Below are 144179 nucleotides of genomic sequence, written 5' to 3'. Positions count from 1 at the left end.
CTCTGGCACAGAGTACTTAGATGGGCCTTCATCCTCTATGCCAGTCAGGCAGCACAGAGTGTCTAGGGCTATCAGCGACATAGCATTGTAGTGATGGGGTATCCCAAAGTCATCACCATATTCCAGGGAGGGGGAACAAACACAGTCCGCAGCCCTACCTGTAGTTGGAGGCAGGTGCTGTAGGGGCTCTGGTAGCATGGCCAGGGAAGATAATGACAAGGGCATAGCAAAAGAATCCCCCACGTGCTCACTGACCTGTGGAGAGGCAGGGCATGGATGTTCCTTAAGTGCATCCTCTTTTGGCAGAGAAGCAGCCGCCATATTGGATATCGCATCCGGCCATGGCAATTCAGAGCCAAGCACTATGAGCTGGGGGCTGGGAGTATGCTGAGTTTGGGGCAGTGAAGGTGTAGGTCTCCTGAAGGAGCAGAATAGTCTGGGGCTGTGTCCTGCTCAGCCCAGATCTGCTGCGGTAAGGCTGAAGAAGGAGGCGGCAGGAAGGAGGTTGCAGGGGAAGATGGCAGCTGATCCAATGCGTCCGGCCCTGGCCTTGAGAACAAAGCCTTCACGGTACCCCTTTAAGAGGAGTCCGGGCCAGGTATAGCTCCTTGGGTGGGCTTCCTGAGAGTTTTCTTGCCCATGGCGAACACTCCTGGCCGCAAAAGAAGTAGTGTGGATGTAGAGCTCCAAGCTCACACATCTTCCGCCATCAAGAGCTTGGTCATGCCCCCTCCCAAGTATCTTTAAAAGCAGGTTAAACCTCCTAAGCTGGAAATTTCTATTCTCTTAGATACTCTTGGTATCATATTTATTCTGAAATATTCCTCCAAACTCTTAATATTCCCTCAGATATGGGTATACATTTTATGCAACTCCGTAACTTCGTCAGCCACTGCATTAAAATGCGTATTGGGAATGATGTAAACAACACTCCCAAATATGGACAACTGTTTATTTCACGAAGCCTCTCTAGCTTCCTAATCAAAAGCCACACTGACAATATGTAAACAGCCAATGATAGAACCAGTTCTGCCCTCTCCTAGAAAAGGAACAGCAAAAGAAAAGCAACTGTCCTATATAAAGTATAAACAATACAAGAAAGAAGATAATCACAACCTAACAAATAACTAGATGTACACAGGTGCTACACAGCCATACTAAGGACACTCGAAAAATAAGAGTAAAGATGTACTGTATGGATACAAAAAGTGAGCACACCTAAAAAGCATAGATAATAAACTTTATTACATAGAAGGCTAAACTCACACTTCAGTTATTTGGTAAGTTATTTCCATCGGTTATTGTGGGCTAAAACCGGGTGCTGGTCAAAAACACAGAACAGGAGGAAATCTTTCCATTACACCTTATCTCTGAGTAGGCTTCACTACTGGTTTTGGTTCGCAATCACTGATGGAAATAACTTACCTAACTGACCAAATAACTGAAGTCTGATCTCAGCCTGAGTCCTATACCATACCAAAACTGCCCATTAAAATCACTTTAGGAGACTGCCCTTATAAGCGCTCTCCATTGCAATCCCCTGTTGCAATGAATGCGCATGTGTCTGAACATAAATACAGTCATACACGAATCAACACCAATGAATTAGGTACAGAGTAATAGATTGAATCACATTTCAGTGAGTCTCTTTCTATATTCTTTTCACTCAACTACATGCACTTTATTATTTTCACTTTGTGCACTTTTGCTTTTACTAAATGTCCCTTTACACCAGACAATACAGCAGCAAATTGTCGAGAAGGGAGCATTCCTTCCCGACAATCGCCTGCTTGCCAGTGGAAGAGACCACTGCATTTACATGCTGCAATATCCTTCACAGTATGGGGAGGAACAATCCCTAACAGTGTCGGACTGGGATGCCTAGGGCCCACCAGTAAAATTTATTTTGGGGGCCCACCGTACAAATACATTCAAATATAATAAATAATCTAACAAGTTTTTTATATGAACATAGGCTGGTTGAGGTGCTGTACATTGAATATATGTATGTAGTGCAGTAAATCTACTGTGTTATGTGCCTCTTGTGCAAGGGGTGGGAGACTAGGGGCCTACCTTGCTCAGGGGCCCACCGGGGGATTCCCCTGTACCCATGTGGGCCAGTCCGAGCCTGATCCCTAATGCCATCACTCTTCCCCATACTGACTAGTTGTTTGCCAGCAGCAGATGCTGTTTAGACAGCACAATCTGCTGCCGGCAAACGATAATTTTTCTCTCATATCAGGTAATCAGCGGTACATTTACACAGCCAGATAATTGCTTACGAGCATTTTTATGCATGCTCATTAGCGATTATCTGCAGGATTCTTGGCCCTTGTAGAGGGTCCTTTATTTCCGTATCACTAAGATACCATTTTGTGATTCAGTCTATTACTCTGTACCAGTTTTGTTGATGTTTTAGTTATGACTCTGTATATATGTTCAGATGCACATGCAGAATATTTCCTGAATTTTCGGAAACTGTGCATGCTTGGACACTTGCACTCTTGTATATTGGGGTTGAGTGCAATACATATGTGGTCAGGTGCTCTTGTGCCCATGCCATGCCTATGAGTGTTGGGATGTGCACTGTATGGTATATGACTTATGTAAATTGTTTTATTATTTATGCATTTTCAGGTGTGCTGTACTTTTTGTAGCCACACATCTTTACTCTTACTTTACGTGTTTACTCATATGGCTGTGTAGCACCTGTGACACAGTGAGAGGTTTGGTCTGAGAAAACAGGTATTTTCCTCCCAGTATGTGCTGCTTGTGCTGTTTTTCAACCAGGTGAGGTGAAATACCAGACCGGATTTTAAATGCCAATCCGGGTTTTGGCAGCACCTGGCTGTCCTTAAATGGGCAGCTGGGCTCAGAAGCCATGTCTCTGTGTTGGGATCTGGGAGCCTTGTGTCTGGATGAACTCTTGCTACCTGTTTGGCATGAAAACAGGTTGGTGCTGCTATCAGCAAGGACTCTTTGAGGCAGAATTGCCGCATGGTGTGAATTACCACCAAACACCGCAAGGCGACTTTTTGTTTGAATAGGCTTGTTTTGTCACTTGCCTAAAGTATGAATAAAACACTGAATTGTTTGATCCAAAGAACTTGTTGTTGCTTCTATACTGCGTCCGGTAATCCTGTCTACCAGAGAGAGTCCCCACACAAACAATCTAGTTATTTGTTAGGTTGTGCCAATCTTCTTTCTTGGAGTAATTTTTTATCCACTGATACCAGCGACGCAGAAGGCTCACAAGGAGGAGCAGTCGCAAATTGGAAAAAAAAACAGATCCTCAAACACATGGATTGGTCCCTGGGCAACAACTGGGGCAAACGGTAATATGAGAAGTAATGACTATGGATCTGGACATACTGACTCCTCAGGCTGACAGATTTACAGATTATTAATTGATCTACACAACTGATTTTTCGGTTCCTTTATCATCAACTATCTATTGTAGACGGGTTGCCAGAGATTATTTGACAGGTGTTCCGTGTTTTACTGAACCTTATGCAGGAAAAAGATAAACCATCGGATCCCACTAGAACTTTTAAATTGAAGCTCGATCGACTACTAGAAGCGGTGTATCGCTATACATCTCACAAAAAGAAAGGAACTTCCTACAGTGGACTTTCTGGATTTACGTATTTTGTGTACAGATGGCTAAATGATGACTGATCTTCACAGAAAAAAGACTGCTACCAACTGTCTTCTACATTACACCAGCTTTCATCCTAAGCATTTTAAAAATGGTATTCCTGTTGGACAATTCCTCAGGCTGAGATGGAATTGTAGCCCTGATCTGGGTATTCACACACAAGCAAGAGATTTAACAAAGCGTTTACAGATGATCTCCGTGGGACAGGCTTCTCAAGAACTTTGCAAGAACGTCATGAAGGTAAGAGTAGAGGTATGCAGGTAGTTAGCTTGAGGGGGTGATTCACTTTGAAAATTTTGCACGGATTTACGTACTGAACAGTATGGTGGCATTGCAGTGGTTCCTCAAGTTAAAATATTAATTAGTTCCAGAACGACCATTGTATGCTGAAACCATTGAAAAATGAAGATTTAAGAAAAATAAGCAGATGACTAAGACAGCTAAAACAAGTCCTTACATATAACATCCAGGTATAGCTGCTAACTAGCAACTAATACAGGGGATTTACCTGAGAAGTGGCCTGGATTGGTTGGATCAGAGTCTGAGACATTGTATGTTGAGTCTAGTTTTAACTTATGATGTGTCAGAAAAGACCATTGTATGTTAAAAATATTGTATCTTGAGGGACTACTGTATTGGGTAATTACTATTTAATCGTTATTATAAACACTAAGTGTTTATAATACAGCAGTGCCCCCAACCCATTTTCCAGGGGCCAGTTTCATGCAAGACAATATTCCCACGGACCAGGGGTGGTGGAGAGTGGTTTTGTGGTCATGCACATAACAAAACACAATAATTATTAATCCTGTTTAGTCCCCCCACTCAGTGATTTACAGGTGATGTGTCCTCTGACTTGAGTAGTTCTTTCCTTTTCTTCTCAGTTCCGCACAAATGACTTTGATGACGTCTCCTGACCACATCTTCTTTCTGCATAATCGAACACACCAATTTTCGGAACGTGGCGATAGGTAATATGTTAATTTTTTTATTGTTTGTATATTTTATATGTGAAATTGGGAAAGGGGGTGATTTACAGTGGCGGAAATAATTATTTGACCCCTCACTGATTTTGTAAGTTTGTCCAATGACAAAGAAATGAAAAGTCTCAGAACAGTATCATTTCAATGGTAGGTTTATTGTAACAGTGGCAGATAGCACATCAAAAGGAAAATCGAAAAAATAACTTTAAATAAAAGATAGCAACTGATTTGCATTTCATTGAGTGAAATAAGTATTTGAACCCCTACCAACCATTAAGAGTTCTGGCTCCCACAGAGTGGTTAGACACTTCTACTCAATTAGTCACCCTCATTAAGGACACCTGTCTTAACTAGTCACCTGTATAAAAGACACCTGTCCACAGAATCAATCAATCAAGCAGACTCCAAACTCTCCAACATGGGAAAGACCAAAGAGCTGTCCAAGGATGTCAGAGACAAAATTGTAGACCTGCACAAGGCTGGAATGGGCTACAAAACCATTAGCAAGAAGCTGGGAGAGAAGGTGACAACTGTTGGTGCGATTGTTCGAAAATGGAAGGAGCACAAAATGACCATCAATCGACCTCGCTCTGGGGCTCCACGCAAGATCTCACCTCGTGGGGTGTCAATGGTTCTGAGAAAGGTGAAAAAGCATCCTAGAACTACACGGGAGGAGTTAGTTAATGACCTCAAATTAGCAGGGACCACAGTCACCAAGAAAACCATTGGAAACACATTACACCGCAATGGATTAAAATCCTGCAGGGCTCGCAAGGTCCCCCTGCTCAGGAAGGCACATGTGCAGGCCCGTCTGAAGTTTGCCAATGAACACCTGAATGATTCAGAGAGTGACTGGGAGAAGGTGCTGTGGTCTGATGAGACCAAAATAGAGCTCTTTGGCATTAACTCAACTCGCTGTGTTTGGAGGAAGAAAAATGCTGCCTATGACCCCCAAAACACCGTCCCCACCGTCAAGCATGGGGGTGGAAACATTTTGCTTTGGGGGTGTTTTTCTGCTAAGGGCACAGGACAACTTATTCGCATAAACGGGAAAATGGACGGAGCCATGTATCGTGAAATCCTGAGCGACAACCTCCTTCCCTCTGCCAGGAAACTGAAAATGGGTCGTGGATGGGTGTTCCAGCACGACAATGACCCAAAACATACAGCAAAGGCAACAAAGGAGTGGCTCAAGAAGAAGCACATTAAGGTCATGGAGTGGCCTAGTCAGTCTCCGGACCTTAATCCAATCGAAAACCTATGGAGGGAGCTCAAGCTCAGAGTTGCACAGAGACAGCCTCGAAACCTTAGGGATTTAGAGATGATCTGCAAAGAGGAGTGGACCAACATTCCTCCTAAAATGTGCGCAAACTTGGTCATCAATTACAAGAAACGTTTGACCTCTGTGCTTGCAAACAAGGGTTTTTCCACCAAGTATTAAGTCTTTTTTTGTTACAGGGTTCAAATACTTATTTCACTCAATAAAATGCAAATCAGTTGCTATCTTTTATTTAAAGTTATTTTTTCGATTTTCCTTTTGATGTGCTATCTGCCACTGTTACAATAAACCTACCATTGAAATGATACTGTTCTGAGACTTTTCATTTCTTTGTCATTGGACAAACTTACAAAATCAGTGAGGGGTCAAATAATTATTTCCTCCACTGTATACTTAATATTTTAATGTTGTTGTTTTTTTTACTTTTTCTTTTTATTACTTTTTCTTTAATAACCCTTGTCCTATTCACTCTGATAGAGCTCTATTAGGGTGAATAGTACTTCACATTCTACCTGCCGCCCTGTGCTTTGTGTATACAGCAGCAGGGAGCTTAATGTGGCAGCAAGGGCTTCAGCAGCGTCATGGCTGGCTGCCATGGTAACCGATCGGAACCCTGCGATTATACTGCTGGGGCTCCGATCGAAACGGCCACTAATAAAGAGGAGGGGACCCTGTGGCCACTGCCACCAATAATTGGGAGGTGGGGGGCTGGCGCACTGCTCCACCAATGACTTTAATACTGTGGTGGGGCGCAATGCGCCACCTATGTTTTTAATACTGGAGGGGGGGAAGGAATGCTTTTAACACTGGGGGGGCGCACTGCGCCACCAATTAAGACAATTAACGTTTAATATAGATACAGGAGATGGGTGCCAGCGGCAGAATCATATAGCGGGCACCCGGCCTCTATGACAGGGAGCTGCGATCAGTGGCAGTTAACCCCTCAGGTTCTGCATCTGAGGAGTTAACTGCCGCTGATGGCAGCTCCCTGCCATAGAGGTCAGGTGCCGGCTATGTGATTCTGCTGTCTCCCGCCTCCTGTATTTGTATTAATAAGTTAGTTATCATCATTGGTAGCGCAGTGGCCACAGCCCCTCCCCTCCAACGCCCCTCTCTCGTGGCATTGGTGACAGCGGCAGCAGCTGCTGAGGTAACATGGCACGTGCTGAGAACAGCGCATGCCATGTTCTGTGATACTAGGATGTGCAGTAGCCCAGCCTAGTATCAGTAAAAGGCAAATCCTGGTATTGAATTGATACCGATACAAAAGTATCGATTGGGTATTGATAATTCGATACCTGGTGCAACCCTACCCCCAGTAGTGCCTTATGTACATATAATGCACCCTAGTAGTGGCCTCTTTAACACAAGGTGCCTCCCCAGTAAATAATGCACCAACCCCTCCCCTGTGGTGTTCACAAACAAACAAACAAAAAACTCACCTTACTCCGGCTGTCTGCGATGCAGGCCTGCTCCAAACGGCTGCCTATGTTACGGTACAGGCAGTTGTAAATGTCATTGAGACCTCCTGCGCTGGGCCTCTGGTGGCATGAAGATGGAGTGACCCTGTGCAGGAGGTTGTGATGATGTCACTGCGGCCATCCTGCACCTTAGTACTGCGTAGCGGCTTTCAGTCTATGAACCTAAAGGGCACGGCACAGAAGCTAATAGTTCCCGTCCCGCCTTTAAACATGATCCACGGTCCAGTACTGGTCCACAGCTCAGTGGTTGGGGACCTCTGTCCTACAGGACATCCACCGTTCATGTACAGCGGAAGCCCGATCTTTAAGTATGGCGCCCACTTACAAGCACAGCGGCCGCCATAGCCACTGGGTTTCTGCTGTTCATGTCCTGGGGTTCATGTTTGTGAGCAACAATAACGGTGAACGCAGACATTTAACCCCTCAGATGCCATGGTCAAAAGTGACCAGGGCATCTGAGCAGTGAAAATTCAGGAGCCGCTTGCCCCCGTGCCAGTAACAACCTCCCTTGGGTAGGATCGGGGAAGATGTTACACTATAGTGATAGGCCTGACCCTGCTTGAAGAATCAATGTCCACCACTGGAATATTCCAATACAGGCCTGCAGGTGACATGGCTGCCTTAAAATATACTGAATGCTGTATTCTATAATGGATAAATATCCATTACAGCATACATTTGGCAATCTAATGATAGCTTGTCATAGTTACCTAGGGTGACTTAAAAAAAAGTAAAGAAAAGGTTCTTAATAATAAACAGTATAAAAGCTCAAATCACTTCCATTTCCTCAAAAGTAAAATACAAATAAACAATAAAAAAAAATCATAGGTATTGCCATATCTGATAACAACTGTACTATTATTATATAAAAATATTTATTCCATACGAAAAAAAAGGTGTAACAGAAAAAAAATTCAAAATGGCCAATTCCCAATTTTTGGGTCACTTCACCTCCCCCACAAAAATAGAATAAAAAGTGTTTAAAAAGACATACACACCCCAAAATGGTATCACTGAAAAGTAAAGCTTGCTGGCAAAATACGAGCTCTAGACACAAATACAAAAAGGTTATGGGGGCGGAAATAAGTTGATAAAAAGTAAAATCATTTTTCCATATTGTTTTTCAGTATTAAAACACAGTGTTTTAATTTTTCAGTATTAAAACACAGTATTAAAGTATCAAACACAAATGAGGTACAGTTGTAATTGTACTGACCCAGAGAATGAAGGTCACAGGTCAGTTTTACTGCATAGAAAACACTGTGATAACAAAACCTGTAAAACTGTGGCAGAATTGTTTTTTTCTCCCAATTCCTCCCGATTTGGAATTTTCTTCTTTCATCACACTACATTGTATGCAATATTAAATAGTGCCATTAGAAAGTACAACTTGTCCCACAAAAAACATGTGTGACATGTGAACAAAAACATGTTTCGACGTGAACATAAAAATTAAAAAGTTATGGCTCTAGGAAAGCAAAAATGAAAATAAATATATATATTTTGTTAAACAAAAATGCCAAAACAGAAAATTGAACAGTTCCAAAGGGATTATGTTTATTTTTTTTCTTCTTTTTAGGTTTAATTATTTACATTCTCTTCACATATTTTCACACATAGGCAGCGCTTATTCACATTTTTTAACTTTTATACATTTCCTTTTAATACATATTTTTTATGCTTCTTCTGTTTATTTTTCATCCTTTGTTCACTTTTTCATATTTTTCACTATCAATTTTTCCCCTTCTTTTTCACTTTTTTTTTAACATAGTCTTTGGCACGTACCACCATTTTTACTTCACTTACACTTTTGTACTTACATTGGATTATTTTTCAGTGTATTTTTTCACTTTTTCACTTTTTTTATTTTTTTTCCTGCTCCCTTCTTACATTTTTCTAATTATTTTTCCGTTTTTATATTTAGAATTATTTTTTACTATTTATTATTTTTTTGCTATTTTTTTACCCGTCTTTTTCTATTCTTTCAATACATTTTTATTTAATTTTTAGTGTTTTACTTTCTATTTATTACAGTTTTCATATATATATCTGTCTTGCATTCAATCCCTTTTCTGCCTTAAATGTATTGTATTTTTTTAAGATTTTTGTTATTTATACACCTTTTTATATTATTTTTTAACTTTTTTTCTCCGTTTGTTCTCTTCTTTTAGTAAACGGAATGTAGATATATCAATTATGGTTATCACATCCCTGATAAAACATTGGACATTGCTTATCTCCTATAAGTTCTCTGGTTTTGAATGAACACCTCACCTGAGGCAACATCTCTGCCGGAATCTTTCTACATTAACGTTTACAAATAGAAATGGATGCCTGCCCTACTTGGAGACTCTGGGGCTTTCGCATATCGAAAAGAAATACAATCTTATTGGATTGTGTGGCGAAAATAACATCGCCACTGGGTTTTGGAGGGGCTTGTTTGCCAGCCTCTTGCCTCAGGATTATGGCCCATATACTAAATTTGAAGGAGAAGATAGACCGGCCGCACAGCATAAATCTGTGGAACTGTTTTGGGCAGGAAAGCCATGCTTGCGGTCGATCAAATGTGACTTTCATGGAATTTGGGAACCCCTGCTCAAATCTGGGTGATTTTTGGATATGTTGTTCACCCAGATTTATGGGGATATGTGGGGTTTTGAGGTGTTTTCTGTGTTTTGGGAAAAATGTGTGTTTTCTGCCTGTGAGTGATTAAGTTAATTGTGTTTGGTAATTGTATCAAAGGCAGAGCCCATTGTATTTGCTGATTGCATCACAGACAATGCCCATTGTATTTTGTTAATTGTGTCACAGGCAATGCCCATTGTGTATGTTGATTGTATCACAGACAATGCCCATTGTATTTTGGTAATTGTATCACAGGCAGAGGGGGGTTGTGTACAATTGCTGGGAGTGTTTCTATACTGTAAATGCATGTGATTGGCTAATGTAAAAATTGTCTGAGTCTTCCACAAGGTCCCCAGGGGAGTGTCCCTTGCTGGAAGACTTGTATAAAAGGCTGACATGTAGCCCCATTAAAGAGAGAACTGCTTTACCCCTTCATGAAGTCTTGGCTCATGTTTGGGGGATGGGATAACTACACTCTTGCGGATTGCTATATCACAATACTCCCCTGAGTATAAGCTCTTGTAAGAGCTTGTTCCTGGTTCCTGCTCTCTGGATTTAGGAGAGGTTCACCCACTGGAAGCTGAAGCCCGGTCTTGGGTCCAGCGTGGGTGGAGGACGGCGAGACCCCAACCAAGCTGCGGCTGTTCGGGTCTGTTGTGTATACAGTGTCAAGTGGACTGCTGGGAGCCCTCGGGAAGCACTAGGAGCATCCATCAACGGAGGTACCCAGTTGGGGTGCCAGGAGATCCGTTACAGATTCTTTTTTGGACTTGAATCTTATGTTTTCTATCAGAAAATTATATGGACATTCAAATGTATCCTTATAATTCAACTGCATTGATTACTATAGTGCTTAAAAAGCACTGTACTGAGATTAATTTTATTATATTTTTATAGTGCTTGAAAAGCACTATATTATTATTGTATTCCACATGTTCTTATATTTTATTATTTTATTTATTCTCCAGTTTTCTGCAATTAATACATGCCAAACCACTTAACGTACAGACTGTATTCAAACTGGATTTCAAAGCTCTCGGTGCTGAGAGGTGTGCTATGTATTTTTGGAGCCAATCAGATTTTTTGTTTTTAATAAATTTACATTTATAAAATAAAAAAGTCCCCTTAAAAATGAAAGGCAGATTTATGAGATTAACCCCTAAATGACCTACGATGCACTGTGTATGTCATGATCAGGTGTTAGTTACCGCATCATGACATACACAGCACGTCATGAAATCAAGTATACATGCGGTGACACAGGCATGCAAACGGGTGTCACGGACAGAAGATCTTAACCAATCACAGCACAAGCCTGCTTGGCGGCAGGCTCAAACCCTACAGTTCAGCTCTGATATCTTCAACCTGCCAGTGAGTGTTGAGGAGAAAGGGTATGCACTGTTGTGGAGTCCCCAATCCCCCCAATTCAGGTCCAGCCAGAGGTTTCCACCTAATTTGCAGTCCACTACCTGTTGTCAGACAAGATCTGTCCCTAGTAACAGAGACGCAGACGGCTGCTAACAGGAAATGGGGCAGGTGGTCAGAGCTAGCAGAGATCCTGAACCAGATAAAATAACTACTTCCACAGAGCTTTTGAAGATTTTAAGAGCTTGAAGTGTGTGTGTGTGTGATTTATCCCTCCATATCAGTTCTGTGAGCTCCTGAGCTTAAAACAAACACAGTGAGAAGTAAAGGAAAGGACATCACAGCAGTACAGTGCTGGTATATTTCACAGAAGGGATACACCCCCTGCTTCTTAGTGAAATGCATCTAGCTGTGCAGCTGAAAGAGGGAATAATATGGCTGAAAAAGACTTTAGGGAAGCCTAAAAACTCCTTCACAGTTATGATTGCACCATTATGCAAACTTTTTTTGAAAACTCAGGTACACTTCAAGAGTGTAAAGGGGGCTTTCTAAATCTTAGACTCATAGTTTGGCCTTTGGGCCCTGTTTACTGTGTTTTAGACGCTTGAAACACACTCAGATCAAGAGAGGCCTGAAATCAATGTTGAATAATTTCATTTACTAGTATGTCAGAAATTGCTTTAGGCCAAGATTATACTGGGTGACTGCTTCATGTGGACAAAACTCAAGCTACTCATGGTGGCCCCACAGATTTCATGGGGCCCCATCGCAAAACTTTGCATGGGCTTTTTTTATTAAGTAGTGAAGAAAACTTCTAACCAAAAAAGTTGCGCTTTGTATCACTTTTCTTCCTGAACACCATATTTCTCAATATATTTACACCAGACAACTTGCTTAAATACTCTGATAAATCTCCCCCATAAATCCCCTGCTTACCCTCACACAATATATAATAAAACTGTCTACCTACAGCCACCACTTTGGGGAGGTCAGTGCAGAGGAATTTATACAACTACCGTTGAAAGCAATTGCAGTTGTAAAATGTAAACCTATTTGCACTGAGCTCCCCCTAGGGGAAGCTGCAGGAAAATGCAGTAGATTTATGTTGGAAGGAGCAGGAATTCAGCATCGGGCCCCCTTTCCCTGACTCACATAACAGTTGCATGGTCTGCTTACATGTTAAAGAAGCTACTAGCTCAAAGATTTTGGAGTAAAGACCTTGGCTTTACCATCAAAAACCATGCAGCCACATTGGCAGAGTTTTGTCTGCATGTGCCAGCCAGAGCATGTAAACCCGGATTTAGGCTAATTTTGCAGTGAAGATTCCAAAACAGAGGGAGCAAGGTACATAATAGCAGCACAAAATTGAGGTTATATTTATACAGATACAAACTATGAGCCACTTCAGGAGTTTAAAGGGGTTTTCCAGGGAGAATAAAACAAAAACAGGACAGAACTTGTTAAAAAACAAAAATGAAGCTTTACACACCTCCAGTTATCCCCCACTGCTGCTGTTTCAGTGGGTTTAGTGGGTCTTTCCTAGTGTTTTCTGAAAATCAAGCCACTAAAAGAAGTGCAAAACTGTGGGGACAGGAGTAGCAGAAGATCGGTGGAGGTCTTCTCGCCCTTTTTAAACTTCTCCCTGGAAAACTCTTTTAGGGCTGTTTCACACGAGCGGATGCCGTGCGTGGCATCCGCTCCGTGAAAGAGTGCCAAGACCCGATGCAGACTGCAGAGGCACGGAGCATTATCAGTCATGTTAATGCTCCGTGCCTCTGCAGTCTGCATCGGGTCTTGGCACTCTTTCACGGAGCGGATGCCACGCACGGCATCCGGTCGTGTGAAACAGCTCTTAGGCCTTTTTCACATGAGTGTGACGGGTTAGGACCAGATGCGTTCAGAGAAACTCGCACCACATTGCAAGCAAGTTAAGTCAGTCTTGTCTGCAATTGCGTTCAGTTGTTGTTTTTTCCGCATGGGTGCAATGCGTTTTTCACGCGCGTGATAAAAAAACTGAAGGTTTCCAAACAACATCTCTTAGGGACCATCAGTGAAAAACGCATTGCAGCCGCACTTGCTTGCGGATGCAATGCGTTTTACACGCAGCCCCATTCGCTTATATGGGGCCAGGGCTGCGTAAAAAACGCAGAACATAGAACATGCTGCGTTTTTCACGCAACGCAGAACTGTTGCGTGATAAAAAACGCTTAGGTACACAGACCCATTGAAATGAATGGGTCAGGATTCAGTGCGGGTGCTATGCGTTCAAGTCACGCATCGCACCCGCGCGGAAAACTCGCTCGTGTGAAAGGGGCCTTACTGTATTAACCTCTTTAGGACACATGACTTACCGGTACGGCATGTTGTCCAGGTACTTAAGGACACATGACGTACCGCTAAGTCATGTGTATTTCCGATCACCGCCGTGGTGCCATCGGGTCCTCATGGGGCTGTAGGGGGGACCCGATGGCATGGAAGGCAGCGTGATGCCTTCCTGTGACGTGCCTGTGAGATCCAGCCCCCATTGTAGGATTAGACCCCCAAAAGTTGAAGTCCCAAAGTGGGACAAAAAAAAAAGTTGAAAAAATAAAGTTCCCCCCCCCCCCCCCCAAAAATAAAAAATTTCAAGTAAAAATAAACAAAAACGTAATTTTCCCCAAATAAAGTAAAAAAAAACCAAAAAGGGAAAAAATAGGGGGGGGGGGGGGACATAGTAGGTATCGCCGCGTCTGTATCGTCCGGCTCTATAAACATATCCCATGACCTAACCCCTCAGATAAACACCATAAAAAAATGAAAAATAAAAACTGTGCTAAATAAACAATTTTTTGTCACCTCACATCACAAAAAGTAAAACAGCAAGCGATCAAAAAGGCGTATGCCCACCAAAATAGAACCAATCTAACCGTCACCTCATCCCGCAAAAAATTAGCCCCCACCTGGGACAATCGCCCAAAAAATAAAAAAAACTATGGCTCAGAATATGGAGACACTAAATCTGTCACGAGGGTGTCAAGAGCCACGTCTGACTCAGTTATACCCGGGGTCAGGAAGTCGCAGCGGGTGGCTGCGCGCTCTATGTCTAAAGATAGTGCTGTTTCTTAATGGTAGCTTTCTGGGTTTGCCTTGCAATCCTTTTTGGCTCACTCAGGGATCCGTAGCTTCTTCTCCTCAGCTGTTTCTTGTCCAGCAATCCCAACCTCCTTATATTCCCCTCTCCCACTTCTCTGGTTGCCAGATATAGAACTTCCTGCCTGGACTTCTATACTGACCCACTGGAGCTGTGTAGCTGTGATTCCTGGTTGTTGTTCCAGAGCGTTACCCTCCGGATCCCTGTTGGTTGTTTGTTGTCGCCCACCTGGGATTATATGTTTTGTCTGTATTGTCTGTCCTCTCCTTGGTGTTTTCCTTTAGTGTTAGTGGTGCGGACTAGTGTTCCCACCGCCCTATTCACTACGTAGGGCTCATCTCAGGGAAAGCCAGGGTTTAGGCACGTGATCGGCGTACGGGTGAGGAACCCGTCTAAGGACGTCAGGGCAGTCAGGTGCCAGCCTCTAGGCGAGTTAGGGGTCACCACCTTTCCCTCTCCCTTGGACAGGGCCTTCCAATTTCCCTCCCTTTGCGTCACGTATGTGATCGGCACGCCGGTCATAATAAAATCATCTTTTTTTTTTTTTTAAAAGCTGTTATTGTGTAAAACTTACATAAACAAAAAAATAAGTATACATATTAGGTATCGCCACGTCCGTATCGACCGGCTCTATAAAAATATCACATGACCTAACCCCTCAGATGAATACCGTAAAAAATAAAAAAATAAAAACTGTGCTAAATAAACCATTTTTTGTCACCTTACATCACAAAAAGTGTAATAGCAAGCAAAAAAAAGTCATATGCCCCCCAAAATAGTGCCAATCAAACCGTCATCTCATCCTGCAAAAATACTCTACCCAAGATAATCGCCCAAAAACTGAAAAAACTATGGCTCTCAGACTATGGAAACACTAAAACATGATTTTTTTGTTTCAAAAATGAAATCAATGTGTAAAACTTACATAAATAAATAAAAAAGTATACATATTAGGTATCGCCGCGTCCGTGACAACCTGGTCTATAAAATACCACATGAATGTTGTAAATAAAAAAAATAAAAAACGGTGCCAAAACAGCTATTTCTTGTTACCTTGCCTCACAAAAAATGTAATATAGAGCAACCAAAAATCATATGTACCCTAAAATAGTACCAACAAAACTGCCACCAAATCTCGTAGTTTCTAAAATGGGGTCACTTTTTTGGGAGTTTCTACTCTAGGGGTGCATCGGGGGGCTTCAAATGGGACATGGTGTCAAAAAAACAGTCCAGCAAAATCTGCCTTCCTAAAACCGTACGGCATTCCTTTCCTTCTGCCCCCTGCCGTGGCTTTTGTTGGGAGACACTAAAGGAAATCTGTCACCAGTTTTCCGGTGTCCTAACTAAGGACAACATAAACTAGTGACAGATCCCCCTAGCAAAATGCTGGGTCACTTTCTTAAATTGATGAATCCGTTTTGCCAAAATCTTGTATTGAACAGCTCCAGGACATGCCAATGAGTCCCCATATTCATGAGCTCATGGCTTTCCCCGCCTACCTGCTGCTGATTCATATGGAAAAAAACTGTCAATCAGAGGGAGGTGGGCAGGGAGAGCAGTGAGCTCATGAATATCAGGACTCATTGGCATGTGACGGCGCTCCTGGGACCCCTCCGGTCTTCTTTTCAGCTCTCTACAGCAGTATGGTAGCCTCTCAGATCATCGCTGGGGTTGAGGATGTGGTTACATGGCTTCTTCCTTAAATTTTTTTAGTTGAGTGCCACCAAGATGCGAAGCTGCATTAAAATATATGAAGTCCTGTTACAGAGCCAGCACTGTTCTCGAGGATGGTAGGTGGTCCAGCAGCTAGACCACCATCAATCAAGCTAAGAGATGCTATAAACTTTAAAAAAAATAGGACATAAAGTTAAAGCAAAATGACAATTATCTAACATTTCATCCCACTACAATATATTCAGTATAAACTAAGGAGAGCACATCAAGTCCACTTCAGAATAAAGCAATCTGCCCAAGCAGAATAATACACAGTCGCTGCACTCTTAAATATTTATTCCTAACCTTTGACTGTTTACCCTGGGAAATCTTCTAATAACAGTGAGTCATTGAGATACATTGGGAAATGTGGGATACCGACCTCAGGAAGGGAAAACCAAACTGACAGAAGACAGGACTCAGACAAGACTATTAGGCTTCTGGTAATAGTAATGAGGGTCAATATGAATGAAAAATAATCTGTCCTCTTCTGTATAGTAACACAACAATATGAGGTGTTGCATTCACAGCTCTATTTGGCATTTGTATGTGTTACATTTTAAATCCCCTTTAACAATGTAATAGGATGAGTAGTAAAGGGGTTTTCAGGGATTTTGATATAGATGCTGAATTCGCAGGATAGGTCATCAGTATCTGATCGATGAGGGTCGGACCCCCGATGATAAACTGTTTGAGAAGGCATCGGCTCTCTTGTGAGCACCACAGCCTTCTCCGTGCTCATTAAACACAGCGCCGTACATTATATAGCAACTGTGCTTGGTATCGCAGTTCAGCCGTATTCACTTCAATAGGGGCTGAGCGCGATACCAAACACAGCCGCTATACAATGCGCGGAGCTGTGCTTGCTGCGCACAGAGAAGGCTGCAACACTCATAGGAGCACTGGTGGCTTCTCAAACAGCTGATCGGCAGAGGTCCCGAGTGTCGGACCCCAATGATCAGATATTGATGACCTATCCTGAGGACGGAGTTTAGCCATGTTTTGAAATTATCCCCTATTTATAGAATAGAGAATAACTAACTGACTGCAGGGACCCCCATTGATCCCGTTCCCCTGATCTGATGGAGCATTAGGTCAAGCATATGCCCTGACGCTTCATTCATTCTCTATGGAACCACCAGAAATAGCCCGTGTCCGGCAGTCCTATAGAAAGTGAATGGAGTGGCAAAGCACATGCCCAATCTGCCACTCTATTAGGTCAAGGGGCACAGGACCTCCATTCTCCCAGCAGTCAGTCAGTTATGCCCTATCCAGTGGCTAGAGGATAACTTCAAAACTTGGCCAAACCCATTTAAGAGTCTTTGACACAGTTATGAGTAGTACTATATCTGAGCATTAATCTGGTTAGGGTCCTTTTACACAGGGTAATTTCAGCCCCACCAAGTGTCGGCTGATGATATACAAGTTGATTTGTGCTCATAGCCTGATGCAAACTGAATAGTGGAAGAGTGATCGTCACTATGATTGTTCATCCTCCATTGTCAGCAGCACATCCCTGTTTATAAGGGGTAATGTACTGCCGACATAACCTATCCTATCAGCCAAGAAACAGCTGCTCATTTGTCCGCTGATCAACAGGTCTTTTAAATGGGCCAGTGATAGGGAAGGCAGATCATCGACCTGAGTAAAAAGGCCCCTTAGGGTGTATTATGATTGTCAACCCGTAGTTTTTTTCTGGGTACATCCAAAAATCACAGCAAGCTAATATTTTTTTTTTTTTGCAAACACATTGGAAAACCTTAATGAGTGATAAAAATGACATAAATGATACATGTCTAGAGCTTAGATATTAATCTATAAATCTATAATAATAAAATCCCTGTGTGAGTGCGCTGTGTCCGTGTGTGTGTCACCAGTTTTGCACTGGACATGCGCGGCGTCCAATCGGGACACAGGGATACACAAAAGTTTCCCTGCAGCCTGACTGCCCATAGATACCTCCGAGGCCACAGTTCACAGTTCCCCCGACACCGTCCGCTCCTCTCTCGGCTCATGCAGCACCCCCCCCCCCCCGCGCCTTTCAGGATGGCAGATGACAATAAGGGCTTACATGAATGTATCTTGCGTTCCATATTCGGTCGTTCTCTGAGTTCCGTATATGGAACCATTCATTTCAATGGGTCCACAAAAGATGCGGACAGCACTCTGTGTGCTGTCCGCATCCGTTGCTCGACAAAAGTTTTGAGTCCTATCCTATTCTTGCCTGTTTTTGCAAACAAGAATAGGCATATAATAGGCCTCCTGTTCCGTTCCGCAAATCCCGGAAGGCAAACGGGCGCCATCCGTGTTTTGTGGATCTGCACGGACCCATTCATTCTTTATGGGACCGGAAGAGATGCGGACAGCACACAGTGTGCTGCCCGCATCCGCATTCTCAGAGCGCGCCCCCGATCTTCTGGTCCGCAGCTCTGGAAAAAATAGAGCATGTCCTATTCTTGTCCGCAACTACAACTGCGGACAAGAATAGGCATTTCTATGGGGGTGCCGGCCGGGTGCAATTTGCGGATCCGTAATGCACTACGGACGTCTGAATGGAGCCTAATAGGACATGTTCTAACTTTGAACAGAAAAACGGAAACAGAAGACATACATAGTACCTTCCATTTTTTTTGAAGATCGATTGAAATGAATGGTTCAGTTTACGTTCTTTTTTTGCGTTCCGTATACGGAAACATTCAGTTCATGGATCCGCAAACAAAAAATGGAAGGTACTCCTTATGTCTCAGTTTCCGAATTTCCGTTCCGTTCAAAGATAGAACATGTCCTATTATTGTCCGCATAACGGACAAGGATAGTACTGTTCTATCAGGGGCCAGCTGTTCCATTCAGCAAAAAAAAAAAAATGCACACGGACGTCATCAGTGTTTTTTGCGGACCGCAAAATACTGAAAAAGCCATACGGTCGTGTACAAGAGGCCTTAGGGCTCATGCACACAAACGTATTTTCTTTTCGTGTCCGTTCCATTTTTTTGTGGACTGTATGCGGAACCATTCATTTAAATGGGTCTGCAAAAAAAAAAACGGAAGGTACTCCGTGTGCATTCCGTTTCCGCATGTCCGTATTTACGTTCCGCCCAAAAAATAGAACATGTCCTATTCTCCGCATTATGGACAAGGATAGTACTGTTCTATTAGGGTCCATTCAGATGTCCGTAGTGCATTGCGGATCCGCAATACACCCGGCCAGCACCCCCATAGAACTGCCTATTCTTCTCCGCAAATGCAGACAATTTTCCCGCAGCCGCGGACCGGAAGATCGTGGGCGCGCTCCGGAAATGTGGATGCGGAGAGCACATAGTGTGCTCTCCGCATTCATTCCGTCCCCATAGAGAATGAATGAGTCCGCACCCGTTCCGTAATTTGCGGAACAGATGCGGACACATTATACGGACATGTGAATGGAGCCTTAGTGGCCAGCTGTGCCGTTCTGCAAAATACGGAAGGCACACAGACGTCATCCGTATTCTTTGCAGATCCGTTTTTTGCGGACCGCAAAATGCATACGATCATGTGCATGAGCCCTTAGTGCGAGTTCAATACACTGCAGTACACTAGATAGTGTACTGCAGTGTATTGTAAGCCATCAGACCCACTGGATCTTCAAGAACCAAGTGGGTATGGGTCCAATTTTTTTTTTTCAAAAAGTGAAAAAGTAAAAAAAAAAATTCCTCTATCCACACATAATTGGTTACAAATGTAAAAATAAATAAAAATAATAAACATGTTTGGTATCGCCGCGTCCGTAAGGACCTGATCTATAAAAGGATCATGTTTAGTGTTGAGCGAACTTGTGTTTTAAGTTCGGCGTCTAAAGTTTGGGTTCGGGTTATCGGAGTATCCTGTTATGGATTCCGCTACCATGGACCATAACGGAATTTAGAATCCATAACGGGATACTTCGATAACCCGAACCTGAACTTTAGATGCCGAACTTAAAACACAAGTTCGCTCAACACTAATTATGTTACTTTTAGGCTACATGCACACGAACGTTGTTTGTTTCCGTGTCTGTTCAGTTTTTTTTTTTTTTTTTCTGCAGATAGGATGCGGACCTATTCATTTCAATGGGTGAAATGTGTGTGTGCTGTCCGCATCAGTATGTCCGTTCCATAGCCCCGCAAAAAAGAAGTGTCCTATTCTTTTCCTTGTTGTTTTAGGCATTGTTACAATGAATCGGCAAAAAAACACAAACAAATGGCATACGGATGTCAACCGTTTTTTTTTTTTTGCGGACCGCAAAACACATACGGTCGTAGGCGTGTAGCCTTACCGCATGGTGAACACCATAAAAAATAAATAAAAATATGATGGAATTGCAATTTTGCCCACCGCACTTCCCCAAAAAATTGTATAAAAAGTGATCAAAAAAGTAATATGTATCCAAAATTAGCACCAATTAAACTGTGACCTCATCCCACAAAAAATGAGCCTCTTCATAAGCCAATAGTCCAAAAAATATATAAAAAAAATATGGCTTTCAGAAAATGGAGACACAAAAACGAACTGTATAAAATAAAGTAACAAAAATGCACATATTAGGTATCGTCATGTCCGTAACGACCTGCTCTATAAAAATAGCATGTGACCCAACCCGTCTGGTGAACGCCGTAAAAAAATAAGATAGAAAATGTGCCAAAAAAGCAATATTTTATCACCTTACATCACAAAAAGTGCAATACAAAGCGATCAAGGCCAGCAGTCTCAGCCGCAGCCAGTAGTCTCAGCCACCAATCAGTGCCAGCAGTCTCAGACACCAGCCGCAGTCAGACGTCTCAGCCAGCACTCAGCGCCAGCAGTCTCAACCACAAGCCACAGCCAGCAATCTCAGCCACAGCCACCAGTCTCGGCCACCAGTCAATGCCAGCAGTCTCAGCCACAAGTCAGCGTCAGCAGTCTCAGCCACAGCCACCAGTCAGTGTGGTCAAGTTCCCTTGCCATTTAATATAGATTGTTCCTACTAATGTTTATGCACTACTGTTCTAGCGATCGTTTGTCACGGTGGGGAATGGGGGAAACTCCCCACCGTACAAAGAGGAGGGTGAACGGGAAGACAACTAAGCCAGGACACCGAGGACAGGGAGCAGGTCACCTCCTAATGCTTCCCTAATCCTCGCCCTAACTTCTCACCATATGAGCGGACCTGGGTGGTAGGACAGCTCATACCAAGAACCTCAGACCCTGAGTCGCCCTGATAATCCCTTATAATAGGGAAGGGGCAGAGACGACCTGTTCATCCAAGACACGGATAAACAGGAGTCTCCTCCGGCCTAGTTGCAAGGAAAGCGGAGACCATAAACAGAAACTCGATCGGCAGGTAAGAACACAGAACAACACACTTACCTGCCGCTGCCACCATGACTAGAACCCGAGCATAAGTACTGGGGCCCACACACCAAACAGGATACCGTACCAACAACACACACAGGTATCCAGCACACCAGTTACTACCTGGACCCCCATGCAGCAAGATGCACGCTGGCCCCAGGCAGCGCTGCATACAGGCTTGTGGTTCCCCCTCGGGGGAACCCTGAGACCCCCGGAGGCACAACTCACAGGAAACATGTCTAGCAAACATGTTGGACTACAAACACCAACAAACCAGGCATGTAACAACAACTAGACAAGACAACAATCACCCATACATAAAAATCACCAAACATATGCAAGGATAGTAAAGGGAAGGTAGACATCGGAGAGACATCAATGTCCCACTAGGTGGCCTTCAAGGATGGCAGATAAAACACCCAGGAAAGGAGCAAAGCTCCAGCACCAACAAAGGCTGGAGTACAACCGAATCCAGCCTGGAAGCCACAGGTGATAAAACCTGTGGCCAATCCCAGCCAGGAAGTTAACCCCTCCAGCACTAGATAGGGGAGGAACCAGGAGAAGGGGAGCAAAGTCCATACATGCTGCAGCAATAACGCGTTGCCCCTGGCAACCAGCATGTATGGCAAATGTGTCACGGTGCACAACAAAGACCGTGACACCATTATTGTAACAGGCTCAAGGTCTAGTATCACTATAAAACGATAATAATTACAATTATAATAAACTGTACAAATTACTTCAGTTTAAATAATTCACAGAGGCATCCGGGACTGTCCAAGAATTCAGAGGGTGGACAACCCCGATTCCCAACCATCTTCCCTTCCTTCTTTGGGCAGCAGTGGGAGTCCCATTTTATGGACCCTGTTATTATATTTTCTCCAGGAAGATCTCACTGTCATGTATACATCTTCCAGTCAAAAATGATTTACATCAGTGGGCAGGGAATCCATACGTTAGAATGTGGGGAGGATGTTAGTAGTAGTAGTCAGCACACATCAGGTACATGCTCTCTAGACATTCATAGACCTGTACTGCCCCTTTTAAAACAAGTTGAAACATACATGTTGTGTTTCCAGCGACTTGTCATCAGTCATCCTGCTTCCTGTATATCTGTGAGATCCACCCCTCATTCACATAACTGGCTGCTTGACACCCAACCCTAGGGAACTATTTGGTCAGAGAGGGTCACAGGCATCCAGAGAGCAGTATATAAAAGGTTCGCTAGGCGGCGCTAGTTCAGAGCGTCCCAGGAAGCAGTAAGGAAGCGGGAGGTAACTGGGAGAGCGGCCGCTGCACGGAACTACGGGCACCGAGGAAAGCGTCTGGACAGCGCCTGCCTGAAGATGATGCTCCCGGGGACCCGGCTAACGGTACCGACCTCTTCTAGCGCCCTGTAGACTGCGCTCACTGGACACTCGCAACTTTCTAGGAATCGGCACTGTGCTTAGAAGTTACTTGTCACCTGGGGAGCGCACATTACCTGTAGGGGGCACGTACAATGCGCTGCTGTGTGGTAGGCTGAGCAATAGATGGATACATAGATATTGGAGAGGTGCCTAATTATATTTAATTAGATTTATTTTAGATGATTGATTAGAAATATATTAGATAAATAATGTAAATAGTTATATAAATGATTTTAGACTGAAAGGTAATAGTTTGATAAATAGATATTAATTAGATTATATAGATATGTGTCATTTATATATATATATTACACAAATGCTGCAGATAGATAATGGGTAAATATAGATATATGATGATATTAGATAGTTTGATAAATATACAGATATTAGAGTATATAGATAGATGAGTTATTATATTAGCTAGATACATTATATAGCCTTTCTCAGGCCTTTCTTTGGCTTGAGAAAGGCTCATGTAAGCCAAAACGTCGCTTATTGCCACCACATGGGTGAATAAAAACAACTTAGGGCTGTTTCACACGAGCGGATGCCGTGCGTGACATCCGCTCCGTGAATTACAGCCAAGACCTGATGCAGACTGCAGAGGCACGGAGCAGTAACATGACTGATAATGCTCCGTGCCTCTCTGTGATCTCTTTACTACGAAATCACAGTCACAGTGACAACTTTATCTCGCTGTGATTTCGCAGTAAAGAGGTTACAGAGAGGCACAGACCATTATCAGTCATGTTAATGCTCCGTGCTTCTGCTGTCCGCATTAGGTCTTGGCTGTCATTCATGGAGCGGATGTCACGCACGGCATCCGCTCATGTGATACAGCCCTTACTGTTTTACTGAAGAACCGTTTGGAGTGCAGTCCGATTATTATAATTTTTTTATTTATTTTTTTGCTGTCTACAAGTGGGTAAGCTTCAGTCACCATTCTTGGACTTTGCACCCTTCTTTCCCTATTATGGTGGTGTTGCCAATAGTTTTTTCATCACATATATATATACAGACGTGGACAAAATTGTTGGTACCCTTTGGTCAATGAAAGAAAAAGTCACAATGGTCACAGAAATAACTTTAATCTGACAAAAGTAATAATAAATTAAAATTCTATAAATGTTAACCAATGAAAGTCAGACATTGTTTTTCAACCATGCTTCAACAGAATTATGTAAAAAAATAAACTCATGAAACAGGCATGGACAAAAATGATGGTACCCCTAACTTAATATTTTGTTGCGCAACCTTTTGAGGCAATCACTGCAATCAAACGCTTCCTGTAACTGTCAATGAGACATCTGCACCTCTCAGCAGGTATTTTGGCCCACTCCTCATGAGCAAACTGCTCCAGTTGTGTCCGGTTTGAAGGGTGCCTTTTCCAGACTGCATGTTTCAGCTCCTTCCAAAGATGCTCAATAGGATTGAGGTCAGGGCTCATAGAAGGCCACTTTAGAATAGTCCAATTTTTTCCTCTTAGCCATTCTTGGGTGTTTTTAGCGGTGTGTTTTGGGTCATTGTCCTGTTGCAAGACCCATGACCTGCGACTGAGACCAAGCTTTCTGACACTGGCTAGTACATTTCTCTCTAGAATTCCTTGATAGTCTTGAGATTTCATTGTACCCTGCACAGATTCAAGACACCCTGTGCCAGACGCAGCAAAGCAGCCCCAGAACATAACAGAGCCTCCTCCATGTTTCACAGTAGGGACAGTGTTCTTTTCTTGATATGCTTCATTTTTTCGTCTGTGAACATACAGCTGATGTGCCTTGGCAAAAACTTCGATTTTTGTCTCATCTGTCCACAGGACATTCTCCCAGAAGCTTTGTGGCTTGTCAACATGTAGTTTGGCATATTCCAGTCTTGCTTTTTTATGATTCGTTTTCAACAATGGTGTCCTCCTTGGTCGTCTCCCATGTAGTCCACTTTGGCTCAAACAACGACGGATGGTGCGATCTGACACTGATGTTCCTTGAGCATGAAGTTCACCTTGAATCTCTTTAGAAGTCTTTCTAGGCTCTTTTGTTACCATTCGGATTATCCGTCTCTTAGATTTGTCATCAATTTTCCTCCTGCGGCCACGTCCAGGGAGGTTGGCTACAGTCCCATGGATCTTAAACTTATGAATAATATGTGCAACTGTACTCACAGGAACATCTAGTTGCTTGGAGATGGTCTTATAGCCTTTACCTTTAACATGCTTGTCTATAATTTTCTTTCTGATCTCTTGAGACAGCTCTTTCCTTTGCTTCCTCTGGTCCATGTCGAGTGTGGTACACACCATATCACCAAACAACACAGTGATTACCTGGAGCCATATATATAGGCCCAATGGCTGATTACAAGGTTGTAGACACCTGTGATGCTAATTAGTGGACACACCTTGAATTAACATGTCCCTTTGGTCACATTATGTTCTGTGTTTTCTAGGGGTACCATCATTTTTGTCCATGCCTGTTTCATGAGTTTATTTTTTTACATAATTCTGTTGAAGCATGGTTGAAAAACAATGTCTGACTTTCATTGGTTAACATTTATAGAATTTTAATTTATTATTACTTTTGTCAGATTAAAGTTATTTCTGTGACCATTGTGACTTTTTCTTTCATTGACCAAAGGGTACCAACAATTTTGTCCACGTCTGTATATATATATATATATATATATATATATATATATATATATCTCTATCTCATGGATAATGGGAAACAGATATATAAGTAATTATTATACTGGCCGATGGTTTGATTAATAGACAGATATTAATTTGATAGATTATATAAGTAGGTATTAGATAAATCAATAGATAGATATTAAAGGGCTTCTGTCACCCCATTAAACCGTTTTTTTTTTTTTTCTTTACTAATAATCCCTACACTGCGATCTCATCATACATAAGCTAATTAATGATTTTCGTTCAGTAGAATTTGTTAAAAATCGATTTTTGAAATATGTAAATTACCTTGCTACCAGCAAGTAGGGCGGCTACTTGCTGGTAGCAGCTGCATCCTCCGATGGTAATGACGCCCCCTCTGCTTGTTGATTGACAGATCCCATCCGCTGGCCCTTTCTCTGCTGGCTCTGCCTGTTTTGATTCAATATCTGGCGCCTGCGCCGCGGCCGTACCTCTCTTCAATCTGCGCAGGCGCACTGAGAGGCGGCCACTCGCTCGGCCGCTCCATCCTCAATGCGCCTGCGCCGATCACGTCACATCTACATTATGTTTCAGTTTTACATAATAAAGCATTTTTGAAAAAGAAATTATGTTTTTGTGTGTCCATTTTCTGAACGCCATATATTTTTTTTATTTTTCTGCCGATCGTCTTGTGCAGGGGCTCGTCTTTTGCAGAAAGAGTTGAGGTTTTTATTGGTACCATTTTTGGGTACATAGGATTTTTGATCATTCATTATTACACTTTATGGGGCAAGGTGACCAAAAAAAATTGGCTGTTTTGGAACAGTATTTATTAATTTTTACAGCGTTCATCTGAGGGGTTAGGTCATGTGACATTTTTTTAAGAGCAGATCATTACGGATGTGGCAATACCTAATATGGATACTTTTTCTTATTTATTGAAGTTTTACACAATAGCATTTCTGAAGCCCCAAAAATGATGTTTTAGGCCTCTTTCACACGACAGTATGTCCATTTCAGTGTTTTGCGGTCCGTTTTTCACGGATCCGTTGTTCCGTTTTTTGCTTCCGTTGTGGTTCCGTTTCCGTTCCGTTGTTCCGTTCCGTTTTTCCGTATGGCAAATACAGTATACAGTAATTTCATATTAAAAATTGGGCTGGGCATAACATTTTCAATAGATGGTTCCGCAAAAAACTGAACGGATACGGAAGACATACGGATGCATTTCCGTATGCATTCCGTTTTTTTTTGCGGACCCATAGACTTTAATGGAGCCACGGAACGTGATTTGCGGCCAAATATAGGACATGTTCTATCTTTAAACGGAACGGAAAAACGGAAATACGGAAACGGAATGCACACGGAGTACATTCCGTTTTTTTTGCGGAACCATTGAAATGAATGGTTCCGTATACGGACCGCAAAAAACGGCCCGCAAAACGGAAAAAAAAAACGGTCGTGTGAAAGAGGCCTTAGATATGTTTTTTTTTTTTTTTGGCGATTGTCTTAACTAGGGTATAATTTTTTGCAGGATGTGGTACTATTTTTGGGGTCATAAGCCTTTTTGATCGCTTGCTGTTGCATTTTTTTGTGATGTAAGGTGACAAAAATTGTTTTTTTTTTTTTTGTTGGCGGCGCACAGGAAGGGGGCACAGATCAGGGGCACGAGGACTCTACCTGATTTCAGGCTCTGATCTGCAGAGTGCAGATCAGAGGCATGGAACAGGCATTTTTTCACTGCCGCGATCCGATTGGTTAGTCTGATTGGTCCCTTGCCGGCATTACTGCACTGTATGGTGTCCGTGACAGCAGCAAGGCAGGGGCAGAAGCTTTAATCCAAGCGCTTTACAGCGCTTGGATTAAAGAGCTGCCTGACGTCTATACACATGCTATCTGCACGGGGCATGTGCAAATAGCACGTATATAGACTGATTGCAGTCGGGAAGGGGTTAAAAAGAAGGAACGCATCGGTGAGCTCAGCAACACCAAAAGACCCGGGAGACCACGGAAAACAACTGTGGTGGATGACGGAAGAATTATTTCCCTGGTGAAGAAAACGCCCTTCACAACAGTTGGCCAGATCAAGAACACTCTCCAGGAGGTGGGTGTATGTGTGTCAAAGAAAACAATCAAGAGAAGACTTTACCAGAGTGAATACAGAGGGTTCACCACAAGATGCAAACCATTGGTGAGCCTCAAAAACAGGAAGGCCAGATTAGAGTTTGCCAAACGACATCTAAAAAAGCCTTCACAGTTCTGGAACAACATCCTATGGACAGATGAGACCAAGATCAACTTGTACCAGAGTGATGGGAAGAGAAGAGTATGGAGAAGGAAAGGAACTGCTCATGATCCTAAGCATACCACCTAATCTGTGAAGCATGGTGGTATTGTCATGGCGTGGGCTTGTTTGGCTGCCAATGGAACTGGTTCTCTAGTATTTATTGATGATGTGACTGCTGACAAAAGCAGCAGGATGAATTCTGAAGTGTTTCGGGCAATATTCTCTGCTCATATTCAGCCAAATGCTTCAGAACTCATTGGACGGCGCTTCACAGTGCAGATGGACAATGACCCAAAGCATACTGCAAAAGCAACCAAAGGGAAAGAAGTGGAATGTTATGCAATGCCCAAGTCAATCACCTGACCTGAATGCGATTGAGCATGCATTTCACTTGCTAAAGACAAAACTGAAGGGAAAATGCCCCAAGAACAAGCAGGAACTGAAGACATTTGCAGTAGAGGCCTGGCAGAGCATCACCAGGGATGAAACCCAGCATCTGGTGATGTCTATGCGTTCCAGACTTCAGGCTGTAATTGACTACAAAGGATTTGCACCCAAGTATTAAAAAGTAAAAGTCTGATTATTATGCCCCATTACTTTTGGTCCCTTAACAAGTGGGAGGCACATATGCAAACTGTTGTAATTCCTACCCCGTTCACCTGATTTGGATGTAAATGCCCTCAAATTAAAGCTGACAGTCTGCAGTTAAAGTACATCTTGTTTGTTTCATTTCAAATCCATTGTGGTGGTGTATAGAGCCAAAAATGTTAGAATTGTGTTGATGTCCCAATATTTATGGACCTGACTGTATATCAGTTGCGTCCGGCGAGCTATTCTAGGCCGGGAGCTGGATGCAACTGATATACAGATATATAAGTAATTATTATATTAGCCGATAAATATATAGATTATAAATATATATATATAATAGATTTTTAAAGATTCTCTAGGTAATGGTACCGGGCCAAGTGATTGGCACAAGGCAAATCTGGTGCCCATATTCAAAAAAGGATCTAGTTCCTTCACAGGTAATTATAGGCTTAGAAAGTATAGTTTGTAATTGGATTGAAAACTGGCTGAAGGCCCATGTCCAGGGAGTTGTGGTCAATGATTCCTATTCAGAATGGTCCCGGATTATAAGTGGTGTACCCCAAGGTTCAGTGCTGGGCCCTCTATTATTTTATTTATCAATGATATCGAGGACAGGATTAATAGCACCATTTCTATTTTTGCAGATGACACTAAGCTATGTAGAACTGTACAGTCCATGGAAGATGTCCATAAACTACAAGCTGACTTGAACACTGAGTGATTGGGCATCAACTTGGCAAATGAGGTTCACTGTGGATAAATGTAAAGTTATGCATCTTGGTAGTAATAATCTCCGTGCATCATATGTCCTAGGGGATGTAACACTGGGAGAGTCACTTATAGAGAAGGATTTCGGTGTCCTTGTAGATGGTAGATTAAATGACATTGTATGCTGTAAATCGTCTGCTTCTAAGGCCACCAGTATATTGTCATGCATTAAACGAGGCATGGACTCGCGGGGCAGGGATGTATTTTTGCCACTTAAAGGGCTTCTGTCACCCCACTAAAGTCATATTATTATTTTTTTGGGCTAGTTACATTCCTTATAGTGCGATATATGAGAATATAATGTTGTTACTTACTTTCATTCGGCCGTTTCTTATAAAAACGAAGTTTTATAATATGCAAATCAGGTCTCTACCAGCAAGTAGGGCGTCTACTTGCTGGTAGCCGCCGCAAAAAACCGCCCCCTCGTCGTGTTGATTGACAGGGCCAGCCGCGATCTCCTCCTCCGGCCGGCCCTGTCAGCATTTTAAAAATCGCGCGCCTCTGTTCATTCAGCGCAGGCGCTCTGAGATGAGGAGACTCGTCTCCTCAGAACTCCCTCAGTGCGCCTGCGCCGATGACGTCTTCTCTTTCGGTGATGTCATCGGATGTCATTTTTATAAGAAACGGCCGAATGAAAGTAAGTAACAACATTATATTCTCATATATCGCACTATAAGGAATGTAACTAGCCCAAAAAAAAAAATGACTTTAGTGGGGTGACAGAAGCCCTTTAATAAAGCGTTGGTGCGGCCTCATCTGGAATATGCAGTTCAGTTCTGGGCACCAGTCCATGGAAAGGATGCACTGCAGCTGGAAAAAGTAAAGAGGAGAGTGACTAAACTGATAAGGGGCATTGAGGGTCTTAGTTATGAAGAAAGATTAAAATAATTGACTTTATTCAGTCTTGAGAAGAGACATCTAAGGGGGGACATGATTAACCGATACAAATATATAAATGGGCCATACAAAAAATACTGTGAAAAACTGTTCCATGTAAAATGCCCTCAAAAGACAAGGGGGCACTGCCTCCGACTGGAGAAGAAAAAGTTCAGTCTCTAGAAGCGTCAAAGCTTCTTTACTGTAAGAACTGTGAATCTGTGGAATAGACTTCCTCAGGACATGGTCACAGCAGGAACAGTGGACAGTTTTAAAAAGGGTTTAGATAACTTCTTAAAAATAAACAACATTAATGTTTATGAAACCGTGTAGAAATGCAAGTCTCACTTCCTTCTGGGATTCGCATCCCCACCTATCCCTTGGTTGAACTTGATGGACTTATGTCTTAGACTCATTACATGAAAAATAAAGTGTCCTCCCAGGATATTTGACTGCGGGGGCAGATCACCTGGGTACCGCTCAGAGAAGTAAGAGAAAATGAAAAGAAGGGGAGCAGTAACAATTTAAAACTTGACTTTTACTAAATCTATTCTCCCAAGGTGGGGAGTAAGAGACCCCTTACAAACAAAAAATACACAACAAAACAGACATAACCCCTACAGAGGGGAGGTTTGTTGGTTTAACACAGCGTAAGTAATGCTGCACACCAACACAGGTATCGCCCTTCCCAGGCCTATGGAGCTTGTCACAAAGACCTATGATGGAAGGACCAAGTGATCCCTAGTGTCTGGATCCCTTGAAGTAGTTTAAGGAACACACGTAAAAAATGGAAAATTCTTACCAATTTCTTATGGGCCTCACTTAGCAGCCGCGTGTTTAAGGGTTGAAACAGGAGGAGGTCACATGTAGCAGGTAGGTCCTTCCTCCGAGATTCATGGGAGACGGAGAAGGACGTCAGAGGTATCCATACAGTCCGTTATTAGAGTGGCCTCAAGGAAGAAACTCACTCTAGTACCTCCCTGAGCAGGGAGGTACTAGAGTGAGTTTCTTCCTCTAATACCGAAATCTCTAAATTATTTTACTGCCCCCCCCCCCCTCATTCCCCCGCACAGAGCTGCTCTGAAATACATTGTCAGGACCGCTGTGCATGTGCACATTGTCCTCTCTATTATATTAGCACAGCAGTCCAGACTTTGCATTTAAGCACAGCTTTTAGTGCTGACGGTGGAGGAACAGGGAGCATCAGCAGAATAAAAAATTGTGATCTGGACTCTGCAGTACTACACATGTATGACTGTAGATAATAAGCTAAGATCCTGGTGACAGATTCCCTTTAACACCTTAACGACCCAGGACGAGATAGCTCGTCCTCGAGCGCTAAGTGCCGGCGTTTGAGGACGAGCTATCTCGTCCTGGAGTCATTCTTTCCCCCCCCCCGTGTGCGTCCCCCGCGGTCAGCAGCAGCATCGGCGATAACGCCAATGCCGGTGGATTAACCCCTCATATGCCGCGGCCAGCGCTGACCGCGGCATATCGGAGGCTTGCACTCCCTGACCTGATGGATCGAGTTCCCGCTGTGCTGTGGCGGGGACTCTATGGTTGCCATGGCAGCCCCAAGCCATTCCGAAGCTTGGGGCCTGTTAACTACGGAAGCCTAATAGGCCCAGCTCCCAGGCTGGGTCTCCTAGGCAACTGTTAGTGTCTTACAGTGTAAGACACTAACAGTTGAATACAGCACAATACAGATGTATTGAAACAAGGATCAGACCCTGTAATGTTGAAGTCCCATAGTGGGACAAAAAATAAAGTGAAAAAAAAGTTAATAAAATTGAAAAATATAGCGTCATTTTCCAAAAATAAAGTAAAAAAAAAATAGGGAAAAGACATATTAGGTATCGTTGCGTCCGTATCGACCAGCTCTATAAACATATCACATGACCTAACCCCTCAGGTGAACACTGTAAAAAATAACAAATAAAAACTGTGCTAAATAAACAATTTTTTTGTCACCTTACATCACAAAAAGTGTAATGGCAAGCAATCAAAAAGTCATATGCACCCCAAAATAGTGCCAATCAAACTGTCATCTCATCCCGCAAAAAATGAGACCCTACCTTAGATAATCGCCCAAAAACTGAAAAAAATATGGCTCTCAGACAATGGAGACACTAAAACATGCTTTTTTTTTTTTTTTGGTTTCAAAAATGAAATCATTGTGTAAAACTTGCATAAATAAAAAAATTGTATACATATTAGGTATCGCCGCGTCCGTGACAACCTGCTCTATAAAAATACCACCTGATCTAACCTGTCAGATGAATGTTGTAAATAACAAAAAAAAGTGCCAAAAAAGCTATTTCTTGTTACCTTGCCTCACAATAAGTGTAATATAGAGAAACCAAAAATCATATGTACCATAAACTAGTAGTTTCTAAAATGGGGTCACTTTTTGGGAGTTTCTACTCTAGGGGTGCATCAGGGGGGCTTCAAATGGGACATGATGTAAAAAAAAAAACAGTCTAGCAAAATCTGCCTTCCAAAAACCGCATGGCATTCCTTTACTTCTGCGCCCTGCCGTGTGCCTGTACAGCGGTTTACGACCACATATGGGGTGTTTCTGTAAACTACAGAATCGGGGACATAAATATTGAGTTTTGTTTGACTGTTAACCCTTGCTTTGTTACTGGTAAAATTTGATCAAAATGGAAAATTTGCCAAAAAATTTCAATTCAGAAATGTAATCTCTATTTGCCAATAACTCTTGTGGAACACCTAAAGGGTTAACAACATTTGTAAAATCAGTTTTGAATACCTTGAGGAGTTTAGTTTATAGAATGGGGTCATTTTTGGGTGGTTTCTATCATGTAAGCTTCACAAAGTGACATCAGACCTGAACTGGTCCTTAAAGTTGGTTTTTGAAAATTTCTGAGAAATTTCAAGATTTACTTCTAAACCTTGTAACATCCGCAAAAAATAAAATATCATTCCCAAAATGATCCAAACATGAAGTAGACATATGGGGAATGTAAAGTAATAACTATTTTTGTAGGTATTACTATGTATTATAGAAGTACAGGGTGGGCCATTTATATGGATACACCTTAATAAAATGCGAATGGTTGGTGATATTAACTTCCTGTTTGTGGCATATTAGTATATGTGAGGGGGGAAACTTTTCAAGATGGGTGGTGACTATGGCGGCCATTTTGAATCCAACTTTAGTTTTTTCAATAGGAAGAGGGTCATGTGACACATCAAACTTATTGGGAATTCCATTGTTGGATTGTCAATGCAACCCTCTTCTCCCACTCTTCACACACTGATAGCAACACCAGTTGAATGGCCCCCAAGGTCTCCCGATCTGACCCCCTTAGACTTTTATCTTTGGGGTCATCTGAAGGCAATTGTCTATGCTGTGAAGATACAAGATGTGCAGCACTTGAAACTACGGATACTGGAAGCCTGTGCTAGCATTTTTCCGGCGGTGTTGCTATCAGTGTGTGAAGAGTGGGAGAAGAGGGTTGCATTGACAATCCAACACAATGGGCAGCACATTGAACACATTTTATAAGTGGTAAGAAACTTGTAAATAACTCATGAAAGAATAAAGTTACGTTAAAACCAAGCACACCATTGTTTTTCTTGTGAAATTCCCAATAAGTTTGATGTGTCACATGACCCTCTTCCTATTGAAAAAACTAAAGTTGGATTCAAAATGTCCGCCATGGTCACCACCCATCTTGAAAAGTTTCCCTCCTCACATATACTAATGTGCCACAAACAGGAAGTTAATATCACCAACCATTCCTATTTTATTAAGGTGTATCCATATAAATGGCCCACCCTGTAGAGAAATTGGAACTTAAACATTTGCAAATTTTTTAAAAATTTTGATAAATTTTGTATTTTTTTTAAGAATAAAAAAGAATTATTTTTTTTACTCCATTTTACCAGTGTCATGAAGTACATTATGTGACGAAAAAACAATCTCAGAATGGCCTGGATAAGTCAAAGCGTTTTAAAGTTATCACCACATAAAGTGACACTGGTCAAATTTGCAAAAAATGGCTTGGTCCTTAAGGTGAAAATGAGCCCGGTCCTTAAGGGGTTAATGAAGATGAGGACAAATTTCTTCTTTGGGAGTCTGTGATCCAAAGATTATTTATCTAGTTTATTTCTATTTCTCTGTATTTTAGAGATTTCAGTTAGAACCAATAGTATTTATAATTGGTATGAATGGAAAATAGCATACACTTTTTATAATTGTTGGACTCTAGACTAGGATATGTCACCAATGTCAGGTGTGGGTCCCACCTCTGGGATCCTTCCTGTGTCGAGAACAGGGCCCCCAAAGTGAACGAGAGTGGACCTCGCATGCGCGGCATGCTCTCTATTCACTTCTTTGAGAGTTTTGAAAATAGCAGAGCAAGCGTGCCTGGCTATTTTCGGAAGTCCTATAGAAATGGAGAGTGCACTGAGCAAGTGTAGGCACTGCTTCATTCACCTCTACGGGACAGCTGGAAAAAAACAGAGCCAGCACTCCCACAGAAATAAATGGAGGGCAGCCGTATTTGCATGGCTGTTTACTTTTCACTTCGGGGGTTCTTTTCTAGGGATCGGTGCAGGCCCCACCTTTGAATCTAAAAAAGTATTTTGGCATACTCCATCAGATTTCATATGTACAGAGGTGTTCTCCTAACACACAGTCTGTGGATGCCCATGCTTCCATGCACTGCCATGCAGACCCGATGCTCATAGTTCTGCAGAGTGCATGGCTATATCATAATCAAAATGTTATTTTATTGTGCCCAATATCTCACTTATTCCTATTTTAGCCAGTTAAAGGGTTAAAGAACTTCACTCACCTGCATGGGACTCACAGTCTTTGACTTTGGCCTGATTCAGCTGGCCAATCCAATTTACATGGACATTTGGCATCCAGGTACTCCTGTTTTGGTGCATGCTGCAAGTTTCTTGGCATGGACCTAAAAACAGAAGTGTGAATTGTCATTTGGCTGTGCTATGCTAGTGCAGTCTGGATCGCACGGGGACGTAATTCACTATAGTCTGAACTAGGCCTTATTTAAAGTGAACCTCCATTATTGGCTTACAGAGTAGATACACCATAGACTCGTAGAGCACCTGACTGGGAAATTGCAATTTAAGATGTCATCAGTCAATGAGTAGTTAGATTCTAAGAATAACAATTGTGATCAATTACTGTCACCTGTCTGTTACAGGCTGCTGTGTCCCTCATGTGGCTGAGGATTCTCCCTCTCTTTGCACAAAGTCTAGATTTTACCTACCACAATTCCCAACAGTTAGAAACTGTTCTGAAGAACTTCAGTGCAAAATACCCATCAATCACATATCTTCACAGTATCGGGAAGTCAGTGGAAGGTAAGATCACTTCATTTCTGCCCTTGTTTGCCTTGATAAGGTGCGTAATAATATATATTCTTTTATTTAAAGGGGTTGTCCAATGTTGTCTAAATAAGGCTATGTTCGCACCACGCCAGGACTTGCAGTGGCTGTGTCGTGTGAAGGCAGCTGGACTCCCATTCACGTGCCAGGTTTACTGCAGCTCAGCTGGCATTCACTAGCATGGGAGCCGGGCTGCAAAAACCCGGCACGGCCGCTGCACATTGTACGGAGCTGGCAGCAGCTGGTTGGTTGGTGTGACCCCATCGATCTGATATTGATGACCTATCATAAGCCCAATCCTACCCTAAAGTTACCAACATATGAGTAAACGTACCTATAAGTTTCCGTTCGCCCAAAAGCCTGTCCCTTTGTCCTTCATTTGCTCAATATATGTTAATATATTTTATCTTTTTTTTTAATTTATTTTTTTATTTAATCTCTGTAGGAATTCTGGACATAGCTGAGCGCTGTACTCTTTAGAACTCCCATAGAAATGAATGGAGTAGCTGAACGCATGTCTGACCGGCTGCTCCATTCATTTCAGGGGGGCTGCCGGGGATACTGGCCTCCCCCCACAGATGTGATAGTTATCCCCTGTCATGTGGATAGGGGATAACTTGTAACAACGGAATACCCATTTAAAAGCAATTTGCTCGTTGGGCACCTATTTCTTGTTTTATGCTGACCTAAAAATCATTTTCATAGAATACACTCTTGTCATCGGGCATCTTCATCTCACTTACAATGATCCTATATATATGAAAAAAGCAATTAATGTCTCTTACACATGCAGCCAAATTTTTATTATCTTGCATTTTTTATAAGGACCTTTTTAGATGGTCAGATTTCTGCTCGTTAATCTGTGCTGGTCAACGTGCTGCATAATATCGCTAGTTAAGTGGTGTTCACATATGGCCACCTTCATGTATATGGGGACAAACAATTGTTAACACGATCACTTGGTCCCATACAGTTTTTATTTGTCAGCAGCACATCGCCTGTTTACATGGGACAATATTCTGCTGACAAATGATGACTTTTAGTGACACATAACAGATGCCATCACCTGACAAACGAGCTAGTCTGAGTGTTCAGTGGCATGTTTAGCGTATCATGAAAATGTATACAACTTTATCATTTCCCTTGATTCCATTCAGAAGGTAAAACATTATTCAAAAAGGGGTTGTCTGGGCTACAGATATTGGATAGGTCATTGATATCATATAGAGGGCAGGGCCACTTCATTTGGTGCACCATCGCTCCACTAGTAACTCTGCCCAGGCCTCCCTTTCTTGTTTGACTCACAGTCCCTAAGAGCTGGTAGCAATGACACAAGGGAAGCAAGGTGCTCCAGACAAAACAACCCCACTCATGATGATCCAATTTTTTTTTTTTAAAGAAGCATTTTTCATGATAAGGGTCCATTCACACGTCCGCAAAATGGGTCTGCACCCGTTCCACAATTTTGTGGAACGGGTGCGGACCCATTCATTTTCAATGGGGCGGCAAAAGATGCGGACAGCACACAGTGTCCTGTCCACATCCGCACTTCTGTTCTGCGGCTCCGCAAAAAAAAAACAACTTGTCCTATTCTTGTCCGCAGCCACGGACAAGAAAAGGCATTTCTATCATAGTCCGTGTTTTGCGGATCCCTTAGAGGACCAGATTTTCACAAGAAATGGTGCAAAGTATAATATGATTGTTTTGGGGCACCTACCGTACATAGCAGTATGCTTACTATGAAACTTTTTTTTTTTGGGCGATAACACACTCTCTTTAAAGGAAACCTGTCACTAGAGTTTTGGTGATTAATGTGGTTATCCCATGATTCATGCAACAATTCAGACATTATATAGTACATGACAATCTCTTTCTAACAAAGCTAGAACCACCTGTACCTCACATGGATCCTGAGATCTCCTCATCCACTGCCCCAATTGTTCTGCTAGATTTATTTCAAGCTGGCAGTGCATGGGGCATGTCCTTTCTCAGGGGGTATGTCCTTTCTGCTGTAGCTCTTTTGTTATAACTACCACAGTTTGTAACAGAAGATATGGCTGGTGACAGTTGAAGATGTAAAGTGAGCATGTGTGACCATCTCAGTGAGGTGGACAGAGTAATAAGAAAAATAACAAATAGCAGCTGGTGCTATACAGATACATTTTATTGAGTTACCCAGGGGCTATACAAATTTTTTTTTTTTTACTACATGCAATTACAAAAGTATTTAGAGGCATGTGCCAGTTTGAAAATTGTAGAATATTTTTAGTGGAATAATGTCTTTAAACTGACACCATGATGTTATAGTGCTTGTTAACAACGTTAAAGTAACATAGTTTATAAGGCTGAGAAAAAACATCTGTCCATCCAGTTCAGCCTGTTATCCTGCAGGTTTATCCAGAAGAAGGAAAAAAAAAACTGAGAGGTAGAAGCCAATTTTCCCCACTTAAGGGGCAAAAATTCCTTCCCGACTCCAATCAGGCAATCAGAATAACTCCCTGGATTAACGACCCCTCTCTAGTGTAGTGTCCACTAGGTAAAGGTGGGCACTACACGAGGGTTAATGTATTTACTGTCATGTGCATGCATTTCCCTGTATTATCTGGTGTCAGGCCTGTCAGGGTGCAGTTTAGCCTCCCAGACGTTAGAGGGAGCTAGAGAGCCCTAGATATATATAGGACGGCCCAGACAGGGGAGAGTTAGTGTATGCCAGGGGACTAGAAGCATCACCTAGTCAGCCTGAAGCTCCTGAGGCTAAGGCCTCTTTCACACGGGCGTCATGTTTTTTGCCCGGATAAGAGGCGGGTGCGTTGCGGGAAAATGCACGATTTTTCCGCGCGAGTGCAAAACTTTGTCATGCGTTTTGCACTCGCGTGAGAAAAGTCGCGCATGTTTGGTACCCAGACCCGAACTTCTTCACAGAAGTTCGGGCTTGGGATTGATGTTCTGTAGATTGTATTATTTTCCCTTATAACATGGTTATAAGGGAAAATAATAGCATTCTGAATACAGAATGCTTAGTATAATAGTGCTGGAAGGGTTAAAAATAATAAAAAAGTTAACTCACCTTCTCCTCTTGTTCGCGTAGAGGCCGGTCTGTTCTTTAGCTGTGGCTAAAGGACCTTTGATGACGTCAGATCACATGCTCCATCACCATGGTGATGGACCATGTGATTGGAGCATGTGATCTGACGTCACCTCAGGTCATTCAGTCCACAGCTAAAGAACAGACCGGGATCTACGCTAACAAGAGGAGAAGGTGAGTTAACTTTTTTTTATTATTTTTAACCCTTCCAGCACTATTATACTAAGCATTCTGTATTCAGAATGCTATTATTTTCCCTTATAACCATGTTATAAGGGAAAATAATACAGTGAATAGACTGTCACCTAGAACCCATGCGTGAAAATCGCACCACATCCGCACTTGCTTGCGGATGCATGCGATTTTCACGCAACCCCATTCATTTCTATAGGGCCTGCGTTACGTGAAAAACGCACAAAGAGGAGCATGCTGCGATTTTCACGCAACGCACAAGTGATGCGTGAAAATCACCGCTCGTGTGCACAGTCTCATAGAAATGAATGGGTCAGGATTCAGTGCGGGTGCAGTGCGTTCACCGCACGCATCGCACCCGCACGGAAAACTCGCCCGTGTGAAAGGGGCCTAAGGGCTCTTTCACACCTGCGTTATTGTCTTCCGGCATAGAGTTCCGTCGTCGGGGCTCTATGCCGGAAGAATACTGATCAGGATTATCCTAATGCATTCTGAATGGAGTGAAATCCGTTCAGGATGCATCAGGATGTCTTCAGTTCCGGAACGGAACGTTTTTTGGCCGGAGAAAATACCGCAGCATGCTGCGCTTTTTGCTCCGGCCAAAAAAACTGAAGACTTGCCGCAAGGCCGGATCCGGAATGAATGCCCATTGAAAGGCATTGATCCGGATCCGGCCTTAAGCTAAACGTCGTTTCGGCGCATTGCCGGATACGACGTTTAGCTTTTTTAGAGTGGTTACCATGGCTGCCAGGACGCTAAAGTCCTGGCAGCCATGGTAAAGTGTAGCGGGGAGCGGGGGAGCAGCATACTTACCGCCCGTGCGGCTCCCGGGGCGCTCCAGAGTGACGTCAGGGCACCCCAGGCGCATGGATGACGTGATCACATGGCACGTCATCCATGCGCATGGGGCGCTCTGACGTCACTCTGGAGCGCCCCGGGAGCCGCACGGATGGTAAGTATACCGCTCCCCCGCTCCTACTATGGCAACCAGGACTTTAATAGCGTCCTGGCTGCCATAGTAACACTGAAAGCATTTTGAAGACGGATCCGTCTTCAAATGCTTTCAGTACACTTGCGTTTTTCCGGATCCGGCGTGTAATTCCGGCAAGTGGAGTACACGCCGGATCCGGACAACGCAAGTGTGAAAGAGGCCTAAGCTAGCTCAGTTGAGACACCCCAGTAGTAGGAGAGCACCTCCTGGGAGAAACCTGCAGCCACCTTTCCACTCCAGCAGAGAAGCCAACTAGGAAACAAAGGTACTGTAACCTTAAGCAAGTGCCAATACTGGAGGAAGGAATTGATATACCAAGGATTCAAGCCAGCAATTAGGCATCCGGGCCTTGGGATCCAGCCAGCTAGCATAGCGGCGGGGATAGAGCGGCATTGTACTGCAAAGCATTAACTGTATAACCCTCCAAGTATCTTGCAAGATTGAAACCTGCTGTGCATTTGTACTATAAAGGACTGCATTATACACCACTGCAACTGCTTGTATAAAGTTGGACTGTTGTCTAAAGTAAAGCAACGTTTGGTTTACCAACTGTGTACTCCATTAATCCTCCTGCAAACCGGTGTGCCACCGTTACAGGCACTGGCGTCACGATCCTTAACCCCTTAAGGACACAGCCTTTTTACACCTTAGGACCAGGCCATTTTTTGCAAATCTGACCAGAGTCACTTTAAGTGCTGATAACTTTAAAACGCTTTGACTTATCCAGGCCGTTCTGAGATTGTTTTTTTGTCACATATTGTACTTCATGACACTGGTAAAATGAAGTAAAAAAAAATATTTTTTTTGCACCAAAAAATACCTAATTTAACAAAAATTTGGAAAAATTTGTAAATTTCAAAGTTTCAGTTTCTCTACTTCTGTAATACATAGTAATACCCCTAAAAATTGTGATGCCTTTACATTCCCCATATGTCTACTTCATGTTTGAATTATTTTGGGAATGATATTTTATTTTTTGGGGCTGTTACAAGGCTTAGAAGTTTAGAAGCAAATCTTGAAATTTTTCAGAAATTTACAAAAACCTAATTTTTAGGGACCACTACAGCTCTGAAGTCACTTTGCGAGGCTTACATAATAGAAACCACCCAAAAATGACCCCATTCTATAAACTACACCCCTCAAGGTATTCAAAACTGATTTTATAAACTTCGTTAACCCTTTAGGTGTTGCACAAGAGTTATTGGCAAATGGGGATGAAATTTGAGAATTTCATTTTTTTGCCTAATTTTCCATTTTAACCAATTTTTTTCCACTAAAAAAGCAAGGGTTAACAGCCAAACAAGACTGTATCTTTATTGCCCTGACTCTGCAGTTTACAGAAACACCCCATATGTGGCCGTAAACTACTGTACGGCCACACAGCGGGGCGTAGAGTGAAAGGTGCGCCATATGGTTTTTGGAAGGCAGGTTTTGCTGGACAGTTTTTTTGACACCATGTCCCATTTGAAGCCCCCCTGATGCAACCCTAGAGTAGAAACTCCATAAAAGTGACCCCATCTAAGAAACTACACCCCTCAAGGTATTCAAAACTGATTTTACAAAGTTTGTTAACCCTTTAGGTGTTGCACAAGATTTAATGGAAAATAGAGATACAATTTCAAAATTTCACTTTTGGCAGATTTTCCATTTTAATATTTTTTTTCCAGTTACAAAGCAAGGGTTAACAGCAAAACAAAACTCATTATTTATGGCCCTGATTCTGTAGTTTACAGAAACACCCCATATGTGGTCATAAACCGCTGTACGGGCACACGGCAGGGCGCAGAAGAAAAGGAATGCCATACGGTTTTTGGAAGGCAGATTTTGCTGGACTGGTTTTATTGACACCATGTCCCATTTGAAGCCCCCCTGATGCACCCCTAGAGTAGAAACTCCAAAAAAGTGACCCCATTTTAGAAACTACGGGATAAGGTGGCAGTTTTGTTGGTACTAGTTTAGGGTACATATGATTTTTGGTTGCTCTATATTACACTTTTTGTGCGGCAAGGTAACAAGAAATAGCTTTTTTGGCACCGTTTTTTTTTTTTTGTTATTTACAACATTCATCTGACCAGTTAGATCATGTGGTAATTTTATAGAGCAGGTTGTCACGGACGCGGCGATACCTAATATGTATACAATTTTTTTTATTTATGTAAGTTTTACACAATGAATTAATTTTTAAAACAAAAAAAAGTTTTAGTGTCTCCATAGTCTAAGAGCCATAGTTTTTTCAGTTTTTGGGCGATTATCTCAAGTAGGGTCTCATTTTTTGCGGGATGAGATTACGGTTTTATTGGCACTATTTTGGGGTGCATATGACTTTTTGATCGCTTGCTGTTACACTTTTTGTGAAGTAAGATGACAAAAAATTCCTTTTTTTACACCTTTTTTTTTTTTTTTTTTTTTTTTTTTACGGTGGTCACCTGAGGGGTTAGGTCATGTGATATTTTTATAGAGCCGGTCGATACGGACGCGGCGATACCTAATATGTATACTTTTTTTTATTTATGTAAGTTTTACACAATGATTTCATTTTTGAAACAAAAAAAATCATGTTTTAGTGTTTCCATAGTCTAAGAGCCATAGTTTTTTCAGTTTTGGGGCGATTATCTTGGGTAGGGTATGATTTTTGCGGGATGAGATGACTGTTTGTTACAATTTTGGAGTACATACAACTTTTTTGATCACTTTTATTAACTTTTTTGGGAAGTAAGGTGGGCAAAATTTCAATTTCATCATAGTTTTTAATTTTTTATTTTTATGGCGTTCACCGTTTGGGTAAAGTAACATGACCGTTTTATAGATCAGGTCGTTACGGACGCGGCGATACCAAACATGTGTAGGGAATTTAATTTTTTTTATTTTTAATCAGTGATAAATGTGTTTTTTGATTTTTACTTTATTTTCTTTTTGACCCAGACCCACTTGGTTCTTGAAGATCCAGTGGGTCTGATGTCTGTATAATACAGTACAGTACAATATATAGTACTTTACTGTATTTTACACTTTGTCTGAACAGATCTATGCCTTTCAGCACAGATCTGTTCAGCACCATGGACAGCAGGATGCCTGAGAAGGCGTCCTGTTGCCATGGGAACCTTCCCCGTCTGCTCAGTTATGGTCAGAACTGCGCAGACGGGGAAGGGTAAGGACGGGGCTCTGGGGGGGCTGCCTGGGAGCTCTCTCCCTCTCCATTCGGGGGGCTGCAAAGGCACAGCAGCCCCCCGATGGGAGAGGGAGGGAGCTCCCTGCGCTGTTAACCTTTTCCATACAGCGGTCCGTACGGACCGCGGTATGGAAAGGGTTAAACGGCTGACATCGCATCACCGATGTCAGCCGTTTATACCAGGGTGCCAGCAATGTGCTGGCACCCTGGTATACCCACTAGAAACCAACGATTATTCAAGGGGAGGCGGGCGGGGGATCGCGATCCCGCCTACCGCACCGCCCGCCTCCCGCACCGCCCGCAACCCTCCCCCTGCACCTCCCACCGTGCTCAAATAACTCAGGGGTGCAGGGGGGAGGGATGCAGGAACATTTTTGGAATCCTAAAGTTTCTGATCCCCGCGGTCAGAATTGACCTGCGGTTTGCCGCGATCGCCGACATGGGGGGGGTCACGGGACCCCCCCGCGCATTTAGCCTAGGTGCCTGCTCAATGATTTGAGCAGGCACCGCGTTCCGATAACTGCCAGCCGCACGGCAGTGATCAGAAATACACAGGGCGTACATGTACGCCCTGTGTCCTTAAGTACCAGGGCACAAGGGCGTACCTGTACGCCCTATGTCCTTAAGAGGTTAAAGGGACCTTACCTAAGGCACTCAAAATACCTGCAACATCCAGGGCACCTCACACACCATCAGGCCAGGTCCCTACATCCAGAGTGTGCCCCAGAGGAACTAGTGTCTACCTCTCCTTCACTGTCGCATGCCTGCCCAGGGTTTTCCTCAGAAAAGTGAGTAACCCTCGATTGCCCATACCGTGACCTCACTGTTGCAATACCCTGCAGGTCTGGCGTGCTGCACTAGTAGCTATAGCCTGTAATATTACGCTCCAGAAATACATCCAGGCCCCTCTTGAATTCCTTTATTGTACTCACCATCACCACCTCCTCAGGCAGAGAGTTCCATAGTCTCACTGCTCTTACCGTAAAGAATCCTTTTCTATGTTTGTGTACAAACCTTCTTTCCTCCAGACGCAGAGGATGTCCCCTCGTCACAGTCACAGTCCTGGGGATAAATAGATGATGGGAGAGATCTCTGTACTGACCCCTGATATATTTATACATAGTAATTAGATCTCCCCTCAGTCATCTTTTTTTCTAAAGTGAATAACCCTAATTTTGATGATCTTTCAGGGTACTGTAGGCCATCTATTCCAGTTATTACATTAGTTGTCCTCCTCTGAACCCTCTCCAGCTCTGCTATGTCTGCCTCGTTCACAGGAGCCCAGAACTGTACACACAGGGCCGGCGCTACCATAAGGCAGACCAAGCGGCCGCCTTAGGGCGCGCCCTGCGCAGGGCGGAAGAATGGAAGAATGAATGAATGCTTTTTTTTTTTTTTTGCACTTGACTTATTGAACCTGCCGCGCCCGCCCTGTGTGCCGGCCGCGGCGATCGTCTAGTCTAGAGTAGTCAGGGACTCAGGGCAACAGATATCAAAGGCCCGCCCCCCCCCCGAGCCTGCGTGTGCGGCTGTGTGCCAGGCCGCCCGGCCGGCAGGGCAACATAGCTAGCTAGGCACTTAGGCAGAGATAGATGATCATAGATAGATGAATGATATTCATTCATTGGCTCAGCGCGCCGCTCTGGCTGCCACTAGTGACAACTGACAAGTCACCTGCACAGGGGGGGCGTGAGTAGACACAGGCAGCCGCGGCCTGCGCCCGCCAAGAAATTGAATCCGAGGTGTGGGACCAAGAAATTGAAGCAGGGACTAGAGGTGAGGCGAGCTGACTGTGTCTGTGTTGTGTTTGCGCTCACCGTCCGGCGTCCTGGGTTCATTAAGAAAGGAGCTGAGCTGAGCACTGCAGGAAATCATCACCTGCAGGGGAGAATCCCAGTAATGCATTTGAGGTCCCGTCAGATAATTAGTGACTGTGAGGGGTCCTCATGTGAGAACGCTATACAGTAGGCCACGTGTTACGTCCCTTGTGGCCCCTTATTTCATACACCGAAGGAGTCAAGAGTAGAGATATAATTGCAATGTTGCTTTCTGGGTTCATTGCTGTAAATGAATATTTAATATTTCATCTTCCTGTAACAGGGATGAGAATATTCATGATCTGTTGCATCAGCCCCATGGTGTGGTTAGTACTTTATTAATGGAATTAAATTAAGGGGAAAGGTTTGACCGTCTGAGTCACGCTCCGTGTGGAGAGGCAGATATGGAAGCTGCAGCATTCAGAGTTGTGGGATAAGTGATAATACTTACGGGGGAGGAAGGTGAGATCACTAATGTCCATTTATAAGTGTCATCAGTAAACATCATCATACTTAGCGTCTATGATGGCAGCTAGAGGTCTATACAACCCCGGAGAAACTCATCTCGGCCATCTTCTTAAGATTCAGAATAGACCGGAAGATGACAATGATTCCTTGATTTGTTTTATTCTGCTTCTATTCTCATTCTATTGGGCCATCACCTAGGCATATCTGTTCCTGGGAAAGCTGAGTGGCAATCGATATGGCAAGAGTGAACGTACCATAACTTGTGTCTCGTCTGACTAACAGACACAGCCGTCAGTCAGACTGAAGACGCAGCCAGCAGCAGAAGTCAGACAGTCACAGCCCCACTCAGGTGTTAACATGGAGGCCTTGAGGGGGAGAAATGTGACATGGGGGGCTAATGGCTGACATGCGGGGGCTGATCTGAGGCATTGGGGGTCTGATTGCTGGCTGGTCTGACCTGAGGTGTAATGGAATATATTTTTTTCATATTATCCTCCTCTAAAACCTAGGTGCGTCTTATTGGCCAGTGGACCGGTGAGCGGGGGGGGGGGGGGGGGGCAAAATGTAGCTTCGCTTGTGTTGGCAAAAATCCTTGCACCGGCCCTGTGTACACAGTACTCCATGTGTGGTCTGACTAGGGATTTGTAAAGTGGTAGGACTATGTTCTCATCACGAACATCTATGCCCCTTCTGATGCAACCCATTATCTTGTTGGCCTTGGCAGCAGCTGCCTGACACTGTTTTTTACTGCTTAGTTTGCTGTTCACTAAAATTCCTAGATCCTTTTCCTTGTCAGTGTTACCCAGTGTTTTACCATTTAGTATGTACTGGTGACTTGCATTATTTCTTCCCATGTGCATAACCTTACATTTTGTCAGTGTTAAACCTCATCTGCCACTTCTCTGCCCAAGCTCCAATCTATCCAGAGCCATATGTAAAATGAGGAAAACAAAAGAAATGATAAAATGGTGCACATTGTTCACCAATAGTAATCTGGGCAGTGTTGTAGTGGTGAATAGTCAGTGTTGTACACCCGTTCTGCCTTAACTCTGACACCCTGACACCATTCTGACACCCTGCTTGCAGACCTAGCACTGATTTGACATGCCCAGAGGGGCATCAGTCAAGGAAAGTTGGCATGCTAACAGCACAGACACTGACTACTCACCACTCCAGCTACTTTCGCTCCTGCGTCCTAAGGAATAACAGACTAACATTGCCCAGTCCCTTCTCTCTTGTGCTCAGTGCAGCAGACCCAATGTCATTTCATTGCCCCTGCTGCTGGAGAGGGCAAGATGAGTGCCATTCTCTGGGGGAAAGAGGCGAGGTGAGTGTTTATTTATATTTTATTTTATGAACAATACAGGGGTCGGCACTAAAGGGGGCATTCTATGGTGTGTGGGGCATTAAAGGGTGCATTCTACTGTATGGAACGATTAAAGGAGGCATACCTACTGCAACCAGAATTAACTATAGGAGCGAATAACAGATTAAATCCAGTCTTGAGAAACATTCTGGATTTTCTTATTACAAACCAGAGTTCCAGAAGGTCTTAATCAAAGACTGGATTTAATCTGTTGCAATTAACTCCTATAGTTAATTCTGGTTGCTACACCCGTGCATGTGGCCATTTTATCATTTTAAATGTCTTTTGTATTATTTGTTCACATTGACTCATGATCAAGAACTTTCAGTCTGAAACGCGTCAGCCAGCTATGCGGTATGTGCTCATGATGAATTGTAATAGACTTTATTAAACATTGTATGTTATTTGGAAATATTGAGTACTGGATCTTTCCTCTCTTTGTTGTTTGTACTGGTTGCTTCGGGCTCCGTGCACTAATGTCTCCAAGTTGAGGGGTTTGTGTTGCTTCAATTTCTGTATTTGTCACTAAAGGGGCATTCTACAGTGTGGGGACCTAAAGGGGACCTTCTACTATGTGGGAACCTACTGTGTAAAAGCACTAAAGGGGGCATTCTACAGTGTGGGGGTACTACATGGGCATTATGTGTGGGGGCACTAAATGGGGTATTCTACCATGTGGTGGGACTAAAAAGGGCATTCTACTGTATTGGGGCACTAAAAAGGGCATTGTATTGTGTGAGGGCACTAAAGGGGGAATTCTACGGCATGGGGGCACTAAAGGAGACCTTCTACTGCAGAGGGCACTAAGAGGGCATTTTACTAAGTTGTGGCACTAAAGGGGTAATTCTACTGTGTGGGAGCACAGAAGTAAGCATTATACTGTGGGGGGGCAGTGAAGGGGGCATTCTGCTGTATAGGGGCAGTTACATGGCAGAACTACTGTGATGGGGGCACTAAGGCAGCATTAAACTGTGTGAAGCACGATCAGCTGTTTGAGAAGGTATTGGCGCTCGTGTGAGTGCCTCAGCCTTCTCCCTGCTTACCAAGCACAGAGCTGGATATTGTATAGCGGCTGTGCTTGGTATCACAGCTCAGTCCCATTCACTTCAATGGAGCTGAGCTGTGCCTAGGCCTGTGGAATATTGTGGCACCATTTTTGGAAGAAAGTGTCTATGAGCTGCATGCTGTAGGTAAGATGGTTGCAATATGGTCTAGGTATAAACCACCTTTTTTCAAAGCCACTATTAATATAATGTAGGCTTCATAGGATTTTATATATTATCACCCTGAAATATCTAGTTTTACACCACTGCTTTGAGGAGTGCATAGAGAAACAAGTGAAGGGTGACCTGCTGCTATGACAACAAGATGACGTATGTGCACAAAGGTGATTCTCTATTCAGTACTGTCTTTTACAAGTCCACACCTGTATATGGCGCACACTGACTCTGAGGCATTTCATTCACTTCTTGTTTTTCTGTGTGCACTTTGTGATACAGTATATACTTAACGAGAAGATTATCTCCCTGCAATCAAACTTCAAGTTAGTGACTCGCAGTACAATACTGCTTACATGGAAATCAGTGTAAATAGCTTTGTCAGTGGAGAATTATGATTTTTTAATCTGTTGAAAGATTCCAATTACCATAATCGGCGGCAGTATTACACTGCCAGATCATCGCTAATGAAAGTTTAACGATGAACTGGGCGACCATTGCCCATTGTAATGCAGTCCTTATTGTCTGAGCTGCTTTTAGTGGCATGGTTTTGGCTAGAGGTGGAACAAATCCAATTTTTTTTGAATCCGAAAAGGATCTCGAATCCTGTACATAAGAATTGTGTCAACGGTGTAAAAAACAAAGTTATCCAAACTCAATATTATTTTAATATGATCCCCCCACCACCACAACAGTGTTATCCACAGATCCCCCTCCCTGCCACTCACAGGAGTGTACATTTGACAGTCACATTTCTAAACTGTAATCCATATTCTGGAGTAACTTTAACTTTAAATAAGCGGCCGCTCATCTCTACTAGTACCTTACACCACCCCTCAGCTAGCTTCGGTAACAGGGCCAGGCTACAGCCTACAGGCAGTGCGCGGGCGGCGCTCACCGTGACATCACGTGCCTGCACTGCCTAGTGGGAGGAGCAGGTGCGCGGCCCGCACTGCCTGTTAGTTGTTACCGAGCGAGCGCTGATTTAAAGTTAAAGTTACTGCAGGACCAGGTTAGAGGATACCGATTACAGTTTAGGAGAAATGTACACTCCTGTGAGCGGTCAAAATGAATGGGGGCACAGTGTGATGTAGGGGGGGGGGTGTGGCCCCCTCTGGGCCCCCCTTGGCGACGCCACTGGGGAAATAGCAGGCGTCTCATGAGGGCCGGGGACGTGACATCGCGGTGGGATTCGTCGGATTCAAATTTCGTAAATGACGTTGGGATTTGAGTCCATGAATCCAGCAAAATTCGAGGGATTCGTCGTCCCACCTCTAATTTTGGCATTTCATGTATTTAAAAATGTGAGCACTTTGCACCCTTTGTTACAACTTCTACTGATCGCTTCAAGGGTATATGCTTTCTACTGTGTTCTACATCACAGGTGATATTCATCACCTTTTCTCTGGCTACTTTCACATATGCATTTTGCATTCTGGTTTTGAGATCTGGCAGAAGATCCCAAAACCGGGGCAAAACACTTCTGTTTTGACCACATTTATTGTCAATGGGGACAAAATAGAACAAACTAGATCAGGATGCATTCTGTTCCAGTTCGTTCAGTTTTTTTTACCTACTGATCTCAAAACCGAAATGCTAAATGCATATGTGAAAGTAACCTGTGTAAGGTGAATGTTTTGTATGTTAAAAAAAAATGGAAAACTAATAAAACTCTTGAATGAGAAAAAAATTTGAGCATTTTATGTTCTCACACTAGTGGGCATCCCTTCCTTCCTCTCAATTTCAATGGGTAATGCCAGTAAGTTTTATTCTGGGTGTGTAAAAAAGAACTGACGTGTCTATTCTTGCCACAATTTCCTGTTGGTAGCCACATGCAGGTTGGCTGCTTTGAAAGGGGTATTCTGCTGTGCTTTGCAGTTTAAAATGCCATAGACGTGTGAGGGTCAGCCTCGGGTTTCTGCAGTGGGCACCATGCAAAAATACACATTATACATTGAAAAACAGCCATTTTTTGAACAACTTTTTAATGGTCTGTGAAGGTTGTTTTCAGGAGTGACTGTGCCATAAGTTAAAACAAAAAAATGCTAATAAATCTCTTGATCTGATCTAGTCTGGGCTTCCATTGACGGAATGCACATCTGTCATTCAGCATGAATGACTTTTAACCTTTTTGCAGCCAGGGGTGTTTGGACACACTCTGGTAGCCAGGACACTTTTCGCAGGTTTGACATGTATAAATAAAAATTCATACAAACTACCCCATAACCGTATAGTTTCTGAAAGTAGACACCTGGCACATTGTCCAAATGCCTCTCCTTTTCTCCCTGCAGCCTGTCAGCATGTTCCCCGGTGCCAATTTCCCCCTCCTCCCCCACACTGGCTGAGATCACAGCCAGCTGAAGTGGAGGAAAGCTGCTTTAACCTGATATATTTCAGGCTGTTTTAAGATCTAAGCATTAAAACAAGACCAGGATCATGTGCTAGCTGCCACAGAATCTCAAGAGGCAAGGCTCAAGAGGACCTAAACTAGGGGTCATCAAACTTCAGCTGTTGTGAAACTACAATTCCCAGCATGCTCCATTCATTTCTATGAGAGTTCTGAGAAGTACTAAGCAAGTATGAATGCTAGGAGTTATAGTTTCACAACAGCTGGAGTGCTGGAGGTTGCCTACCCCTGTCCTATACAATAGATTATGCCAGGGTACTGTCCAGCATCAGCAATAACTCAGTTAGAAGAACCACTGCCTGGGACTCTGGAGTCTCTGGATTAGAATTTTGACATGGTATCACTAACATTGTCCTTCTGTGTGAAGACTAAGAAAAAAGACCTGAGAAAACAGAATGACTGACTTTATTGTCTTTCATGAGCTTACAGCAGCAGTGATGCAAGCTATTTAAAGGAGCTGCCCAGACTCTACTCCATAAAAATAGTTGGAAATGTCTAATGATTCATTGATTTTGCATTTGTAAGCGAAATAAAAAAAATTGCAGAATGGTAGAGTAAATCTAAATTTAGGCCTATGCAAGGGGATGTGGAGCAAAATCCTCTGGACAAAGGGGGTCATTTACTAAGCTGAAATACGCCTAAATTAGACATGACACACCCTTTACAGTGAAAATGTGCATACTCATTGATGTACGTTCATAGCACACTTTCTTTTTGTAGTTATTTTTGTCGCAGCAAATATGCAAGGTATGGACAACAAATGGAAATACCACATCAAGTAAACTGGTTAAGTCAGGAGATCAAAGGCATGCACATAGGTGAATACCAACTAACAATATATGTAGAGTATAAATGTAGCTGCACTACATCAGATAATAGTTAACATTTTCAAAGAAAAATATATAATTTCCAGAGCTTTAAAAGGGTTGCTATCACAGAGAATCTATCATGGGCGAACAGCAGTGTACTAAAAGATAGGCATTTGATGTGGTTGGCCTTTTGTATAATGGACAGTGAAGCATTGACGCTCCAGCTGAAGTCACCCTGGTACAGTCAGCTGAAGGAACAAAGGAGAACAGGAGAAGTTATTCTCACAGGACTGAAGGAGCTTCTGTCACAAAACTACAGATGTATGTAATGAGTCAAAGTGAACTACCTTGAAAATTATGACATCATATGCTAGATGTGGACATTAGTTTCAATAAAAAGGGCACTATAGTGGATGGTGGGGAAAACTAAATTTTGGTGCAGTCAAGTTACAGTGAGGAACAGAAGTATTTGAACAGCCTGCGATTTTGCAAGTTCTCCCACTTAGAAATCATGGAGGGGTCTGAAATTTACACTGTAGGTGCCTTCCCACTCTGAGACAGAATAAAAATAAATAAATCAGGAAATCACATTGTATGATTTTTTAAAAGAATTTATTTGTCTTGCACTGCTGACACCTGTCCCCCCGACAGTTAGTCAGATGCCAACTACTACCATGGGCAAGACCAAAGAGCTGTCAAAAGACACCAGAGACAAAATTGTGGACCTCCACAAGGCTGGAAAGGGCTACAGGACAATTGCCAAGCAGCTTGGTGAAAATAGATCAACTGTTGGTGCAATTGTTAGAAAATGGAAGAGGCTAAAGACGACGATCAGTCTCTGTCACGGTCCCCCCCCCCCCCCCCCCCCGTGACAGAGGTGAGGAGATCGGATAGACTTGCTACACTTGAGGCTATCTGACAGGTCTCCCTGTTTTCCTTTTTGTATGTTGTTGTTTGGCAGGATCTCACCTCTCCTCAGGTTCTGCTTGTTATCAGTGACGAGGCTCTACTTAGGTCCACACCACTCTGCTGACCATGCGGTTGATATTTCCTCTTGGAGTTGCTAGAGCTTGTTTGTCTTGGATCTCCTGCTTCTCCACACATCTCAAAGTTTTAGTTGCCTTTTCTGTTTGTTGTTCTCAGGTGTGTTTTGGTTCTAGGACTCAGGGAGACGCGGGTTTCTTCATCTGGGAAGGAACCAGCTGTCTCGACTCCTGCTACCTATCCTAGGGCTCGTCCGTTTTAGCAGGGCATAGGTATCCGGCGTATGAGCATTTCCACCATCAGGATCTGCTCATACTGGCAGAAGTTAGGGAAAGGCCTAGGGATTACTAGGAGGTCACCATCCCTCTTCCTTAGCTTTTGAGACCTAGACTGTTATCTACTTCCTTTTCTGTGTATCTGTGTTTTCCCCTTCCCCTTATCCGTGACAGTCTCCCTTGGACTGGGGCTCCATGCAAGATCTCGCCTCATGGGGTATCACTGATGATAAGAAAGGTAAGGAATCAGCCAATAACTACAAGGGAGGCGCTGGTCAATGACATGAAGAGAGCTGGGACCACAGTTTCAAAGGTCACTGTCGGTAGAACACTACGCTGTTGTGGTTTCAAATCCTGCATTGCACGGAAGGTTCCCCTGCTCAAGTCATCACATGTCCGGGCCCGTCTGAAGTTTGCCAATGACCATCTGGATGATCCAGGGGAGGCATGGGAGAAAGACATGTGGTCATATGAGACCAAAATAGAACTTTTTGGTCTAAACTTGTGTCTTTGTGTGTGTTTGGAGGAAAAAGAAGGCTGAGTTGCATCCCAAGAACACCATCCCTACTGTGAAGCATGGGGGTAGTAACATCATGCTTTGGGGGTGCTTTTCTGCGAAGGGGACAGGACGACTGCACTGTATTAAGGAGAGGATGAATGGGGCCATTTATTGTGAGATTTTGAGCAACAACCTTCTTCCCTCAGTCAAAGCGTTGAAGATGGGTCGTGGCTGGGTCTTCCAACATAACAACGACCCAAAGCACACAGCCAGGATAACCAAGGAGTGGCTCCATAAGAAGCATATCAAGGTTTTGGAGTGGCCTTGCCAGTCTCCAGACCTAAATCCAATAGAACATCTTTGGAGGGAGCTGAAACTCCGTGTTGCTCAGCGACAGCCCCGAAACCTGACAGATCTAGAAGAGATCTGTGTGGAGGAGTGGGCCAAAATCCCTGTTGCAGTGTGTGCAAACCTGGTCAAGAACTACAGGAAACGTTTCACCTCTGTAATTGCAAACAAAGGCTTCTGTACCAAATATTAACACTACTTTTCTCAGGTGTTCAAATACTTATGGACAGCAATGCAAGACCAATAAATTCTTAAAAAATCATACAATGTGATTTCCTGAATATTTTTTTTTATTCTGTCTGAATGGGAATGTACCTACAATGTGAATTTCAGACCACTCCATGATTTCTAAGTGGGAGAACTTAGGGAGTGGGAGAACAAAATCACAGGGTGTTCAAATAAATACTTATGTTCCTCACTATATTTATCAATATATGCAAAAAATTTACAAATCTCTCAGAAAAATTTGCAAATGCTGTCAATAAATTGCTGCCATCCATATTACTGGAGCCATAGGATGCAGTACAAAGTATAGTCTGCAGAATACAGAACAATGCACTTAAAATAGCAAATTCTAATATTTCACAGCATTTACTTCCTTCGTTGAAAGTACTTTAAGGGGATGTGTCATCAGAAAATGACCTTATGTTTTAATTACTTTTTTTTGTTTAGAATATTTGTAAATATATATTTTTTTTTTAATGAAATTTTTAATTTTCCATGTTACTTTTTATATTTAAACTAAAACTAAAAATCCTGCAGTTTTTGCACTGGTCACTATGTCTAATAATTGGCGCCACTTCTTGTTTTGTACAGATTACTTTACTGCAGTTAGTCTACTTTCACACTGGCATTTTGGCTTTTCGTTTGTGAGATCCGTTCAGGGCTCTCACAAGCAGTCCAAAACAGATCAGTTTGCATTCTAATGCATTCTGAATGGAAAAGGATCCGCTCAGAATGCATCAGTTCAGTCTACATTCTGCTTTGGAGACTGATGAAACTGAGCCAAACGACCAGATTGTGTCAAGTGAAAACGGATCTGTCCCCATTGAGTTACATTGTGTGCCGGGACGGATGAGTTTTCACTGACACAATCTGGCACAATAGAAAACGGATCCGTCCTCCATTGACTTTCAATGGTGTTCAAGACGGATCCGTCTTTGCTAGGTTTAAAGATAATACAAATGGATCCGTTCTGAACGTATGCAGACTGTTGTATTATCTGAACGGATCCATCCATGACGGATCCGGACAAAGCGAGTGTGAAAGTTTTTAGCTCATTCTAATCCTGCCTATAATTATATCATAGCTGTGTATAGATAAGGCAGGATCCATCATTCACAATAGGTGATTGTCAGATCGTATCTATTCTTTCCTTGTACAATGACCTCTGCACAGGCCACAGAGCATGCACAGAAAACTCTCCCGTAGAAGTCAATAGGGCCCCTTCCTGGCCATTGTGTCTATGCCCAGATGTGCCCCTTAACAGGAAGTGAAAAAGAAAATACAATATATACTCCTTGCCTCAATCGCCTAGCTCCTCCCATGATCTGTGTTCCCCATCAGCAGCAGCAGGATACTGTGACACATCACGCTGCTGTGTAGGAGGAGCAGAGGCTGATTCCCAGCCTGCCCCCCTCCTCCAGCACAAATCAGCAGGATGATATGTGAGGACATCTGTCACGGCGGGCGTGCACTCCGAATAACAGTAAACGCACCAACCAGGCTCTGGACGAGAGACAGGAGAAGGGTCACGTCCTAGCTAATCCCTGACCTCTTTCCCTGCACTGCTCAGCCCACATACAGACCTTGAAGGTAGGTGTGATGTGTCCTCCAGCCTGGGCTGACAAAACCCTGAATTCCCTGAGATGGTGAAGTGGGGAAATAGGAGCCTTCCCTCCTAGCTTCCCAGACCACAATGATTAGTATAATCCGCTCAGATCACTTGGCTAGAGTGCAATTTAAACTAATGACTCCACCCAGTGCACCTGATGAGAGGCGGATCCAGCACGGCACCAAAACAAACACTAACTTCGTGCTGCTATCCTGGCCGACCTCCGCACATCGTCAGAGTGGGGCATGACAGTACCCCCCCCTTCCACGGGTGACCTCCGGACCAACCTTTTCCAGATGGGACCTATGAAAGGCCCTCACCAGTCGGCTGGCGTTGACATCTGACTCCGGAACCCACATCCCCTCCTTAGGACCGTATCCCCTCCAGTGTACCAGGTACTGAAGGGAACCCCGAAGAACTCTCGAGTCGAGAATCCTGGAGATCTCGAACTCCAAGTTTCCCTCGACTAGAACAGGAGGAGGAGGCAATGGCTCCACCGGTTTTGCGTATTTTTTTTTTTTAGTAAAGACCTGTGGAAGACATCATGGATCCTCCAAGTCTGCGGAAGATCCAGCCGAAACGCCACAGGATTGATCACCGCAGAAATTTTATACGGACCAATAAATCTTGGACCCAGTTTCCAAGATGGGACTCTCAACTTGATATTCTTAGTGGACAACCACACCAGATCACCCACACACAGGTCCGGACCAGTCATACGTCTCTTGTCAGCCATTCGTTTATACCTCTCACCCATCCTCTCCAAATTCCCTTGAATCCTCCGCCAGATAGAGGACAAGGCAGAAGAGAATCTCTCCTCCTCTGGCATCCCAGAGGAACCAGACCCAGAAAAGGTACCAAACTGGGGATGGAAACCGTATGCGCCAAAAAATGGCGACTTACCCATGGACTCCTGCCTATGGTTATTCAACGCAAATTCTGCTAAGGACAAGAATGAGGACCAGTCCTCCTGATTCTCAGCCACAAAGCACCTCAAGTAGGTCTCCAGGTTTTGAGACCTGATATGCATACAGAATGGGAGCAGTTGGGGAGTAGAGTGTGATTAGCATTTTTTTTTTTTTTTTTTTTTTTTTACATTCTTCTCTAAGCCCTTTCTAACAAATTTTTACCCACTGCACAAACGGCTTATACATATTAAAATAATGCCTTTGAATTCTGCTGATTTTATCAGGATCTTCTAGCAGTGGGTTAGGAATTTGTTGGTTGTTATAACATTTATTCCATGCATTTTTCTCTGTGCTTTTAAAGTCTTATGGAAAAAATGTTAGACAAAAACACCATACCTAGCGCATGCTTAATTTAATTTTCTTTTTATAAAAATGCCAATGACTGAAAAATGCATTACTTAGACAGGACTGACCTGTAGAGAGAGAGTTTTTAAAAATGACAAAATTAGCACAGTGGATTAAATTGTATGATAAATCAGGTACATCTATAGACTGCCAGTCTAAATATTTAAAATTGGCTATGCCACAATTTTTATTTATTTTTTTATTTACGGGAGGATCTGCTTCCCTTTCTGAGGGTGGGCAGCAGCTCGTCAAGCATTTGTCTCTCCCAGAATGCATTGCAATTAGCCCTTGTTAGCCCTCACATATAGCCCCAGAGATACATATGGTATGTAATGCCTCTGCAATTTACTTCTCCACTGTCTAGAGACATATATTCCGATGCATTTAGGAGGAGGAGGAATGAATGAATGAAAGGTGTCTGGACTGCTTCACCTGCATCTGTATGAGATGACTACATGGCACCGAGAGATAGGGAAAGGAGCAAAGAAGCTACTGAGAATGTTAATCCACTATTGAATGTAGGAGGAGGTGGACCAGAAAGTGAAATAGCAGGGGCTACCCCTGAGAGGGAAGGCGGAGTACATAAAAACTGAACAATATTTCTAGGCATGTATATTGTAATGTTTTATTTGAATTCTCTATTCATTACATAGTAATACTTTAGTGGAAAAATCCCTTTAAGACGTTTAGTTGTCTTATATTATTTCAGATATTTACATTTTGCCGCAAAAAGTTACCTCTTGGGCCATGCATCCTTTTGTGCAGTCATGCCACTCTTCAACTAAACCACATCCCCTTTTTACAAATCTCTAAGAAAAAGCAGATGTAACTCCTTGCACCATTTTCGAGTCCCAAACTCAATAGTAAATCTAGGCCATTGTGAATGTAGACTTTACAATATTTTGCTGTAGAATTTAATTCAAGTAACATCTTGCCGCAGCTTTTTTTTCAACCTAAAATAAAAAAATTAGAAAAATGCCAGTGAAAACACCATGAAAAAACTGTAAATCCAGCCTGCTAATGAAATTGTGGCTACATGAAACGGCATGTATACTTCATACATAGCCTAATATTACTGGCAATTAGTGCAAAACACCACTGCAAAGCTCAATTTACTGTTAAAATATGATAGTCCTTTGATATTACAAGCTACGGTCATGTTAGATTGTTAGTGACTGCCACAAAGTCACTTGTGGGTTTTTTGGGCCATAGAAATGTATTGATCGTATCACGACTGTGGTAGTCCCACAATTTTATCACAACTTGTGTGTGTGACTGCAAGTTACTGTGTAGCCTGGGCCTTACATGCAGTAAAGAAAAATGCTGAAAAACAAAATCACTGTTAAAATCCCTTCTTTAATAGCACGTTGAACAGACCATTTATCCATATTTTTTTCCCCCGTCTGTACTAAAGGAGGATTCTAAATCCTGAAAACAATCAGATGGTCAAAGAGACTGTTTGCTGTGTGTAAACATGCCAAGCACTTCGAACTAAAACATTTTTATAAATAGAACCATAAAATGAATGCTCATCATGTTTACCTTTCTACTTTCATGATAAATTGCGAAGGCAACTCATTAGTACTACTGCACTTTGTCCTAACTGAAGCACTGGGACAACAAAACTGCTTATTTCAAAATCACTGGTTTTAAAGGGGTTTTGTGGGATTACTAGAGTTTCTAACAGATATTGAAATATAGTTTCTTACTTCATGTATGTCTGCCCCGTGCATTTTCTTTTTTAATTTTGACTCTTTGGACCCGTTTTCATCCCGAAAACAAATCGCTGGTTTCTTTACATTCTGAACAATGCATTCATAAAGTCTTCAGACCCTTTCACTTTTTTTTTCACATTTGGTTATTTTGTGGCCTTGTGCTTCAATTAAAAAAAAGGATTTTTTTCCCCATCATTCTGCACTCAATACCACATAATTAGAAAATGAAAACAGAATGTTCTAAATCTTTGTGAAAGGAAGAACTAATATCTTGCATTGACATAAGTATTCACTCTCAGTACTTAGGGTACTTGCGTTGTTGGATTCCGGCAGGCAATTCCATTGCCGGAACTGCCTGCCGGATCCGGAAATCCGTATGCAAAAGGATAGCATTTGTTTCCGATCCGGTTGTGGATCTAGCTGAAAAATATATTGAAACACCAGATCCGTCTCTCTGGTGTCATCTGGAAAAAAATGATTCAGTATTTTTTTTTTTTCAAATCTGCACCAAAAACTGCATAAAAATGCACAAAAAAGCACCAAAAACTTGATAAATAGTGCAGATTTATGTGCGTTTTTTGTGTGCTTTTGGTGCAGCGTTCTGCATATTGTGCAGTTACCCTAAAGATTTTTGCTGCAAACTATAAAACCCCTTTAATGGCACCATTTTACATTTCCTGCACAGTAATTGTGCACATTTAAAGGGGTTATGCCATGATTGATGTAACAAATGAAAATCAGACATCACAAAGTACATGGCAATACCTTTCTAACAAAGCTAGAACCAGCCCTGTACCTCATATGGATCCACAGATCTCCACATTCTCTGCTCTAATTGATCTCCTAGATCATCTTCAGCCTGGCAGCTCAGGGCTGGTATCTTTCTGCTGCAGCTTTCTCCCTGTAACTGCCACAGCTTGTAACAGAACACATGGCTGTTGACAGTTAAATTTAAACTGAGATTTAAACTTGACCAGCTCAGTGAGGCGGACAAAAAATAAATAAAAGAAAAAACAGCAGGTGGCGCTATACAGATACATTTTATTGAATAACTCACTATACTACGTTTTTAAATACGTGCAGTTACAAAAGTGTACAATAAGTTTCATGACATAACCCCTTTAAGGGTCTTTCACATGGGCCAATAATTGCCTAAACGATCATCACAATTGTCCTTTATTAACCCCTTCCCGACATAGTCAGTGACTTCCCGCATTTTGACGTAATAGTACGTCATGATGATCGGGGGAACACCGAAGTGGTGCGCGCCCGATCACTGCAGGGGTCCAGCAGTCCTTGATAGCCGGGCCCCTGATGTATCCGCCGGAATCGCTGTTTCCAGCGGTTTAACCCCTTCTGTGCCGTGGTTATTGCTGACCGTGACACAGAAGGGGTTTGCTGCGGGTGAGGGAGCCCATAGAGTCTCCACGCTGCTGTGGCAGGGACCCGATGGGTGACAAGGCAGCCCGATGCTGTGCAGAGGCTGCCCAATGCCTTGCACAACATCGGGATCTGCCTTCTACGGGTGCCCAGGAGAGTTGGACAGAAATAAAGATTTATAAATAAAGATTTAAAAAAAGTGTTTTTTAATTTAAAAAAGTTTCAAGTAAAAAAACAAAAAAAGCCCCTTTCGCAAGATTTCAGAAAAAAATAAATAAAGGAAAAACACACATTAGGTAATGCCGCGTCCGTAACGACCGGCTCTATAAATATAAAACATGATCCACCCCGTCCGATAAACACCATAAAAAAATTTAATACAAACTGTCAAACAAAGCCATTTTTGTCACCTTACATCACAAAAAGTGCAACACCAAGCGATCAAAAAGGAGTATGTCCCACGAAATGGTACCAATAAAACAGTCACCTCATCCTGCAAAAAATAAGACCCTACACTATAGCTCTCAGAACATTTTTTTTTTTATATGCTATTATTGTGTAAAACTTAAATAAATAAGAAAAAGTATACATATTAGGTATTGCAACGTCTATAACGATCTGCTCTAAAAAAAAAAAAAATCACATGACCTAACCCCTCAGATGAATGCTGTAAAAAAATAAAATAAAACTGGCACCTTATCCCTTTGTTTCTACTGTAAAGGTGCATCAGGGGGGCTTCAAATGGGACATGGCATTTAAAAACCAGTCCAGCAAAATCTGCCTTATTTTCTTCTGCACCCTGCCGTGTGCCCTTACATTAGTTTATAACCATATGTAGGGTGTTTCTGTAAACCTCAGAATCAGGGTAATAAATATTGAGTTTTGCTTGGCTGTTAACCCTTGATGTGTTAAAATAAAATGGATTGAAATGGAAAATCTGCTAAAGTGAAATTTTTAAATTGAATCTCCATTTTCCTTTAATTCTTTTGTATCTGTAAAGAATAAATCAAGGCCACTGGGCGTACTGTAGATTTCTTGAAAACGTTTCACTCGTTATTCCAACGAGCTTTCTCAATTCTGAGTGACTGTACAAAAATTCTGGGAATAAATATGTAACTGAATCCACATCTGGTAATTATACCCAGCATTGGGTCAAAGGTGTTGATTCCATTATCCTAATTGGAGTCAGTAGGTGATAAAGACTTCCCAGAAAAATGTGTTTTTGGAGTGGCCCAGCCATAGTCCAGACTTGAATCCAATTGAGAATCTGTGGAAGGAGCTAAAGATCAGGGTGATGGCAAGAAGACCCTCCTACCTGAAAGATTTGGAGCTCATTGCTAAAGATGAATGGGCAAAAATACCTGTGGAGACATGCAAAAAGCTGGTCTGCAATTATAGGAAGCGTTTGATTGCTGTATCAGCCAATAAAGGCTTTTCTATTGATTATTGAGAAGGGTATGAATAATTGTGGACTGGACACTATTTGCTCAAATGCAAATAAAAGCTGAGAAATGTTTAGTTTTTTTCCACAATATTGCCTCTTGTACATCGTCTTATTATCTTTTGAGAGACACCTATGTCATTTCCCGTCCCAAAATTTATTGCTGGTTGAATAAAAGTAACTTTAAGTCAAAATTTGCCAGGGGTATGAATAATTATGGGATGGGCAGCACTGTGTGTGTGTATAATAATATATATAATTTTTATTTTATATAAATCAATAATGTATACATTTAGTTGGTTCGTAGTGCAAAGCTGATTGTAAGGATCACATGTCTACTGTTCCATGCAGTGAAACTTGCAGCATGCACCATTCCTGTCCAATTTGTGGCTGATATTCATTTATGTGGATGGGAGATCCACACGGATTTACATAAGTCTGTGTTTTGTGCATGAAAATCAGTCATCTGAATCTTTCTCCTTTTTTGGAACTATTTTGTTTGTGGTGCAACATTTTTGTCTTCTTGTATCTCAATAGTTATAGACTATAGAATGCATGATATTGTATGTTGCCTGAAAGATTCCAAAATTTTGCAGATCCACAAAACACGTACACCAGCCTCTGTGCGTTTTGCAATTTGTGGAGTGCAAATGGCGCCGTTATCATAGAAAATGCCTATTCTTGTCCGCAATTACTCTATATTTTTTTCAGGGCAGCAGAATGGAACTACGGATGTGGACAGCCCATCGTGTGCTCTCCACATCTTTTGCGGCACCATTGAAATGAATGGGTCTGCATCCGTTCAGCAAAATTGCCGAATGGATGCAAACTCATTTATACAGTCGTGTGAATGAGCCCTTACAGTCCCTGCCTACTTGACCATTTAATGATACTATTATACAGTCAGTTCTCTGAGGGGTTTAACGTGACCGATACTAGGAGAAATATGTAATCTTCAGAGAAAAATGCAGTTCTGCATCCTTTCAGTGTAAACACTGTGGGCCAGATTTATCATTAGCTCAGGTCAGAATAATGGAGTGAAAAAGTCCCCCAAAAAGTCCCAAGCGCTAAAACTGCGCACAAATTTGCACTATGCTCGCCAGTTTTCTGAAAGTGGGCGTGTTTTCTTGTGTAAATGAATCTTTAGACAGATTTACTATTGGGACTTTTAAAAAAAGTCGCAAAAAAGTCACAATTTCACTCCAGTGAGGACCATGCTTATCTTATGAGACTTTTTAATAGAACATGCGACTTTTCCATAAAAACTTGCGACTTTTTCGTAAAGATGTGCGACTTTTGTAAAGCTGCTTACTGACGGATAAACTGCTACCGTCAAACCACATTTATTACAGTCTTAAAGGGCCGATCATAAATCTGACTTGGCTAAAACTGACTTTAGCCATATGTGAAAGTGGAGTGAGCTGTCAGAGTCATGATAAATCTGGCCCTTAGACTTCTAATAAACCTAGTGTGCCCCTCACCTACATTATCATTTTTATTAAATTATAGCTAATTAAACTAATAAGACCAGGACTAGCTCATAAACGGAGGTCCTGGTTAAAGGCTCGTGCATACAGCTGTAGTTTCGGTCCGCATCTGATCTGCATTCAATGAGGGCGCAAAAGATGCAGGCGCATCTCGTAAACATTTACGGCCATGTGCATGACCCCTAAAGCTGTTGTCTCACTTGGCAAATGGCATTTATCATGTAGACAAAGGCATTTACTAATGTATTGTGATTGTCCATATTGCCTCCTTTGCTGGATGATTATTTTTCCATCGCGTTATACACTGCTCGTTTGCAGGGTTTACTACTACCACTGTAGCGCAGATAAACAGTGGCCGGAATGGGAGCTGCTGTGCATGTGTGCCTATGTGCGCTCCTATGGTCCTCACCACAGAGGCTAGTGCTTTTTTCCTATAGTTTGCAAGCACGGTGACCACTGATGGACTGCAGCGTGGTCATAACACCTGGATACGAGCAGTGCATAATGTGATGAAAAAATTAATCCAGCCAGCAAAGGAGACAATATTAACAATCACAACACATTAGGAAGTGTCTTGTATTAACTTTCTCTACATGATAAAAGAAGTGAGACAACCACTTCAAGGAGTCCATCTATGTGGCCTAATAGAGCATATGGACATAGGTTGTATAGATGGAACAAGCAGAAAGCTGCATCACTACCACAGAAAACTTCCAAAATATAAGAAATTATTTTCCAATTTTTCGTTTACTTGCTGATTTTCACGTTTTTGGTGAAAATGATCTGTATAAGTATAGTAACAGCAAGCAATCACTTCTTTCACCCCATGGATTTTTGGCACAGAATAAAGGAAGAGTAAATTATATAACTAAGGTAAATATGCCAGGATCTGCAGGAGGAAGAACAATTTAATATTTGTAGGCCTGTTTTTCTAACAATAGCCATTATTCATTCTATAATTCTGATGACATTTAGGAAGTCTTGCAATGACTTCAGAAGCATCTTGTTTCATATACCAGGACTTCCTTGTCTAAAAACAATTGCCCTTTCACTAGGCTGACTGCTATACATCTGGGGAGTGCATGGAGGTTGGGAGTGATAGTTGTGGCTCTAAGCGTGGTGGTAGTGATCACAGTGGTGATCTCTAATCTTGGTGTGCAGTGACAGGATGGCACACTCTTTCTGCTCCCGGAGCACACTTTGGTATTGGGGCTCCTGGCTGGTGTTGATTGGGGTGCTCTTGTTCTGTTCCAGTATCTTGGATTGGTATGCTCCTCTTCCCCCCCCCCCCCCCCCCCCAGTTTTCAGGTTTCTAGTTAATTTAACCTAGCCACTCCGTGTTTCCCCAGTGATGCCTTGCTCCTAGTGTGCTCCGCTTTCTGAGTAGCAGCATCCATCTTCTGAGTTAGGAGTTATTGTTGGCATCATTCTTTTACCATCTGGATTACCCTGCAACAATCTCCTGATTTAAAGGCTACTTGATTAACGCCTGGATGTCTCATGCGTAAGCTGTAAGTGGAGAAAGTCAAATTCAGTCACTCCCGTGTGCATAGAGGTTGCTCTACACAGGTGTGTGATTGTATATAGCTGACTTTTGAAATGCCACAGCCCTTGATGCATGGGTGCAAGGCAGGACCAGTGAACGATGGAGACAATGATCAGGCGCATTGTTAGCCATCAATAAAGTATCTCTTTACTAGGTTGATTTATAGGGATTGTAGTACAAATAGTAGCAAAAGGCACAGTTCCACATTATGTCAGTGCAACATTCTCCTAATAGCAGAGTATGAACCGCAACAATGATGGTGGTGATGGTACTCCTTGCTAAAGACATTTTTCAGTCTCCTAGCAGAATACAGGCATGCAATAAGGTTCTTGTCAAGTCATTTTACAATTCCTGGGTGGGAAGTGTATTAAGAATACAAAAAGAATTAATAAAGTATATTAACAAAAGTGTTACTATGGCATTAGGAACAGCTTATTAACATTTTATCTGAAAGTTTAGTTACTCTCCAATGCTATGCAAATAGACTACATATTTTATGTCCTGCTATTTTTCCTGAAACCTCCTGTTTTTTTTTTTTTTTTTTAGTAAATGCATGCATTACCCATCAAATAATCAATAACAATACTGGAGTATCTGTTCTTAGAAATTAGAATTTTGCTGTTTTTAATGTATTCCTCCTGGAAATGTATGAATAAATTGACAGCTGGGAATTACCAATATCTCCTTCTCAAAGGATTTTTAAAAAATTTCTTTCACATACTCAATGCCAACAAGTGTGCATAGACACACCACACTAACAAGGGAATGCCAATTCCAGCTTCCAATTTTTTCATATAGTTCAGGGTTTTTATATGAATAATCAAACATTGTATAACTTGATTTGGGGAGAAGGTTGTACCATCTGGATAACTCTCTTTCCTAAATGATGGCCCTGGTTATTGCCTGTACTATGTAATAGACTGCCATATGAAAACTACCAGATGCATTTTGGTGTTATCTCAATCATTCTTATATATTTTCTATAATCATTTGATACACCCAGATTTATTCATTTGTTTCACAATCTGGTCTAAATGAAGCATATTTATTTATTTTATGAGCCATATTTTTGCTGTTTATCATTTGCTAAATCCATGTCACAGTTTCAGGATAATCAAACATCTAATGATATAAAAACAAGCACATGTATGCTACAATTTGATACCACTGAGGAAGGTGTTGAGACAACATTGAGCATTTTCGTACTATGTAATACTTGGTCATGGTGACTCCTTCAAAGTGAGACTCTCCAAAATCGTCGGCGCTAAACTCCTCTTGCCCGGGGGGGGGATGCTAGAGCTACTGCTGGATCTCCCTTCCCATGGTCCCACACCTCTATCAAATATCTTGGCATCGGTACTCACTCAACTATGTCCCCCTGCTGTCCCAAGTCTCAAAGATTAGATAGCTGGAAAATCCCATATATCTTTTGGTTTGGACGAGCTAACCTCCTTAAAATGGTGGTCATCCCAAAATTTCTCTACCTATTCCAAACGCTGCCTGTCTATTTTCCCCGGGCCTTTTTCACGAATGCTCGTATGCGGTTTTTGCAGTTTTTTTTGGGTGGAAAACTAGTCATAGAATAGCCTATAAGACTCTGATGAAACCTAAGGGGGCCGGGGGAATAGGGCTTGCTGACATAGAAGTGCTCTTTCAGACAGTCCATCTGGCATCGGGGGACCTTCCCTAAACTGTGTGTTCCCATAGAGGAAGCAGTCTCTGGCTTTTCACTCACTCAAGGCTTTTTGCTCCTCCAAATCGGTAAACTGCTGCCCTCGTCACTGAATGATATCACCAAGGCAACCCTCCAGGTATGGGATTCTCTTTTGCAAGGTGACACCTATATGGTCATCCCCTTCCCCCATCACTGGAGTGGGAGACCTTCTTGGTCTTAACACTCCATATATCTCTATCTACCTATCCTTACAAAAGAGCTTAAACACAAAGAAAATCTGTGATATACTGGTTGAAGGCACTCTACCATATTTACAGGCGCTGCATAGTCAGTTTCCCTCTATCTCTGTGACACAGTTAACCTATAATCAGATAGCCCTAGGTTTCAGGACATTCTTGAAACTAGGCTCACTGCCACAAGAAACCACTTGGCTAGAGCAATTATTTGCACTACACTCCCCTGTCCCCAAACTTATCTCTAAGATATACAGGGAACTGATTATGCTTCCCCTGGACTCCCTGCTGCACTACATTAGGAACAAGAACTAGGCCAGACTCTCACCCCCCCAAGAAATCTCACAAGTCTACAAACATAGTTGTGGCCCCTCCAGATGCATTACACTGCAGGAGACTAACTATAAATTGATGTGCCGCTGGTATAAAACTCCTGTCATCCTGCATAGGATCAATGCCTCTGCTGGTGCTGTTTTTCCCACGTGGGCACTTATGTCCACATCTGGTGGGATTTTGCCCTCCATAAAACCATTTTGGCAAAGAAGAATAGAGGACGACTTCAGCGAGGGAGTTTATGACATCCATGGAGATTATGGATAATAGCCTGTTCTGATAAGACAATCCTTTAAAATAAAGTGCAACAATTATTTGAATGTTGTGTTCTACAGGCATTTCTACTTTTTGTTTATGGCCAACGTTTTAAAGGAAATTTGTCATGAGCATAGTGCCAGATAGACTTAGCTCACCTGACTCCGAATGTGCTATTCTTATAGTGATCTGTGGCTTCCCTACAGATAAAATTCCCTTTTTTTTTTTTTTAAACAATATGCAAATTAAGATTTTAGTGCACTGAGGGCGGCACTGTTGCATTCACTGCCCGGATCCTCCCTGATTGCCAGGGCCAGGCAGTAGGTATGTAATCTCGCCTAGCCCAGTCAATGTCCCTTGCAGATAAAAGGGGATTTTATCTGCACAAATGGCGCATTTGGAATCCGGTGAGCACTGTGCTTGATTTAGCTGATGACAGACTCCCTATAACTGCGCTATAGGTATAAATTGCTCACCTAGCTAGGCTTGAAGGATGTAACCTGGCCAGTGCTGTTACAGGTTTTAAATGGGTTTTGTAGAGTATGGCTATGTATGTAGCTGGACTTACTTATTCAGTAAATGATTCCTCTGAGTAAAGTATTTTCTTTCTGGCAAAGGTATATACACAGTAATATGGTGTACAGTAGCTTCTACTCTGCTTTCACACTGTCGTATAAGTTACCATTTAATGAGGGAAGTAAACTCTAGGCCTTTGTTCGCATTCAGCATGACAGATATTAATCTGACTTGTACCGCTAGTTTGATCAGTGTATCAAAGTGAGCTTTGTGCTGTAACCTATTTCTTAGCTGCTTGTTCTCTGACTAAGAAAAAAAAACCTTTAGAACCTTTCTGTCCAAACCACTGCAACTAATACACTAAAAGTATGGAGAAACCTCTTAATTGAATTGAGGTGTTTCATACCGTGCCATTGACATAGGTGTATAAAATCCTGCACCTGGGCATGCAGTCTGCCTTTGCAAACATTTGTGAAACAATAGGTCGTTGTCACGTACCAGGGATCAGACCAGCCTACCGCATCACGTGACCAGGGTTGCCCAAGCCCTTCAGGCCCATTTACCTCATGCCCTGCGCTGGACCGTAACTCGATCATAAATCGCCACCTGAAGCCTGCAAGCACACCCACGCAATAACACAAAACTTTTGCCACCACCACCTGCCCGTTATAAGTTCGACAGGACACCCCTGAGTGTTCCACTTGCAAGCAAACACACACATGGTAGTAAGCCTCACGGAACAACAACTTACAGGCTCATACTACACATACACTCTTCATGGAGCTAACAGGTTCTTAGGGTTAGAAGACAAACCATCAAACTTTTAGGTTTAATGTATGAAAAATGGAAAGCACTTGGTTACAAAAAATGATTAACAAGAGACATACAGTACAGACCAAAAGTTTGGACACACCTTCTCATTCAAAGAGTTTTCTTTATTTTCATGACTATGAAAATTGTAGATTCACACTGAAGGCATCAAAACTATGAATTAACACATGTGGAATTATATATATAACAAAAAAGTGTGAAACAACTGAAAATATGTCATATTCTAGGTTCTTCAAAGTAGCCACCTTTTGCTTTGATTACTGCTTTGCACACTCTTTGGCAGGGGGGTTTGGGGGTTTGGAGACCAAGGGGTTTGGCAGGGGGGTGCGGAACTGGGATGGCAACCCCCCCCCCCCCCCCGTAGACCTCTAGGGGGGTACCCATAAGGGCACCATACCCAAGAAATCCTAGTGACACACAGTGTGAAAACTGAACACACAGTGAACATAAAAAATAAATAAGTGAATGTGTGCCATTATGGCCCGGACATTCGACCGGAATTGTAAAAATTCCTCATCTTTTCTGGGCCGAAGCTGATAAAGAGAGGTGTGTGCACTCAAAATATGTGAAAGTGAAGTGCATGCAAATGTACCATCACTCAGTGGGCTCCCACCCCCAGTGAGTTCCGGCACCCCAAGGTCACCACTCCTGGGGAACTTCACCTCAGGCTTTCAAACATCTAAGCCCCTGGCTTAGATCCAGCAGAGGCCTTGGTCTCCTAGCAAGGGTACCTTTAAACTCAAGCCGTACACCCCAGGCTTGCTGTATAGTTCTCTGCTCTACATCCTGGCAGGGCTCTGTCCACCAGGAATCTAAGAACAGATACTAAACTTGACCTTAGCCAAAAGGCTGAGAAGTGCAGAGTAATGGTGTACAAACCAATTTGATTGGATTTCCCACTTTGTGACACCCAAATATCCCAGGGATTACATTTTTATGTCTTTCAACAAGGGGGAGGCCTGAGGGGGAGTCTCCCTCACACCTCTGACTCAGCCCCTCTGGGCTGAGCTTCATTACACATGCAGCCTGCCCCCCAGCCATCTAGGGAACAGGTTTGAAAATCTCCAAAAGATATTTTCCCAGTTGCCCTGGTGAAGATACAGGCCCCAGCCCTTCTTCATAATTCATATCTCACAGTTCAGAGTCCTAGCATATCAAACGAGACACGTCCAGGATGTTCAGAAGGTGAGATCCTTCTTTTACGAAGATGAAGGAGAGTTGATACGCCATGTCTGGTGTCCATGCCATACCCCCATCATAACAGAGGTGATGAGCTGGATTTTGGAGACATCTGCCCCATCCTAAACAAGTTATGAAGGACTACAAATTATTGTTCATTCTCTGGTTAGGAACCCCCCTGCTGGCAAAAGGTGCCAGAGAGTCTTCAGTCCCCTGTCCTGAAGTGGGATCAGCAAACGGGCCCATCCTCATTAGCATCTCTGTGCTAACTATCTCCCGGGAAGCAGTTTGGCTGTTTCCCAGGTATTAGGCAGACAGCTCGACTCTCTCTATGCAGCCTTAAACCAACTCCTAAATCAATTACCCCCAGCATGGCTGCTGGCCTTGTAATACAGAAGATACAAATATACAGGGAGTGCAGAATTATTAGGCAAGTTGTATTTTTGAGGATTAATTTTATTATTTAACAACAACCATGTTCTCAATGAACCCAAAAAACTCATTAATATCAAAGCTGAATATTTTTGGAAGTAGTTTTTAGTTTGTTTTTAGTTTTAGCTATTTTAGGGGGATATCTGTGTGTGCAGGTGACTATTACTGTACATAATTATTAGGCAACTTAACAAAAAACAAATATATACCCATTTCAATTATTTATTTTTACCAGTGAAACCAATATAACATCTCAACATTCACAAATATACATTTCTGACATTCAAAAACAAAACAAAAACAAATCAGTGACCAATATAGCCACCTTTCTTTGCAAGGACACTCAAAAGCCTGCCATCCATGGATTCTGTCAGTGTTTTGATCTGTTCACCATCAACATTGCGTGCAGCAGCAACCACAGCCTCCCAGACACTGTTCAGAGAGGTGTACTGTTTTCCCTCCTTGTAAATCTCACATTTGATGATGGACCACAGGTTCTCAATGGGGTTCAGATCAGGTGAACAAGGAGGCCATGTCATTAGATTTTCTTCTTTTATACCCTTTCTTGCCAGCCACGTTGTGGAGTACTTGGACGCGTGTGATGGAGCATTGTCCTGCATGAAAATCATGTTTTTCTTACCTTGCAGACTTCTTCCTGTACCACTGCTTGAAGAAGGTGTCTTCCAGAAACTGGCAGTAGGACTGGGAGTTGAGCTTGACTCCATCCTCAACCCAAAAAGGCCCCACAAGCTCATCTTTGATGATACCAGCCCAAACCAGTACTCCGCCTCCACCTTGCTGGCGTCTGAGTCGGACTGGAGCTCTCTGCCCTTTACCAATCCAGCCATCTGGCCCATCAAGACTCACTCTCATTTCATCAGTCCATAAAACCTTAGAAAAATCAGTCTTGAGATATTTCTTGGCCCAGTATTGACTTTTTAGCTTGTGTGTCTTGTTCAGTGGTGGTCGTCTTTCAGCCTTTCTTACCTTGGCCATGTCTCTGAGTATTGCACACCTTGTGCTTTTGGGCACTCCAGTGATGTTGCAGCTCTGAAATATGGCCAAACTGGTGGCAAGTGGCATCTTGGCAGCTGCACGCTTGACTTTTCTCAGTTCATGGGCAGTTATTTTGCGCCTTGGTTTTTCCACACGCTTCTTGCGACCCTGTTGACTATTTTGAATGAAACGCTTGATTGTTTGATGATCACGCTTCAGAAGCTTTGCAATTTTAAGAGTGCTGCATCCCTCTGCAAGATATCTCACTATTTTTGACTTTTCTGAGCCTGTCAAGTCCTTCTTTTGACCCATTTTGCCAAAGGAAAGGAAGTTGCCTAATAATTATGCACACCTGATATAGGGTGTTGATGTCATTAGACCACACCCCTTCTCATTACAGAGATGCACATCACCTAATATGCTTAATTGGTAGTAGGCTTTCGAGCCTATACAGCTTGGAGTAAGACAACATGCATAAAGAGGATGATGTGGTCAAAATACTAATTTGCCTAATAATTCTGCACGTAGTGTATAAATACACACTGTGTGTGTGTATGTGTGTATATATATATATATATATATATGTGTAAATCAAACTGGAATATGTTACACTACAACATATAACCATAAAACATATAATATCGCTGCAAACATTATAATAACTAAGTATAAGGCAGTCCTTATTTTTGACAGTCGTCCTAAAGAGCTCACTGAATTACAGCATGGTACTGTAATAGGATGCCACCAAGTCAGTTTGTGCAAGTCAGTTTGTGAAGGAACCACTTCAACTCAGCCATGAAGTGCCATATAGTAGTGTTTAAAAAACAACAGTCCAACATCATTAAACTGATAATCACTGTTTTTGATAGAAGTGAAATTTCTTAATAGCAAAAAAATGTACTTGCAAGTGAGTAGAGTTGTAGAAAAAAAAAAACGGATCCAACAGTTAAATCATGAATACCGCTTATTCTGAGTAATTGAATCATTACTTGAAAGGGGCTTGTTCAAAATAATAGCAGTGAGGAGTAAAATTGGTGTAATTCCTTCTGTGGAATAACAGGTGTTATTTAAGGTAAGGGTGGCAAATGTTGGACATGCTGATTATAGTGCATTTCCTTCTGAATTAATGACTGGGAAAAATTAGTTGTTATAGACATTGTTCTGATGAAGAACATACGTTAATTAAAAAGTTGATTTGGAGAGGGAAAACGTATAGCGAAGTGTAACAAACTATAGGCTTCTTAGCTAAAATGATCTCAAATGCCTTCAAGTGGAAGCCAAAACTTGAAAGACGCAGAAGAAAGCAGGGAACTACTGCCTCATGCACACGACAGTATTTTTTCACGGTCCGCAAAACGGGGTTCCGTCGTTCCGTGATCAGTTTCCGTTTTTGTTTCCATGTGTCTTCCTTGATTTTCGGAGGATAACCAGACATGAAGGAAATTGAAAAAAAAATCTAAGTCAAGTTTGCCTTGCAAATGATGGGAAAAAACGGACACGGATCACTGACACGGATTGACTTGAATGGGTCCGCAAACCATTGTCCGTGAAAAAAATAGGACAGGTCATATTTTTTTGACGGACTGAAAACACGGATCACGGACGCGGATGACCAACAGTGCATTAGCCGAGTTTTCAACGGACCCATTGAAAGTCAATGGGTCCGCAGAAAATCACAGAAAACGGAACAACGGACACGGGACACAACAAAGGTCGTGTGCATGAGGCCTTAATAGACTGGTACAGAGGGGTAGAGGACCCTGCCCACAAAAGCTTACAATGTACAAAGGAAGGGGTAAGAACACAATAGGTGAGGGTAAGTGCTGCTCATTTCGCTGTGTGGTGGCAGTATGCTTATTGCAGGTGGTAGGCTTTCCTGAAGAGGTGGGTTTTCAGGTTACTTTTGAAGGTTGGATGTTGGGGGAAGAGTCTGATGTTCTGGGGTAGCCAGTTCCAGAGTATGGGAGAGGCACATGAGAAATCTTGTAGTCAATTGTGTGAAGAACAGATGAGAAGAGAACAGAGAAGTAAGTCCTGTGAGGACTGGAGATTATGTGTAGGGATTAGAGATGAGCGAATTTCATATTTTGAAATTCGTTTGCGCTTCGTTTGGTGGTAAAAGCAGAATTGCGTTATGGATTCTGTTACCACGGACCATAACGCAATTCTATGACAGAATGCATAATGCATAGCACCAAACGAAGCGCAAACGCGGTCAGAGATGTAAGGAGGGGACTCGTTCTTATATGTAGTTGTAAGTATTTTAAACTGAATTCACTGGGCAATGGGGAGCCAGTGAAGAGATTGGCAGAGGGGAAACGAAGGAAGAGGTAGATTAATCGGGCAGCAGATTTGAGAATAGACTGAAGGAGAGCAAGAGATAGGAGACCACAGAGGAGAATGTTGTAGTCCAGGCAGGAGATAATGAGGGCTAGCACTAGCATTTTAGAATATGAGAAATGGGTGTTTCAAAACAGTGACCTAAAACACACCAGTAAGGCTTGTTTCAGATGCTGTTTTTGAAGGAACAGCCTGCCGGATCTCTCTGTATTCCGGCATTGCCAGAAGCTATTGCATCTCCGTCTGGCCCCTATTGATTATAATGAGGACTGCCAGAGATCCAGCCGCAACCCAGAAAATATGCCGAAAACCAACCAGCAGTTCTCATCTAGCTGGTTTGCGGCCGGATCTCTGTTGGTCCCCATTATAGTGAAGGGGGGTCGGCGGGTGTCAGATAGCGTCCGGCAGTGCCGGATCCGCACATCTCCAGCAGGCTGCCTCCAGCCGGAACAGCTGGCTGGAGATGTCTTAACACTATTGTGAAACTAGATAGAAACTGCCAAAGTGGTAGGATCCCGCGCTATGTACCAGACACGTCCCTTGGGTGCTATAAGGGTGAGAGCTAGTGATGCAAATCTATATTACGATCTCAGTATGTGGCGTTCTCACCTGGAGTGATATGCTGTCAGTAGCCTCTGATATATGTCTCCTATCCAAAGTCCTTCTTTCCTCTATTGTCTTCTGCCTTTATTTTTTATCGTAATGGTTAGCTTACTCTGTCCCTTTGCTTCCCCTCTTCTGCGCGCACCGCTCCGGCCGGTAGCTGGCGTGAGCGCAGGGAAGCTGAAGAAACCAAGTCCCAGAACGGATCTTATGTGTGACGTCACACCTGTAGGTACGGGTGCCTTGAGGGGAAAAAAGACTAACCAACGCGTTTCGAGACACTTGTGTTTCTTCGTCACTATTGTGAAAGTAGCCGAAGCTAACAGTATCTTGGTTACAGACAAGATTGAGGTAATGGAGTGGCCAGCCCAATCCCATAGAGAACTTGTGGGGTGACATAAAAAATGCAGTCTATGAGGCAAACCTCAAAAATGCAGAAGAATTGTGGAATATATCGTCCTGGACTGGAATACATGTTCAGAGATGCTAGAAGTTGGTTGAAGCCATGCAACACAGATATCAAGCAATTCTCAGAAAAAAATGGTTATGCCACTGAATATTAGTTGAGTAATTCAAAGTAAAGTGAAATCTCAAACTTTTCTCAGAGTTTTTACAGTGTTTCAGAGTTTTTACTAAAAAAATTATGGCATTGCTCCCCTTTTTAAATGGCATAAAATTCCCTTTTCTTTACTTTCTATAAAGGATTAACACAAACTGGATAAATGGTGTTATTGTTTTGATTTTAAATGGAATGTGTTGTATTCCCAGTGCATTTCCAATTATGGAAATAAATATTATTACTAGGGGTTTTCAACAAGTTATGTACCTGAATATGGAAACAACATTTTCAGAGAAAATTGAATTTAGGGTCCATTCAGACATCCGTAGTGTTTTGCAGTCCGCAAGTTGCTTTACATTTCGTTAGTATATACAATATTGCCAATTTCTGTGGTGCATAATGTAAATTATGAAGGATTCAGAGGTTATACAGTGGATATAGAAAGTCTACACACCCCTGTTAAAATGTCAGGTTTCTGTGATGTAAAAAAAATTAGACCAAGATAAATCATTTCAGAACTTTTTCCACCTTTTGATGTGAGCAATAAACTGTACAACTCAATTGAAAAACAAACTGAAATCTTTTAGGTAGAGGAAAGAAAAAAATATAAAAATAAAATTGATTGCATAAGTGTGCACACCTTTAAAAGAATACTTTGTTTAAGCACCTTTTGATTTTATTACTGCACTTCGTCTTTTGGGGTATTAGTCTATCAGCATGGCACATTTTGATTTGGCAAGATTTGCCCACTCTTCTTTGCAAAAACACTCCAAATCTGTCAGATTGCGAGGGCATCTCCTGTGCACAGCCCTCTTCAGATCACCCCACAGATTTTCAATCGGATTCAGGTCTGGGCTCTGGCTGGGCCATTCCAAAACTTTAATCATCTTTTGGTGAAGCCATTCTTTTGTTGATTTGGATGTATGCTTTGGGTCGTTGTCATGCTCAAAGATGAAGTTCCTCTTCATGTTCAGCTTTCTAGCAGCAGCCTGAAGGTTTTGTGGCAATATTGACTGGTATTTGGAACTATTCATAATTCCCTCTAGCTTAACTAAGGCCCCAGTTCAGCTTCACTGTGGGTATGGTGTTCTTTTGGTGATGTGCAGTGTTTTTGCGCCAAACATATCTTGGCCAATTATGGCCAAAAAGTTCAACCTTGGTTTCATCAGACCACAACACCTTTTTCCCACATGCCTTTTGGAGAATTCAGATGTGTTTTTGCAAAATGTAGCCTGGCTTGGATGTTTTTCTTAAGAAAAGGCTTTTGTCTTGCCACTTTACCCCATAGCCCAGACATAGGAAGAATACGGGAGATTGTTGTCACATGTACCACACAGCCAGTATTTGCCAGATATTCCTGCAGCTCCTTTAAAGTTGCTGTAGGCCCTTTTGGTAGCCTCCCAGACCAGTTTTCTTCTTGTCTTTTCATCAATTTTGGAGGGACGTCCAGTTCTTGGTAATGTCACTGTTTGCCATATTTTCTCCACTTGATGATGACTGTCTTCACTGTGTTCCATGGTATATCTAATGCCTTGGAAATTCTTTTGTACCCTTCTCCTGACTGATACCTTTTAACAATGAGAGCCCTGCTTTGGAAGCTCTTGCTTTGGGATGCGACTAAGAACATTTCAGGAAAGACCAACTAGAGCAGCTGAACTTTATTTGGGGTTAATCAGAGGCACTTTAAATGATGGCAGGTGTATGCTGACTCCTATTTAACATGATTTTGAATGTGATTGCTTAATTCTGAACACAGCTACATCCCACACTTATGCAACCACGTTATTTTTTATTTTTATTTTTTCTTCCCTCCATCTAAAAGATTTCAATTGAGTGGTACAGTTTATAGGTCACATTAAAGGTGGAACAAGTTCTGAAATTATTTATCTGTCTAATTTTTTTACAGCACAGAAACCTGACATTTTAACAGGGGTGTGTAGACTTTTTATATCCACTGTATATGCTGGACTAAAAGATAAAGATAAAGCGTCAGACCATTTATCTTGCTCTGTTATACCTGAAGATATCTCCCAGCATTGATTTGACTTCTGGGGATTCTTTTCCATCTGCTTTTTCATAGATTTAGAAATGTTAGAACTAACGTCACAAGGCTATTTGGCTATTCTCGTTATTAGTAAGATTGGTGAATTATACATATACAGTGCAGTCAGAAAGTCTCCAGAACGTTTAACTTTTTTCATTTTTTGTTATGCTGCGACCTTGAGTTACAATTAATAAAAAAAAGTTCACATTTTTCCTCCTCATTCTGCACTTAATACCCCATAATGACAAAGAAAAACCAGAGTGTTCAAAATCTTTGCTAATTTATTGAAAAGGAAAAACTTTAATATTTCATTGACATACAGTAAGTATTTAGATCCTTTACTCAGTACTTGATTGACGCATCTTTAGCAGTGATTACAGCCTCTAGTTTTGGGTATGATGCCACAAGATTTGAATTTGGAGCTCTGTCACATTAGATGGCGACCGTCGGTGGACAGCCATTCTCAGGTTTCTCCACAGATTTTCAGTTTCTAGTTTGGGCTCTGGCTGGGCCACTCAAAGACATTCACAGAGCTAGGGCTCATGTGGACCCATTGACTTGAATGGGGCCTCGGACCGTGATTTGTGGACAATAAGAGGACATGCGCTACTTTTTTGCGGAATGGCCATGCGGACAAACGGAAATGGAATGCACACAGAGTAACTTCTGTATTTTCTACAGCCCCATTGAAGTGAATGGTTCCGCATACGGTCCGCAAAAAAAGGAACAGAAGCGGAAAGAAAATACGTTCGTGTGCATGAGCCCTTATCCATAAGTCTCTCCTGTGTTGTCTTGATTGTGTGCTTAGGATCATCGTCTTGTTGGAATGTGAAACTTTGGCCTAGTCTGAAGTCCAGGTTTTCATTAAAAATATCTGTTATTTGACCTTTTCAGCTTTCCCTCAACTTTGACCAATCTCCCTGTTCCAGCCACTGAAAAAACACCCTAACAGCATCATCCTGTCACCACCATGCTTCACTATAGGATGGTATTGGGCAGTGCTTGGTTTCCTCCCGTTATGATGCTTAGAATTGATGTCAAAAAGTTCAATCTTTGTTTCAAACCAGAGAATCTTGTTTCTCACAATCTGAGAGTCCTTTATATGCTTTTTATGCAAACTTTCATGTGTCTTTAACTAAGGGGAGTCTTCTTTCTGGCCACTCTGCCATAAAGCGCAGATTGGTGGAGTGCAGCAGTGATGGTTGACCTTCTGGAAGTTTCTCTCATCTGCAAACAGGATATTTGGAGTTCAGCCAGAGTGACCATTGGGTTATTGGTCACCTCTCTTACCAAGGCCCTTCTCCTCTGATTACTTAGTTTGGAGGAGCAGGAAAAGCTCTAGGAAAAGGCCTGGTTGTATCAAACATCTTCTGTGTAAGAATAATGGAGGCCATTGTGTTCTTGAGAACTTTTTAGTGCAGCAGAAATGTTTTTCTACCCTTCCTCTACAGGCAGTTTTTTTCCTCATCATGGCTTGTTTTTTGCTCTTATATGCATCGTCAGCCATGAGACTTTATATAAACAGGGGGTGTTTTTCCAAATCCTGTCCAATCAACTGAATTTACCACAGGTAAATCAAGGTGTAGAAACATCTCACGGATGATCAAGAGAAATGTTAGGTCCCCAGAGCTAAATGTCAATTATCATAGCAAAGGATCTGAATACTTATGTCCATTTGAACATAAGTTTTTTCATTTTTATTAAATTTGCAAACCAAAATTCTGTTTTCACTTTCTCTATGGGGATTGAGTGCAGATTGATGGTGCATGGTGGTTTTTTATTTATTTTATTTTATTTTAGCACAAGTCCATAAAGTGAAAGGGTCTAATTACTTTCTAAATGCACTGCACATACTTTAGTAAGTGAACTTTAGTAAAGAAGACTATTTCTTAGTAGGCAATTAGCATTTATTGAGTAATTGGTTGACCATTAGAGATGAGCGAATTTGATATTTTGAAATTCGTTCATGCTTCGTTTGGTGGTAAAAGCAGAATTGGCTTATGGATTCCGTTACCACAGATCATAATGCAATTCTATGACGGAATACATAACGGAATGCCTTTAGAGGCATTCCGTTATTCATTCCGTCAGAATAGAAGTCTATGGGCCACAAAATGGATCCGTCCTGTATCCGTTATGCATGGGAGTCCTCTCCTACATAACGAAAATGGGACGGATCCGTTATGCAGGCCATAGACTTCTATTATGACAGAATGAATAACGGAATGCCTCTAAAGGCATTCCGTTATGCATTCTGTCGTAGAATTGCGTTATGGTCCATGGTAACGGAATCCATAACGCAATTCTGCTTTTACCACCAAACAAAGCGTGAACGAATTTCAAAATATCAAATTCGCTCATCTCTAGAGACAATGTTGTCTGGCTAAAATGGTAGGCCATATGAATTTACACATCGTAGTATGACATACAGCATAATGCTTAGTGTTCACTTCTTTATATGATGCCAGGAACCCAGGATCAAGTTATAAACCTCTAATAGTTTATATGTCCTGTCTGCTTTGTGGTATATAGAATATCCCCCTGAGGGCTGTAATGATCATAGCTCATCTTAGACAACAGTAAGATGACCTACATAGTATCAGGAGAGAACATACCCAGCTATGTATTCCTCTGGATTAAGACGTTCTCAGATACTAACCATATTACCAGTGCTGCTAGAACGTAATACAGTTCGAGCAGAATGCATTAGAAATGCTCCTACAAACTCTCATTCCCGAAAATCAGCCCATGTAAAGGTGCCGCAAAACGCCAAATCACCGGGTGAAATAATCTAAGGTGCTGTCTAAAGAGCGGTCTGCTGCCCAGAAACAAAGCAGTTATAGCTGTACTGATTGCTATTCCTCATACTGTGGAGGTGATTGCTGCTTGTAAATGCAGAGCTTCACCTCCACTTAATGACCAGCCAATTATCAGGAAGGTATGCTTCCCGACAATCGGCTGCTCCTCGCAGCATCTAAATGCAGCTTTACACCTGAAAACAGTATGTTACACTTTTAGAAAACTTGCCATATTAGTGAGAATCACATGTACTTGTATGAAAAGAAAAGGCTTTCTATTGCATCTATTGTTTGACTGTTAGGGATACGGGCTTTAAAAGATTAACAGGATTAGATTGGATTAGTTTGGGTGGGATTCTTTTAAGGTTTTATTGCATCTAAAAGAAAGCAGGGAGTGGTAATTACAGACTAGAACAATCTATAACATGGGTGTCCTACATTTACTTGAAAATTGAGGGATTCCAAAATATAGGTACTATTATGTCTATTAAAAATACCTGTACACGAAAGTCAGCAGCTGACTAAGTCATAAAAATAATAATAGTAGTGAAATTTTTTATTTGTATAGCACCACCATATTCTGCAACAATTTACAGTTCAGAGGGTACATGTACAAAGCAAAATTGACATCACAGAATTACAAACTAATATATTTAATTAAAACAGTGCTCGCAAGACCTTACAGCCGGTTCAGACTTGAGCGTTTTACAGCGCATTCCTACGCGCTGTAAAACGCTCAACAAGGAGAAATCAATGCTTCCCTATCGGCATGGTTCTCACCTGGGCGTTTTACAGTGCGTATGATTACTCCGTAAAACGCCCGACACCCCATGAAGTTCAGGAGCTTCTTTGGGGCGTAGTGTCCTGCGTTCCCGTACATAGACGCCCGGGAACAATGGGCGTTCGCTTGTCTCCGCGGTGAGATTGTAAACGCCCGTACAATCGCGCATACAGAGCGTACGTTCAGTACGCTCTGGTGTGAACCCAGCGTTATAATCTGTGACTCCCCAAATTACAGTGCAGGGAATCTTTTAATTCAGTTTTGCTTGTGTTTGTATTGGCTTAATATGCACCAAATGTATCAAATGTTGCAAGTTGTTTGTTAACTATATTGCATCTTTAATTCTAAAACTTTTGTCTAGAAATGCTACTCCAGTTTTCCACACCACCCCCTACTGAAGTGACTTTTGCAGCTTTTGCGACTATTAAACCCCTTCCCACAAAATCATGTATGTCGGGGAATGTGGTGCCTTACCGCATTCCCACGCGCATGTACGTGATGGGATCGGGCGGGTGCAGGAGCTGTTACTGATAGCCGTGCCCCTGCTGCATCCGCCAGCATCTCTGTATGCGGTGATGCTGGCGGATTAACCCTTTCACATACCGCGTTCAGCGCTGACTGCCGCACGTGCAGGGTTTACAGAGGGACGCCCATTGAGTCAGAGGGAGACTTCAAGAAAAAATAAAGCTTCAAGAAAAAGTGTCATTTTCTCAAAATAAAGTAAATAAAATAAAAAAAAATAGGGAAAATAAGAAAAGTAGACATATTGGGTATTGCCGCTTCTGTATCGACTGGCTCTATAAAAACATTACATGACCTAACACCGTCAAAAAAATAAAATAAAAACTGTGCTTAAAAAAAACATATTTGTCACCTTAAATCACTAAAAGCGCAACACCAATCGATCAAAAAGGCGTATGCCCCCCAGAATAGTACCAATATAACCGCAAAAAATGTACCCCTACCTAAGACAATCAACCAAAAATTTAAAAAACTATGGCTCTCAGACTGTGAAGACACTAAAACATAATTTTTTTTGTTTCAAAAATGCTTTTATTGTGTTAAATGTAAAAAAATAAAAAAAGTTGACATATTAGGCATCGCCGCATCCGTAGCAACCTGCTCTATAAAAATACCACATGACCTAACCCCTCAGGTGAACACCATGAAAAAGATAAAATAAAAACGGCGTCAAAAAAGCATTTTATTTTGGTCATCTTACATCACAAAAAGTGTAATACCAAGCGATCAAAAAGTCATACGCACCCCAAAATCATACTAATCAAACAGTCCTCTCATCCCGCAAAAAATTAGACCCTACCTAGGACAATCACCCAAAAAATAAAAAAACTATGGCTCTCTGAATTTTTGGTAAATTTTGTAATTTTTTATAAATGAAATATTTTGACTCAATTTTGCCACTGTCATGAAGTACAATATGTGAAGTGTTTTAAAGTTATTACCACATAAAGTGACACATGTCAGATTTGCTAAATTAGGCTATGTCCTGAAGCTGAAGGGGTTAAAAAAAAGGATCTCAACGATAAATCTGGAGTGAAACTAATTAACATAGCTAACCTCTCAGTTCCTCATTTCTGCACAGTCCAACGCAATTTGTCCTAAGGACAAATTGGCATCCGGGAGTATATTTGCTCTAGTGTATTGTACACTGTCTGCCGTGGTGTGCCTGCAGAGCTATGAGAAGCAGGAGGAAATTACCCCATACCAGCCTATTTTATATGAATATGGGAACAACTGTAGTGTTTCAACATATATCTCACAAGGCTAGAGTTGACACCTTTAAACATACACTCCTTAAGGAACGATCTACAACTCTGTAGGGCATAGGCATAACTTGAAGTTCCTGAGCCCGAGTGCAACATTTTTATGATTTTCCTAGTTTATGACGTAAAGTCATGATTTTATTAAAGAGAAAAATATGGAAAATTTCAGCCCGCACAACCCCTAGCAGGTGCAGATTGCTGTGGCGAAATAGAGATATAAATGTAAAAACACAAAATGCAATCGCACACTGCAACCAGCACTCTGCCCTGCCTTTATGCTGAATGTTGAATAAGGCATTGGTGTACATTTTGGCCAAAGCGTAATAAGCCACTCACCACGTCAAGGTCGCCTTCATGAGTGGTCCCTAACACTAGTTCCTACCTTTTATGGGCCATGACAGCCACATAAAGTCCAGGGAGCGCAGGTACAGCATGCACGCCAAGCACACTCTGCTTTTACCCCGTCCGGTGCCATTACAGCTTTCATCGGATCCAGGGATGCAAGTACTCACATGCATGCTGAGCCCACTTTATACTTCTCCTGGAGCCTAATGGCTACTGGTAGGTGCTGTATAAGCAGACTCAGTTTTATACTGACTTTAAAACCAGCCTCCAGGGGGCAGATTAACTGGACAGGTGTGCTTGACTGCTTGGAGATCGCCACGCCTCCAATACGTACTACAAAGAGAAAAATATGGAAAATTTCAGCCCGCACAACCCCTAGCAGGTGCAGATTGCTGTGGCGAAATAGAGATATAAATGTAAAAACACAAAATGCAATCGCACACTGCAACCAGCACTCTGCCCTGCCTTTTATGCTGGATGTTGAATAAGGCATTGGTGTACATTTTGGCCAAAGCGTAATAAGCCACTCATCGCTAGGGGTTGTGCGGGCTGAAATTTTCCATATTTTTCTCTTTGTAGTACGTATTGGAGGCGTGGCGATCTCCAAGCAGTCAAGCACACCTGTCCAGTTAATCTGCCCCCTGGAGGCTGGTTTTAAAGTCAGTATAAAACTGAGTCTGCTTATACAGCACCTACCAGTAGCCATTAGGCTCCAGGAGAAGTATAAAGTGGGCTCAGCATGCATGTGAGTACTTGCATCCCTGGATCCGATGAAAGCTGTAATGGCACCGGACGGGGTAAAAGCAGAGTGTGCTTGGCGTGCATGCTGTACCTGCGCTCCCTGGACTTTATGTGGCTGTCATGGCCCATAAAAGGTAGGAACTAGTGTTAGGGACCACTCATGAAGGCGACCTTGACGTGGTGAGTGGCTTATTACGCTTTGGCCAAAATGTACACCAATGCCTTATTCAACATCCAGCATAAAGGCAGGGCAGAGTGCTGGTTGCAGTGTGCGATTGCATTTTGTGTTTTTATGATTTTATTAAAGACACGTAGGCGAGTATTGCTTTCTCTTCCTTTACTAAATTCCATAGCAGCAAGAAGAGTAACCATGGTAACAAAAGAAACACCCCAAAGGGTAACCCATCCCTGCCATCAGTCCATAAGTAGCCCTTCCACAGGGAACACTTCCTCTTTCTTTGTCCAACTGCAACATCACGAACATCCAGAAGACACTGGGATCTACCAAACCGGTGCACTCCAACGAGAGATGACCATAACTGGGAACCAGACTTGTAACGAGCCGCACAGACATGCGCCCAGATCAGGAGAGTCAACCTAGGGGAAAACGGAAAACAAACAGCATGGTAATCTCAGAGTAAAGAATACTGTAAAATAGCAACAGCACCACAGCCGAAATAAACTGGCAAACACATAGAAAATAAATAACATAACGAAAAAGTGGAAAATACACAGATACAAAATAGAATACATTGTATAGCAAGAATATATATAAAAAGGAAACCATCTAAAAGGGAGGGAAGGGAGGGCAATACTCGCCTCCGTGTCTTTAATAAAATCATGACTTTGCATCATAAACTAGGAAAATCATTAAATTTTATCACAAGACATGGAGGCTCATATTGCTAGTTCAAAGTGAAGAAATAACAGATGAAAAAGCGTGAGGACCAGGACGGAAATAAAAACCCCTGAACGTAGAGGCCCTGGACCAGTCCGCTAGTCTCAAAATATCCTCCAAACGGGCTCCCGAGACTGCCATAGACGTAGCGAAAGCCTCACGAACCGAATGTGCCGTAAAGACAGACGTATCGACACCCGCAAGAGACAGAATCCACTTGACCCAGCGAGAAAGGGTAACACTAGTAACCGGGGCAAACGGCCTGCGAAAGGACGCAAAAAGTTGTGGCGAGTCCCTAGACCGAAGGGACGCCGTCCGAGAGAGGTACTCCCTAAAACAGGAAACCGGACAAACAGCGGGGCAATCAGAAAAAGCAGGGTAAGCAACTGTCGAAATGCCCGTCTTGGTACGACGAGAAACATTGAAAGAAATCCCCTCAGGAGTGAATGAAACCGCATCTAAGTCCAAGGCACGGACATCCGAAACGCGCTTACACGACACGAGGCAGAATAAAGTAACAAGCTTTGCCGAAACGAAAGATCCGAATTTGAAGGCCAACGAGACAAGAAGTCAATGACCAAGGACACATCCCACAAAGAGGAGAACCGAGGTCTAGGAGGCCTAGAGAGACGAGAACCCTTGAGTACCCGGCGTACCAGAGGATGTTGGCCTGCCGGAAGACCCGAGAAACCTTGATGATGGGAAGAAATGGCTGATCTGTACAAATTAATCATACGATAAGCCTTGCCATCCTCGAAGAGGGAGGACAGAAACTGCAAAACATCCTCTACAGGAGCCGTAATGGGATCCAGGTTCCGTCCCAAGCACCAACGAGACCAAACTCCCCAAGCTGCCCGATATGCCCGAATGGTACCGGGGGCCCACGCACTTTCCAGGAGGAATCTAGTCGTCTCCGATATTCCAGCAATGTCCCAGCGACCCCCGAGATCCTGCACGCCAGAAGACGGAGAGCGCCGTCCAACAGAAGGGGATGGTGCTGACCCAGTGGGCCCTGAAGATCCAGACGGGACGGAAGAAGTGGGTCCGCAATCAACAACTCCAACAGCTGTGGAAACCAAGTCTGCGGACGCCAAAACGGGACCACTAGGACTAATTCCGCCCCTTGACGATGCACCTGAGAAAGTACCCGAGGTATCAAGGCGAAGTATGGAAAAGCGTATAAGTGGGTGCCTGACCAATCCTGGAGCAATGCGTCCACCGCCTCCGATCGAGGATCCGGCCTCCAACTGTAATACCTGGGCAGCTGGGCGTTCCAACGAGAAGCAAACCGGTCCAAGGATAACGGGCCCCAAAGGGATTCGATGGAGGAGAACACCGTAGAATCCAACATCCAGTCGCTTAAGTCCGAGATTTAGTGTGAACTCCAATCTGCATGGACGTTGAGAAGACCTGGAATATACTCCGCCACGACCGTGACTCCCCTGTCCAGACAATAGGACCAGAACTCCTTCGCCAGATGTGTCAACATTGCCGACCGAGTGCCGCCCATGGAGTTCACATAACGTACGGCCGACACATTGTCCATCCTGAGCCGTATACAAGCATTGACCTTGCAGTTGACGAAGCTCCGAATCGCAAAGGACCCCGCCGGCAGCTCCAACGCGTTGATGTGTAGAGAGGACTCCGACGTGGACCAAGGTCCTCCGGTGGACACGCCATTGCAGCGAGCACCCCACCCCTGCAGGCTGGCGTCCGATTCTATCACCACGTCCGGCTGAGGACCCACAATAGCCTTGCCATTCCACGCGTCGAGATTGTGAATCCACCACATCAGCTCGTCCCTGGTGTCTTGATCCAGGACCACCGACTCCCCGTAGGAGGCACCCGCCAGTAGGTGGGCAATCTTGAGCCGTTGAAGCGCCCGGTAATGGAGCGGGGCCGGAAAGACTGCTTGAATTGAGGAAGAAAGAAGACCCAAGACACGGGCCAAGTGACGTAGGGAAACGTGAGGCAACCGGAGAGTGTGTCGCAACTCCCTGTGGATGGCCCGAACTTTGGTCATTGGAAGACAAAGAGTGCGGGTGGAAGAGTCCACCCGGAACCCCAAGAACTCCATGGATCTGGACGGTTGAAGACAAGATTTTTCGTGATTTGATAACAAACCCCAGACCGGTGAGCAGGGAGACGGACAACCGCAGATGCGCTAGGAGAGTGGGCGGATCCTGGGCAATCAGGAGCATGTCGTCCAGATAAATTATCAGACGGACACCCTGACCCCGAAGCCATGCAACCACCGGCTTCATGAGTTTGGTGAAACACCATGGGGCCGACGACAGGCCAAACGGGAGGCACGTGAACCGCCATATCTGATCCCCCCACAGGAAATGCAGCAGATCCCTGGACTGTTGGGCAATAGGCACCGTGAGATAGGCATCCTTCAAATCGAGTTTGACCATCCACTCGCCCGGAAGGAGAAGGTCCCTGAGAAGATGAATGCCTTCCATTTTGAAATGGCAGTATCGTACATAAACGTTCAGATTCTTCAGATTTATCACCGGGTGAAACTGTCCCCCCTTCTTTTCCACAAGGAAAATATCGCTGACCACTCCCCCATAGGGGTCTGGAGCTCTTTCTATGGCACCCTTTTCCAGAAGGGACAAGAGTTCCGTGTCTATGAGCTTGCGAGACTCTAGAGAGAACTCTCGCAGTCTGAAGGGGGGCAGACAAATTGGGGTGTCTATCAGTTCGATCTGAAAACCCCTGATCGTGGACAGCACCCATGGGTCGGAGGTCATGTGATCCCAGGCATGCAAAAAATGTTGGAGCCTGCCCCCTATGCATAGGGAAGAAGACAGAGGACAAACCTGGGGACTTACCAAAAGGACGTCGGGAACCTGGAGCTCCTCTGAAGCCTCTGGACCTTCCGAAGGCGCCTCTGGATGGAAAGAAGGGCGCTGTTGTCGCTGATCCTGAAACGTTTGGCGTTGATGAACGGAGCCTCGACCGGTGTTACGGGTCTGAAAATGCGTTCGGCCGGACAGGCGGCCCCTAGAGCTGCCGGCCCTGGTAGAGACCCTATTCTGAAAGACTTTGCGCATATTAGATTGCGCTTCATCCAAGGCCGTGAAGGCCCCAACAAATTTGCCTAACTCCTTAATAAAGGAGTCGCCAAAAAGGAGCCCCTGCGCATCCTTGCCAGATTCAGACAAAGCCATGTTGGCTAGTTTAGGCTCGATCTTCATGAGGATTGCCTTCCTGCTCTCAATTGCTAGGGAAGTGTTAACGTTTCCCGTAACACATATGGCACGTTGCACCCAGCCCCTGAGCTCATCTGGGTCAATCTGAGTGCCATCCGCCCTGGCAGACTCCGCTAAATCAAATATTTTTGTAAGGGGCCCTAAGATATCCAAGCGTTTATCTTGGCAAGCGCACAGAGCCGAGTCAAGGCCCCTGCGAGGGTTAAAGCCAGTTTTGGCCAGAAACTGGACCATTTTAGGGTCCACGTTAGGAGTCTCACCGACTTTATTAGGGATAGCAGGGCGTGGGCACTCCGCCCTTAGCTTGTTGCGGGTCTCCTTGCATAAAGGTGTTCTAATTCTGGCCTCCAAGTAATGAGCCACATGGGGGGCGGGGACCCACTCAGCCGACCTAGGGTGGTGTAGGCTATCGGGGTCAAACAGGGGCTCCCCAGATGGGTCAGTAAGGGGAGCGTCACCCAAGGCGATAGCCCCTGAGGCCCCACTAGTAGACGTCCGGGACACTGGGACGTAATCGTCCACATCAGGGTCAACCATAACACCCTCAATATCGTCATCCGAACCACCCGGATGGTAACTCAAAGCCTCCTCATCAGACTCAATTTCAGAGTTATCACTAGGCTCGTGCTGAGTGCGAGCAGACTTCCACCGACGCGACTTTTCTGCCTGGCGTGGACAGGCTCGTTTGCGTGTGCTAGGCACGCTCTCATGTGATAGAACAGTGCTATCAGTGACTGGGTTTCTGGAGGCAGTAGCTGCAGGCGGTGGGATGCTGGGAGAGGCCATAGGGATAAGGCCCTGCGAGATGGATTGGGTGATAACCGAAGACATAGATCCCATAGCAGAAGCAATCGCCTGGGATATGGATTGCTGTAGGGCCAGAGCCTGGGCATCAGCAGGGGACATAGAAAATCCCTGGGGTATGGGGACCAGAGAGCTGGGGGCAGGGGGAGCCGAATCCTGAGCAGGGTGAGACATTCTAACCAAGGAGTTAGTCACTCCAGAGAATTAGACAAAATAAGGGAGACTGCTATCCTAACCTAACCTGTAATGCTGGTCACAAAATGGCGCCGGGGAAGACAAAGCGTGGCCGCCTGAATCAAAGGACACGCCCCCCCCCCTGCTCAGAGAAGCCAATAGGAGGGGGGAGGAAAAGATGCCGCCCACAGAAAGGACCGCTCCGGGAGGCGCGTCCTGAGTGCGGCCGGGGATACCAAGATGGCGCCCGTGACCTCGCGCCGAGAACTTCCAAGATGGCGCCCGAACTCTCGTACCTTGCGAGAACTCGGGCGCAAGAAGGACGAGTGAAGCCGAGCAAGAGGGGAAATATGGCGCTAACCGCCCAAGAAGACAGGAACCGGAGGATAAAATAACCGGTGAGAAGGGGAGGAGGGGGGGGAAGGAGTCAGCGGGTAAAACAAGGAATGAGGCAAAAGAAAACAGAACGCAGCAGCGGCGTCTACAGGATATAAATATATATATAAATACAACCCAGAGATAGAGACAACTCACAATAGCTGAGTGAGAGGCCCCCCAGAAAGAGATAATACCGCTAAAGAAAAATAGATACAAATGAGAATTATAGAAATCACACAAATACGACAAAATCTCAGACTACTTATCTGCTATGGAGCAGCAAAGAAAGAGGAAGTGTTCCCTGTGGAAGGGCTACTTATGGGCTGATGGGAGGGAGGGGTTACCCTTAGGGGTGTTTCTTTTGTTACCATAGTTACTCTTCTTGCTGCTATGGAATTTAGTAAAGGAAGAGAAAGCAATATGAGCCTCCGTGTCTTGTGATAAAATCTGCAATAGAGTTGTCTAACTGCCATGCAGAATTTATAGTCTCCTCATACAGGGCAGAGGGATGCTTTTGGCCTCTTCATTTCCTGGTACAACCTCAACCTCTTCACCCCAAGAGTGAAAGAATTTTCGCAACTGTGCAACATCTTCTTTAGATAAAGCTGTCCAGACATTCAGCTGATCAACTTGGGTTTGGCTCCTTAAACCTCCAGCAGGGGAAAGCTGCAGGTGGCTGCACAAGGTAATATTGTATGGTAAAAAAGGGGGGTTCAGCTGACTGTCTAATGGGGAGCTCCCGACTCTCCCTCGACAAACGATGTCAGAGAAGAAAAGGATTGGGCAAAGTGAATACTTGTGCCCGATCCTTTTGCTCTCCCAGGAGATAACCCTCCACCAGAAGTGTCTGGCAGCGGCTTTTGCCTGTCTCCCCATTGAATACACATACAAGTTCAGTCAAACCAAACGAGTATGTCTATGGGGGGGTCGGGAGAGATAGCTGGTGACCAAAAGGGTCTTTCTTTCCCCCGGTAAAAAGGTTCAGTTGCAGACGAAGGCAAAGTGGCTTGTACAGCATAGGGACCCCAGGAGACTTGCTAATGAATGTATTCTGTTCATAGAAGCAATATACAGCATACTATTTGTTGCTTTCATGGAACTGCAGCATTAAAGGGGTTGTCCCATGAAACATATTCTACAGTTTTCAAACCAGCACCTGGATCTGAATATTTTTGTAATTTCATGTAATTAAAAATTTAGCATAGCCACTGAGTTATTCAATAAAATGTATCTATATAGCGCCACCTGCTGTTTGTTTTTTCTTATTTCTTTGACCTGCTCACTGAGAAGGCCGCACATGCTCAGTTTCATCCTTCATCTTCGCCCTGAGCTGTGATAGGGAGAGCATGGACACGCCCCCTTAGCTGCAGCAGAAAAGACACTCCCCTTGGGCTGTCAGCTTGATATAGATCTAGCAGAGCAATGAATGGGGAGATCTCTGGATCCATGTGAGGTACAGAGCTGGTTCTAGCTTTATTATAAAGAGACTGTCATGTACTATATGATGTCTGATTTTCATGTTTTACATTAGTCAGACATCATATACATTTAAGCTTTATGTCAAACACAATTAGTTATAGTAATATTATTACTGATTTCAGTAGATAAAACAGACGAATTAGTATAGTACATATGACATTAACAACCGTATGGAAATACCTGGTAAAAGGTAAAATCATTGAGCAAAGTTATTTTAAGAGTAAGGAGTGGTGGCCCAACGCCCTGCATTATTGGTTTGGTTGTGCTTTGTGTTTGTTAAAACTTATTTAGATGCTTTTAAAATGAATTCCCCTATTATATGTTTGAGGGTGACGAACGTAACTAGATTTATTGCTCGGAGCAGATGTTGCTCATAGATATTTGACAGAATCTTAAAATGTCATTTAAAAAAACTCTGTCCATGTCATAGTGATATGTTAGACGTGATCGGTGGGGATCTGGATACTGAAATTAAATGAAAGAAGACGCCAGCTGGGTTGTTTGCCTCCCATTTGGGCCTTCAGCACTCAGATGCCCACCAATCTTCTGACACGTCACCATGAAATGTCCAGTCCTTTATGAAAGAATAGGCACATTTTAATGTTTGGACTGGAGTTCTGCTTACACCTGTAAACAGATAACTACATAATATGTATAAGTGGTTTAGGCTTCACTTTATATGAAAATAAAAGATATCATATGAGTTGTCAGTTGAGTGAATTTGCTTATGTGGTAATCTGCAGACACAGGGCATTTATTTGGGCATCAGGTTCCAATTGCCCACACGGTCACATTGTTCTGTTTTGTTACCCTCATTCTCCAGGTCAGTATGATTACAATGATACTATACTTGTATAGTTTTTCTTGCGTTTTAACATTATAAAAAAAAAAAAAAAAAAAAAAACTTACATTTTTTTTATATTTTTAAAAACTTTTGACTTTTTAAGTCATAATGGGTGACTAAAACTGGGAATCATTAGATTGCCCATTGTGTTCTGTGATGGCTAAATAGCTATCATTGAACACTCCATTGACAGTATACCAATACAGTGCTGCCACTTGCTGGCCTGTATTGGTATATACTAGTAATAGATACTGAAGCCTGCTTGAGGCTTCGGGCTATTACTGTACTATAACATTTTCCCAAATCTCAGCCGGAGCTGGGAAACACAGTTACATGTGCAGGAGCATGTGGCTCCCACTTCCAGACCGCTCAGATGCTTTGGTCACATTTGACCGCGGCATCTAAGGAGATAAATGTATGCAATCAGCTGTAGGGCTGATTGCATACATCCGCCATGGGTCTCTGTTGTTTGAAACAGCAGAAACCCGGCAGCTATGTCGCCTGCTGCTCGCACCAAGGGGTTAAAACATGTACACTTGGCAGAGCCTAGGTACCACATGACCAAATCCACTTTTGACACATCGAAACAAACAACTAGAATGATTTGTGCGGCTGCTCTGGTTGTACTAAGTTCCAAGGGCATTGACTTCATACAGTTGTATCCACTTCTCAGCTGGGAGCACCACTGGCTGTGTACAGGTTTGCAGCCTCCAGGGGAGGACTGAAGTACGTGGGGCTAGCAGTACCATAGTGCAGCACAAAATACTGCCCCAGCAGAACCAAATACCACAGTGCAGCATAAAATACTGGCGCCTGCATCACAGTATACAACTGTATCACTGTCCTGAGGATGGTGATACAGTTGAATTTGGGAAGGAACCTATGAATACTGGCCAGGGGCTTAAGTAATTAATACTCCTAGCATGAATTAATGCTGAGAGCGTAACTTGTTGCTCCGGGTCGTCAATTCAAAATCTTTAACAAGACCCCACCTAAAATGCTTCATTTACAGTACTGATCTTCTCATATGGGAAGGAGAGACCTAATGGAAAACCACAGTCTCTGCACCCCTTATGATTGTGCCCCGCTATCTAACTAATCTATCATCAATTGCCTAATTATATATCTGTCTCTTATCTATCTATTTATTTATTTTTGAAAGCCCAAAGTACGTGCTTTCACCACCCATGCAACAAAATCATGCAGCGATCCACACAAAAAAAGTGCACTAGTTGCAGTCCATCGCAGGCTCTCTCCATAAGGCCTCTTTGCATTCCGTATACAGGCCATTTTTTGCATTCCATATAAGGTCCGTATACGGAACCATTCATTTCAACGGTTCCGCAAAAAAAACGGAATGAACTCTGTATGCGTTCCGTTTCCGTATTTCCGTTTCGTTGAAAGATAGAACATGTCCTATTATTGCCCGCAAATCACGTTCGTGGGTTCATTCAAGTCAATGGGTCCGCAAACAAAAAGGAACACATACGGAAATGCATCTGTATGTCTTCCGTATCTGTTCCGTTTTTGCTGAACCATCTATTGAAAATTGTATGCCCAGGCGATTTTTTTTTTTTTCTATGTAATTACTGTATATGCCATACACCATTCCCAATCCCTCTGAGCCAGAAGGCTCCTGCAAGGGACTAGGACAAATGGCAACCCTCAGCTAACGCCAAGGGTACACCCGTCTGTTCCCGGCTTTTGCCTCAGCTGCCACCCAGTGCGTCGGCCAGGAGCTTCAACAAGGTCAAGGGGTTTGGCAGGGGGGTGAGGAACCAAAATGGCCACACACACCCCTCCTAGACCTCAGGGGGTACCCATAAGGGCACCACAACCCTGAAAATCCTAATGACAGACACACAGTAAAAACATAAAAATAAATAGTGAATGTGTGCCATTACAGCCCAGACATTCAACCGGAATTATAAAAATTCCTCATCTTGTCAAGGCTGAAGCCGAGCAAAGAGAGATGTGTGCACAACCTTTTTATTTTTTTATTTATCTATCTATAATCATATCTATCTCTAGTATGAGCTTAGCGCACAGTGAGTACCTTTTGGTAGGTCCTATTTCGATTAGGGAGACTATTTGAGATATAGGGCATGACTCTCTCTTTGAGATGAGTTGATAAACCCCATGACATAAACAAAGCACCTTGTGACTTCCGGGAAAAAAAAAGCAAATTATTAGATCTAACCTCTGCTGCTATAGGCTTTAGAAAAGCTAATTTGAATATCTTTCCCACAATGCCAGAGGTTCATCGCCTGGCCTACAATACTGCACACATGTATTCTTTATAATAGAGGCTTTCTAACATGGTGAATCCACAGAAAAGAGACCTGAACCAATGTAAAATACACCAAGGTCCAGAACATTTGTATATACTGATATCCAGAAAACAAATTTAGGCTTCATTCACACAAACTATACGAATTGTCAGGATGCATTCAGGGTGCAGTTTTGTCTGCATTTGAGTTCAGTGCTTCAGTTTTGATGCATTTTTCACAAATGAAGGTTTACAATCAACGTCTCCTAGCAACCTTCAGTGAAAGAGGCATTGCACCCGGAATGCATCCGAAGTCCCATTCACTTCTATGGGGCCAGAGCTGCGTGGAAAACGCAGCATATAGAACATGCTCCGATTCTCACGCAACGCAGAACTGATGCGTGTAAAAAACCTGCTAATATACACTGGGGTTGCACTGGGTATCGAATTATCTATACCCAATCGATACTTTTGTACTAGTGTCGATTCGATACCGAGATTTGCCATTTACCGATACTAGGCTGCGCTACTGCACAGCCTAGTATCAGAGAACATGGCGCGCGCTCCTCTGTATTAAGAATGCTATTATTTTCCCTTATAACCATGTTATAAGGGAAAATAATACAGGGAATACACTTTAATGGGGTCCGGGTTGCTTTCATCCCTATCATCTTTTAGCAACCATGCGTGAAAATCGCATCCGCACTTGCTTGCGATTTTCACGCAGACCCATTCATTTCTATGGGGCCTGCGTTGCGTGAAAAATGCAGAATATAGAACATGCTGCGATTTCCACGCAACGCACAAGTGATGTGTGAAAATCACTGCTCATCTGCACAGCCCCATTGAAATGAATGGGTCCGAATTCAGTGCGGGTGCTATGCGTTCACCTCACGCATTGCACCCGCAAGGAATTCTCGCCTGTGTGAAAGGGGCCTAACTGTGATAACTCGTCCCCATACAGATCTATTGTTTCTGGGCGGTAGATTGCTGTTTACACAGGACAATCTGATGCACAGAAAAATGATGATTCAATGACTCTTTCACCCAATGAATGAGTTTTCTCGGTTATCATATTACATGGAGGTAATAGGCCATGTAGAACTGACACGCAAACTTATGTGTGTATTTTTGTCATAACAGCCTTAGGGCTCATGCACATGATTGTAGTTTTGGTTGATTTGTTTCAGATCTGATTCATGTCAATGGGGCTCCACAGCAGCTGTCCTTTTAATAGTGGCCCCTGCCCCCTTAACAATGACGTCCACAGCAGCTGCGCCTTTAATAGTGGCCCCTACCCCCTGAACAGTGACCTCCACAGCACCCTGCCCCTTTAAGGCTAGGGCTACACAACATGTGTCGCGCAACATTTTGTCGCGCCAATGTTGCGCAACAATTTTTGTAATGATAGGCCATGGTATCGCACATCCAAGAGGGATTTTTCTGTGACTGTCACAGTCACAGCATGTCACATGTCGCAGTGCAACACCATAGACCAGGCATCCTCAAACTGCGGCCCTCCAGCTGTTGCAAAACTACAGCTCCCAGCATGCCCAAACAGCCTAAAGGTATCATCCTACAGCAGGGCATTGTGGGAGTTGTAGTTTTACAACAGCTGGAGGGCCGCAGTTTGAGGATGCCTGCCATAGACTATTATTATAAAAATTGTCGCGCGACATCAATGTCGCAGTGTAGTTGTGCCATATTTGTCGTGAGACTTATTGTTGCGCGACACATGTCGTCATGTAGCCCTAGCCTAAAGGTGGCCTACAGCAGTGAAGAAAAATGGCTGGGTTGTTATGGAAACCTGGAGTAAAACTGTGTATGTGGAGACTAAGAGCTTGTGAGCTTCTATTGGCTGATAAGGGTCCGTATATATGGCAGTTGGGATATGAAGAGAAAGACTTGTATTGGCTAATGCAGGTAATTTTTGGGGAATATCTCAGGAACGGTACGTCCTAGAGAGCTGTGACCCCCCCCCCCCCCCACAAGATTTCTTTCCAGGTACCAAGGGATGTGTATACCAAGTTTCGTTGAAATCGATGGTTGCGTTTTTGAGTGATCGTGGAACATACATACACACGTATATACGTCTAAATATATATATATATATATATTACTGCAAAATTCCTACTCCTCCTTGGCTAAAAATACTCCTCAAAATTGTTCAGAAGAGTATTTTTTTACTCTTCTGGAAAAAATGTAGTGTGACCTTTGCTGTCAGCTGTAACATACAGCTGACAGTCTGCTTCAAACTGCAGACATAACCCCTTCCATGCTATGGTCCTTAGGGCCCGCTGTATGGAAGGGGCTAATCATCGGGCCACTGGTCTGCTGTGGCAACGGCCCGATGCCGTCCCTCTCCTCCCCTCTTCCCCTGCCGTGTAGGAGGGCCATCCTCACCTCATAAAAGCAGTCACCCCCCTCCCCTTCAGGATGACAACAAGCCCCCCCCCCCCCCCCCCAAGTCAAGGTTTGCAGAGCGGCAGTGTACTGCAGTGTATTGTAAAGGCATCAGACCCATTGGATCTTCAAGAAACAAGTGAGTCTGAGTCAAAAAACGGTGAAAAAAGTAAAAAAAATAAATCTAACTTTTTCCTATATCCGCACATACAATTGGTTAAAAATGTAAAAAATTAAAAACACTAAACATGTTTGGTATCTCCGCATCCATAACAACCTGATTTATAAAAGGATCACATACTTTTACCACACGGTGATCGCCATAAAAAAGAAAAACTATGATGGAATTGCAATTTTGACCACTGCACAAAATGGTATAAAAAGTGATCAGAAGAGTCTTATGTGCCCCAAAATAGTACCAATCAAACCGTCATCTTATCCCGCAAAAAATGAGCCCCTACCTAGGACAATCGCCAATATTTTGTTTCAAAATTGCTTTTTTTGTGTAAAACCAAAATATATATAAAAAAATAAAAAAAATGACATATTAGGAAATACTGTGTCCGTAACAACCTGCTCTATAAAAATATCACATGATCTAACCCGTCTGGTGAACGTTATAAATTTCTTTTTTAATGAAAGTCAGGCCAAAAAGCCATTTTTTATCACCTTACAACACAAAAAGTGTAATACCAAGCGATCAAAAAGTGATATGTGCCCCAAAATGGTAGCAATCAAACCGTCATCTCATCCCGCAAAAAATGAGCACCTACCTAAGATAATTGCCCAAAAAATAAAAAATAAATATGGCTTTCAGAAAATGGGAACACAAAAAACAGATTTTTTTTATTAATTAAAAAAAAAATGTATTGTGTAAATCCAAAATAAAATATACATATTAGGTATTGTCGCATCATTACGACCTGCTCTATAAAAATATCACATTATCTAGTCTGTCAGGTGAACATTGTAAAAAATAAAAACTGTGCCAGAACAGCCATTTTTTTGGTTACCTTGCCTCACAAAAAGAGTGCTTTTATATACTGCAGGAGTAACCCTAATTATATATAATTAACAATGGCAGCACATCAGGCCAAATATCAATATGGAGGTGCAGGCCAATAGAACCAGCAACATATCCAGGACAATATAAGAATTTTAAAATGCAAGCACTCTCACAAAAAATGTGTGAAATGAAAAACACTTTATTCACACCTGTGGTCGCAACTAGGGATGAGCGAACTTGTGTTTCAAGTTTGGCGTACAAGGTTCAGGTTCGGATTATGTAAGAATTCCGTTATGGATTCTGCTACCACGGACCATAACTAAGGGTCCATTCACACGTCCGCATAATGGGTCCGCATCCGTTTCGCAATTCTGCTGAAGGGGTGCCTATTCATTTTCAATGGGGTCGCACTTCAGTGCATCCGCACTTCCGTTCTGCGGCCCCACAAAAAAAATAGTGTCCTATTCTTGTCCGTAGCCACGTACAAGAATAGGCATTTCTATCATAGTGCCAACAATGTGCAGTCCACAAAATGCTGAACGCACATGTAGGGTGGCCAGAAAGCCGAACCTCCCCGGCCACGCCTCAAAACTGATAAACCACGCCCACATCTGTGAAGCCACACCCCACCTTCATGAAGCCACGCCCCCATCACCGACTGGGGGGAAAACGTGGGGAGGAGAGGGAAGAAGTTTATTTACACCATGTCCTGTTTAAACCCCCCTGATGCACCCCTTGAGTAGAAACTCCCTAAAAGGGACCCCATCTAAGAAACTACACCCCTCAAGGTATTCAAAACTAATTTTACAAACTTTGTGGAAAAAATGGGTTAAAATGGAAAATCTGCAAAAAAAGGAAATTTTCTAATTTCATCCCCATTTGCCAATAACTCTTGTGCAACACCTGAAGGGTTACTTCAGGTGTTGCACAAGAGTTATTGGCAAATGGGGATGAAATTTGAAACTTTATTTTTTTTTTGCAAAGTTTTCCATTTTAACCCATTTTTTCCACTAACAAAGCAAGGGTTAACAGCCAAACAAGATACTATATTTATTGCCCTGACTCTGCTCTTTACAGAAACACCCCATATGTGGCCGTACACTACTGTATGGCCACACGGCGGGGCGTAGAGGGAAAGGAGTGCTGTATGGTTTTTGGAGGGCTGATTTTTATGGACCGGTTTATTTACACAGTGTCCTGTTTCAACCCACCTGATGCACCCCTGGAGTAGAAACTCCATAAAAGTGACCCCATTTTGGAAACTACGGGATAAGGCGGTTTTGTTGGGACTATTTTTAGGGTACATATGATTTTTGGTTGCTCTATATTACATTTTTGTGAGGTAAGGTTACCAAAAATTGAAATTCTGAAATGTCATCTCCATTTTCCATTAACTGTTGAACACCCCACAAAGGGTTAATAAAGTTTGTAAAATCAGTTTTGAATACCTTGAGGGGTGTAGTTTCTTAGATGGGGTCCCTTTTAGGCCCCATGCACACGGCCGTGTTTCACAGCCGTGTGCGGGCCGTGGAACCGCGGCCTGGATCCCTCCTGAGAGCAGGAGCGCACGGCGTCACTGGTTGCTATGACTCCGTGCGCTCCCTGCTGCCGCCGCAATACAGTAATACACTGGTATGATCTATACCAGTGTATTACTGTACTGTGCCGGCAGCAGGGAGCGCACGGCGTCATAGCAACCAGTGACGCCGTGCGCTCCTGCTCTCAGGAGGGATCCAGGCCGCGGTTCCACGGCCCGCACACGGCTGTGAAACACGGCCGTGTGCATGGGGCCTAAGGGAGTTTCTACTCTAGGGGTGCATCAGGGGGGCTTCAAAAGGGACATGGTGTCAATAAAAAAGGCCATCGAAATCGGCCTTCCAGAAACCATGTCGGTCCTTTCCTTTTAGTGATACAGCAGTTAACGACCACAAATATAGTGTTTCTGTAAACTGCAGTATCAGGGTAATAAATATTAAGTTTTGTTTGGTTGTTAACCCTTGCTTTGTTACCGGAAAAAAACAGATTGAAATGGAAAAGTGCCAAAAATAGCTGTTTTGGCACAGTTTTTTTTTTTTTTTTTTGACCGTGTTAATCTGGGGGGTTAGGTCATGGGGTATTTTTATAGAGGAGATTCTTACAGACGTGGCGATACCTAATAAGGCTACTTTTTTACAATTATTTAGATTTTAGACTATATTATCCTTTTTGATACCAAAAATTTTTTTGTATCTCTAAAGTCTGAGTCATTTTTTTTTTCATTATCTTATGTAGGGGCTAATTTTTTGCTGGATGAGAGGACAGTTTAATTGGCACTATTTTGGGGGCTATATGACTCTTTGATTGCTTGCTATTAAACTTTTTGTTATGTAAGTTCTTTTTTGCACTTTTTTTTTTTTTTTTTTGGACCATCTTAATCTGGGGGTTAGGTCATGGGGTATTTTCATAGAGGAGATTATTACCGACGCAGCGATACCTAATTTGTATACTTTTTTTTCAATTATTTTAGTTTTTACAATTTTTTGGGTGTCAAGTCTGAGAACCATTTTTTTTATCCGATAGTCAGTTGCTAAATTGGGATATAAATTTAGTACTCCACGGAAGTGTGATACTCCCTGAAGAAACAGTCAATGCAGAGGCCCGGATGATTGGGGCACGTGTCGCACTGAGTAGTGGTGTCCTTCCATATCCCCCTCCTGCGACACACTCTGCACTTTTTTTGGGTTCGTCCCTTCTTTCCAGTATGGGGGACCACACCTGTAAAGTGTTGGCCAGGGACGATCCGGGCGCCTCCAATTCCCGAGGTACTCCGGCCTGCTCTTTCCCGGTCCAAAAAGATCAGGGCCTTGAGGACTGCCTCATAGAACTGAAGGAATGTCCCTGTGTTGCCAGCACTCCGGGACAGCACAAAAGAGTTGTACAAGGCAACCTGTACCAAGTAGACCGCAACTTTTTTGTACCATGCCCGGGTTTTGCGCATGGCATTATATGGCTTGAGGACTTGATCAGATAGCTCAACTCCTCCCATATACCGATTGTAGTTGACGCGGTACCTCGCACAGGGACAGGGGTGATGCTGTTACCATGAATTGTGGACAGTACAAGGACATCCCTCTTGTCCTTATATCTGACCAGCAACAGGTTTTCACTGGTAAGGGCACGGGTCTCACCCCTGGGGATAGGAACCCGGAGGGGGTAGACAGGGAGGTCACGTTGATTTTTACGCACGGTCCCACAAGCGGACGTGGATCTGGCGGCGAGGGACTGGAACAAGGGGATACTAGTATAAAAGTTATCCACGTAAAGGTGGTAACCCTTATCTAGCAGTGGGTGCATAAGGTTCCACACAAGTTTCCCGCTAACACCCAGAGTGGGGGGACATTCTGGGGGTTGAATACGGGAATCTTGCCCCTGGTAAACACGAAACTTGTAAGTGTACCCTGAGGTATTCTCACAAAGTTTGTTCAGCTTCACGCCATGCGTCGCCCGCTTTGAGGGAACATACTGGCGGAAAATGAGTCTCCCCTTGAACGCAATGAGAGACTCCTCAACCACGACCTCCCTTCCAGGTACATAGGCCTGTACAAATTTGGCCTCAAAGTGATCGATGACCGGACGTATCTTATACAGACGGTCATAGGCAGGATCACCTTGGGGGGGGACATGCTGCATTTTCTGAATAATGCAGACATTTCCGGATGGCCTCAAACCAGGAGCGTGTCATGGGCCGTACTGTAAAGTGGGATCTGGTAGAGGACGTCCCCACTCCAGTAATGCTTGACACTAGGTTTCTTGATTAGGCCCATATGCAGCACAAGGCCCCAAAATGTCCTCATCTCGGCTGCACTGACCAGGGTCCAGCCACCGTGCCTAGCCAAAAAGGAGCCCGGGTGTTGAGCAATGAACTGTTGGGCGTACAGGTTCGTCTGCTCCACCATTAGATTTACCAGTTGGTCACTGAAAAAATGACTAAAAAAGTCATATTAAGTGAAGCCCACTGTGGAAATCTGGATTCCTGATTGGCCTACAAACTCAGGAATCACTGGCTCATATCGCTCTGGGGTACACCAGACAAGTTCACCGGCAGGGGGCTCCGGTGGATTTAACTGGTGGGCCGGAAAACTAGTACGAGCCCCAGAGCTACTCGTACTAGGGTGGGCCACAGGGTTCACCAGCAAGGCGGTCCCCTTGCTCCGCCTGGCGACGTCTCCGCCGCCTTGGGGGCTCATCATCTAGATGATGAGGAGGATGCGGATGACAACAGAAAATTTGGGTCATCCTCGTCCTCACTGAAACTCTCGGTCGGAGGCAAACTGGGCGTATGCCTCCTCGGCCGAGAACGTCCGGCGGGCCATAGGGGAGTGTGTGTCTGCGTGTGTATAAATCTTTATTTGGTGTGCGTGTGTGTGGGGGCACAGGTGTTTGCGTACTTTATCCCTAAAACTAACAGACCAAAAAAAAAGACTAACTAAAAAAAGGGCAATTTTTTATTTTAAAGTCAAAACAAATTTCAAAACCGCTGATCAACCGTCCTAAGTTGATCAGCGGTGGGGTGTGCGATGCGCTAACAGTGGCCGGACGCTAAGAGTGCCGGCCACAGGCAGCATACGCACAAAAAAAAAAATGCCTGCGCCCCAAAAAAGTTGTTGGGGGGGGCAAGCAGCAGCACCCCTAGGGGGTCTAGGGTCACACAGCTGTGCTGTGGACCCCAGACACCCTACTTAGGGTGATACAAGAAAACCTTTTTTTTACCACTAACTTTCCCTTTATTTTCCCTGCCTAGCCCAACCTTTCCCTAGACTTTTTCCCTAATTACCTGCAGATAAGATGGGGGGTGCTGGGGCACAGATGCTGGCTCAGATCCGACACGTGCAGGCAGCGCTCCTCTCTCCTCGGGCTCCGGACACAAAAGGAGGAGGAGAGTAGCGATTCTATCATTTGAATCTCCCGCCGGCCCGCCCTCCTACCAATTGGAGGCGATCCTTAGAGGTGATGTCGACATCACCACTCAGGATTGCAGGATGGTGATTGGTGGGGTAAAATTACAACACCGATTACCATCATGTTCCGGGTTATTGGGTCCTCAGAGACCCGAATAACCCGGAAACGTAGCAAACCACAGGTCTGAATTGACCTGCGGTTTGCTGCGATCGCCTACACGGGGGAGCACAGGACCCCCCGGCGGATTTGCCACAGGTGCCTGCTCAATGATTTGAGCAGGCACCGGGTTCCGGGCACCTGTACGCCCTGTGTCCGGAAGAGGTTAAGGACCAGTGCCGTACATGTACGGTGGGCTGATTGGGCGGGTGCAGGAGCTGCGCCCGCCTGATTAAAGGCAGGGGTTCGGCAGGCACTGATAGCCGACCCCTGCTGTATCCGCCGGCAGCAGTGAAAACACAGATGCCGGAGCATTAATCCTTGCACTGCTGCGGTGAGCGTCATCCTGGCAGGTGCGGGGTGCCATCGGGTCCCTGTGCTGCTGTGACGGGGACCCGATGGCAGGGAAGGCAGCCCGATGCCTTCCTTAGGCATCGTGGCTGCCTTCCGTGACAGCCTGTGAGATCCAGCCCCCTAAATCTCACAGGCAAGCAGGCTGTAAGTGTATTACATTCAGTAATACACTTACAGCCAATGCTTTACAATACAGAAGTCCCAGAGTGGGACAAAAAATATAGTGTAAAAAAAGTAAAAAAATAGTGTTACAAAAAAATTTAGTTACAAGTAAAAATAAAGCAAAAAAAATTTGTAAAAAAAGAAAAGTTGACATATTAGGTATTGCCGCGTCCGTATCGACTTAACGTGCAACACCAAGAGAACAAAAAGATGTATGCCCCCTAAAATAGTTCCAATCAAACCATCATCTCATCCCGCAAAATGATACCCTACCCAAGACAATCGCCCAAAAAAATATGGCTCTCAGACTATGGAGACATTAAAACATGTTGTTTTTTTTTTTGTTTGTTTAAAAAATTATATTATTGTGTAAAACAAAAAAAATAATGTATACCTATTAGGTATTGCCACATCCGTAAGGACCTGCTCTATAGAAATATCACATGACCTAACCCCTCTGGTGAACACCGTAAAAAAAATAATAATATCCTACCAATCAAACCGTCCTCTCATCCCGCAAAAAATTTGCCCCTACATAAGAAAGTCGCCCCCCAAAAAAAAAAAACAAAAAAAAACTATGGCTTTCAGAATACGGAGACACTAAAAAAAAACATTAAAAATGCTTTATTATGTAAAACTTAAACTAGCAACCAATCATATTTGGTATTGTCGAGTCTGTAACAACCTGCTCTATAAAAATAGCACATGATCTAACCTGTCAGATGAACATTGTAAATAGCAACAAAAAAAACGGTGCCAAAACAGCAATTTTTTGTTAATTTGCCTCACAAAAAGTGTAATATAGAGCAACCAAAAATCATATGTACCCTAAAATAGTACCAACAAAACTGCTACCTTATCCCGTAGTTTCCAAAATGGGGTCATTTATTTATTTCTACTCTAGAGGTGCATCAGGGGGTCTTCAAATGTGACATAGCAACTTAAAATTATCCCAGTGAAATCTGCCTTCCAAAAACCATATTGCGTTCCTTTCCTTCTGCGCCCTGGCGTGTGCCCGTACAGCAGTTTACGACCACATATGGGGTGTTTCTGTAAACTACAGAATCGGGGCAATAAATATTAGCTTTTGTTTGGCTGTTAACCCTTGCTTTGTTACTGGAAAAAAATGGATTAAAATGGAAAACCTGCCAAAAAAGTTAAATTTTATCTACATTTTCCTTTATTTCCTGTGGAACACCTAAAGGGTTAAGAAAGTTTGTAAAATCAGTTTTGAATACCTTGACGGGTGTAGTATCTTAAATGGGGCCTGTGGCGAAACCAACCTCGCCACTGGGTTTTGGAGGGGCCTGTTTACCAGCCTCTTGCCTCAGGATTATGGCCCATACTAACTTTAAAGGAGAAGACAGACCTTAAATCTGTCTTTGGAATTGTATTGTATGTTATGTGAGGGTACCCAGATATCTAATTTTATTGTATTTGTGTAGTCTGAGTGCCATTCACCTAATAATATGCACTCAGACTTGAGCTATCTGGGGATATGTTAAATGTCTGTGTTTACTGTAAGGGTGTGACATTGTATGTTTAAATGGTGATTTCTGTCCTGTTGTCTCCACATGTGTATTGGCGATTTCCCTTTGTCCTGAGAGATAATTGAATTGCGCATCGGGTGTCTCCAGGGCAGAGAGGAGGAAACCATGATGCATTGTGGGGATGTATTGAATCTGTGTATCCTGAATTGCTGCATATCTGTCCTGTGTTACAGTCTTCCATCTGGTCCCCTAGGGGCGTGTCCACCAGATGGGGACCTGCATAAATACGGGCGGGTAGCCCTCAATAAAGTGTGCCTGTTTTATCCTTCATCATGTTGAGGCTGGTGTTTGGGTAACTGATCAACACTGGGGGATTGCTATACACTGGAGATTTGCTATACTCCCCTGGTAGAACTACTAGCTCTTGTAAGAGCTGTTCCTGCTCTCTGGTTTTAGGAGAGGTTCACCACCCACTGGAAGCTGAAGCCCGGTCTTGGGTCAAGCGTGGGTGGAGGACGGTGAGACCCCAACCAAGCTGCGGCAGTTCGTGGGGTCTGCAGTGCGTACGGTGGAGTGCTTGGAGTCCTCGGAAAGCACTAGGAGCATCTATCGACGGAGGTACCCGGTCAGGGTGCCAGGAGATCCGTTACTGGTCCTTAAAAAGTGGGTTTTGAAAATTTTCAGAAAAATTTCAAGATTTGCTTCTAAACTTCTAAGCCTTCTAACGTCCCAAAAAAAGAAAATGTCATTTACAAAATGATCCATACATGAAGTAGACATATTGGAAATGTAAAGTAATAACTATTTTAGGAGGTATAACTATCTGTTTTAAAAGCAGAGAAATAGAAATTTTGAAAATTGCTATTTTTTCCAAATATTTGGTATTTTTTTTAATAAATGAAATATTTTAACTCAAATTTACCACTGTCATGAAGTACAATATGTGACGAGAAAACAATCTCAGAATGACTGGGATAAGTAAAAGCGTTTAAGTTATCATCACATAAAGTGACACGTTAGATTTGCAAAAAATGGCCTGGTCCTTAAGGTGAAAAAGGGCAGGGTCCTGAAGGGGTTAAATAACCACATTAGCAACACCTGAGGTAAGGGCCATACCAGAAACAACACAGACGCCTATTGATCCACAGGGAAACCTGTCAGATCAAACCACATGTTGTCAGTCTCCCCGATCTCCTTCCACCTGTCACAGGAACATCCGTGACTGGTATTTATGTGGATGTTACTTTGATCTATACCACCTCCCTAAACATTATTGTGATGCAAATGGTACCATATTAGCTCACGCTCCTTTACAACTAAATCACACCCTCTTTTCATTGAGCCACAACTTCATGTGGGGCTAGGCAGAGCTAATTTCTATAGACATTGATGGGCCACTGTGATAAATCTGATGTATGTCTAGACAGCCTAAGGCTACATGCACACGACCGCTGTGTGTTTTACTGTCCACAAATTGCGGATCCGCAAAACAAATCATTGAAGTGAATGTGGCCGCATCCGAGCCACTAAAACTGCGGCTCGGATGCGGACTAAAACAACGGCCTTGTGCATGAGGCCTAAGTTTTTTATTATATTAGGTTAATTATATTATATATATTTGTATTATATAATATATATTATATACTATATTAAGTATCTTATAATATATTATATTAAGGATTAGTAAATCTGCTCCACTGTTTTCTCTTGTATTGTCGTTTTAAGACAGTTTACTTTGGCTCCATTGGCAATAAAAAAAAAAAAAACGGCAACATGCTCTGGGTGTGTCATTTTTTTTAAAATGTGACTTAAAAAACACCAACTTTAAATAACTCTTTGAGGACTACATGGATTTCATGGCATTTTTACAAGCCAAAAAATGCAAAAAAAAAAAAGGATGTGTGACAATACCTATTAAGCAGTAATAAAGGACAGTAATTTATTTTATATAATGTATACATGGTAAACTTTTCATAATAATGACGATAATAATAGCAAAATATAATGAAATGGCATAAATATATCTGCACTGTTCTGTTGGAAAAAAAATCCTGAAATATAAACCAGTAAATGCAACTAGGGAGACCTCTGCTGGTGAACTTCAATAGTGCACATTTTGTATAAAATTATGGTGCTTTCAACCATAGGGTTTCTGCTGGTGTTCTTCTGTACTTTTGCATTTTTAGTGTTGTTTTTCTGCACTTTTGCCTTTTTTGCAGTAAAAACACAAGCTTCAGATGTTGGCTGAAAATCTATGGGAAATTTGAAACACAAGACACACAAATGTTTTTTTGCTACTGCCGTTTATATAAATTAGGCGTCTTTTTTTTTTTTTTGTCTTTTTGCCTGTAGCTCTTGGCGTTTTCTCATGCATTTTTACATTACCTTCTCTATTGGTAAAATTACAATGAAAAAAATAGTAGTGGACAAACACACAGATTGCAAACAATGCCTGACAAAAAAAACATTAAAACGCAACAAAACACACAGGTGGACAAAAAAACTGCTTGCATTTTTTTTTTATTGGTAACAGAAATGCCAGACAAAACTTATGAGTGTCAGGACCCTAAATCGTGGTTCACACACAAACCAGTAAAAAGCACCATAGAAACTACTTTTTTTTTCCAAACCACATGCATTTTTAATGGTGTTTTTTTAGTGCTCTTTTTTCAATACAATGTGTAGATATCTTTTTCTTAACAAGCGTTTTTTTTTCCCGCTAGAGAAGGAGGTGTAAAAACTCCAGAACAAAATATTACCTATACATGCTGCATTTTTAAACACAATACCGTAGAGACAAAAAAATAAAAATCAATCATAAATTTGATTTAAAAAAAAAAGCTGCAAAATCCTTCCACTTTTAGCTAACTATCTGCGTTCTCTGGTTGTTGGTCCAGAACGTTTCCCTCCGGATCCCTGTTGGACCTTTGTGGTCTGCTGTGGTCGCCCACCTGGGTTTATGTGTTTGTCTGTATTGTCTGTCCTCTCCCTGGTGTTTCCCTCTTAGTGTCAGTGGTGCGGACTAGCGATCCCACCGGCCCGTTCACTATCTAGGGCTCATTTTAGGGAAAGCCAGGGTTTAGGCACGTGATCGCCGCACGGGTGAGGAACCCGTCTAGGGACGTCAGGGCAGTCAGGTGCCAGCCGCAAGGTGAGTCAGGGGTCACCACCTTTCCCTCTCCCTTGGGCAGGGCTTTCCCTTTTCCCTCCCTGTGCGTGACGCTGGTCATTACATTGGAGCAATGAATGGTTAGATACTGGATCCATGTGAGGTTCAGGGCTGGTTCTAGCTTTGAAAGAGATTGTCATGTACTATATGATGTCTGATTTTCATGTTTTATATTAATGATGGGATAACCCCTTTAATAGTATTACTGGGGGTTGTAGGGGCAGTGTGGATTTCACTTATGGAGACTCGGTGACTAGCAGTTTGGGGGCACAGTGGTTTTCAATTATGGGGGTACAGTGGCTGGTAGTTTGGGGGCACCGGAGCTATCACCCCTGGCATCACTGTGGATGGGATATGCGACTAAGGGTCCATTCACACAACCGTATTTCTGAGACCCATTCATTTCAGTGGGGCCGCAAAAGATGCAGACAGCACACCATGTGCTGTCTGCGTGCACAACTCCATTCTGCAGCCCCGCTAAAAAGATAGAGCATGTCCTATTATTGTCCACAATCCGTGGCATTTCTATCATAGGGCTGAACCGGAACTCACACAGCCGGTACCCGTGTTTTGTGGATCTACAATCTACAGTCGTGTGCATAGACCCTAAAATTTGCATCTTTTCAATACCATAAAATTGGCAGAGAATTTTGATCTATTCACCCACAGCGTTCACCTGAACAGTCGCTGACCCTCGGCGTCACCAGCGACTGCTCTTATTCTGAGCAACGATGCTAACTCCTAACACTGCTCTGAGTCCTAGCAACGCTCTGCTAACTTGGTTATTTCAAAATGACTTTCACTTTAAGGGGTATTCCCATCTGGAACATTTATGGAATATCTATAGGATGGGGCCCCCAAAGTGTACAGACAGCAAGTCACGCATGTGCGGCCACCCTTCATTCACTGCTATGGAATTTTGGAAAATAGCTGAGCGCTGGTTTGGCTATTTTCAGGAGTCCCATAGTGGTGAATGGAGAGGTGGCCGCGCTTGTGTTGCTTGTTCTCCATTCGCTGCTATAGGACTTCAGAAAACTACCAAGTGTGCTCGCTATTTCTGGAACTTCCATAGCAATAAATGGAGAGGACGCCACACATGCACACTGTGCTCTCCGTTCACTTCGGACCCCTGTTCTGCACATATGCGGGGGTCCCCCATAGGGCTGCGCATCTTCACTCGTCTCACGATTCGATGCGATTACGATTATCAAGTCCACGATTCGATTCGATTTGGCGATGCATCACGATGCATCAAGATTATTACCCAAGTCCCCTTGTTTTTCAATTTTACATCAAAAAATTAATTCAATCAGTCAGAAATTGCACAAAAATATTTATTTGTATCTGCTATTTAAACAAATCATACCAAGTTCCCTGCATATCATATAGCAAAGTCTGAATGAACAAAACAGTGCAGCAGACAACAGTATTTATTTAAAACAGTACTGTCAGTGTCTCTGTAACATTAAACTGTTGTGCTGGCCTGGCTGGTGCAGTTAGTTTATAAGTTTTACCATATAATATATATTATATATTATATAATATTAAACAGTACCTACAAAAAAAGGAGCACTTCAGTTCCTGACTGTAAAACATCACAGTGAGTCAGTGAACCTATAACAGTCAGTGAGACAGTGACTCTGTTATAGGTTCACTCACTGTGATGTTTTACAGTCAGGAACTGTCTGTCACACAGTGTGTTCAAGTTGTCTGTGTTGCAGAACTTCCTGGTTCACCGTGATTGTTTTGGCAGCAGGAGCAGCACCACCACCAGCACCACCACCAGCACCAGCACCAGATGGGTAGTACGTCTAGATCAGTGCTATAAGCTCTCAGAGTTGTCACTTTACAGAAAACGTTACCTGCACTGAGCACTCAGCAAGCACTCTACCACGATACACCAACTGAAGCCAAGCCATGCCACCATTAGAGGAAGCTGGAAAATCCTTGACAGAATACATTTTCAACTGAATCTGAAAACCTTGGACAAATCTTTATGGGATCACAAACACACACCACAGAATACCAGAAAAAAAATAAACACACATCCTCCTCACTGAATCATAATGGTAAAGGGCAGGCCACAGGACGGGCAATGTGGCACAGCCACCATAGTCAGACATGATGTCAGAAGGTCGGTGTGTGTTTTTTTGGTTTGTGTGAATGTGTATTTGTGTGATCCAATAAAGATTTACTCCAGGTTTTAAGTTTCAATTTATTCTTTCAAGGATTTGCCTTCCTCTGGTGGCTTGGCGGGCGTCAGTTGTCTGGAATTAAATACAGAATTCTTTTGGTTGAAGGTTAAACCCCTAAACAGAGTCAGAAATTCAGAGCATGACAGACACATTGGGAAAACACCAAAAAACACGTCAGTGTAAAAATACAAAATGGATCGGACGGACAGTCGCATAATAGAAAACCATTCTCCATCTCCTCTCCACTCCAGTGCTGCTAAAAGCTAGAATAATATCATATATTCTGATTAATCATCACAGTGAACTTAGAATATATGATATTATACAATTACAAATATACATATTATAACAAAATGTTACATTCATTGATCGTTTGCAATTGCCACGACCTGCCGACCACTGCCAGTCACCTGCAGGCGGTCACTGCCAGTCTGACTGCCAGTGCCACGACGGCACCCCACCAGTCAGTCAGTCAGTCACAGTGACTGAGTGCGTTCCGTTGAGGACGAGAGTGGCATAACTGGCGTTAACCGTTAAGTAACTGGTCTTGTTGACAATGACAGGGATGGAGTTGGAGTAACTCGTCGTGAGGGAGGGGTGGGGAGGAAAAAGGGAAAGGGGAGGAAAAAGGGAAAGGGGGGAGGGAAAGGGGAAGGGGGGGAGGAAAGAGGGAAAGGGGGAGGGGGGAGGGAAAGGGGGGGAGAAAAAGAAAGAAAGACACAGAGACAGACACTCACAGAGACAGACACAGAGACAGTCAGACAGACACAGAGACACAGACAGACAGACACAGAGACACAGACAGACAGAGACAGACAGACAGACACAGACAGACAGACACAGAGACACAGACATACACACAGACACAGAGAGACACAGACATACACACAGACAGACACAGAGACAGACACAGAGAGCGGTAAACGGAAAAAGAGATAGAGAGACTGAGAGGGAGACAGAACGAGAGATAGGGAGACTGAAAGAGAGATAGAGAAAGACAGAAAAAAGGAGAGAAAAAAGAAAGAGAAAGGAGAGAAAGAATGAGGTAAAATTGAGGAAAGGACTAGTAGGACTAGGAGCCGGAGGAGAGGAAAAGTTCTCCTCCTTTCCTCCTCTAGTCTCTCCCCTTTCCTTCTCTCTCTCTCTCTCCCCTTCTTTCCTTCTCTTGGAGAAGGAAAGAGGGAGAGGGAGGAAGGAAAGAATGAGGGAGAGGGAGGAAGGAAAGAATGAGGAGAGAGGGAGGAAGGAAAGAAAGAAAGAATGAGGAGAGAGGGAGGAAGGAAAGAATGAGGAGAGAGGGAGGAAAGAAGGAGGAGAGAGGGGAAAAAAAAGGAAAGGAGGAGAGAGAGGGAAAAAGGGGAGGGAAAGGGAAAAGCGGAGGGAAAGGGAAAAGCGGAGGGAAAGGGGAAAGGGAAAAGGGGAGGGAAAGGGAAAAGGAAAGGGGAGGGGAAGGGAAAAGGGGAGTCTGGCAGGGGAGACAGAGAAATAAAAAATTTCAGTGGCAGAGACAATGCTATAAACAAAATCTATAAAATTAAAAACACTGCTCAGCATTTGGGAACATGTAGATTTTTCTGTAAGAACACCAATTGATCTACATGGTCTGGTTTGAGGGCGCTTCTTTTTGCAGTTACCACATCTCCTGCAGTGGAGAAAACCCGCTCTGCAGACACGCTTGTACCTGGGATACACAAGTATTGCTTTGACAGCCGAGAAAGGAGGGGAAATATGACCTCATGCTCACGCCACCAGTTCAAAGGGTCCTCAGTGAGAGGCAGAGGTGGGGCTTTACAATAGTTTTCCATTTCCTCTTCAGCCTTGGCATAGGGGGTCTTTTTGGGTTCTATTGTACCTTCAGTGTCAGTGAAAGACTGTCCCAGCAAACTCACGAGCAGCGATCTGGCCTTTTTGGGAGGAGATGGTGGAGATTCAGAATGGTTGTCTTCGATGGGTGAACTGTCCTCTTCTTCCAGAGTTTGTTTTCTTCTAGGCACTTGATGATCCTCTTGTGTCCTCTCACTCTCATCTGATGTAATCTGTGTTTGAACAAAAAAGAAACGGAAAAAAACAATAAGTAAAAACACAAATGTCAATGCCTTTGATTCTGATGGGGTGATGAAAAAGCACAGGAAACGGACAGTACAGTTCCCGCACCGCATCAGATTCAGAAGCGTGGTAGTGCTACTGTCGTTTCAAGAAGAAACATGATGGAATTCTTCAAATTAATTTAATTACCTCCAAGGATGCAGCTTCCTCAGTGACTCCTTTAAATATCTCCAATCTTTCTTCATCTGTGAGGATGAAAGGCAGTCCCTTAAAGCGAGGATCCAGTGCAGAGGCTGTATGAAGGATCTTCTTCTCGGCCTCACTGCTGTACCTCTTCTGGAGATCTGTTCTAATAGAATTCTTGATCTCATGGATCATGGGTGTGTCTCCCATCGTGTCTGTCATGCTCTGGAGAAGTTGTGCATTTATAGGGGCAATGAGAGAAACTGTTGGATTGCGCTCTTCTGACATCAGCATGGTTGCATCCTTCATTGGCTTTAATGCACTCACGGCATCCTCTGCATTTGACACATCTGTTTCGTTTAGAGTGCAGAGATCGGACTCTCCTCTTCTGACTTCTGGAGACAGCAAGGTGGCACAGACTGCAGGTTGTTGTTCCAAGAACCTCTCGACCATGTCGTATGCACTGTTCCATCTTGTTGCCACATCAGTTATCAGCTTATGATTCTTCAGGCCAAGACATTTCTGTTTCTCTTTTAGACAGTGGCTTGCTCTAGTGCTGCGGTGAAAGAATGTGGATATCCGACGTACTCTGCCAAGAAGCCTAGAGAGAGTGGCCACTTTCAACGCTCGCTGGGATGCAAGATTCAGTGTATGGGCGAAGCATTTCACATGGGGGAATTTTCCAACTTGAGCTGCAACTATCATGTTTGACGCGTTGTCGGTCACAAGCACTACAGATTTATCGGACAGCTGCCATTCTTCCACAACATGAGAAAGTAGCTCTGCCAGATGAGCACCCGTGTGAGACTCATAAATGGCTCTCGTTTGCAGTACATGCGACAAAATCTGCCAGTCCTTACTAACGTAATGTGCTGTTATTGTAACATAAGACTCTGTCGTGACTGAAGTCCAGGAATCACACGTTATTGCGACTCTACTTGCTTGGCTCATTGATGCAATTATCTTAGCTTTGGTTTCGTGGTAGAGTGCAGGTATGACGTTTTCTGTAAAGTGACTTCGTGACGGGATCTTGTAACGCGGCTCTATCGTCTTCAAAAGGTAGCGAAACCCACTGTTTTCCACAACAGAGTAAGGGCGCAGGTCCTTCGCTATGAAAGCTGCCACAGCTTTTGTTATTCTCTTTACCTTTTCAGAGTTGGGCGGCAAAGTTGACTGTAACATTGCATCAATTCTTGGCTGATCTGGGTTCATTTCCTTGGTGGTGGTGGTGGTAGGTTTTAGCATTTCTGGGTGAAAACGGCTGACGTGGTTTCTCAGATTAGTAGTATTCCCTAGATATTTAATTTTTGTGTGACAGATTTTACACACAGCGTATGACTTGTCCAATTCGTGCTTCCTACTTTTTTCATAAAAGCCAAAATGTTCCCAGATGTTTGCTTTTAAAAAGCTAGGTGCATTTTTTATCTCTCGTTCATTTTGTTCTACTTCTGCCATTTTTATTTACTAGCAAATGCAATGCATGCCAGGCATCTATGTGAATTTGTGAGTAGGGATGACACAAGTCTTGACGTGACGATGATGTTGTCAAACTCTGTCAGTTTGAAAAAAAATAATAATAATAATTTGAGTGACTAAGCCTAAAGCCTGCCACGAGATCAACAGAAAAAGTAACACTGCTGGCTGCTGGTGGTGGAGCGATTCTCCTCCTGCCTGTGGTGGACTGGACTGAGCCTGAGGAGTGAGGAAAAACGGACAGGTGAGGTGACACTATTTTTTTTTTTAGGTACGGTAATAACAGGCAGTGACCAGCTGCAGTCTCTGTGAGTGGTGTATCTGTGTGATGGTCACCTACCTGTCACAACAAGGTGGCAGAGTCTGGCTGGCACGTGGCACCTGCGGGTCTCCTCTCCTGCTGCCTGTGATGGATGAAGGGACTCGGAGTGTGCGACACAGGGGGAGGGGGGTGTCACTGTCGTCACGTCAGCGGGAGGCGGGAAAGAAGGCGCCCAAAAACTTTTTTTTCCAACTCGGCTCTGCTTGGCGGACGCGACGCTGACGTCATCAACATGCATCGATTATTTAAAGCAACCGCATCGATGCAGAATCGCTGGGGGTCGAATCGCGATGCATCGCTGCATCGATTATATTCAACAGCCCTAGTCCCCCACCTATAGGACATTTATAGCACATCCTATCAATATATGCCATATATGTCCCAGATGGGAATACCCATTTAAGCTCTTCTCTGAGAAAATCATGCATACACCCCTGAAACCAAAGTACGCAAATTAAAGACACAGAATAAAGACACAGAACACATTAATTGGGGATAAATGGCGAAATTGTTTATTCAAAATAGAAAATGGCAAACCCCCGACTCACGGAGAGTCGCCCTCCAGCACTCAGGAGAGGAAAACCCCCTGTGGAGGAAACCTCTAGGGAACCATGCATGGCTGAAGGGCTGCCCTTCCCTTGGGCTTAGAGGGTAATGCCACTATGTGGCTGCAACATAAATAATAAGGGGGGGAAGGAGGAGGGGTGCAGCAGCCGGGCTGATCTGGTTGGCTAAGCGGCTGTCCCTTTCCTCCCATTGGGCGATGGGCTTCCTGCTAGAACCTCCAAATTTCGTCAAGGTACAGTGGGCGGGGGTAGTCAAGCTCAAGGTCCTCAGGCCATGAAGTACGGCACCAAATATGGCTGTTCACCCGCTTTTTCCAAGGGTTTTTCCCTTATGACACACGTGCTTGTGATGTCGCAGTGTTCTGAAGGGTTAACCCTTTAGTGACTGTCAATGTGCCTTACTGCAGATGCCCTTAATCGCTTACTGACCGCACTGTGTCAATATATTCCAGTTTGGATAACCGCGGTATGTATATTGTTCCCCCTGACGATCGCAGGGTTTTCTGCTTTGGGGAAGCAGGTTTGTTCTGTTACTGACAACACTGCCGACAACAAGCCCCCAGACCAGTGGCTCGTATTGAACCCCTTGCAGAGCTACAGATTAACAGCATTGTCCGGTCAGTTTTATATGTGACCCTCAACCCTATCCTGGGACCCACTTGAGGGTGGCGCAGCCATGAGACAGACACTTGCATCTTGACTTTATTCGAGCAGGAGGTGCAGTGCTTAGTTACAATTGGGCACAAAGCTTGATGGTCACTTTGTTATTATAAGCTTGGTGGCTGCTATGGGCAACTGAACAGTCTATCAGGTGGACAGATTGATGGTGTCAGTCTTTCACTAAGGCACATGGCCCTATAGTTACATATCTTGCCCTGAGGGCACTCGGTTTCTAACAACTCACGCTTACAAGATGGGGCGGAGCACATGGATCAGGGCTCTTTTGTCAGGGCCGCTCCATCAGGGTTGCCAACCTAAATGTTGTTTTTTTTTTCTGGATAATTTATCCAAAGATCACAACGTCAAATTTTTTTTACGGACAAATTGGAAAACTATAATTAACTATAAAGATTATAAGTAATACATGTCTATAGATCAGAAACTAATACTGAAGACATTACCATTGTTTACTGTGAAGTCTAAAATGCTGAGAATTACCATCATAGTCACCTTCTAAAGTGCCACCAACCTCCACAAAAATTCAATTATTTTTTTCACGGACACTGCAAAAAAAAGTTAGCTATTTTTACGGACTGTCCAGGAATTTCTAGACGGTTGGCTCCCTGTGCGCAATCGAGGCCATTAGACACTCTCTTCCCTCCTCCCAACTGTCATCTTCCCCTCAACTGCCTCTTGCTGTCTTCTCTCCTTGACTGAGCCTAGACATCTGACTGATCACCAGCCACATCCCTGATTGGTGCTCGGCCCCTTTCCACATCAGACACAAGAAGACAGTTAACAGAGGACAGTTATCGTACATGACTGCTGGGCTCCATCTGCACCGGCTATTACACTGAAAGCATTGATGAAATAATTTAAAGGGGCAGCACCACCCCGTTACAAGCTGCAATATGGTGGCAACTTCAAGGCCACTGCACAGTTGATGGAGCCTTTTGCTTTCGGCTCCATCCACTGTTTTGATTTCAAGCTGCCGAAAACAGCTATTTGGCGGGGTGCCTGGTCTCCACTAGGGTTGGCAGCTGCCTGGCAAACCACTGGTAACCCTACATGTATTGCGTACATTATATAACAGGTTAGGGTGATCGCTTTCATAACTTCCAAAAAGTAGGACACCATACCTGGGACAGTGGGTGACAATACAACACACAGAATGGAAAGCATAATTTATATAACAGCATCAAGAGAGATTACAGGGATGTATAAGATGAGAGGACTACAACTCCCAGCATGTCCAGGCTGTAATTATGGGATTTCAGAGGAAGGGAGGAGGTATAAGAGGAAAGAACTACAGCTCCCAGCATGTTGATGTGTTTTCTATTATGTAAGCCTCACAAAGTGACTTCAGACCTTAACTGGTCCTTAAAAAGTGGGTTTTGGAAATTTTCTGAAAAATTTCAAGATTTGCTTCTAAACTTCTAAGCCTTCTAACGTCCCCAAAAATAAAATGTAATTCACAAAATTATCCAAACATGAAGTAGACATATGGGGAATGTAAAGTAATAACTATTTTTAGAGGTATTACTATTATAAAAGTAGAGAAATAGAAACTTGGAAATTTGCAACTTTTTCCACATTTTTGGTAAATTTTATATTTTTTTATAAATAAAAATGATTTATTTTATTTTTACTCAATTTTACCACTATCATAAAGTACAATATGTGACGAGAAAACAGTCTCAAAATGGCCTGGATAAATAAAAGCGTTTTAAAGTTATCACCACATAAAGTGACATGTCAGATTTGCAAAAAATCGCCTGGTCCTTAAGGTGAAAACTGTCAGGGTCCTTAAGGGGTTAAACTGTTTCTGTCTGGTTCAGTAGGAATCACAATCATGGGAAAGACTGCTCACCTGACAGATGTGCAGAAAACCATCATTGACACCCTCCATAAGAAGGCAAAGTTATGTGGAAGGGACAAGTGTGGAAGTAAAAGGTGCACAACCAGCAAGGATGACCGCAGCCTGGAGAGGATTGTCAGGAAAAGGCCATTCAAAAGCGTTGGGGACTTTCACAAGGAGTGGACTGCGGCTGTAGTTAGTACATCAAGAGCCACCACACACAGATGGATCCTGGACATGGGCTTCAAATGTCGTATTCCTCTTGTCAAGCCTCTCCTGAACAACAAACAACATCAGAAGCGTCTTACCCGAGCTAAAGAAAAAAAGAACTGGTCTGTTGCTCAGTGGTCCAAACTTTTGCATCTCATTTGGAAACCAAGGACCCAGAGTCTGGAGAAAGAATGGAGAGGCACACAATGCAAGATGCTTGAAGTCCAGTGTGAAGTTTCCACAGTCTGTGTTGATTTGGGGAGCCATGTCATCTACTGGTGTTGGTCCACTGTGCTTCATTAAGTCCAGAGTCAACACAGCTATCTACCAGGAGATTTTGGTGCACTTCATGCTTCCTTCCGCAGAAGAGCTTTATGGAGATGGTGACTTCATTTTCCAGCAGGACTTGGCACCTGCCCACACTGCCAAAAGTACCAAAACCTGGGATTACTGTGCTTGATTGGCCAGCAAACTCACCTAACCTGAACCCCATAGAGAATCTATGGGGCATTGCCAAGAGAAAGATGAGAGACATGAGACCGAACAATGCAGAAGAGCTGAAGGCTGCTATTGAAGCATCCTGGTCTTCCATAACACCTCAGCAGTGTCATACCTCTAAAGGCATTCAGTTATGCATTCCGTCATAGAATTGCGTTATGGTTCGTGGTAATGGAATCAATAACGCAATTCACCTTTTACCACCAAACGAAGTGTGAACGAATTTCGAAATATGAAATTCGCTCATCTCTAGTAAGTCTCATATGTTAGTTTCACCTTTTAAGTAGCATTACTGAAATGAATGAAATTTTGCACGATAGTCTAATTTTTCGCGTTTCACCTGTATATGTAAGTGGCTGCTAGCTGTGCTGTGTAACAGGATGTGGGGGTGGGGCAGCAGAGCTGTGCTGTGTAACATGATATGGGAGCGGAGCCGCAGAGCTGTGCTGTGTAACAGGATGTGGGGGCTGTGCTGTGTAACAGGATATGGGGGCTTAGCTGTGCTGTGTAACAGGATGTGGGGGCAGGGCAGCAGAGCTTGTGCTCGTGCATGTGAAATCCACAGGAATGCCCACAGAGCCTCACAGGAGATGACAGCAGTGAGTGAATCTCTTAGAAGAGCATTCCTGAGGGCATGTGAAGCAAAGCGGATACCAGTAAACTAACAAGTACAATTTTTATTATGTGCTGCATTACGGTAAGATATGGGGTTATAGAAGGACCCCTACTCGCCTTTTCTATTGTATGCTAAGCGCAGCCCGCCTTCTTGTTCAGAAATTTTGGCTATCATCTGATTTCCCTTCCATATCTCAATGGACTGAGAAACTAGACCAGATTTACAGGTTTGAGGAGATCTCGGCTTGGGAAAATCGCAGGCTTAACCCCTTTAGATCTATTTGGAGCGCCTGGAACAATTCTAGGAACTTCCCCCTAAACACCTTAGTATAATAGCTTTAATCTGGACACGAATAGCACTTAAGATCATAAGGCTAAACAATCCATATATGAATACCTGTATGTAAAATGATTGTAGTTCAGATACTCAATGTATGGCTCATGGTCCTTGGTATCCAAACATGTAATGCGTTTTAACATACCTATTGCCTGTCATCTACCCTGTTATTATTATAACACGTACTTTATGTGTATGTACTACATTTTTTTAAATAACAAATTTTAAAACTTAAAAAAAAAAAGATATGGGTTGATACAGGTCTGGATGAATGGTTACATAAAAAAGAAGTGCTCAAAAGGATGAGGTATATCAAAATCCCTCTTTAAACTGAGAAAGGACTCCAACTTGTTTCCCAACCCCGAAGCCAAAAGGTCTTTCAAAAGTTGGGGGGCCTGTTGCCTCCATTTTCTAGAGCAGGGATAGCCAACCTGCAGCTCTCCAGCTGTTGTAAAACTACAACTCCTACCATGCCCTGCTGTAGGCTGATAGCTGTAGGCAGTGTGGGCATGCTGGGAGTTTTGGTTTTGCAACAGCCGGATAGCCTCAGGTTGGCCATCCCTGTTCTATAGCTTTGGTAAACCCTGCCTGTGATCCAACATGTGCATAGGCTTCTCAAAAACTAGGTTTGTCCCTCCCCCCAGAAGGGGGAGCTGCGGTAGCAGGAGGTTGAGGAACTTAATGGCCACACACACAGACTCACCCTAGATCTTCAGGAGGGATGCCCATAAGGACATCGCACCCTGAGAAGTCCTTATGACAAACAAACATGAATACGTGAACAGAGCCAAACGAAAACTTACAATAATATGCAGTAGATGTACACAAATTCATGACAGTCTGGACCTCTGACTCTGAATGCTCTTTTTTGCTTCTCATTATTACAGAGTAGGGCTTCTTTTGCCTTTGTAAGTGCTATTCGAAGGTGCAGAGAACCTTGTGGAAAATCAGATGGTGTAGATAGTATTACAGGCAATGCTCCCTGGAAAAAGGAAGGAAAAAACTGCCTGTCTAGTGCCACCTATAGGTGTAAGTCGATGGATAGAATAGGGTAGCGGGATATGATATTCTGCCTGCTAAAAACATTGTAAACCTGACAAATACTCATCGGTCAATGAGATATATTGTTTATTTTTTTTTATTTTTTTTATAAAATGCACTTAAAGGGAACCTGTCACCAGTTTTATGGTGTCCTAACTAAGGGCAACATAAATAAGTGACTGATTCTCTAAGCAAAATGCTGGGTCACTTTCTATAATTGACCCAGTCAATCTGCCAACATCTTGTATTGAAAAGCTCCAGCTGATAATGATGAGTCCTGAATATTCATGAGCTTCTGACTCTCCCCGCCCACCTGCTGCTGAATGACAGTTTTTTCCATATGAATCAGCAGCAGGTGGGCAGGGGAGTGGCTATAGCTCTGAATTAAATATACGCTGGACTCAATGACATCACACTGGACTCAAATCAGCTCATTAGCATGTGGCATCTTTGTGTGTATATTATGAGCTAACCATCTGTCACACCAGTAAGTGGATACATCTAAGGCACTTTTTAGTAGTTAATGATTGTATATAATTAGTTGGATTATAATCAAATATCCACATGACAGGTTCCCTTTAAATATAAGATTTGTACTTAACTTAGAAATTAACTAAAACAGAACATCGCAGGTATCTGACAGTCGAAAGGCATTCTTATAGATAGCTGTGACAGAAATAAGGATAGCATATCCTCTAATCCTCTAAATTTTTACATGCATTGGACGAAGGCTTCTTTACAGAGAGAGATACAGTAAAACAGTCTAAGCTTTGCTACTTTTACACCCACATATTCATTTACTTAAAGGGGTTCTCCGGGAATTAAGAAAATGAAAATACTTAAATATTACTTCAATGTAAATATATTCCCAAATACTTTTCATTAGTTTTAATGGCTGGTTTTGTCTGGGGAGCAATCATCAGGAGAAACAAAATGGCCGCTGTCCTATTAGTACACAGAAAACCTGTCCTGACCACACATGAGGACAAGTTACTTTACAACACTGAGGTAAAGAGCTGCCTCAGCCTCCTCTCTGCTCTACTTGTCAGGGATTATGCTCCTAATAACAGATGAGAAGATCTTCAGCTGAATCTGTGGGAATGGAGTTCATGAGGATACATGAAGTACAGAGGATGGACAGGAAAGACTGTGGTAATGTGGGGCGGTGGTAATGGCGACTGCATTCAAGTGCTGCTGCTCAATAGCCACAAATCACCCTCCTCTCATGTCTCCTTATCTCCATTGCCACAGAGCTGCACCTGTATTAAGGATCATAATCCCTGACAAGCAGAGCAGAGAGAAGGATGCGGCAGCTCTTTACCTCAGTGTTCTGAAGTAACTTGTCCTGCTATGTGATTAAGACAGGTTTTGTTTGTACTAATAGGACGGCGGCCATTTTATTTCTCCTATTGATTGCTCCCTAGACAAAACGAGCCATTATAACTAATGAAAGGTATTTGTGAATATATTTATTATAAAATAATATTTAAGTATTTACATTTCCTTAATTCCTGGAGAACCCCTTAAAACTAGCAGTGGAAAGTGAGCACTCAGTCCTCACAAACTGTGGTTATATTACAATAATATAATATATAACAATAAATTATAATAAAATAATTATTATTTTCTATTTGTAACATGATTTTATATCCTAATTTTCTATAGGTAGAAATCTTTGGGTTTTGGTTATAGGGAAATACCCAGATAAGCATACAGTTGGAATTCCAGAATTCAAGTATGTTGCAAATATGCATGGAAATGAGGTATGTTTCCGAGAGATCCTAAATTACTGCTTGCACTTTGATACTTTTCTCATTGTAAATATTAGAAATTCATCTCTGGTTGTATTATAGGTAAGTGATGTTTTGTCCCAGGATATATTAGTGACCTGTTGAATTATGACATTAATAAAAAGGATTATTTCCATCTATTCCCCAGTCACTGAATGTATATGATTATTATGACAGGCCATGTTCTTTATAAATGTAAAAACACAAAATGCAATCGCACACTGCAACCAGCACTCTGCCCTGCCTTTATGCTGGATGTTGAATAAGGCATTGGTGTACATTTTGGCCAAAGCGTAATAAGCCACTCACCACGTCAAGGTCGCCTTCATGAGTGGTCCCTAACACTAGTTGCTACCTTTTATGGGCCATGACAGCCACATAAAGTCCAGGGAGCGCAGGCACAGCATGCACGCCAAGCACACTCTGCTTTTAACCCCGTCCGGTGCCATTACAGCTTTCAACGGATCCAGGGATGCAAGTACTCACATGCATGCTGAGCCCACTATATACTTCTCCTGGAGCCTAATGGCTACTGGTAGGTGCTGTATAAGCAGACTCAGTTTTATATTGACTTTAAAACCAGCCTCCAGGGGGCAGATTAATCTGGACAGGTGTGCTTGACTGCTTGGAGATTGCCACACCTCCAATATGTACTACAAAGAGAAAAATATGGAAAATTCAGCCCGCACAACCCCTAGCAGGTGCAGATTGCTATGGCGAAATAGAGATATAAATGTAAAAACACAAAATGCAATCGCACACTGCAACCAGCACTCTGCCCTGCCTTTATGCTGGATGTTGAATAAGGCATTGGTGTACATTTTGGCCAAAGCGTAATAAGCCACTCACCACGTCAAGGTCGCCTTCATGAGTGGTCCCTAACACTAGATAGGTAGCAACTAGTGTTAGGGACCACTCATGAAGGCGACCTTGACGTGGTGAGTGGCTTATTACGCTTTGGCCAAAATGTACACCAATGCCTTATTCAACATCCAGCATAAAGGCAGGGCAGAGTGCTGGTTGCAGTGTGCGATTGCATTTTGTGTTTTTACATTTATATCTCTATTTCGCCATAGCAATCTGCACCTGCTAGGGGTTGTGCGGGCTGAATTTTCCATGTTCTTTATAACTTATCACTGTATTCATTAATACATAACTTTATAATTAAAGCGTTTATTGGGTTTTACACTATTTTTTTTTAAACTGAGAATTGTACAGGTGACAAAGTATGACGACAGATTCACATAGGTAATTGCAGGTACAATATTATAAAGTGACAAAACCTTAGAATTCGACAGGGTAAGAGGTATGTAGCAACTAATAATGCATGTATATTTCGCACTTCAAGTAGAGTCTAGGCTTTGCATAACAAAGTATTAACGTAAGCATTCTCAGGAGCTATTTGGAATATCATTCTAATAACAACGCTGAGAGATACGTCTGCCCTTCTAATGAAAAATAGGGCCTGGCTGAATGTAAACAAGAATTAATACATAACTTTTAATTAATAAAGATAAAACTAGTCCAATGTAACTGGATAGACAAAACAAAAATAGATAAAGGGTCCAAAATTAATATGACGAAAAAACAATGACATTATCATAATAGGGAGCATATAGGGCGGGGCTGTGGTAGCTTTCCCTAGTCAACCCTAACTACCTCTAACCACAGGGAATCACCCAGATGGTGGGAGAACCCTGCATTGGAACCTACTCCGATACACCCCATTTAAACCCACACTGTCCCAACACGTTTGCCCCACTTGGGTTCTTCATGGGACCTATAACGTATTTAGAGATTAACATCCAATCGATTGTCCTGTGTAAAGAGACACCACACAATGGCCATGTCCAGTGCTAGATCAAGGACTGCTACCCAGAGCATACGACCACCAATAATTAAAGATAACCGGGACATTAACTCATCGATTGATCAGTGTTGTGACATGGATATACACCACAAGGAACAATGCTGATCAAACAATCAAAGGCTTAAATCCAGAAGAATAGATATCATATGGTGTAAACCATCCAGTTCATTATTGAGCCACTCACAGTATCCAGCAGCCAGTGTGATGTAGCGGTAGTTGCAGTCAGACAAGGAGAAGAACTTGGTGCCATTTTTACTTGGCGCCCTCCATAGTGTTCGTACATCGACCCCACCACCAGGGTGACATACCGGTCACAGGGGAAGCCTATGTCACCCACCTGGGTCGGACTTGGTTACAGCGTATGTGTGGTCACTAGGGACGCTACATTGTAAAGCGGACATCACCCAAAACCCTGCACTGAGCTGTAGGAGCTCAAAGTAGCCCATAATGATAACATTAAAAGTCAGTAATTAATAAGTCTAAGACATAGGAGCTGCTAAAGTAGTGAGTTAGAAGGCCTGGTAACAATATAATTAAGACTAGTTTCATACTAGTGCCAGAGATCCAGCAGGCTGTTGTGGCAGGTAACAGACTGCCTGATCTCTTTGCATTCCGGCATTGCCAGAAGGTTGAAAGCCTCTGTCCAGCTCCCGGCCCCATTAACTATAATGGGGACCAGCAGAGATCCGGCCACATTCCTGCATATTTCCAACATATAACAGCCTGGCGAATCTCTAATGCTAGTATGAAACCAGCCTAAATTGATGAAGGAAAACTACACTGTAAAGATAGTATTAGAAGTGGTGTTACACACATCAATAAACTTACTACGGGCAATTTTCAGATACTAGGGCATGAGGTAGTAACCTGATATACAGTCATGTGAAAAAATTAGGACACCCTTTGAAAGCATGTGGTTTTTTGTAACATTTTTAATAAAAGGTTATTTCATCTCCGTTTCAACAATACAGAGAGATTAAAGTAATCCAACTAAACAAAGAAAACTGAAGAAAAGTCTTTTCAAGATCTTCTGTAAATGTCATTCTACAAAAATGCCTATTCTAACTGAGGAAAAAGATAGGACACCCTTGCCCCTAATAGCGAGTGTTACCTCCTTTGGCTGAAATAACTGCAGTGAGACGGTTCTTGTAGCCATCTACCAGTCTTCGACATCGGTCTGAGGAAATTTTACCCCACTCCTCAATGCAGAACTTTTTCAGCTGTGAGATGTTTGAGGGGTTTCTTGCACGTACAGCCCTTTTCAAGTCACCCCACAGCATCTCAATGGGATTCAAATCTGGACTTTGACTTGGCCATTCCAGGACTCTCCATTTCTTCTTTTTCAGCCAATCTTTGGTTGATTTACTAGTATGTTTTGGGTCATTGTCATGTTGCATGGTCCAGTTCCGCTTCAGCTTTAATTTTCTAACTGATGGTCTCACATGTTCTTCAAGCACCTTCTGATACACAGTAGAATTCATCGTGGATTCTATGATGGTGAGCTGACCAGGTCCTGCTGCAGCAAAGCAGCCCCAAACCATGACACTTCCACCTCCATGCTTCACAGTTGGTATGAGGTTCTTTTCTTGGAATGCTGTGTTTGGTTTACGCCAAACATGTCCTCTGCTGTTGTGTCCAAATAATTCAATTTTGGACTCATCTGTCCAAAGAACATTATTCCAGAAGTCCTGGTCTTTGTCAACTTTATCTCTGGCAAATGTCAGTCTGGCCTCGATGTTTCTCTTGGAAAGCAAAGGTTTCCTCCTTGCACACCTCCCATGCAAGTTAAACTTGTACAGTCTCTTTCTGATTGTAGAGGCATGTACTTCTACATCAACAGTAGCCAGAGCCTGCTGTAGTTCTCGAGATGACACTTTAGGGTTTTTGGAGACCTCTTTTAGCATCTTGCGGTCTGCTCTTGGGGTGAACTTGCTGGGGCGACCAGTCCTGGGCATGTTGGCAGTTGTTTTGAAAGCCCTCACTTGTAGACTATCTCCGGACAGTGGAATGGCTGATTTCAAAATCTTTTGAGATCTTTTTAAATCCCTTCCCAGACTCATAGGCTGCTACAATCTTTTTTCTGAAGTCCTCTGACAGCTCTTTTGCTCTCACCATGGTGCTCACTCTCACTTCAACAGTCAGGAGCACACCAAACTAAATGTCTGAGGTTTAAATAGGGCAAGCCTCATTCAACATGCAGAGTAACGATCTACTAATTATGTGCACCTGGTGTGATATACCTGTGTGAGATCTGAGCCAATTTAAGAGGGAATACATGTGAGGGTGTCCTATCTTTTTCCTCAGTTAGAATAGGCATTTTTGTAGAATGACATTTACAGAAGATCTTGAAAAGACTTTTCTTCAGTTTTCTTTGTTTAGTTGGATTACTTTAATCTCTCTGTATTGTTGAAACGGAGATGAAATAACCTTTTATTAAAAATGTTACAAAAAACCACATGCTTTCAAAGGGTGTCCTAATTTTTTCACATGACTGTATAATAGGGATTACAGAAAACATGCAAAAGTGAGTTTATCATTAAAACCTCCATGAATACAGTGATATATTTCCACCTATGCCAGAAATATATGAATATTTAAAGGCTATGGACACCTTTTGGGAGCAATTTTTTTCTCATTGCATTTTACTCATTTTGGGCTACAGATAATTTTTTCAATTGGTCTTTATTATAATTTTTCAACAGTTTTTGTTCTATATAGCCTTTACATTTAGTGTATCTACATGCCATTCTATCTGTTTTACAGGATACTCCATCAGGGAGCTCTTCTTACAGGTTGATGAGTAGCCCCTGTCTCTAAACTCCTGACAGCTCATAAACACTCATTTAAAGCATATTCTTATCAGTTAATAAGAATTTGGACACGTATAATGACGGTTATTAATGCTTATTAAGACTTCCCACACCAGGTTTTGATCTTTTTAACTGTCCAGTACACCTAAATTTAGGTGCATGCTGCATTTTTTATTCCATCTTCGACACTGGGGAGTGGCAGGAAAGGGACCGTCAGCTCCAGTTAATTCACCAATATTTACACCAAGAAATGACATGTAAATGACAACCGATCTACTCCAGTCAGGGGCTGCAGTAGATTTCAATCTAGACATATAGACTGCCATAGGATGCGCCCAATTTATTATGAGGCCTGCGCCCCGTCATAAATTAGGTGCATCGTACAGCAGCGCATGCTGTATCAAAGATGGGTGTAAAATAACACTCTTTGATAAATTACCTTCCATGAGTCTTTATGAGGTGTCAGGAGTTCATAGATAAGGGCTATCCAATACACAGCTCCCTGATGGATACTGTAAAACAGAAAGCAATAGTCTGCAAATTCACTGGAAGTGAAGGCTGTAGGACAAAAATTGGTGAACATTTTTTAAATAAAGACCAATAAAAAAATATATTTTTAGAAGATGTTACAGTAGCCTTAATGGTTATAAAGTCTCTGTGCATTATTAAGGACGTTGTAGGAGTTGTATTTTGTAGGGAACTAAACGCAGTAATTTCTCTGAACCCAAAGGTTTGCTTTTCAAGCTAGCTGGGCTACCATCGATTAATGGCGACATCTTGTGGACAACTGGCAAAATACACCATACATTTCTCCATATTTGGAATGTCACATGGCAAAACCTTATTGTTATTCTGTGCCACTTAATAAATGTGGCTCATCATACTTCAGCACATTTTTAAATTGAGATGGGCATAGGAAGCAAGAGTATGAATACATTCTCCCCATACATTTTTATTTTTTTTTACTTTTTTTTTACCATCCTTTTTTTTGTTTTTTTACTTTTTTTTAAATAAAAATGAGAGCCATGAATCTTTATTTGTGGTGAGTGTTTTTTTCATACATTTTAACATGATTTTTGTAAACTATTTTTAAAAATCCTACAGAAACGCTTATTAGAAATTGCCTGAAAGAAAAAAGCCATATCTAGAGCAAGCTGCACTTTGAAAAAAAAAATCCCCCAAAAAGACACCAAAAGTAAAGAAAATGGCGCAAACAAACAAAAAACATTTTACTATTTCACTATTGACTTTTAGCAAATATCTAGATACAGTGTTCGCAAAAAGACACTGCAAACAAACCTTTATGTATGGAAAAAGAGCCACTGAGCCACTTCTCCCAATCATAGCTGTCGAATTCTCAAAATTGCATGCATTCATATACCATAATAATATCTAGCAGAAAACTTCTGAAGGCTGCAAGTAGCACATGGCTGCAATGTGAGAACCCCAGCCTTACCTAACTGCTCTTACTGGAACCGATTACATGAAATAAGTAATAAAGTAAAATATGGCTTTGAAATATACTATATGTTTTTGTTTTGTTAAACCTAGGTAGTGGGGAGAGAAGTAATGCTCTATTTGATTGATTACCTACTCACAAATTATCAAAGTGATGCCAATATTACACAATTGATATCTAATACCAGGATACATATTATGCCTACCATGAACCCAGATGGGTTTGAAGCATCAATGCCTTCTGACTGTACATCTTCTGTTGGCAGGTAAGTAATCAAAACATGTTAGCTGTTCTTATCGATGACTGCAATGATATGACTGCAACAAGACTCATCATTTGCCTATGTTTAAGAGTTTATGTCCATATCATATGTTAATTATATCATATAAGTCTTATTGGAATATTTAGATTCCTCAGCATTGAAATTGTAACACCATTAAGGAAAATGCAAATGATAAAAAATGGAAAAAAAATATTCAATATCACCACGCACAGATATACATGCACTTCCATAACTTGTCTGAGGTTATTAATGGTTGACTAAGGAATGTTCTACCATGCTGAATGCACTTGGCCACACAATTGCCTTTGCAATTGCCAATCTATGACGTCCCAGATGTGCTCCTCAGGAGACAAGTTCAAAGATGCTGTAGGCCATGGTAGCATGCTTAAGCCACACAGGCTGTTCACAAAAGCACAAACAACTTGAGGGTTGGCTTTGTACTGCTTGTGGAACACTTTGGAGAAATGGCAGTCCCACTGGTTCCATGAACAAATCAATGTAATGCCGAGTTGTTGATGTATCTGAAATGAAGACTAGAAGGGTCCGGCTACCAAACATTATGCCACACTGTAATCCCAGGAGTAGGACTGGTGTGATGTTCCCTTGTAAAAGCCTCTTCAAGGTTTCTCAGTCCAAGGTTTCTGTCCCTCTCAGTTTGCGATAAGTGGCAATCACTGGCATCTCGAAGAACAGCAGGCATCAAACAGTAATCCCAATGACTTGATCTGACTTGTGAGGTTTCTTCTAGTTAAAGAAACCTTGCTTTCAACCTGACTTTTATGCCCCTCCCACATGCCACACATTGGAGCTAGGTGCTCGAAAATTGGACCATCTGCAGATTTTAGAAACACCTGCTACTTCCTCGATTTGCATAACCGTATAGCTTGTCCTTCTTGGTATTGCAATTTCAATGAGGAGTGTAGTTAATTCTTATGAACTTTTAGTTAATTTACATATCTAACAGGAAGGGTTGAGGGGGTGGGGGTGGACATAACAGTGATGTCCATATAAAAACACATAACCAATACATGTTTTCCCATTTACAAATATATAGTACAGTTCTAGAAATATATAGGAAAATAAAAATTTGAAAACAATACCAAGGTGTGGGATAATGAAAAATCACCAGGTTAAATGGGACCTGTAATTTCCCCTGACATGTCTGTTTTAGTGAATACTTGTATACCACATGAAATGACCATTTTGAAGCTTTTATTCTGATGACTCTGTGTTGTGCCATCCCTCTATTATTCAGATTAAAACTTTATGAATTAATCCCCAACTGGTTGTTACCAGTCGGGGGTGAGCCCCTGAACAGTCTGACATTATCCAGTCAGTGCTGCCAATGTCAGTCTGTGCCGGGTCACCCTCAACTGGTAACATCCAGTTGGGAATTAATTCATAAACTTCTTTTAGCATTAATAGAGGAACAGTACATCATGAGGTCAGAAGAGAAGAAAAAAAGATGTTCCGGAATTGTGATTGCATGGGGAATGCAAGTAGTTACTAAAGCAGACATGTCAGGAGGGGAAACAGGTCCTCTTTAAGGGTACCAAATAGCCCCCTCACCCATCCCTATCCAGTCTACCAAGAGGTGCTCTTCTAGGCTCCACTACAACCTTAACTTACTTTGTTAAGTCAGCGTAGAAATAGGTAGGACTGGTTAGGTATGTGCCCAGGGTGTAGGTCGAGCCATAAACCCCTGTCTCTTCTCCTGTATACTTATATACAGCGCAGGGTCTGGAAGCTAGCTACAGCTGTAGTTGAGATATTTGATTGGTATATGGATACTCTTAAGACCTGGGCTACACTGCGATTATTATTTTTTGTAGCGCAACAGATTGATTTTAAATACTTAACTACAGCTGTAGTCCAAATGAATGCATTCAGTTGAATTCAATCTTGTGGACTGCAGCTGCCATTCAATAGTTAAAATCAGTTACGCTACAAAAAGTTGCAGTGTAGTCCAGGTCTTAGGTTTTTCTTGCAACAACATACCTGTACGTATGGTGGGTTTCAGGAAGGGAAAACACACAGCAAAAGTGAATTACAAAATAGAGTTACATTAAAGAGTCACCGTACTAGGGGTCTCACTTCTACCCAAGTTGCAGTGCACTGCTTGTTGTCAGGCAAGATCTGTCCTTAGTACCAGAGACCCAGAAGATGGCTGAAAGGAAGTGGTGGTGTGTCAGAACTAGCTGAGATCTGTGAGTGTGATTCATCTCTCCTTATCTGTTCTGTGAGCTCTGGGGCTGAAAACAAGTTAGGGAAAGGATGTCATAGCAGTACAGTGCTGGCAGAAGGGAGACACCCCTTGCTTCTAAGTGAAATGCATCTAGCTGTGCAGCTGAAAAAGGGAATAATATGACTGGAAAAAAAAACATTAGGGAGGCACAAACTTAACTGTTCCTTCACAGTTATGACTGTACAAAGAAGCACAGCCATTATGCATATTTTTTGAAAACTCAGGTACACTTTTAGGTAATTAATTTTGCTGTGTGTTTTCCATTTGCTGTAAGAAAATTCACCGTAAACGCAGGTATGTTGTTGCTAAAACTGCACCAAAAACGCAGCACAGCCACGATGTGTGGCAACAACCTAATAGGATCAAGAACATTGAAGGTGTCAGAGTAAATGAGTCATTAAACTGAAACCTACATACATTGTCACCCAATGTAAATCATATCTGTTTGGGAAGATTTACTATAGTAAGTCGTTAATTAACCTCATGAGAAATGTATTGCTGTGGAATCCCCTGTATATGTGTGTTACAGGGGGAACGTTTCATATTTAATATCAGTATTATTATACATTTCAGAAAATGTCACTATATAACTTCAAATTTCAATTTTTAGGTACAATAAAAATGGCTATGATCTAAATAGGAATTTTCCTGATGCGTTTGAGGTGAACACTGATGAGATCCAGCCAGAAACACAAGCAGTTATGGATTGGATTAAAAGTGAAAGTTTTGTACTCTCAGCCAACTTCCATGGTGGTGCTTTGGTTGCCAGCTACCCGTATGATAACTCCTATACCAGTAAGATTCTATGTATCTAGGCCTCATAGATCTAATACACAGTGGAACAACACTATTCTAACCACAGATGTGCACTTACATGTTTTGTAACTGTGCAAAGCACACCTAGAAACTAGCTCATCTAAGTGAGACAGCTGTGCACCAGATTTATTAGCAGTTTCAGAGAATTTTTGTGCCTCACTTAACACTTGTAAAATGTCTAGAAAAGAGTGAGACATTAGATGGCTTCATATAACTCGATTTATTATTGGTGCAAAATAAGGGTGCATTCAAACGACCATATGTATTTTGCGGTCCACAAAATACAGATTATGTCCGTGTGACGTCCGTGTTGCATACTTTTTTTTTTTTTTTTTTTTTTTAGGACCCTCTGGCTTGTGAAAACAGCCTTAGCTGACATAGATTGTGTTTCTGGTGCACGGAGTGTTAGAGATGTAACTAATTTATTAAGAGGCATCTGCCTCTTAATAAATTAGTCACATCTCACTCCGGCGCACAAGGATCAAGACTGGGGTATGGGAACGTCCGTCTTTATAAATGTCCCCTAGTGTGTACGACTATACTAGATTTGTCAGATCTTATGACTTCTCTAAGTTTACGCTATCTAAATTTCAGACAGCATTAGTATATCTGCCCCAATATTGATTCCTCTGAAGTAGGGTGGCCACTTGCATAACTCCAAAAAGGAGGTCATCCGAGACCAAGCGCCCAACTCTAAGCCATGCCCCCTCTACCAGTAATGGTGCCAGGAAAAAAAAAATTGGGAAATTTCTGAGATACCTTTACTGATGACCTATCCTCAGGGTCTGATCTGTGGGGGTCCAACACCCAGGACCCCTGCTGATCGGCTGTTTCAAAATGCCTTCTCACAGCTTTCCCCAGGACAGTGGGGCTAAGCTGCAGTACCATGCAAAGTGGCTATCACCATTACTGGTAGATGGGACGCTAAGCTTGGTCAGCAAGGAGAAGGCCACGGTGCTACTGCGAGCACTGATGCCTTCTCTAACAGCTGATCAATGTGAGTCCCAGGTGTTGCAAGCAAGTGAGGATGCGGTGCGATTTTCGGGTTTGGGTTAGGTGTTGTGTAGATTTTATAATTTCCCTTATAACATGGTTATAAGGGAAAATAATAGCATTCTTAATACATAATGCATAGTACAGTAGAGCTGGAGGGGTTAAAAAATAATTTAACTCACCTTAATCCACTTGCTCGCGCAGCCCGGCTTCTCGCCTGTCTTCATTTTTGCTGTGCACAGGAAAAGGACCTGTGGTGACGTCACTGCGGTCATCACATGGTTCGTCACATGATCCATCACCATGGTGATGGATCGTGTGATGGACCATGTGATCAGCGCAGTGACATCATCAAAAGGTCCTATTCCTCAAAGAAGAAGACAAAAGAGAAGCCGGGCTGCACGAGCAGGTGGATTAAGGAGAGTTAAATTTTTTATTATTTTTTTTAACCCCTCCAGCTCTATTGTACTATGCATTCTGCTATTATTTTCCCTTATAATCATGTTATAAGGGAAAATAATAAAATCTACACAACACCTAACCCAAACCAGAACTTCTGTGAAGAGGTTCGGGTCTAGGTACCAAACATGCCGATTTTTCTCACGTGCGTCCAAAACACATTACAATGTTTTGCACTCGCGCTGAAAAATCGTGCATTTTCCCGCGATACACCTGCATCTTATCCGGGCCAAAAACATGATGCCCGTGTGAAAGAGGCCTAAATGAGTCCATAGTAAAAAATGGCATGGTTCTTTTTTAACAAGCTTGTCTTAGCGCTGTGATGGCTAATCTCCGACACTCCAGCTGTGGTAAAACTCCCAAGATGTAGACCTGCTTGGCTGTTCTCAGAACTCCATAGAATTGAATGGAGCATGCTGGGAGTCGTAGTTTCACCACAGCTGGAGTGTCGGAGGGTAGCCATCACTGTCTTAGAGTATGTTCATATGGACTGGTAGCGGTACAGCAGAAAGCTTCATTACCATAAGAAAAACTTGTTCTAACCCTTGAAATAACTTGTTTTTTGAAAGTTCAGTAATTAACATTTAGTAAAATACTTAGGTTGAACCTTTGCATTTTTCTGTGAGACAGTGTGTCTTTCAGAATATTACACACACAGGAATGTTTAACCAGAATATAACTACAGCAAAAATCTAATGGTGACCCTAGGGTTTCTGCCATGGTTGTGCATTTTGCATGACACAGGTTTGCCCACGGCTTTAGCCCCATTCAGTGGAGCTAACTCTCTTGCAGACACCTGCCTGGTTAGTGGTGGAAACTGGACCAAGAAGGGGCATGTCCCATCTTTATGCTGTCTGAAAATCCACACAGAAATAACCCAGAGCCATACGGACAACATTGCGGATTCTCGTTGATAATAACGAGAAGTAGTTTTTTGTGTGGATTCCACACTATGTGAAAAAGCCCTAAAGGCCTGTTCACACAGCACATTCAGACTCTGCCATGTATGACTCTACCCTGCTTTCTGCCACTGTTCACTTTGTAATGCTATGGAGCTAAGCCGCGAGCAGACACCCGTTGTGTCAGTCCGGACACTGCTCCAAAAAGGGGTGAACTGAAGCGCTGCCTCCCATTGAAAACCATAGGAGGCAGTCACAATGCAGCCAATGGCAGAATTTTGTCACCGTGTCCGCACTAAAAATTCCACTGGCTGATTCCACCGTATAAACTAGCCCTAGGTGTGCATTCACACAATCGTATTTTGTGGAACAGGTGCAGACCCATTCATTTCAATGGGGCCGCAAAAGATAGGAACAGCAATTGTGGACAAGAATAGGCATTTTCTATGTGCGTTCTGCAAATTGCAGAACGCACACGGGCCGGTATCAGTGTTTTTCAGATCCGCAAAACACTATGGTCGTGGGAATATAGTCTTAGCCGCAGCCCCTCTCACCTCACCAGATTGCATATATATTTTTTTTTTTCACTGTACTGACTGGAGAAAAAGCTAGTACTGTTTTTTTTTACCAAATTTTGCACTAAAGCACTTGTCCCAAGAATGCAACGTGTCACCTATCCACAGGAACTGACTGTGGCGGTTCGACCACTAAGACAATTTACCAATCACGAGGATGTGGTTTCTGTGATCCCCCATTTTAATAGAGTAACAGTCAAGCATGCATGTTGCTGCTTCATTCATCTCTACTCTGCTTTTCGTTGGCAGCCCCAGAGAAATAAAGGGAGCGCTAGTGCAAATGCTAGACCGCCACTCCATTTATACAGGGAATCACAGGACCCACATACTTGTGATCTGTGGTGTCCCATCCCACAGATTATATACTTAGCACTTATTCTGTGTATATGTAATGTTTGGGACAACCGGTTTAAGGAACTGAAAATGCTAGCATACATTACATATTTGTGGTAAGCACTGTTGCGGTAGTATATGAAAGATATGGGGTACAGTATGGCGTGTCTAAAATCACAGCTCACAATTACTAATGGTATTTTATGAGAGCATGTGTCTAATTCCTACATCTCTCTCTCCTACAGCATCCCCAGACAGTGATGTATTGGAGTACGTAGCTAACATATATTCCATGAATAATGCCCAAATGTTCAGCAGCAATTCTTGTCCTGGTGAAAGTGGTTTTCAGAATGGCGTCACGAATGGTGCTGTGTGGTACAAAGTTAAAGGTGAGAACATTCACAAGCTTGCCAAGTTATATACTTTAATGTTGTAAGTTGCCAAATGAAGAAAACTGGGGTAGGTTCACACTAGTGTTAGGGATTCCGTTATGGCTTTCCGTTATAACATGGTTATAACGGAAAATAACGGAATTCCCAGACAGAATGCAAAACGGAAGCCTTTAAAAGGCATTCCGTTTGCTCTCCGTCCTAATAGAAGTCTATGGGAATCAAAACGGATCCGTCTGGGTCCCGTTATTCAAGACTGAAAACAAAGTCCTGTTGTCCAAAGTCCCGGGACCCAGACTGATCCGTTATGCTTTCCCATAGACTTCTATTAGGACGGAAAGCAAACTGAATGCCTTTTAGCTAGTGTGAACCCACCCTCAGAATAACTGTTAGTCTAAAGCTAGCTATACATATATGATAGACTTATGCAGTGGCGGACTGACCATAAACCCTACAGAGTAATCTCCGGGGGGGCCACCCAAGTCCTCCTCACAGCCACTTGCCAAGTACATAAAGATCTGATGCTTTGTTATGCACTTTGCCGGTCGCTGCAGGAGCCTTCCTGAACACAGCTGTAGCAACGTCCTAAGGGCAACAATACAGTCAGATACTGCATTGCGGGTAGCAGTATTTGGTGCTGCACTAGAGTGTTGCAGGCCCCATCTACTTCTGTTGTGCCTGCTTGTGTTGCCCCTCCTTCTGTCAGTTTGACCTGCCTACAACATGGGACCACCTTTAGGTCTTTTTCCGGGGCCACTTTAGGTTCCCAGTCAGCTCCTGGACTTATGCACCCCATCCCTCTGATTATCATACACAGTCAACTTGACTGAACCTGCATGTTCCTTTTAATAAGGAAAGGGGGTCAAGAAACTACCAGAAAAAAGGATTCAGCGTGTTGAAATCTAATAGGATCCTCATGTCCACCACTATCTGTGAATCTAATTCCGTTTGACTACGCATTGGGGGAGATTTATCGTAGACCGGCACTGCTGGAGTATGCGTCTAATTCATGACGAGGTGCATCCTCCAGCAGTCCGTGACAGCCATAGAATTCAGTCATCTTTTACACCAGAATCCTGTGGTAAAAGAAGATATATTTGCTGGGCCTGCCCCCTCCCTACACCCCTTTTTCAGGAAAGTGGCGAGGGATGTGTAGAAATGCCACACGTGCCTACATTTAGAGACCATAGAAGGCGGTGTATTCGCACTACTGTATGAGACCGGCAGAATTCATGATGAAAAGTGGAGATGAATGTGGAAGCATTTAAAGGAGATCTGTCATCACAGTATGCTGTTGCAGATCTGCTATGCTATTATAAGAAATGCCAAAAATGCAATCCATGCGCTGGATGTCATGCCCCTAATAATGAAACTACACGCATGTATTTCTATGTTTATCTCTGGTTGAATATTTTAAATATGTCCCCAACTTTGCCGATTCCAGGTGGCATGCAAGATTACAGCTACATCTTCAATCAGTGTATGGAAATCACCCTTGAGGTGTCCTGCTGTAAATATCCAGAGTCCTCCAATCTTCAGGGGTTATGGAATTACAACAAAGTGTCTGTTATTGAGTACATGAAGCAAGTCCATATGGGTATGTGTTGTATCATCAAAGCAATTATGCAAAAAGATCAAAATAGCTTAAGGGGTTATGTCACTTCAGCAAATAGCATTTATTATGTAGAGAAATTTAATACAAGCCACTTACTACGGTATTATCCATATTGCCTCCTTTGCTGGCTGGATTCATTTTTCCATCACATTATACACTGTTTCCATGGTTACAACCACCCTACAATCCAGTTGAGGTGGCCGTGCTTGCATACTATAAAAAAAAAAACAACACCAGCCCATCTGCTCTCCCACGGTCCGGGGGAACCAGAGAGGCCGTCATTTTTCCTATAGTGTGCAACCATGGCCACTGCTGCTGGATTGCAGGATGGTCGTAAGACATGGAAACGAGCAGGTATAATATGATGGAAAATTACTCTAGCAACCAAAGGAATAAAAAAAAAAAAAAAAGAAAACACAGAAAAAGATGCAAAACATCCTGCACAATATGATAACTGAATATGCAGATGTGCATGGCTACATTTATAAAAGAAAAATCACGGAAAATAATGCACTAATACAGTAGATGCAAACATAAAATATGGACTAAGCCCTCACTCTGATCTCACATCTTTGACTCCCAGCCAATATATTTGAATCAAAACACATCTGTGCCTGCCTACCAGCGCAAAGGTGGTCTCAGTCAGGCAGGTCCTACTCTAAAGGTTTAGTGATTTCTGTGATATTGTAAAAGTGCATTATTTTCTGTGATTTTTCTTTTAGCCAGCAAAGGAGGCAATATGGACAATCGCGATACATTAGCAAGTGCCTTGCATTACCTTTCTCTACATGTGAAGTGACACAACCCCTTTAAAGGGGATGTCTCATTACAAATAGTTATTCTGTCTCCCCATCATAAGGGTCTGACTGCTGGGGCCTTTGTCAGTCATGAGAATGGGGGGCTATGTGTTCACTGTTTGAATGGAGTGGCCATCATACATGGATGCTGATGCTCCATACAACTCTGTGGGACTGCCACAGATACGGTCGTCTGAATGAGCCCTTAGCCGAACTGCCGTTCTCGGTGGGTTCAGCCAACAATACACTAATGTGTATGGGGACCCTAATTCATTAGTGATATAGTAGAATTAATTAAACATAATGAAATCTTCGTTTTAGCTAGGTTGCAATATTTGGTATAAAAACTAGATGGCTACAAAGGAGATGTATACATTATTCACACCAACGCACAACATTCATCAGAAAACCATTAGTTGTAAAGGACATGACTGTGGGATGAAAGGGCTTATTTGTCTGTGGATAATGTTGGTTTAGCAAGGAGCGCTATTCATTTTGCATATCTGGCATCATTATGGAATATTTTCATATTTACTATATTGTAGTGCCAAAAATTTGCAGGCCATTAATTGTGCTAGTGGTATGTGAATCTCAATGCAGGAGTCAGTGGACAGGAGAACACAAGCTTCTCATACACTGGGATCACACATGTAGGTTTTTGGGCCAAAGCCAGAAGTAGATTTAAATAGAATAAGAAGACTCCAAACCATGATTCGAAAGTGACGTGTGAACTCTGAGTTGAGAAAACGTTGAAATAGCCATTGGAAACAATGGCCTCAGTTAACCATGAGGAACATGGTGTGTTCCTGTTTTGTTACAGTACTAATATTATAAACATACTTATTTGCTCTTTCAATTACATGACAGGGATAAAAGGACAAGTGCTTGACATGAATGGAAATCCCATCCAAAATGCTATAGTGGAGGTTAAGGGCAGACAACGCATTTGCCCTTACCGAACTAATAAATACGGGGAGTATTACCTTTTGCTTCTTCCAGGAACATACACATTTAATGTAAGTAACTACGATTTAAGTAATCCAAAGGAGGGGAAAGGAGGTTTCCCAATAATGTCTTGAATCTCAGATGTTCTCGGTTCTATGCACAAATATATGCAGAGTAAGACCAATCCAATAGGATCTATAGTGTAGAAATCCAGAAAAAGGAAGGTCCTTTTACTGTTAAAACTCTGCTTTAATATTCAGTATTAAAGCCACCATAACATCACATACAGTAAGAACAAAGCGTACTATTGTGATCCAGTTTCCTTAGTCATAGCGTAGGGTTTGTTTAAAGGGGTTGACCACTTTCTGGTTGTTGTTGACCAATGTGTTTGTAAGAGGATTATATGGCACTTACTAATATAGTCTTTGTTGAAATTCTATGGTATGCCTCCTTTTGTGCTGTCCACAAAGAGGTCCTGTCCATAAGATGGCCGCTGATGGGAGGTCATGTGACCAGGAAAATTACCTTCATGCGATGTCTTCTCCATTCAAATACACTGCACCTGCCATCTGTACTGGGCCATCTGAGTTTAGTGCGGATGCAGTGTGTTTGAATGGAGGAGACATCACATGGAGGTGATTTGCATTGTCACATGACCCTCCACCAGCGGCCATCTTATGGAGAGGACCTAGCTGTGGGCAGCACAAGACTTTGTAAACAAGGAGGCCTACCTTATAAAATCTAGTAAATGGAGCAGAATTTCTACAAAGGCTATCTTACTAAGTGCCATATAATCACCTCACAAACACATTGGTCAATAGTAACCAGAAAGTGGCCAACCCCTTTAATATCACGTGACTAAGAACAACCAATAAAGAATCAATGGGTATGTTCAAATCCTTGTACAAGACACAGGTATGATATTCAGATACCTCCAGTCTGCATATACAAATACAGGATTAGTAAATTACAGTCTGTCTAGGTTCTAGAAATTCTAGTTTTAGAAGTTTCCTTTTATTGTTGCCTCCTCCGTATATTACCCGTCTCCCAAAATTTGCCCCATCACAAACACTAATATAATGTAGTATAAATAACATATCACTGAATAGTACAGTCATACATTTTACCAAATAACACTCCAATCAAGCCCTTTAATTGTGTAAATTAACAGATGATGTTACGCTCACTCCTTTCTTAGCGCATTCTCTGTAGCGCTGGTCTGGACATCCGCCGCTGGTTTCTTACAAACCGCAGAGGTGATGTGCTGTTATATGGCACATGGCTGCTATTCTCAGTGGTGTACATTATAAGGTAGATCCTATTTACATGGGCCAATACCCAGGGCAATAAACCATTCATTCCCAATTATTGTTCACTCGTATGAGCTTTTACATACAGCAGATACCATTGTTCATATACAGATTCACTGTTTGTCAGTAGCACATCCTATGGTGACACGGGGTGATATGCTGCCCAAAAAAACATTTTATGTGCTGCTGAAATGATTAGGTTACATTTTACTCATTTGTCGGGTGATTGGCAGCACATTTACAAGCAGGGGCATAGCTACAAGGGAGAAACCTGACCGTCATAGTTGCTGGTGGGAGGGTGTTTCAGGCCAGTCTATTTGCCTTTTTTTCATACATGACTAGAGCAGTGAACTGAACCTTTTCCCAAGGGAAGGGAAGTCCACTTATGGCTCTGTTTATGTGGGCCATTTATCAAGAATTGGCATTTGTAGGAGCGGTAATTCCCAAGAATACACCTGATCCTCCCTGTGTAAGCGTCCTTTAGTCTACAGCGGGTAGTAATATCATTAACTTTGTGAGCAGATGCATATAGAAAATTAGCCTGTATTGTTGGTAATTCATAGATTACTCCAATTCTTGAAATGCTGTACCAATTGTACTCATTTGTAATTATTATATTTTAGGTAACGATGCTGAACAATTCAATAGTACAGAATATCACCGTACCAAAGAGCTCAAACCTGGCTGCAATGACCTACAATTTCCAGTTCAGTACAAAGACAACCAGCCCTAGTCCAGCAACGGCACCTTGTTCTCTTAATCAAAACAGTAGCGGTACATTACAAGTATGCCTGGTGGCGTTGTTCTTGAGAACTGTCTTGGCGCTATTACATAACGCACTCTAGGATGCCAAAGGAAACAAACCTGGATGAGAGTCCTGAATGTACTGGAATTCACTCCAAAAATGTCAGATATGCCATAAACACTTCCATACAACTATGGAATATTTTACAGTTACAAATTTACAATTTTATACAGTTTGTACTCTTCATTCAAGACAAAAAAAATAAACCTAATTTATATATTCTGTCCACAGGTGGATTTTTATTTTATTGAAGGTATTGTCTATTAAAAACATCCCCTTAAGCTAGAAATTGTCCTAAAGTAATAAAAGAATGTATACTAACCCATTTCATCCCCGCTGCTCCCTGTAAGGCCTCATGCACACGACCGTATTTTGTTTCCGTGTCCGATCCTTTTTTTTTGCGGGTAGGATGCCGAACCATTCATTTCAATGGGTCTGCAAAAAATGCGGACAGCACACTTTGAAAGAGAAGAAAATCCAGCTCTCTCCGGTGAAAAAATGAAAACTTTATTCCAGCGAGTTAAAATCCGTACAGGTGTACATCAAACAGTCAACGCGTTTCAGACCTCAGAGAAATATGGGTCCTACCTCATGACAAACGTGTTTATGAAATGGGAGCTCCCTCTTAAGTAGCACAAACTAACCCCAGGCTGATAGATATCACCTGGGAGGTGGAGACCCAAGGGGGCGTTCCCATGCACATGACAAAATAGAAAACCTTTTTAACCAAGGGCAGACACCAGCAAAAAGAAAAAAACTTACATACTGGTAAATTAAATCACTAAAACAGTGATCATTATACTAAATAAAAATACAAAGAGAGCAAAAGTACTGATAGCAAAGCGTATGTGTAGTAGAAAAGACGACACGGTCCCAAATCAATACTGTAAAATGAGATCATGACGTCTGTTCAACCCACAGGGCTGGCGAGATTCTAACTGGAAGATCCAGAAGGCCTCCCTATTAAGGAGTTTCCTCCTGTGATCTCCCCCCCTCAGGCGGCAGAAAAACTCTTTCTATGCCCTTGACCTGTAAGTGGGATACATCACCAGCATGTACCACTGCAAAGTGGAGGCTGACTGCAGAGACATTCCGGTCCTTATAATGAGGCACATCGGAAATGTGTCTGCGAATCCGATTTTTTAAAGGGGTAGTGGTGCAGCCCACATACAACAGGGAACAGATTGTACATGTAATAAGATACACCACGTGTTTGGTGTTACAATTAATATAGGATTGGATGTTGTATACCCTTTCGTTGTTCATAGACTTAAACGTTTTTTCAGTGGTCATGTGTTGGCAACAAATGCATTTTTTGTGACCACACTTAAAATTACCTTTATGCTGTAACCAGGTGGCTTGAGGTTTTTTGGACACTGAAAAAAAGCTGGGGCTAATAATATTACCCAGGGTGGGTGCTTTCTTGGCTACACACTTAATTCCGTTAGACACAATATCAGACCACTCGCAATCAAAATTGAGTACATTAAGATATTTCTTCATAATTTTACATATGGCAGAGAACTCTTGGCTATATTGTGTTACGAAATAGGTTGCCTGCTGGCAATGGTTGGAATCCACTGTTTGTCTACGTGCCTGAGACTGTCCCGGAAAAATCAATGACTGTCTATTGATTTGCGAAACCATTTTTTTGGCATGCTGTATATCCTGCTGTAAATAGTCCCTGCGTAACAATTAGTGATGTTAGAGGCTTCTGTCTCAAAAGCCCTCTGATCGGAACAATTGCGACGGGCACGTATAAGTTCACCCCTGGGGATACTGTGGATAGTATGGGAGGGGTGACATGACTGGGCCAAAAATATGGTATTACCTGCTAATTGTTTGCGATGAGTCAATGTGTTAACTGCACTAGTGGAGGGGTCCCCCCTCAGGCACAGATCCAGAAATTGAATCTCCGTTTGGTGAGTATGAAACACAAATTGTATATCATCCACCTTGGAATTGAAATATTCCATTAGCTCTGGTATGGACGTCACATTACCAGACCACACCATCAGTAGGTCATCGATGTAACGTCCATACCAGAGTAGGTGGTCCAGGAGTGGGAGGGTGTCGATGAGGAGAAAGCATCCCTCCCACCATGCCATAAATATATTAGCTATGGAGGGAGAGAACTTGGCCCCCATCGACACCCCCGACACCTGTAAGTAAAAATTCTCACCAAACAAAAAATAATTGTGCCTGAGGAGGAAATCCACCACGTGGACAACATATTCCCTCAATGTCTGGGTGTAATCACTGTAGTGTTCAAAAAACCACCTCAGCTCAATGATGGCCAAATTGTGGGGAATATTGGTGTATAAGGACGTGATGTCCGCCGTTATCCACGAATAGTTATCCCTCCACTTAAAATCAGCAAAGGCTTGTAGCACCGCCCTGGTATCCTTGAGAAACCCTGGAATGTGTGGTATCAGGGGCTGTAGTAGGGAGTCCACCCACTCAGAGAATCGCTCAGAATATGAGCCTATACCAGCCACAATGGGTCTGAGGGGTGGGGGGAATACATCTTTGTGGACTTTAGGTAAAGCATGAAAAATAGGAGCTATAGGATGTTCCACAAAGATCTATTCCCGCTCCCTAATACTGAGACAGCCACATGATACCCCACAGTCCAGGAGTTTCTTCATTTCGGATTGAAAATTTCTCAGTGGATCACTGGGCAGACAGACATAAACATTAGTATCATCCAGAATAGTGGTGACAAGGGATCCATACAGGCCCTTGTCCAATACAACCACTGACCCCCCCCCCCCCCCCCCCCCCCCCCACAGTCAGTGATGGTCTGGGGTGCCATGTCAGCTGCTGGTGTTGGTCCACTGTGTTTTATCAAGGGCAGGGTCAATGCAGCTAGCTATCAGGAGATTTTGGAGCACTTCATGCTTCCATCTGCTGAAAAGCTTTATGGAGATGAAGATTTCATTTTTCAGCACGACCTGGCACCTGCTCACAGTGCCAAAACCACTGGTAAATGGTTTACTGACCATGGTATTACTGGGCTCAATTGGCCTGCCAACTCTCCTGACCTGAACCCCATAGAGAATCTGTGGGATATTGGGAAGAGAAAGTTGAGAGACGCAAGACCCAACACTCTGGATGAGCTTAAGGCCGCTATGGAAGCATCCTGGGCCTCCATAACACCTCAGCAGTGCCACAGGCTGATTGCCTCCATGCCACGCCGCATTGAAGCAGTCATTTCTGCAAAAGGATTCCCGACCAAGTATTGAGTGCATAACTGAACATAATTATTTGAAGGTTGACTTTCTTTGTATTAAAAACACTTTTCTTTTATTGGTCGGATGAAATATGCTAATTTTTTTAGATAGGAATTTTGGGTTTTCATGAGCTGTATGCCAAAATCATCAATATTAAAACAATAAAAGGCTTGAACTACTTCAGTTGGTGTGTAATGAATCTAAAATATATGAAAGTCTAATGTTTATCAGTACATTACAGAAAATAATGAACTTCATCACAATATGCTATTTTTTTTAGAAGGACCTGTATAACGCAGCACAGGTCCGCAAGAGTGAGACACTTCTTATAACTGCTCTTTGCTCTGGTCAAGAAATAAGTATCTTGAATAGACAAAGAAAAGGGTATATGAAGATGTTTTTTCTATATGGCATGCAACCGCTGCAGCCAATCACTGTCCTCAGCAGGCTGCAACTGTCGCACATCAAATTCAGGCATGTCATGAGTACTGGACTATTGCCACAGAGAATAGTGCTCAAGAAACTGGTGAGTATATAAGTTTTTTAAATTTAAATAGGTTTTTTTAATTTTTTTATTCTCAGACCATTAATTTAATGCTAACTACAACCGAAATTAGTATATCACGACATGTATAGGAGTGATTGGATGCAAACTGGTCAGAGTGCCCATACTGACCCCTCTCCATGGCCAAATGCACCTACAATGGGCATGAGCATCAGAACTGGACCATGGAGCAATGGAAGAAAGTAGCTTGGTCTGATGAATCATGTTTTACATCACATGGACAGCTGGGTATGTTGCTTACCTAGTAAAGTGAAGGCACAGGGGTCCACAATAGAAAGAAGGCTAACTGGTGGAGGGAGGCAGCATTATGCTCTGGCAACGTTCTGCTGGGATACCTTGGGTCCTGCCATTCATATGGGTCTCACTTTGACAGATTTCCCCTGCCTAAATATTGTTGCAAACCAAGTACACCTATCATGGCGATGGTATTCCCTAATAGCAGTGACCTCTTTGAGCAGAATAATGCGACCCTGCCACAAAGCACAAATTGTTCAGTAGTGGTTTGAAGGTGTTGACTTGGCCTCCAGATTTCACCAGATCTCATTCTGATCAATCAGCTGTGAGATGTGCTGGGAAAACAGCGTCACCCACGATGCTAGAGAGACTCATCGTAGCCTGCTATTGGCTGTTCACAGAAGCGACATGGGTGCCGGAGAGCAAGGTAAGTACAAATAGTGAGGGGCTCGGGCAGAGGGGAGGCATTTTAGGTGTTGGATAACCCTCGGGAAGGATTTGGGGTCACTCATAGGGTCTTTATTCTATACAATATTTTAACTTTCTTGTTTTGCTGTGGCTATAATAAAGATAATTATATTTTATATCTTTAGGATGTGCTGATTTTTAATATACAAATTAACTCTGCCGCACATGATTGGCAGGCACTACACAAGTGCCTAAATGGACATGGTGCAGTGTCCAAATGTCTGTGGTTGAAAGGGGAATATTTGTATCCCCTAGGTCTATATAGGGCTTTGACCCCATCTATTGTTGTATTTTGGACTGTATAATCCCGAGTATTGATTGGTAGTGCATAGCTGTGATTATTGACAGCCTGACACCGGTGACAATTTTACTGCAATGTCATCTATGATGAGGAAGATTGTATCCTATTCATATTAACACTGATGCCTGTCAGGTTATTAAACTGATATATCCCCTGATGAGCCCAGGTCATTGGTACGGGCGAAATGCATAGGGATTAAATATCTATATTTAGAGTGCATCTTGGGATTATATATTTACATCAAGACTGCATATTGGCATAGTAATACATGGCTGCGCTGCAGGAGTGCACTATTGCGAGCATCAAGCAGCAACCGTGAAGTTATCATAAGAATACCTCTCCTTCTCCTACTTTCACGACACAGTGATTTATGGACACATGGTGCATAAATCTGTTAATACATCTTTATTGTTTTTTTGTGCTCAGATTAGGTCATCATCTAGGGGACTGTGGTCAGACCCTGTCTGTCATCAAATAGGGACAAATCAGGGCGAGACAGCAGGTTCCTGAACACGGGATCGCCCTTATCAGGGCGGCTATTCCGTTTTGTAGGCAGGGCTTAAATATCCTAGGGTCATACCTAGGTACAGGCCCTACTCTATAGCAGCTATCCTGCCTACAAATAGAGTGCTCTCCAGTAACCATACTGCCTGTAAACTAACTACCAACAGTCTCCTAGAGCACGAGACGCACGTCCAGACATAGTGTCGATCTTTGTTTTTTCTTTTTTTTGTGTGCGTTTTGTTATGGAAGTTAGTTATTTTATGTGTATTATAGATTAAAGACTACATTTTACTGCAGGTGGTACCCTGTGATTACTGATTTTTAATATAGTCTCTTTTCTATTGTATACGGTGATCGGACTCATGGCCTATTAGTATTGCACTGCAACACTCCCAGTGTGCCCCTCTTATTTT

At 42.8% G+C, this 144179-nt stretch overlaps 2 protein-coding genes across 2 annotated transcripts; one reads left to right on the top strand and one right to left on the bottom strand.

Annotated features, from left to right (window-relative positions):
• Positions 1-22836: 22836 nt before the first annotated feature.
• Positions 22837-138668, top strand: CPM (carboxypeptidase M). Its single transcript, XM_044277166.1, has 9 exons — positions 22837-22953; positions 35351-35510; positions 119734-119831; positions 126090-126262; positions 129136-129320; positions 132846-132989; positions 134434-134586; positions 136269-136417; positions 138280-138668. The coding sequence occupies exons 1-9, from the start codon at positions 22927-22929 to the stop codon at positions 138499-138501; spliced, it is 1311 nt and encodes a 436-aa protein (XP_044133101.1). The 5' UTR covers positions 22837-22926; the 3' UTR covers positions 138502-138668.
• LOC122925809 (E3 SUMO-protein ligase ZBED1-like) lies at positions 109745-111862 on the bottom strand. The gene is made up of 2 exons (XM_044277165.1): positions 110495-111862; positions 109745-110295 (listed from the first exon to the last, which is right to left on the bottom strand). The coding sequence occupies exons 1-2, from the start codon at positions 111731-111733 to the stop codon at positions 109807-109809; spliced, it is 1728 nt and encodes a 575-aa protein (XP_044133100.1). The 5' UTR covers positions 111734-111862; the 3' UTR covers positions 109745-109806.
• Positions 138669-144179: the final 5511 nt, after the last annotated feature.

The sequence above is a fragment of the Bufo gargarizans genome, chromosome 2 (genome assembly GCF_014858855.1).
Source record: "Bufo gargarizans isolate SCDJY-AF-19 chromosome 2, ASM1485885v1, whole genome shotgun sequence".
Taxonomy (NCBI): Eukaryota; Metazoa; Chordata; class Amphibia; order Anura; family Bufonidae; genus Bufo; species Bufo gargarizans.
This window is presented reverse-complemented; position numbering and strand designations above follow the sequence as displayed.

What these genes read in the sequence shown, in the direction of transcription:
- CPM (XM_044277166.1), top strand. Translation starts at nt 22,927, where the DNA reads ATGATGCTCCCGGGGACCCGGCTAACG. An exon ending in TATCGGGAAGTCAGTGGAAG is followed by an intron (nt 35,511 to 119,733) that starts GTAAGATCACTT and finishes AATTTTCTATAG; the next exon opens with GTAGAAATCTTTGGGTTTTG. An exon ending in CATGAAGCAAGTCCATATGG is followed by an intron (nt 134,587 to 136,268) that starts GTATGTGTTGTA and finishes ATTACATGACAG; the next exon opens with GGATAAAAGGACAAGTGCTT.
- LOC122925809 (XM_044277165.1), bottom strand. Translation starts at nt 111,733, where the DNA reads ATGCTAAAACCTACCACCACCACCACCAAGGAAATGAACCCAGATCAG. An exon ending in AGGAAGCTGCATCCTTGGAG is followed by an intron (nt 110,296 to 110,494) that starts GTAATTAAATTA and finishes GTTCAAACACAG; the next exon opens with ATTACATCAGATGAGAGTGA.